This window comes from Hyperolius riggenbachi, chromosome 10 (genome assembly GCF_040937935.1).
Source record: "Hyperolius riggenbachi isolate aHypRig1 chromosome 10, aHypRig1.pri, whole genome shotgun sequence".
Lineage (NCBI taxonomy): Eukaryota > Metazoa > Chordata > Amphibia > Anura > Hyperoliidae > Hyperolius > Hyperolius riggenbachi.
In genome coordinates, this window is record NC_090655.1 from 205,504,680 (window position 1) to 205,648,858 (window position 144,179).

General features: G+C 45.7%; 1 protein-coding gene across 1 annotated transcript; it reads right to left on the reverse strand.

Moving 5' to 3' along the window:
• Positions 1 to 48,074: 48,074 nt before the first annotated feature.
• LOC137536226 (membrane-spanning 4-domains subfamily A member 15-like) lies at positions 48,075 to 112,004 on the reverse strand. Its single transcript, XM_068258344.1, has 7 exons — positions 111,945 to 112,004; positions 72,356 to 72,639; positions 63,836 to 63,946; positions 60,529 to 60,585; positions 55,359 to 55,619; positions 50,142 to 50,258; positions 48,075 to 48,832 (listed from the first exon to the last, which is right to left on the reverse strand). The coding sequence occupies exons 2-7, from the start codon at positions 72,629 to 72,631 to the stop codon at positions 48,698 to 48,700; spliced, it is 957 nt and encodes a 318-aa protein (XP_068114445.1). The 5' UTR covers positions 72,632 to 72,639; positions 111,945 to 112,004; the 3' UTR covers positions 48,075 to 48,697.
• Positions 112,005 to 144,179: the final 32,175 nt, after the last annotated feature.

The window sequence follows — 144,179 nt, forward strand, 5'->3', positions numbered from 1 at the left end:
TCATCATAGGCCCAAAGTAAATCACATATAAAGCAGGGGTGTCCACACTCAAGGGAAATTCAAACATGCCGTCTTATATCGCCAACCCAGGACAGATCAGCAATATCAAGCATGGAAACCGATCCTTCTTCTGACTTTTATGCTTACCTGTTTGGTTTTCAAGCTTACCTCTCCTCCCCCTGGGACAATGTGCGAAAGACCACTGAGTGTGTGCCTACTCCTGTGTCTGGAGTTCCCTAGGTTCTAATTGTGTACCTGCTCGTGGTACCTCTCGAAGCACTCCCCTATGCATAGGCCAGGCTGGTCAGGACATTTGGGACAATAAAAACTGGTGTCATTCCTTCTTCTAGCACTGCTGCAGACCCGACAACCTTTTCTTCGGATGCGTTGACCTGGGGCACACGGAATCTGATAGGCGTAATGCCTTCCATGCAGTCGGCTAGTTGCATCTGGGGGGGGGCCCTGGCACCTCCTGGATACAGGAGGTCCAGAACGATCTGTTCCTGAAATTGAAGGAAAGATCCAGTTCTCCCAGCCTTACTGTAGTGAACAAAGCTGTTGTAAACTGCCAATTGAATCAGATAAAAAGACACTTTCTTATACCAGCGTCTTGTTTTCCGGGAAATTAAATAGGGCGCTAACCTCTGGTCATTGAAGTCCACCCCTCCCATGTTGACATTATATTCGTGGACGACAAAAGGCTTTTCAATGACCTCAGTTGCCCATTGAATTTGGACTGTCGTGTCTGTGTGAATGGTGGACAGAAAGTAAACGTCCCTCTTGTCCCTCCATTTCACCGTGAGCAGGTCGTCAGTACGCAAGGCGGCCCTCTGCCCCCGTTCAAGTCTAGTGGTAATGAGCCATTGGGGGAAGCCCTGGCGACTAGGCCGCGCAGTGCCACAGCATCGGATTCCTTCTAACTTTAAGTGCTGATAGAGGGCCACACTTGTGTAATAGTTGTCCACATAAAGATGGTACCCTTTCTGGAACAAGGGTGACACCAAGTCCCACACAACCTTTCCACTGCTCCCCAGGTAGTCAGGGCATCCGACCGGCTCCAATTTTGATCTTTTCCCTCATAGACCCTAAAATAAGATGTATAGCCTGTGGCCCTTTCACAGAGCTTATACAGTTTCACCCCATACCGGGCGCGCTTGCTTGGGATGTACTGTTTGATGCCAAGGCGCCCGGTAAAGCGTAAGAGGGACTCGTCTACGCAGATGTTCTGTTCAGGGGTATAAGCATCTGCAAATGTTGATGACAGGTGGTCTATGAGGCGTCGAATTTTGTGAAGCCGATTATAAGCAGGGTGGCCCTTTTCATGACAGGTTTTGTCGTCGTTGAAGTGCAGGAAGCGCAGGATGTACTCAAATCATGTCCTGGACATGGCAGCAGGGTACAAGGGAACATGATGTACTGGGTTCGTAGACCAATACGACCGCAATACATTCTGTTTCATTAGTCCCAAGTGAAGGATAAGGGCCAAAAAGATTTTAATGTCGGAAACTTGGACTGGTTTCCACCGGAAAGGCTGGGCATAGCTGCTCTCCGGGTGCTTGGTGATGAATTGTGTGGCTTTACGGTTGGTCTCAACCTCAATTAAGTCCAAGAGAACCTGGGTGATGAACAGCTGCAAAAAGTCTAGGGTCGTTCCTAGATGAGCTGTCGCCACCTGGACTCCAGACTGGGCAGTGAAAGGGGGCACTACGGGTGCAGCAGAATCAGGGGATTGCCAATCTTGATGTGCCAGCACCCCTGGGAGTCTATGGGTACTACGGGCCCGTCTTCTTCTTTGTGGCTGCGACGGGGATACTACTGCACTTGCCACTGTACCAGTTTCAACTTCCATGCTGGCGCTCACGACTTCACCAGGGTCTACGGAAGTACTGGTACTAAGTCGTGGGTGTGGCGGGAAGTGGGGTCTCAGAGGCAATCAAACAATCACGGGACAATCGAAGCCGATCACGGGACAATCAAATACAATTACAGCACAATCGAATCCAATCACAGCACAAGCAAATCTGATGCACTCGGAAGGTGGTAGTTGGAGGTGGTGGGGGGAGGGTGGGGTTGGGTGTGGCGGGAAGCGGGGTCTCAGAGGCAATCAAACAATCACGGGACAATCGAAGCTGATCATGGGACAATCAAATACAATTACAGCACAATCGAATCCAATCACAGCACAAGCAAATCTGATGCACTCGGAAGGTGGTGGTTGGAGGTGGTGGGGGGGAGAGTGGGGTTGAGTGTGGCGGGAAGTGGTGTCTCAGAGGCAATCAAACAATCACGGGACAATCGAAGCAGATCACGGGACAATCAAATACAATTACAGCACAATCGAATCCAATCACAGCACAATCAAATCTGATGCACTCGGAAGGTGATGGGGGGTGGGGTGGTGGTGGGGTGGGGGTTGTTGGGAAGTGGGGTCTCAGAGGCAATCAAACAATCACGGGACAATCGAAGCAGATCACGGGACAATCAAATACAATCGCAGCACAATCGAATACAATCGCAGCACATTCGAATACAATCAAAGCACAGTCTAATACAATGCACTCGGACGGTGATTGGGGGGGGGGGGGTCTGAGGGCAATTTGAGGGGGTGGGGGGGTTGATCAGGAGCCTGCACGGGGCGAACTGAATTCTGATCTGATGAGAGGCAGACACAGGGGGTTACTGATCGAAGATCAGTTGGTGATTGCTAGAGTGACCATATTTTTGTGGGTCCAACCTGGGACGGGGGAGGGGGGGGGGGCGCGCGTAGCGCGCCGCGGCGAAAAGTGGGAAGGAGTGAGGAGCACGCAGCGGCGAAGACTGGGGGAGGGGGGCTGCGGCGCGCGCAGCGCGCCGCGCCGAAAAAATGGGCGTGGCCATGACATTGTATGGGCGGAGCTAACGTAATGATGTAACAGCGAGGCATAAGAAAGCAGTGTTTACGCCATGATGTGGACAAACGAGACTTTGTATCATGGGTGTGCAGAAACTGTGTGATGCTAATAGTATACCGTAACCACAAAGCAGCAAACATAGCCATCTATGACCATTAAATAATAAATGCAGTAACAGTTACCCCGGACACCAGAAAATAAACGCAATAGGCAACATGTCAGTATAAAATAAATGCAATGCGGGCAAACATGTCAGTACAAAATAAACGCAATGCGGGCAACATGTCAGTACAAAATAAACGCACTGCGGGCAAACATTTCACCAGAAAAGAAACGCACTGCGGCCAAACATTTCACCAGAAAAGAAACGCACTGCGGCCAAACATTTCACCAGAAAAGAAACGCACTGCGGCCAAACATTTCACCAGAAAAGAAACGCAATGCGGGCAAACATTTCGCCAGAAAAGAAACGCACTGCGGGCAAACATTTCGCCAGAAAAGAAACGCAATGCGGGCAAACATTTCGCCAGAAAAGAAACGCACTGCGGGCAAACATTTCGCCAGAAAAGAAACGCACTGCGGGCAAACATTTCACCAGAAAAGAAACGCACTGCGGCCAAACATTTCACCAGAAAAGAAACGCAATGCGGCAAACATTTCGCCAGAAAAGAAACGCACTGCGGGCAAACATTTCGCCAGAAAAGAAACAATGCGGGCAAACATTTCACCTGGAAAAGAAACAATGCGGGCAAACATTTCACCTGGAAAAGAAACAATGCGGGCAAACATTTCACCTGGAAAAGAAACAATGCGGGCAAACATTTCACCTGGAAAAGAAACAATGCGGGCAAACATTTCACCTGGAAAAGAAAGCATTTACTCACCTGGCAGAAGTGTCCGGCCTCTGGCGCGCTGCTCCGTCCCGGGACCGTCTTCCTCCTCCTGCTCTTCTCTTCCGCGCTGACAGGGCTATGGCAAGATGGCGCCCGAAGCCCTGTACTAGTGACACAAATAGGTCTCCAGTACAGGGCTTCGGCAGCCATCTTGCCGTAGCCCTGCTCGCCTGCCGGTGTCGGAAACAGACACCGGAAGAGGAGGCTGGAGCGGGGCTGCGGGCAATGAACTGGCACGGCGTCTATAGACGCCGCTGCCAGTTCATTGAGGAGAGAGTGGCCAGAGTCCCGAGGCCGGGACGTCCCGCTGCTGAAAGCGGGACGTTTCCCGGGACCTCATTAAGCCTGGGACAGCGGACCCCGAATCCGGGACGTGTCCCGGGCAATCCGGGACGTCTGGTCACTCTATGATTGCTGGGGAGGACAGATGTAAACAATGCGCAGGGGATGTAATCAGGAGGGGGGTATGAGGGCAATCGAGGGTCTGGGCAGGTGATCGGTTGCCCCCGCGGGGCAGTTAGGGTCTGCTCTGATGGGTGGGGGTGCTGAGGGGTGATGGACAGGTGATAGACAGGTGATCAGAGGGGGATCAGAGGGGGATCAGGGGGTAAAGTAGCTGTATACAGATGTATACAGTATACAGGGGGTAGTCTGGGATGGGTTCTGGGGGTGATCTAAAGGTAGAGGGGGGATCAGGGGTGATTAGGAGGCAGTTAGGGACCTAAGCTAAGGGATAGCGTCGATAGTTAGTGGCAGGTGGTGGGGGGGGGGGGGTTTATAGGGGTGCAAGGGTGCTGGGCAGGGGTCTGCTGGGGTGATCAGGGGGGGTATGAAGGCTGGGGTGGGAGATCAGGGGGGCTGTGGGCAAAAAAAAGCTGTGTGCAATATAACTCACAAGTGCTTCCTCCTCGCTGGTGGTCTCTGGAACAATGAGACCACAGGGCGAAGAGGAAGCATGTATATGGCACTTTGTTTACCTAAGGCCTTATACGCCTTTGATTGGCTGCTTTTTATATTCCTCCGCTCGCCGGCGCTGCTAAGTGGCCAGTGAGCTGGAGGCTTAATGCTGGGCTATCGATCCCCGGTGGAGGATCGTGTCACGGATGACGCGATCGCTCCGCCCATGCCCTTACAAGGACCGCCGCCATTTGTCAATGCGGCGGTCCTTGCGGGGTCCACTTCCCGGCCGCCAATTGTATATACGGCGGTCGGGACGTGGTTAAAGTAATTGAAGGAGAAATGAGGTCCCTGGTGTGGGCGGAAATAGGCAGGAAATGTTAAGTTGGGAGGAAAGTCTAAGGGCTCTTTCACATTAGGGCAGACTTTCTGTGTTAACGCAAACGGAAGCCGTTTGCGTTAACCAAGGTAAGATGAAAGTCCATAGACTTTCATTTTACCTTTCACACTCGACGCTGCGTTTCGATGCATTGCGGTTCCGACGCACCCGGGCGCAGTTTTTCCTCCAACGCACCCGCGAGCCGGCGGTTTCCGTCGGATTTAATTACCAGCTACCGCCGCTGATTGCGTCGCACCGCAGATACCCGACGACACGCCACAGGCAGACAATGCGTGCAGGAGAACGGCTCCTGTTCGCGTTGTCTGATGTGAAAGAGCCCTTAGCTGCTAAAAGCACAAAGGAAAAGGCACAAAATGATACATATGGAAAATCTTTGATAGAATCCTAGGTTAAATATTATGCATGTAGCAATAAAAAATGCCCTCAAGATTTCTGTGATGAGCAGTAGCTGCTTTTAGGCAGCCAAAAGCACAAAGCAAAAGGCATAGAACAATGCATATGGAAAATCCTTGCTGGAATCCTATGTTGAATATTCTGCATGCAGTAATAAAAAATGCCCACAAGATGCCAGTGATGAGTAGCAGCTTTTGGAGGAAAAAGGTTTTCTAGGAAATGCCTGCAACTATAAAAGCGCCCACAGGGGGGAGTAAGGAGTCTTCTTTTCATTCTTGCCTTGAAAAAGTCAAAGTAATTTGATGAAACGCGTTGGAGGTTTTTGGATCACCCAGGCTACCGTTGTGTGAGGAGACCGCGGAAGCATCCGCTATTCTTCGGCTGTAGGGCCGGCTTGGCGTGGAGCGTGGAGCCGGCAACAAGGAGGAGCAGCTCAGTCGACACTATTATCCATGCTGGAAGCAACAAGTTTGAATGCGGGGACGCCCGCGACAGGCATGGGACACGTGAGTGCTCAATGTGGCTGCAATTAGGCCACAGTCGGTGAATGGCTTTGGCGGTCTGTGTAGAAAGGACCCCCCAAGTGCACTGGGGAGAAGTCCAATGGTTTAGCCGGGTGGCATGTGTGGTTTTATTTCCATTGGAGGACTGTATGCATAAAACCCCTGTCTCATATCCGCGGTGCTTGATGGTTAAGTTACCTACAATGAACTAAGATGCAATTGCCAAGTAAATGACCTCCCTGCTGGCATTAAACGGGTGGATATCCTGGTGCTATATTAGGGCTTGGCAGTGGCGTATCTGGGTAAAACTGCGCCTATGGCAAACACTAAAATTTGCGCCCCTCCCCAAGACATTAGACTATGGTAGGATTAGATTGTGAGCTCCTCTGAAAACAGCCAGTGACTTGACTATGTACTCTGTAAAGTGCTGCAGCACATGTCAGCGCTGTATAAATACATAATAATAATATGGTAGGACATTAGACTATAACTACAGTAGTATTCGATTGTCAGCTCCTCTGAGGACAGTCAATGACATGACTACATACTAAAGTGCTGCAGAAGATGTCGAGGGGGGTGGGCAGAGGGAGCGAGGGAACTAAAGGTGGCTACTAATGGTCCAATTTCCTGAATAAATGGCTAAAAATTGGTCGGGAACACCAATGGGAAATTAAAATCTGCTACATCCAATCCGATCATGGTAATCGTTTCCATAGTGTTCCTGATCAATAGTGTTGGGCGAACACCTAGATGTTCGGGTTCGCGAACGTTCGCCGAACATCGCCGCGATGTTCGGGTGTTCGCGCCGAACTCCGAACATAATGGAAGTCAATGGGGACCCGAACTTTCGTGCTTTGTAAAGCTTCCTTACATGCTACATACCCCAAATTTGCAGGGTATGTGCACCTTGGGAGTGGGTACAAGAGGAAAAAAAATATTTGAAAAAGAGCTTATAGTTTTTAAGAAAATTGATTGTAAAGTTTCAAAGGAAAAATTGTCTTTTAAATGCGGAAAATGTCACGTTTCTTTGCACAGGTAACATGCTTTTTGTCGCCATGCAGTCATAAATGTAATACAGAGAAGAGGTTCCAGGAAAAGGGACCGGTAACCGTAACGCTAACCTAGCAGCAGCACACGTGATGGAACAGGAGGAGGGCGGCGCAGGAGGAGAAGGCCACGCTTTGAGACACAACCCAGGCCTTGCATGAGGACAAGAAGCGTGCGGATAGCAATGCTTTTTGCCGCCATGCAGTCATAAATGTAATAAAGATGAGAGGTTCAATAAACAGTGACCGGAAACGCTAACCCAGCAGCAGCAGCAGCACACGTGATGGAACAGGAGGAGGCGCAGGAGGAGAATGCCACACTTTTTGAGACACAGCATCCCAGGCCTTGCATGAGGACAAATAGCGTGCGGATATAGCAATGCTTTTTGCCGCCATGCAGTCATAAATGTAATAAAGATGAGAGGTTCAATAAACAGGGACCAGAAACGCTAACCCAGCAGCAGCAGCAGCACACGTGAGGGAACAGGAGGAGCCGCAGGAGGAGAAGGCCACGCTTTTTGAGACACAACATCCCAGGCCTTGCATGAGGACAAATAGCGTGCGGATATAGCAATGCTTTTTGTCGCCATGCAGTCATAAATGTAATAAAGATGAGAGGTTCAATAAACAGGGACCGGAAACGCTAACCCATCACAGATGGTCATTGTTCATGTTACTTGGTTGGGGTCCAGGAGTGTTGCGTAGTCGTTTCCAATCCAGGATTGATTCATTTTAATTTGAGTCAGACGGTCTGCATTTTCTGTGGAGAGGCGGATACGCCGATCTGTGACGATGCCTCCGGCAGCACTGAAACAGCGTTCCGACATAATGCTGGCTGCCGGGCAAGCCAGCACCTCTATTGCGTACATTGCCAGTTCGTGCCAGGTGTCTAGCTTCGATACCCAATAGTTGAAGGGTGCAGATGGATTGTTCAACACAGCTACGCCATCTGACATGTAGTCCTTGACCATCTTCTCCAGGCGATCGGTGTTGGAGGTGGATATGCACGCTTGCTGTTCTGTGGGCTGCTGCTGCATGGGTGTCATAAAATTTTCCCACTCCAAGGACACTGCCGATACCATTCCCTTTTGGGCACTAGCTGCGGCTTGTGTTGTTTGCTGCCCTCCTGGTCGTCCTGGGTTTGCGGAAGTCAGTCTGTCAGCATACAACTGGCTAGAGGAGGGGGAGGATGTCAATCTCCTCTCTAAAGTCTCCACAAGGGCCTGCTGGTATTCTTCCATTTTGACCTGTCTGACTCTTTCTTCAAGCAGTTTTGGAACATTGTGTTTGTACCGTGGATCCAGAAGGGTATAAACCCAGTAATTGGTGTTGTCCAGAATGCGCACAATGCGTGGGTCGCGTTCAATGCAGTCTAGCATGAATTGAGCCATGTGTGCCAGAGTCCTGCCAGAATCCTCATCATCCTCTTGTGAGCGTTGTGATAGTTGTTGTGATGCATCATAGTCGTCACCTTCTTCCTGGTCTGCTTCTGCTGACCATTCGCGCTGAATTGTGGAAGTCCAACGTGCACCGCTCTGGCCCTCGTCAGTGGTGGCAGGAAATTCCTGCTCCAACTCCAGCTGTTCCTCCTCCTCTTCTTCGTCATAGCTGCTGGGGCCAGCGTTTCCTGATGCGGATGGTCTGATGTTGGTACCATCACGCTGATCGTTTTCTCCTTCAGATTCCCCCAGTTGCATCATGACAGCTGTTTCCTTGATTTTCAATATTGACCTCTTCAGTAAACACAGCAGTGGTATGGTAATGCTGACTGAAAAGTTGTCACTGCTCACAAGCAACATGGATTGCTCAAAATTTTGGAGGACTTGGCAGAGGTCCAACATGTTGGCCCAATCGGATCCACAGAAGCTTGGCAGCTGTCCGGATGCGCCTCGGTACTGCGCCGTCATGTACTGGACCACTGCACTCTTCTGCTCGCAAAAGCGGGCTAGCATGTGCAGCGTAGAATTCCAGCGCATAGGGACATCACACAGCAAGCGATGGTCGGGGAGATTGAAGCGCTCCTGCATCTTGGCGAGTGCCCCCGAAGCAGTACTGGAATTTCTGCAATGTTTGGCCACTCGTCGCACCTTCAACAGAAGATCGGCCACGCCTGGGTATGTCCTCAGGAACCGCTGAACTACTAGGTTCATCACGTTCGCCAGGCAAGGGATGTGTGTCAGCTTAGCCAACCTTAAAGCGCGAATGAGATTACTCCCATTATCACACACAACCATGCCCGGTTTCAGTTCCAGCGGTGCCAGCCACAAATCCGTCTGTTCTTTTATTCCCCTCCAAATTTCCTCCCCTGTGTGCTGCTTATCCCCAAGGCAGATCAGCTTCAGCAACGCTTGCTGACGCATGCCAACAGCTGTGCTGCACTGCTTCCACGATCCTACTGCTGCTGGGTTAGCATTTCCGGATGAGGTACAGCTTTGAGATGCGTAGGAGGAGAAGGAGTCAGAGAGGTAGGTGCTGCTGTTGTTATCCAGTGGGAGGGACGGCGGTGCAGCTGTTTGTGGCGTGGGCAACACCCGTGCCGTAGCAGGTGAGGAATCGCTGCCAGGCTCTACAAGGTTCACCCAGTGCGCGGTAAGGGAGATGTATCGACCCTGGCCGAACGCACTCGTCCAGGTGTCAGTGGTGAGGTGAACCTTGCAGGCAACGGCATTCTTCAAGCTTCGGGTTATTTTGCTGACCACGTGCTCATGCAACTCAGGCACTGCAGAGCGTGCAAAGTGGTAGCGGCTGGGAACCACGTAACGTGGGATGGCCACTGACATCATGCCCTTGAAGTTGTTTGTCTCCACCACTCGATATGGCAGCATTTCGCAGGCCAGAAGCTTGGCTATGCTGGCTGTTACTGCCACGGCCCGGGGGTCATTTGCTGGCAATTTCCTCTTGCGATCAAACATCTCCGAGACAGACAACTGAATCGTAGGGCTGCACACTGAAGGGCTGTTGGTTGTTGTGTTTGATGAACACTGGGAGACCTCAAGAGCACTACTCCGGAAAGTGACAGTGTCAGCTGTCGTCTGATGTTTGTGAATGTTGTGAACCACGCAATGGCTGGGCTACTGCTGCTGCTGAGGCGGGTCTGGTGGTGAGTCTGGTGACCCCAAGGGAGGCAGTGTTGCTGGTACCCTGTCCTGCCGCGTTTGCCCACAGAGTGGGATGTTTGGATAGCATGTGGCGGCTCATGCTGGTGGTGGAGAGGTTGTTAATACTTTTCCCCCTGCTCAGGCGGGTCTTGCACACCTTGCAAATCGCCATAGTACCATCCTCAGTGCAGTCTTCAAAGAAAGCCCAGACTTTGGAGCACCTGCCTTGCTGGCGATTTCTGTTTGCGCCTCTTTTGCCTCTCACTTGAACTTCCACGCTTGTGGTGCCTGAAATTGCGCGCCGCCTACCTTGTGGCACAAGGCGAACTCGTGCAGCAGTGGGTTCTTCAAGAGACTCATCTGTGCTGCTGCTACGACGGCGATGTTCTCGTTCACAAACAAAATCTGGGTCTCTGTCCACATTGTCCATACCCTCCTCTTCCATCTCCTGAAACTCGTCATATGTCATTGTGGGGGGCCGCCGCCGTGGAGTAGAGCTCCCCAGAACAACCTCTGCGCAGCTCACTCCAACGTCGTCTTCCAGATCTTGTCGGCCGACCTCCTGCAATTGCAACCCCTCCTGCCCAACTTGCTCTGGGATTTGGGTTTCCGAGTCCTCCTTGGACTCGCCTTGTATTTCAGTGCATTTCCCACAGTTAATGGTTGTGAATCCGGGCACAACATTTCTGGCTGTTCCTCCATTGACCTTTGAAAGGTGTAAGTTTGTTGGGCTGGGAATAGCTCCTGCGAATACCCCATTGTGTCCTGAGGTAATTCATCGGACTGGTTATCTGGCAGTTGTGTGCGTGGTGTCGCTGCCGGTTGTGTCAGCTTTGTGCCCACTGGCTCCTTGTAACTGGCTGAGGACTCGGACCTCATGTGTGATGTGCTGGTGCTGCTTAACCCACTGCTGGACGCTTGAGAGGTCATCCAAGTAATTATCTGGTCCTGTTCTTTTGGATTTGTGAGGGTTGTTGTCCTGGACAACATGGGCGGTATTGAGTGGGTTTTCTTGGGTGCTCCCCTGTGGCCTGTACGTGAACCGTCAGGGGAAACACCTCTTCTCTTGCCCCTCCCTCTTTCACCGGATTTCTTCCTCATTTCACTTATCCTTAAAGTACACGCTGACTGGCAGCAGTACAGTGGCAGTACAGAAATGCTATACAGTGGTGGGTGAGCGGTGTACCACTATTCCCAGCAGCGACACAGAGCACAATGCTATACAGTGGCGGGTGAGCGGTGTACCACTATTCCCAGCAGCGACACAGAGCACAATGCTATACAGTGGCGGGTGAGCGGTGTACTACTGTTCCCAGCAGACACAGAGTGGCAGTAAACACAATGCTATATAGTGTGGCTGAGCGAGCGGTGTATTACTATTCTCAGCAGACACAGAGTGGCAGTAAACACAATGCTATATACTGTGGCTGAGCGAGGTACACAGAGTGGCAGTAAACAGAATGCTATATAGTGTGGCTGAGCGAGCGGTGTACTACTGTTCCCAGCAGACACAGAGTGGCAGTAAACAGAATGCTATATAGTGTGGCTGAGCGAGGTACACAGAGTGGCAGTAAACAGAATGCTATATAGTGTGGCTGAGCGAGCTGTGTACTACTATTCCCAGCAGACACAGAGTGGCAGTAAACAGAATGCTATATAGTGTGGCTGAGCGAGGTACACAGAGTGGCAGTAAACAGAATGCTATATAGTGTGGCTGAGCGAGCGGTGTACTACTATTCCCAGCAGACACAGAACAGTAAACAGAATGCTTTATAGTATGGCTAAGCGGTGTATCACTATTTCCAGCAGCGACACAGAGCACAATGCTATACAGTGGCGGGTGAGCGGTGTACCACTATTCCCAGCAGCGACACAGAGCACAATGCTATACAGTGGCGGGTGAGCGGTGTACTACTATTCCCAGCAGACACAGAGTGGCAGTAAACAGAATGCTATATAGTGTGGCTGAGCGAAGTACCCAGAGTGGCAGTAAACAGAATGCTATATAGTGTGGCTGAGCGAGCGGTGTACTACTATTCCCAGCAGACACAGAACAGTAAACAGAATGCTATATAGTGTGGCTGAGCGGTGTACCACTATTCCCAACAGCGACACAGAGCACAATGCTATACAGTGGCGGGTGAGCGGTGTACCACTATTCCCAGCAGCGACACAGAGCACAATGCTATACAGTGGCGGGTGAGCGGTGTACTACTATTCCCAGCAGACACAGAGTGGCAGTAAACAGAATGCTATATAGTGTGGCTGAGCGAGGTACACAGAGTGGCAGTAAACAGAATGCTATATAGTGTGGCTGAGCGAGCGGTGTACTACTATTCCCAGCAGACACAGAGTGGCAGTAAACAGAATGCTATATAGTGTGGCTGAGCGAGGTACACAGAGTGGCAGTAAACAGAATGCTATATAGTGTGGCTGAGCGAGCGGTGTACTACTATTCCCAGCAGACACAGAACAGTAAACAGAATGCTATATAGTGTGGCTGAGCGAGGTACACAGAGTGGCAGTAAACAGAATGCTATATAGTGTGGCTGAGCGAGCGGTGTACTACTATTCCCAGCAGCGACACAATGACTGGGGGGACCCTGGCTAGCGTGGCTGGAGCGCGAACTACCCTGCCTGCCTACCCAAAGCTAAACCCACAGACAAATGGCGGAGATATGACGTGGTTCGGGTATTTATTTACCCGAACCACGTGACAGTTCGGCCAATCAGAGCGCGTTCGGGTCCGAACCACGTGACCCGTTCGGCCAATCACAGCGCTAGCCGAACGTTCGGGGAACGTTCGGCCATGCGCTCTTAGTTCGGCCATGTGGCCGAACGGTTTGGCCGAACACCATCAGGTGTTCGGCCGAACTCGAACATCACCCGAACAGGGTGATGTTCTGCAGAACCCGAACAGTGGCGAACACTGTTCGCCCAACAATACTGATCAATCACTTGTGGCCAATTTTCAGACAGTTAATTGTTCAGGAAATTGGACCATTAGTGGCCACCTTAAAAAAAGATTTTAAGAGAATGTAATGTTACCAGTTACTTTCCTGGGGCCTTTTCCATCCCCTTGAAGTCCTTCTGGTCCCTTGTCTCATTCTGTGCTGCTCTATTCAGCCACTCTACCCCACCGAAAGCTGTATGTGCGCCCCTGTGCCACGTGCCTCCTTCATCACGCTCCTATGGCTGAAAGCATTATGTGCTTGCACAGTAAGTAAAAATTGCTACTGCGCATGCATACAACACTCCCAGCCATGGGAGCGTGATCGAAGAGGCAGGGACAGGGCATGTGTCGTGGCCCGCAAGTGGTGGACTCTGCCAGCTTTTAGAGGGGGACAGTGGCTGATCCAAGCACTGCGGAATGACACAGAGGGCACAGGACTTTAAGGGGCTGGAAGAAGCCCCAGGTAAGATAAACTAGCCAGATATGGTATATTTCACTTAAAAGTCCTTTTTAAAGGGGTTCTTTCGCGAAAAAAGTAGGCAGTTAAAAAATGTGACAGATGACAGGTTTTGGGCCAGTCCATCTTTTTAAGGGGGATTCTCAGGGCTTTCTTTGTTTTCAACAGCATTTCCTGAACAACAGTTGCAAAATCTAACTGACATAATAGTGTGCAAGTGATTAGGGAGGCCGGCTGGTATCTTGCTATTTTGGCAGTTAAACTGCTGTTCAGGAAATGCTGTTGAAAACAAAGAAAGCCCTGAGAATCCCCCTTAAAAAGACAAAACCTGTCATCTTTCACATTTTTTAACTGTCTACTTTTTTCGCGAAAGAACCCCTTTAAGGGAGAAACAATAGATAGAGTAAGAGAGAAGCAGAGAGAGAGGAGAGTCAGATGGGGAAATAGAGAGTGAGACATGGGAAAGGCAGAGGTGGATACAAAAGAGAGGGCAAAAAAAGGAGGAAAAACCGCAGGAGAGAGAAGAAGGGTGGAAGAGGTAGAGAAACAGGAGGGACAGACTGGGAGTTTAGCCTTCACTAGTCCCGTTTAGCAGGGACATGTAACACACCTTAACATACATTAACATACTGCAAGGAGCAGGGCAAAGAGAGGAGAGCACGTGGTGTGTGTGTGAGAGAGAGAGAGAGGACTGAACAGGAAAGGAAAGTAAACTTATCTAAATTGTCCAGAGCTGCCTCTCTGCTCAGGGAACTTCACATACTTCTGCTATGATTCAGCACTGTCAGCTTATCACAGCTTTGCTCGCACGGAGACACCTAGATCTTCAAATTCAGCCCAATGCTGCAGGTTTGCCCTCTGAACATAGGAATTATTAGAAAAGTAGTGAACAGCCTTTTTTAGATGTGATCCCTCTCTGTCTCTGCCAGTGCCTGCCTAAGTACGCACTCGCTATCTGTGTCACTACTCCAGCCAGCTACACAGACTCTCGTTCTCCTCTCCAGCCCCCATCAGCCCCAGCGGCAGCAGCAGCAGGGCTCCATGCATCCAATCAGGAGGGGGATGCGAGCGGAGCTGAAGTTACCAGGCAGTAACTAAGAAGCAAGGGGGTGAATGGGACGCAGCACTGTAAGTGTTTCCTACTACTGTACTGTGCTGGCGGTCATGCGAAGGAGCCAGGAGGTGCTTGGATGTGGCTGGGAGGGAGGGTTTGATGTGCTCACTTATGCGCCCCCCTGGGAGGTGACTGACAAGGGCGCCTATAGCAGGAGCCCTATGTGCACGTCTCTAGATCCGCCTCTGGGGCTTGGACTGGGCTTTGTTCATAGGAAAGAATTGGTTCATTATATTCAGAGGGTTTGAGCCTAGCAGCACATGTGGGGAAGAGGTGAAAGGGTTCAGGGGGTGATCAGTGCTCCGTTTTACAGGTTTGTGCAATACTGGGGGATCATTTTGTATTGTGTGTAATTGATTGTTTTGTACAATAATACAGCAATTGAAACAAATTTTGATTCCTTAGTGATGTATTTATATAATATGGTTATGTGTTAAGCACAGATAGTAGGTTGTTATATTAGCTTACATTGCGCAGAAAAAGTGGGATCAGCGCATCACCAGGCCGCCTCTGAATGGCCTCAGCTCAGAGATGCGCTGAGCCCCCCCAGAGACTACACACGCACCTTGAACCCAAACAGAGGCTCTGCATATACACCAAAGAAAAACTAACAAGTGGGAGCAGCTGACCAGAATTAAATCAAACATAGCAAAGAATGGGAGCCCCCCCAGAGACTGTGCAATTCTTAATTTTACTGGTAGCGCGCCCAGGCTATGCATATGCATAGGTAGGATTTAGTTAGTGTTAGGTCCCCTCCCATGGAGGAAAGACTTCTTCGACAGTGGGAGGGACGAGTACCTAACAAATTGCATGCAAGCTGTTAGTGGAAACTAACATCCTCCAAGTGGTAGACAGGTTGTATGTGTGCTCATTGTGTATTTGTATCCCATGAGTGGGGTCTGCACTTTTTTGCAGGTAAGCATTCATCTGTTTTTAAGTAGCGCTGTTCATTTCTTTGCTATATTAGCTTACATACACCACACCACCACCCATATACAGTGTAGTGTGTGGCTGCATCACTGTTACAGACAGATCAACACCGTTAACTGAGGTTGAGTGTCACTGACAAAGGTGACAATTACATTTAACCTCCTTAGCGGTAATCACGAGTTCAGCTCGGGGTGGAAAAAAAACATGCCAAGAGCTGTATTCCAGAGCTGAACTCATGGTAGCCACCAGGAGGTCTATGCAGAGCAATGAGCGCAGCGGGCATTTTTCACTCACCTCCTGGGGAATCCCGACACCAGCCGCCATTCTTCTTCCTCTCCTCCAAGGCTCTGCTTTATCCTGGTGAGATTGCTGTCTGTCGTCCTGACAACCTCACTATATGGTTACAGTGCCACCCAGAGAACGGAGGAAAAATTGCAGTGCTGGATCCGTGCTGGGCTGCTGCAGATCACCCTAGAAGCATGTTTTTTCCCCCGGTTTTAGGGTCTAAAAACGTGCAAAAGAAGAGTACCGCTTTTAGACCCTAAAATCCGGAAAGAATCATACCGCCAAGGGGGTTAACCACTTAAGGACCACGGGCTTAAACTCCCCTAAAGACTGAGCCATTTTTTTACAAAATGGGCCACTGCAGCTTTAAGGCCTTAACAACGCAGCACACAAGTGATTCCCCCCACACACACCTTTTCTGCCCCCCAACAGAGCTTTCTGATCGCTCCCCAAATGTTTATTTTTTAGTAAATATTTATTTCATTTTTTTTAATTAAATGTGCCTATTTTTTTGTAAATTTGTTCTCCTCCCTCCCCCCGTCAGCCAATTACAGCGATTGGCGGTAGAGTTGGGCCGAACCTCTGATTTTAGGTTCGCGAACCGGGTTCGCGAACTTTCGCGGAAGGTTCGGTTCGCGTTAAAGTTCGCGAACCGCAATAGACTTCAATGGGGATGCGAACTTTGAAAAAAAAAAAAAAATTATGCTGGCCACAAAAGTGATGGAAAAGATGTTTCAAGGGGTCTAACACCTGGAGGGGGGCATGGCGGAGTGGGATAGATGCCAAAAGTCCCCGGGAAAAATCTGGATTTGACGCAAAGCAGCGTTTTAAGGGCAGAAATCACATTGAATGCTAAATGACAGGCCTAAAGTGCTTTAAAACATCTTGCATGTGTATACATCAATCAGGTAGTGTAATTAAGGTACTGCTTCACACTGACACACCAAACTGTTCACTGAACAGAACAGGTATGCAGTGGCGGGTTCACTGAACAGGTATGCAGTGGCAGGATCAATGAACAGGTATGCAGTGGCAGGATCACTGAACAGGTACGCAGTGGCAGGATCACTGAACAGGTATGCAGTGGCAGGATCAATGAACAGGTATGCACTGGCAGGATCACTGAACAGGTATGCAGTGGCAGGATCAATGAACAGGTATGCAGTGGCAGGATCAATGAACAGGTATGCACTGGCAGGATCACTGAACAGGTATGCAGTGGCAGGATCAATGAACAGGTATGCAGTGGCAGGATCAATGAACAGGTATGCACTGGCAGGATCACTGAACAGGTATGCAGTGGCAGGATCAATGAACAGGTATGCAGTGGCAGGATCAATGAACAGGTATGCAGTGGCAGGATCAATGAACAGGTATGCAGTGGCAGGATCAATGAACAGGTATGCACTGGCAGGATCACTGAACAGGTATGCAGTGGCAGGATCACAGTACAGGTATGCAGTGGGCTGAGGGCTCACTGAACAGAACAGGTATGCAGCCAGGAAGAAGTTAAGCCTAACTAATCTTTCCCTATGAGAGACTGCAGCAGCTCGCCCTACTCTCACTAATGCAGGCACACGAGTGGCCATAACGGCCGCCGCTGCCTGCCTTATATAAGGGGGGGTGGGGCTCCAGGGGCTAGTGAAGCCTAATTGGCTACACTGGGCCTGCTGACTGTGATGTAGAGGGTCAAAGTTGACCCTCAGGTGCATTATGGGGCGAACCGATTTTTTGCGAACTTTTGCCGCAAAACGTTCGCGTGCGACACCCGCACGCGAACCACCTAAGTTCGCGCGAACCACGTTCGCCGGCGAACCGTTCGGCCCAACTCTAATTGGCGGTAATAGGCTATCACCGCCGATCGCTACTGTGTCCTCAGTACAGCGCTGCCTTAGATCACAGCGCTGTACAGTGTTATTAGACAGCAGTTTCACCATCTAACAGTCTCCTAGCAGCGATCGCCGCTGGGAGACTGATGGTAGAGCAGAGCTCTCTCATCCAAGCGGAGATGCGCAATCTCCTGCAAAACACACCCCCAGGACTGTATGCCGATCCATGTTAGGCGGTCCTGGGGAAGCCGCTGCGTCCAGCGGTTCTTATTAAAGAGGAACTCCAGTAAAAATAATGGAAAGATAAGGACCGGCACCATCCAGTATCAATTGCTCTTTAAAATTTATTGGTAAGACAGCATGACAATTTAACGACGTTTCGGAGGATAATCCTCCTTTCTCAAGTTTCTGTCAGTGTCTAACAAACCTTACATATTCACCTCTTTATATATAACACACCATTAAGATTAGCCAATCACACTGTAGATGTCGCCTGTGGCGACCAATCCCCTCTCGTCACGCACAAGCGGACCTGATGGGGAACTGTCATATGCGTATACAGCATGCGCACAAGTTGCAGAACTTACCAGGGGGCAGGGCGAGAAGGCGCAACAGGCGCGAGTCCGGCGTGCCGCCGACCTATAGGGGAAGCTCCTGTGTTGACAACTCCATCAGGGCACGCCCCCACTGGAACGGACCTGATGGGAAACAGGATGTTCCCTCGGCAGTCACCAGGACGCCCATAGTGTCGGACCTGACATGCGCATGACGGGCGTAACACGCCCCATGCGTGTCATAGGTACGCATTTCCCACGCATGTACGCCTTCCGCCCCACCGCCTGGGCAAGAATCCAAGCTAAACAGTCACCATAGAAACACAGCAATATGACAATGGGACATCTAGTGGTCATAAGGAAGATTGCATGTTAAAAATTCATGTTAAAAATTCAAGCATATGTCATCATACTAATCATGCAAAAGGTTACTCAGATATATCAATAATCCCTATGGACACTGTTTCACACCTAAATGTCCATATTAGTAGTCATAAGGAAGGTTGCATGTTAAAAATTCAAGCATATGCCATCATACTGATCATGCAAAAAGTTGCTCAGATATATCAATACTCCCTATAAGCACTGTTTCACACCTTAATGACCATACATGTATAGATAAGGGCAAAGAGGACAGGTCAGTCAATTTTAAAGGAACGGAGTCATATCGTATTCCCTATTCATACCCCTTGGTTCTAACGTATCTAGCCTACGTGTCCAATAGGCTTCACGATATAATAATTTTCGCATCCTATCACCTCCTCGTCTCCCCGGTTTAATCTGTTCGATAATTTGAAACCTCAATTGGCTTGTTGTATGTCCAGCTATATTAAAATGGGATGGTACAGGTAGTTCTATTTTGTTTGTTCTAATGGTACTTTTATGGGCTGTCAACCTATCTTTCATCCTCTGTGTGGTCTGTCCCACATACAAAAGTCCACATGGACACTTGAGTAGGTAAACCACATATTTAGAATTACAATCATATTGGCCATTAATTTTAAAGCTTGTCCCATTGTGTGGATGGGAAAAGTGACTACCTCTGATCACACTGCTACAGTGTACACACCCTAAGCATGGGTAGGTTCCATTTGGTCTTCTAGAAATGGCTATATTTTTCTGTGTCCCCAGATCGGCATGGACTAATTTATCACGTAAGGTGGGTGCTCTTCTATATGACATTAAAGGGGGAACCTGGAATTCCGGTATGTCTGGGAAATTATCTTTTAACACGTGCCAATTGGCACGTATTATCCTAGCTATCCTGTCACTATATACATTGTATTGGCTAACAAATGGGATCCTCTTGTTGTGTCCACGTCTCCTATTGGTTCTATCAGATCTGTCCGTGCTTAAGTGTGTTCTGGCTCTCTCTAACAATGGTCCAGGGTAATGTCTGCGTTTAAATCTATCGGTCATCTCATTAAGTCTGATGTCACAGAGTTGATCATTATTCACTATTCGTCGGACCCTCTCAAACTGGCTACCAGGAATCGACAATATGGTACTAGGGGGATGGAAACTATCAAAGTGGAGAGTAGAGTTAGTATCAGTTGGTTTGATATAAAGATCTGTCTCCAGTCTCCCGTCTCTCAACCTAACCAGTTTGTCCAAAAAACTGACCTCTCGTTGGTCACAATTAATGGTGAGTCTAATTGCTGGACATTGGAGATGTAACTGACTAACCAATTCCTCCAGGCTCGAATGTGGCCCCGCCCACACGCAGAAAACATCATCAATGTAGCGCATCCAACAATGCGCAAATTTGGTAAAAATGCCGTTGGTATAAACAAACGATTCCTCATATGCATTCATGAAGATGTTAGCGTAGGACGGGGCCACATTCGAGCCCATAGCTGTACCCCTAAGTTGCAGGTAGAACTGATCTTCCACAAGGAAATAATTCTTAGACAGAAGCATTTGTAATAGAGTGCACAGGAACCTAGTCTGCGCATCAGAAAGTCAGATGCACAAGACAATATGTGTTCCACTGCCTCCACACCTCCATCATGTGGGATGGAGGTGTAGAGGCTTTCCACGTCTAGAGTGACCAATAAAGCTCCCTCTGGTATGTCAGGCAATCTCCCGAGTTCCTCCAAAAACATGGAAGTATCTCTCAGGTACGATTTGCCCGCCATAACAAAAGGTCTTAATATTATATCCAAATATTTTGCCAAAGGTGAAAATATAGAATCAATACCGGCCACTATTGGTCTACCTGGAGGCCGGGATTGGTTTTTATGAATCTTGGGGCAGATATAAAACACAGGAATAACTGGATTCTTTTGTATCAAAAATTCATGTAACTTATCATCTATGATGTTATTAGCTAATGCCTCATTAACTACATCCTGTATCTGACCCATAAATTCCCTAGTGGGATCTCTGGTTAATTTACAATAGGTAGCGGTATCTGCTAATAAGCGATATATCTCTTCTCTATAGTATGTTGTATCCATAATCACCACCGCTCCTCCTTTATCCGCTTGTTTAATCGTAATCGAATCATTATCGCATAATTCACATAAAGCAGTCCGTTCTTGCACTGTAAGATTATGTCGTATAACCAGATTGGAACCCAACCTAGGATTCCTAAAGATGCTATCTATCTCCTGTTGTATCCTCTTAGTGAACCTATCAATAATTTGACAGGAGGGTGGATTAAATCGACTCTTAAGTCTCAAGTTTGTGTCCTGTAGTCTAAGAGGATCTTGATCAACTTCCGATGTACAAAACCATGGTCTTTCTCCAGAGGTGGCAAAAAAGTGTTTTAACCTAATCTGTCTAAAAAAACGATAAAGATCAACATCAAAATCGACCAAGTTAGGCCAGTTGGTGGGGGCAAACGAAAGACCCTTTTCAAGGAGTGACTTTTGTGCTTGAGTTAGAACAACTGATGAGATGTTAACCACTAGTGTTTCTGTTGACTCCCGCTCAGATTCTTGGACTGCTTCGGACGCTGTCTCAAGCGTTGTTTTATGTTTCCTCCTCCTGCCTCCACGGCGGCGTCGTCCATGCTGGACACGTTGTCGGTTGATGATTGGGAAGTTGTTGGCAAAAAATCGGTGGAATCTCCTTGATTATGTGGTTTGGATGGTCCCCTGGGTATAGGTTTCCCGGGGCGTTTCGTTCTTGATGCCGGTTTCTGCCATGTATAAATGTAGCCAGATGTATAGTCCAGGGCATCTCTTTGGAACTTATCTCTTTTTACAATTTCCACTTGTTTCTTATGTGCCTCAATCTTAGTTGCAAGATCCACAACATATTTGGCATATTCGTCAGTGGGAATGTTATCAAACAGTTTTTGTTTCAAATTGGCAACCTGTGTGTCAAGCTTTGGGAGTTCCACCATAATCCGGTCTATTGTGAGTGCCATCGCATCAAATGACGCTTTATTCCAAATAAGCATCCAGGTGTTGCAGAAGTTGGTATCAGTTGGAAACATAAGTGGACTGACATGTGACCTCAGGCCTCGGGGTATACGGCCGACTTTCAAGTATTCCGCTAGTGTAGAGGTATGTAACTCCAAGGATATCTTCGTCTTAGAGATCTTTTCTAATTGTCTCTTGATCAATTTGTCATCCACTGTATTGAGGAATGTAGATTCAAAATTCACTTGGGCAACAATCCGTGCAGTGTCCTCAGGTGTATACGAGAACACAAGTTCATCAATTCGTGCAGGCTCCATGGTGTTTAGGGGTGCAAAGTCTTGTGCTGTGATTAACTCGTACTTTTGTGGCAGACAGCACTCCCCAGGTTAAAAATTTGATGTGCCAGGTCAAAGATCCAGCAGCATTTCCAGATCCCAGCATACAATGGAAAGATAAGGACCGGCACCATCCAGTATCAATTGCTCTTTAAAATTTATTGGTAAGACAGCATGACAATTTAACGACGTTTCGGAGGATAATCCTCCTTTCTCAAGTTTCTGTCAGTGTCTAACAAACCTTACATATGACAGTTCCCCATCAGGTCCGCTTGTGCGTGACGAGAGGGGATTGGTCGCCACAGGCGACATCTACAGTGTGATTGGCTAATCTTAATGGTGTGTTATATATAAAGAGGTGAATATGTAAGGTTTGTTAGACACTGACAGAAACTTGAGAAAGGAGGATTATCCTCTGAAACGTCGTTAAATTGTCATGCTGTCTTACCAATAAATTTTAAAGAGCAATTGATACTGGATGGTGCCGGTCCTTATCTTTCCATTGTATGCTGGGATCTGGAAATGCTGCTGGATCTTTGACCTGGCACATCAAATTTTTAACCTGGGGAGTGCTGTCTGCCACAAAAGTACGAGTTAATCACAGCACAAGACTTTGCACCCCTAAACACCATGGAGCCTGCACGAATTGATGAACTTGTGTTCTCGTATACACCTGAGGACACTGCACGGATTGTTGCCCAAGTGAATTTTGAATCTACATTCCTCAATACAGTGGATGACAAATTGATCAAGAGACAATTAGAAAAGATCTCTAAGACGAAGATATCCTTGGAGTTACATACCTCTACACTAGCGGAATACTTGAAAGTCGGCCGTATACCCCGAGGCCTGAGGTCACATGTCAGTCCACTTATGTTTCCAACTGATACCAACTTCTGCAACACCTGGATGCTTATTTGGAATAAAGCGTCATTTGATGCGATGGCACTCACAATAGACCGGATTATGGTGGAACTCCCAAAGCTTGACACACAGGTTGCCAATTTGAAACAAAAACTGTTTGATAACATTCCCACTGACGAATATGCCAAATATGTTGTGGATCTTGCAACTAAGATTGAGGCACATAAGAAACAAGTGGAAATTGTAAAAAGAGATAAGTTCCAAAGAGATGCCCTGGACTATACATCGGGCTACATTTATACATGGCAGAAACCGGCATCAAGAAGGAAACGCCCCGGGAAACCTATACCCAGGGGACCATCCAAACCACATAATCAAGGAGATTCCACCGATTTTTTGCCAACAACTTCCCAATCATCAACCGACAACGTGTCCAGCATGGACGACGCCGCCGTGGAGGCAGGAGGAGGAAACATAAAACAACGCTTGAGACAGCGTCCGAAGCAGTCCAAGAATCTGAGCGGGAGTCAACAGAAACACTAGTGGTTAACATCTCATCAGTTGTTCTAACTCAAGCACAAAAGTCACTCCTTGAAAAGGGTCTTTCGTTTGCCCCCACCAACTGGCCTAACTTGGTCGATTTTGATGTTGATCTTTATCGTTTTTTTAGACAGATTAGGTTAAAACACTTTTTTGCCACCTCTGGAGAAAGACCATGGTTTTGTACATCGGAAGTTGATCAAGATCCTCTTAGACTACAGGACACAAACTTGAGACTTAAGAGTCGATTTAATCCACCCTCCTGTCAAATTATTGATAGGTTCACTAAGAGGATACAACAGGAGATAGATAGCATCTTTAGGAATCCTAGGTTGGGTTCCAATCTGGTTATACGACATAATCTTACAGTGCAAGAACGGACTGCTTTATGTGAATTATGCGATAATGATTCGATTACGATTAAACAAGCGGATAAAGGAGGAGCGGTGGTGATTATGGATACAACATACTATAGAGAAGAGATATATCGCTTATTAGCAGATATCGCTACCTATTGTAAATTAACCAGAGATCCCACTAGGGAATTTATGGGTCAGATACAGGATGTAGTTAATGAGGCATTAGCTAATAACATCATAGATGATAAGTTACATGAATTTTTGATACAAAAGAATCCAGTTATTCCTGTGTTTTATATCTGCCCCAAGATTCATAAAAACCAATCCCGGCCTCCAGGTAGACCAATAGTGGCCGGTATTGATTCTATCTTTTCACCTTTGGCAAAATATTTGGATATAATATTAAGACCTTTTGTTATGGCGGGCAAATCGTACCTGAGAGATACTTCCATGTTTTTGGAGGAACTCGGGAGATTGCCTGACATACCAGAGGGAGCTTTATTGGTCACTCTAGACGTGGAAAGCCTCTACACCTCCATCCCACATGATGGAGGTGTGGAGGCAGTGGAACACATATTGTCTTGTGCATCTGACTTTTCTGATGCGCAGACTAGGTTCCTGTGCACTCTATTACAAATGCTTCTGTCTAAGAATTATTTCCTTGTGGAAGATCAGTTCTACCTGCAACTTAGGGGTACAGCTATGGGCTCGAATGTGGCCCCGTCCTACGCTAACATCTTCATGAATGTATATGAGGAATCGTTTGTTTATACCAACGGCATTTTTACCAAATTTGCGCATTGTTGGATGCGCTACATTGATGATGTTTTCTGCGTGTGGGCGGGGCCACATTCGAGCCTGGAGGAATTGGTTAGTCAGTTACATCTCCAATGTCCAGCAATTAGACTCACCATTAATTGTGACCAACGAGAGGTCAGTTTTTTGGACACACTGGTTAGGTTGAGAGACGGGAGACTGGAGACAGATCTTTATATCAAACCAACTGATACTAACTCTACTCTCCACTTTGATAGTTTCCATCCCCCTAGTACCATATTGTCGATTCCTGGTAGCCAGTTTGAGAGGGTCCGACGAATAGTGAATAATGATCAACTCTGTGACATCAGACTTAATGAGATGACCGATAGATTTAAACGCAGACATTACCCTGGACCATTGTTAGAGAGAGCCAGAACACACTTAAGCACGGACAGATCTGATAGAACCAATAGGAGACGTGGACACAACAAGAGGATCCCATTTGTTAGCCAATACAATGTATATAGTGACAGGATAGCTAGGATAATACGTGCCAATTGGCACGTGTTAAAAGATAATTTCCCAGACATACCGGAATTCCAGGTTCCCCCTTTAATGTCATATAGAAGAGCACCCACCTTACGTGATAAATTAGTCCATGCCGATCTGGGGACACAGAAAAATATAGCCATTTCTAGAAGACCAAATGGAACCTACCCATGCTTAGGGTGTGTACACTGTAGCAGTGTGATCAGAGGTAGTCACTTTTCCCATCCACACAATGGGACAAGCTTTAAAATTAATGGCCAATATGATTGTAATTCTAAATATGTGGTTTACCTACTCAAGTGTCCATGTGGACTTTTGTATGTGGGACAGACCACACAGAGGATGAAAGATAGGTTGACAGCCCATAAAAGTACCATTAGAACAAACAAAATAGAACTACCTGTACCATCCCATTTTAATATAGCTGGACATACAACAAGCCAATTGAGGTTTCAAATTATCGAACAGATTAAACCGGGGAGACGAGGAGGTGATAGGATGCGAAAATTATTATATCGTGAAGCCTATTGGACACGTAGGCTAGATACGTTAGAACCAAGGGGTATGAATAGGGAATACGATATGACTCCGTTCCTTTAAAATTGACTGACCTGTCCTCTTTGCCCTTATCTATACATGTATGGTCATTAAGGTGTGAAACAGTGCTTATAGGGAGTATTGATATATCTGAGCAACTTTTTGCATGATCAGTATGATGGCATATGCTTGAATTTTTAACATGCAACCTTCCTTATGACTACTAATATGGACATTTAGGTGTGAAACAGTGTCCATAGGGATTATTGATATATCTGAGTAACCTTTTGCATGATTAGTATGATGACATATGCTTGAATTTTTAACATGAATTTTTAACATGCAATCTTCCTTATGACCACTAGATGTCCCATTGTCATATTGCTGTGTTTCTATGGTGACTGTTTAGCTTGGATTCTTGCCCAGGCGGTGGGGCGGAAGGCGTACATGCGTGGGAAATGCGTACCTATGACACGCATGGGGCGTGTTACGCCCGTCATGCGCATGTCAGGTCCGACACTATGGGCGTCCTGGTGACTGCCGAGGGAACATCCTGTTTCCCATCAGGTCCGTTCCAGTGGGGGCGTGCCCTGATGGAGTTGTCAACAGTGGTGCTCAGCAGAGCTCGAATATTCGAGTAGCTCGAATATTCGAGCTCTTTTTCAGCGATCCGAGCTCGGTATTCGAGCTCCGAATAGCTGTAGCTATTCGAATGGGCTATCCGAGTACACTCGAATAGCCCATTCACTATTCGAGCTATTCGAGCAAACGGCGCTATTCGAGCTCGGTACCGAGCTCGAATAGCGTCATAGCCCAGATTGATGTCCTTAGAGCCAATCAGAGGGCTCCCAGGCCCTCTGACGGCAGCCAATCACAGAGGGGGACCCTGGCCAGCCCCTACCCTATAAATAGCGGCCGCCATGTTCCGTTTCTCCATGCTTGCCTGAGACTTGTACAGAGAGAGAGTTGCTCCTTTGTGCTTTGGCTTAGCAAGTGCTCTATTGTGATCATTTACCTAGCGTTTTTGCTCACCTACACCTGCCATATACACCTATATTGTTGTTAGTTAGATAGACATTGTATTTTAGTTAGTAGCTTGTGTGTTACATTAGAGACAGGCAGCTGCTGCAAGCTTACAGGTTTAGGCCTCAGGGGGGCCTTGCCTCTGTGGGCAGCTGTCCTCTGTTTATTTCTCTCATCTATACCAGTATTTCTGCTGTCCTTTACTAATAGTATTGTAGTTATACTGTACTAGGAGTAGGACACTCACTGACTGTCACTGTTTATAGGCTACTAGCTAGCTCCTGCGTGTGTGCACTCACTCACTGTCTGTGTGTACACACACTCTATTTCCTTCTGATTACTGATAGATTATTGTTAGTTAGTTGTACTTACTGTTACTACTTACTCTTACTGTACTAGGAGTCTAGGACACTCAGTCAGACAGTCACTGTGTTCATAGGCTACTAGCTCCTGCGTGCGGTCACTCACTGTCTGAGTGTACACACACCACCCACACTCCATTTCCTTCTGATCGCTGATTGATTATTGTAATTAGTTAGTTCTACTTACTGTTACTACTTACTCTTACTGTACTAGGAGTCTAGGACACTCAGTCACTGTGTTCATAGGCTACTAGCTCCTGCGTGCGGTCACTCACTGTCTGAGTGTACACACACCACCCACACTCCATTTCCTTCTGATCGCTGATTGATTATTGTAATTCGTTAGTTCTACTTACTGTTACTACTTACTCTTACTGTACTAGGAGTCTAGGACACTCAGTCACTGTGTTCATAGGCTACTAGCTCCTGCGTGCGGTCACTCACTGTCTGAGTGTACACACACCACCCACACTCCATTTCCTTCTGATCGCTGATTGATTATTGTAATTAGTTAGTTCTACTTACTGTTACTACTTACTCTTACTGTACTAGGAGTCTAGGACACTCAGTCACTGTGTGTTCATAGGCTACTAGCTCCTGCGTGCGGTCACTCACTGTCTGAGTGTACACACACCACCCACACTCCATTTCCTTCTGATCGCTGATTGATTATTGTAATTAGTTAGTTCTACTTACTGTTACTACTTACTCTTACTGTACTAGGAGTCTAGGACACTCAGTCACTGTGTTCATAGGCTACTAGCTCCTGCGTGCGTGCACTCACTGTCTGAGTGTACACACACCCACACTCCATTTCCTTCTGATCGCTGATTGATTATCGTAATTAGTTAGTTCTACTTACTGTTACTACTTACTCTTACTGTACTAGGAGTCTAGGACACTCAGTCACTGTGTTCATAGGCTACTAGCTCCTGCGTGCGTGCACTCACTGTCTGAGTGTACACACACCCACACTCCATTTCCTTCTGATCGCTGATTGATTATTGTAATTAGTTAGTTCTACTTACTGTTACTACTTACTCTTACTGTACTAGGAGTCTAGGACACTCAGTCACTGTGTTCATAGGCTACTAGCTCCTGCGTGCGTGCACTCACTGTCTGAGTGTACACACACCCACACTCCATTTCCTTCTGATCGCTGATTGATTATTGTAATTAGTTAGTTCTACTTACTGTTACTACTTACTCTTACTGTACTAGGAGTCTAGGACACTCAGTCACTGTGTTCATAGGCTACTAGCTCCTGCGTGCGTGCACTCACTGTCTGAGTGTACACACACCCACACTCCATTTCCTTCTGATCGCTGATTGATTATCGTAATTAGTTAGTTCTACTTACTGTTACTACTTACTCTTACTGTACTAGGAGTCTAGGACACTCAGTCACTGTGTTCATAGGCTACTAGCTCCTGCGTGCGTGCACTCACTGTCTGAGTGTACACACACCCACACTCCATTTCCTTCTGATCGCTGATTGATTATTGTAATTAGTTAGTTCTACTTACTGTTACTACTTACTCTTACTGTACTAGGAGTCTAGGACACTCAGTCACTGTGTTCATAGGCTACTAGCTCCTGCGTGCGTGCACTCACTGTCTGAGTGTACACACACCCACACTCCATTTCCTTCTGATCGCTGATTGATTATTGTAATTAGTTAGTTCTACTTACTGTTACTACTTACTCTTACTGTACTAGGAGTCTAGGACACTCAGTCACTGTGTTCATAGGCTACTAGCTCCTGCGTGCGTGCACTCACTGTCTGAGTGTACACACACCCACACTCCATTTCCTTCTGATCGCTGATTGATTATTGTAATTAGTTAGTTCTACTTACTGTTACTACTTACTCTTACTGTACTAGGAGTCTAGGACACTCAGTCACTGTGTTCATAGGCTACTAGCTCCTGCGTGCGTGCACTCACTGTCTGAGTGTACACACACTAAATTTACTTGTGATTACTACTGATTATTGTAACTGCTAGTTGTACTTCCTGACTGTTACTACTTACTTACTGTACTAGGGGACACTCACTCAGTCACCTCACCAACCAACCCACTCCATTAAAGTACCCCACTTTTCACCCGCCCTTTTACAAAACTTTTGTCTATACGCCCAAAACATTTAAGATGTCTGGAAGTGGCAGCCAGCGCGGTTTGGGCAAGGGGAAGGGCAGCAAGGGAATCAGGAGGAGAGGGAGCAGCATTGTGGCAAGCCGCGGCCGCGGGCGCGCCACCATGCACAGTTCCGCAGCAGCAGCAGCAGCGTCAGTGGCTAACATTCCTCCCATAGCCACTGGCCGTGGACGCCTTGGGCGCCGCCCAGCAGGAGCATCTGCAACTCACGCTGCAGAGACACAGCAGCAGCAGCGTGTAGCACCTGCTCCCATTTTCCTCCAGCCGGGTCGGAAACGTCCCATTGAGGAAAAGGATGCAGACACTGTGGTGCAACTCATGACGGAGGATGAGCAGCCCGCCATCAGCTCTGCATCCGAGGCCTCCACCCTCACCACCACCACCACCCCTGTTCGCAGCAGCCGCCCAGCAGGGTCTGGGGAGGAGGCCAGTTCACCGTCACTCGCCGACCTGTCATTCAGCAGTCTTTTGACCCCAGGCATCATGAGTAAATTGTCTGCTGTTGTTGGCGATCTTGAGGAGGAGATGCTGATGGGCACTTTGGGGGATGAGGGATTGGACAGCAAGACTGTGGCGACAGTCAAGCAGCCCATCCATGCATCAGGAGAGGAGTTTGGGGGGTCCTCATCCCAGCAGGACATGTTTCAGGAGGGGGAGGATGATGATGACCCGGTGACAGACAGAGACTGGGTGCCACCACCTCCAGGGGATGTCGTCCTCAGCAGCTCTGAGGAGGAGGAGGAGGATGCTCTTGTGGGCCTTGCAAGGAGGCGCATCATTGCAAGCATTGGCAGCAGCAGTAGGCAGGTCCCACAGCCTGCTGGTGTCTCAGGCTCAGCAGCAGCAGCAGCAGCATCTGCCAGTACCACCACCAGCCGCACCCAAGCCCCCCAAGCCCCCCCCCCCAACCACCACAGGGAGACAGGCAGCAGCGCTTCCATGCCGTAGGGGGATGTTTAAGTCACCAATCTGGCGATATTTCACCATGCCCACTGTGTACAGCAAGTACGCCACTTGCAACCACTGTCAGCGGAAGTTGAGCAGAGGTGCAGACCCCTTAAAGTTCTGCACCAGCTCGCTCATCAACCACCTTGCGGCTAAACATTTCCACCAGCATGAGGAGTTCCAGAGGCTGAAGGCATCTGGTGCTGGCAGTGGCACCACACCCATCACTGCACAGCCTTCAGCAGCAGCAGCAGCAACAGCAGCCACCCGCCCTCCTGCTCCTCCAGCAGCACCAGCAGGAGTGCGGAAACGCACTGCTCCTCCCCCCTCTGCAACTCCTGCCGCCGACACTGAGGCCTGTTCTGGCAGCCAGTCCTCAGTGGCCTCCTCTGCTGTGTCTGCTGATTCCCGTGTCAGCAAAAGGCCACGCCAGAGCCTTTTGAGCGAGTCCTTCCAGGGGGTGGTTAGGGCTCTGCCTCCCAGCAGCCGTCGCGTGCGGCAGCTGAACGGCTTGCTGGCACGGGCCATGTGCTCCCAACTCCTGCCGTACACGCTCGTGCAGGAGGGGAGCGACATTCGTGCGCTGCTTGCTTGCGCAGCCCCAGACTGGCAGCTCCCCAGCAGACACTTCTTTGCCCGCAAGGCCATTCCTGCACTGCACCGCTTTGTGATGGCCAATGTGGAGCGAGGGCTGGAGCACGCGGTTGGTGAAAGGGTCCACGTCACCATGGACTCCTGGAGCAGCCGCTTCGGGACAGGCCGCTACCTGTCCTTCACTGTCCACTGGGTCAGCTTGGTGGAAGGGGGTGAGGATGGGAGAGCAGCAGCGGGCACAGCAGCAGCAGCAACACAGTGGGTGGTGCCACCCCGCAGGCTCAGGGGAACTGCAGCAGGTTCCTCCGATCCTCTGCCATCCTCCGGCACACCTGGCCAAACCCCCCGCCTCAGCAGCAGCGTGAAGGCCCGCCACTGCCAAGCGCTGCTGCACTTGGTCAGCCTTGGGAAGACCAAGCTGACGGCAACCCATGTGTTGGCCAAACTCCAGGAGCAGGAGAGGATTTGGCTGACCCCCAGAGGCCTCAGAGTCGGAGAGGTGGTGGCCGACAATGGGGCCAATCTGGTTGCCGCAATAGACAGGGGAAACCTGACCCACATCCCCTGTCTTGCCCACGTGCTGAACCTGGTGGTGCAGAAGTTCCTGCGCACCTACCAGGGGATGGGCGAACTGCTGGAAACGGCAAGGAATGTTGTGCGTCACTTCCGGCGCTCGGCTGCAGCCTGTGCGAGCCTGGAAGACGTGCAAAAGGAGCTGGATCTGCCACGCCATCGGCTGATCCTTGACGTTCCGACTCGCTGGAACTCCACCCTGGCGATGTTGGAGCGTCTGGTTGAACAGAGGCGCGCTGTCAAACAGTACCTTGCCCTGGCCACTGTTTCCGCAGCTCAGAGAAGGGACAAGACCAGCAACTTCCCGTCCATCGTCCCCGATGATGACTGGAGGCACATGCAGCAGGTGTGCTTAGTGCTGGCTCCCTTCCTGCAGGCCACAAACATGGTGAGCAGGGACCATGCTATGGTCTGCGAGTGGGTGCCCCTGGTTTCTCTGCTGAACAGGGCCCTCGATGCTTTGCTGGAACAGGGAGCGGCAGCCTTGGACCAGCAGGAGCGGCAACCAGCTGCGCAGTCCACCTCTGAGGGGGAGGAGGAGGAGGACTTGGTGGAGGTCCCTGACCTGGCTGCTGATGAGGGGGATCAGCACAGCGCAGCTGAGTTGGTGCGGGGGTGGAGAGAGGATGAGGCGGCAGAGGAGGAGGATGAGGACAGCACTGACGTCGATGTGCCAGCAGACGTGGCCCGCCTCTTCCCAATGGCAGCGCACATGCTGACGTGCCTGCGCAGGGACCCCAGGGTGATCCAGATGAAGCAGAGGGAGGACATCTGGATCAGCATGATGTTGGACCCACGCCTCAAGGGGAAGTTGAGCCAGTTCCTGCCGCCTGCAGGAGGAGACCCAGCGCAACAAATAAGGAGCTTGCAGCAGGCCCTTGTTGAGCGCTTGGAGGAAGCCTTCCCCCAGCCTTCCACCCCCACTGTCCAGCAGCCAGCACAGAGGCAGCAGCAGGTGCCTGCATCCAGCAGCAGCAAGCGCCCCACAGACCTGCTGTCTCTCAGCCACGAGCTCTACAGGACTGTAGAGGCTCCGGCAGCAGTGACTAGAGAGGAGATGCATGCAGCAGCATCCTCCTCCGGTCACAGCCAGCGCCTGACCCGCATGGTGGCTGACTACATGGGGTCGTACAGCGGGCTTGACAGCGATGCCCCTGTTGATCCCATGGAGTATTGGGTCAAGCGCATGGAGATCTGGAGCGAGCTGGCGCAGTACGCCCTGGAAGTGCTGTCCTGCCCCCCTTCCAGCGTGCTGTCCGAGCGCTGCTTCAGTGCAGCTGGTGGCGTGGTCACCGAGAAACGCTCACGTCTGTCTCACAAGTCTGTGGACAGACTGACGTTTCTCAAGATGAACCAGGCGTGGGTGGAAGGCGAGTTCCTGGCCCCTGTTGTCGGCGAGAGGGGGACATGAACTGGCTGCCGGAACCATCGTTAATGTGCCTTACCACCCTTTACCACCTCCTGGCTCCTGCTCACTAAGCCAGCCTGGTTCACTTTGACTATTACGTCGCCTGCAGCCACACATTTTACACCTACAGTGGGCTGCTGTGTACTGCCCTTCTGCTGTCTGTCTGTGTTTCCCACTGCCAGGGTACACAGATGATTTACCTTCTGCTGCCACTCTGCCACCAGCTATTACGTCAAACAATAGCTGCTCGCCTACTCCTCCATTCCTCCTCCTGCTGCTGCTGTCTGTCTGTGTTTCCCACTGCCAGGGTACACAGATGATTTACCTTCTGCTGCCACTCTGCCACCAGCTATTACGTCAAACAATAGCTATATTGGTTGCAAAACCAAAAACCAAAAAACCATAAAAAAAAAAAAAGGTTTAATTTTTCTGAGGTGCCCGGGTTGAAAACTGTGTTGTCCCAGTTGTGTATTGGACACAATGTGGGCTGCACGACCGCTGTCTGGGACCTCCTGTTGTGTTTATTTACAGCCCTGGTATCACCGCTAGGTACCAGGGCTATTATGTCACGCTGCCTACCTGCTGCCACACTCACACTGCTCCTCCATACCTCCTCCTGCTGCTGCTGCTGCTGTCTGTCTGTGTTTCCCACTGCCAGGGTACACAGATGATTTACCTTCTGCTGCCACTCTGCCACCAGCTATTACGTCAAACAATAGCTGCTCGCCTACTCCTCCATTCCTCCTCCTGCTGCTGCTGTCTGTCTGTGTTTCCCACTGCCAGGGTACACAGATGATTTACCTTCTGCTGCCACTCTGCCACCAGCTATTACGTCAAACAATAGCTATATTGGTTGCAAAACCAAAAACCAAAAAACCATTAAAAAAAAAAAAAAGGTTTAATTTTTCTGAGGTGCCCGGGTTGAAAACTGTGTTGTCCCAGTTGTGTATTGGACACAATGTGGGCTGCACGACCGCTGTCTGGGACCTCCTGTTGTGTTTATTTACAGCCCTGGTATCACCGCTAGGTACCAGGGCTATTATGTCACGCTGCCTACCTGCTGCCACACTCACACTGCTCCTCCATACCTCCTCCTGCTGCTGCTGCTGCTGCTGTCTGTCTGTGTTTCCCACTGCCAGGGTACACAGATGATTTACCTTCTGCTGCCACTCTGCCACCAGCTATTACGTCAAACAATAGCTGCTCGCCTACTCCTCCATTCCTCCTCCTGCTGCTGCTGTCTGTCTGTGTTTCCCACTGCCAGGGTACACAGATGATTTACCTTCTGCTGCCACTCTGCCACCAGCTATTACGTCAAACAATAGCTATATTGGTTGCAAAACCAAAAACCAAAAAACCATAAAAAAAAAAAAAAAGGTTTAATTTTTCTGAGGTGCCCGGGTTGAAAACTGTGTTGTCCCAGTTGTGTATTGGACACAATGTGGGCTGCACGACCGCTGTCTGGGACCTCCTGTTGTGTTTATTTACAGCCCTGGTATCACCGCTAGGTACCAGGGCTATTATGTCACGCTGCCTACCTGCTGCCACACTCACACTGCTCCTCCATGCCTCCTCCTGCTGCTGCTGCTGCTGTCTGTCTGTGTTTCCCACTGCCAGGGTACACAGATGATTTACCTTCTGCTGCCACTCTGCCACCAGCTATTACGTCAAACAATAGCTGCTCGCCTACTCCTCCATTCCTCCTCCTGCTGCTGGCTGTCTGTCGGTGTTTCCCACTGCCAGGGTACACAGATGATTTACCTTCTGCTGCCACTCTGCCACCAGCTATTACGTCAAACAATAGCTATATTGGTTGCAAAACCAAAAACCAAAAAACCATAAAAAAAAAAAAAAGGTTTAATTTTTCTGAGGTGCCCGGGTTGAAAACTGTGTTGTCCCAGTTGTGTATTGGACACAATGTGGGCTGCACGACCGCTGTCTGGGACCTCCTGTTGTGTTTATTTACAGCCCTGGTATCACCGCTAGGTACCAGGGCTATTATGTCACGCTGCCTACCTGCTGCCACACTCACACTGCTCCTCCATACCTCCTCCTGCTGCTGCTGCTGTCTGTCTGTGTTTCCCACTGCCAGGGTACACAGATGATTTACCTTCTGCTGCCACTCTGCCACCAGCTATTACGTCAAACAATAGCTGCTCGCCTACTCCTCCATTCCTCCTCCTGCTGCTGGCTGTCTGTCGGTGTTTCCCACTGCCAGGGTACACAGATGATTTACCTTCTGCTGCCACTCTGCCACCAGCTATTACGTCAAACAATAGCTATATTGGTTGCAAAACCAAAAACCAAAAAACCATAAAAAAAAAAAAAAGGTTTAATTTTTCTGAGGTGCCCGGGTTGAAAACTGTGTTGTCCCAGTTGTGTATTGGACACAATGTGGGCTGCACGACCGCTGTCTGGGACCTCCTGTTGTGTTTATTTACAGCCCTGGTATCACCGCTAGGTACCAGGGCTATTATGTCACGCTGCCTACCTGCTGCCACACTCACACTGCTCCTCCATACCTCCTCCTGCTGCTGCTGCTGCTGTCTGTCTGTGTTTCCCACTGCCAGGGTACACAGATGATTTACCTTCTGCTGCCACTCTGCCACCAGCTATTACGTCAAACAATAGCTGCTCGCCTACTCCTCCATTCCTCCTCCTGCTGCTGGCTGTCTGTCGGTGTTTCCCACTGCCAGGGTACACAGATGATTTACCTTCTGCTGCCACTCTGCCACCAGCTATTACGTCAAACAATAGCTATATTGGTTGCAAAACCAAAAACCAAAAAACCATAAAAAAAAAAAAAAGGTTTAATTTTTCTGAGGTGCCCGGGTTGAAAACTGTGTTGTCCCAGTTGTGTATTGGACACAATGTGGGCTGCACGACCGCTGTCTGGGACCTCCTGTTGTGTTTATTTACAGCCCTGGTATCACCGCTAGGTACCAGGGCTATTATGTCACGCTGCCTACCTGCTGCCACACTCACACTGCTCCTCCATACCTCCTCCTGCTGCTGCTGCTGCTGTCTGTCTGTGTTTCCCACTGCCAGGGTACACAGATGATTTACCTTCTGCTGCCACTCTGCCACCAGCTATTACGTCAAACAATAGCTGCTCGCCTACTCCTCCATTCCTCCTCCTGCTGCTGCTGTCTGTCTGTGTTTCCCACTGCCAGGGTACACAGATGATTTACCTTCTGCTGCCACTCTGCCACCAGCTATTACGTCAAACAATAGCTATATTGGTTGCAAAACCAAAAACCAAAAAACCATAAAAAAAAAAAAGGTTTAATTTTTCTGAGGTGCCCGGGTTGAAAACTGTGTTGTCCCAGTTGTGTATTGGACACAATGTGGGCTGCACGACCGCTGTCTGGGACCTCCTGTTGTGTTTATTTACAGCCCTGGTATCACCGCTAGGTACCAGGGCTATTATGTCACGCTGCCTACCTGCTGCCACACTCACACTGCTCCTCCATACCTCCTCCTGCTGCTGCTGCTGCTGTCTGTCTGTGTTTCCCACTGCCAGGGTACACAGATGATTTACCTTCTGCTGCCACTCTGCCACCAGCTATTACGTCAAACAATAGCTGCTCGCCTACTCCTCCATTCCTCCTCCTGCTGCTGCTGTCTGTCTGTGTTTCCCACTGCCAGGGTACACAGATGATTTACCTTCTGCTGCCACTCTGCCACCAGCTATTACGTCAAACAATAGCTATATTGGTTGCAAAACCAAAAACCAAAAAACCATAAAAAAAAAAAAAGGTTTAATTTTTCTGAGGTGCCCGGGTTGAAAACTGTGTTGTCCCAGTTGTGTATTGGACACAATGTGGGCTGCACGACCGCTGTCTGGGACCTCCTGTTGTGTTTATTTACAGCCCTGGTATCACCGCTAGGTACCAGGGCTATTATGTCACGGCGAGCTGCCTGCCTCATTGACTGCCTGCTGCCACACACTCATCCTCCTCCTCCTGCTGCTGAATTTACCTCCTGCTGTCTTTGTGTTTCCACTGCCAGGGAGCACATACAATGGCGCTTCCAACATGCGTGCGCCCACCAGCTATTTGTTACGCTCAAAAATAGCTGCATTTCTTTAAAAAAAAATTGAAAAGAGAAATACGTGAAGAAGAATAAGACTATATTGAAAAGGAAGGAGAAGATGAAGAAGAAGAAGAAGAAGAAGAAGAAGAAGAAGAAGAAGAAGAAGAAGAAGAAGAAGAAGAAGAAGAAGAAGAAGAAGAAGAAGAAGAAGAAGAAGAAGAAGAAGAAGAAGAAGATATAGAAGAAGACGATATAGAAGAAGACGATATAGAAGAAGACGATATAGAAGAAGACGATATAGAAGAAGACGATATAGAAGAAGACGAACAAGTATATACAGTAACACTACTGAACAAAATTAAGGACACAACTTCTCTTTCCACATTTTTTTTTAAAGGAACATCCCCACATAATCACTTGCTGTTGTTACTTGGAAAAAAAGAGGTTTCTTGCATCATTCACCCTCAAAACAAGTGTTGGAAGCTATTTAAGGCCAATTCGAATAGTCAGCTCGAATAGTCAGCTCGAATACCGACTCGAATAGTGAGCTCGAAGTCCGAGGTCGAATCGAATAGTAAAAATTATTCGACTCGAATATTCGAATGACCTCGAATAATTTACTATTCGAATTCGACCAAACTCGAATTTTAAAAAGGGGTATTTGAGCACCACTAGTTGTCAACACAGGAGCTTCCCCTATAGGTCGGCGGCACGCCGGACTCGCGCCTGTTGCGCCTTCTCACCCTGCCCCCTGGTAAGTTCTGCAACTTGTGCGCATGCTGTATACGCATATGACAGTTCCCCATCAGGTCCGCTTGTGCGTGACGAGAGGGGATTGGTCGCCACAGGCGACATCTACAGTGTGATTGGCTAATCTTAATGGTGTGTTATATATAAAGAGGTGAATATGTAAGGTTTGTTAGACACTGACAGAAACTTGAGAAAGGAGGATTATCCTCCGAAACGTCGTTAAATTGTCATGCTGTCTTACCAATAAATTTTAAAGAGCAATTGATACTGGATGGTGCCGGTCCTTATCTTTCCATTGTATGCTGGGATCTGGAAATGCTGCTGGATCTTTGACCTGGCACATCAAATTTTTAACCTGGGGAGTGCTGTCTGCCACAAAAGTACCAGTAAAAATAATGTAATAAAAAAGTGCTTTATTTTTACAATTATTATGTATAAATGATTTAATCAGTGTTTGCCCATTGTAAAAGCTTTCCTCTCCCTGATTTACATTCTGACATTTATCATATGGGGACATTTTTACTGCTGGCAAGTGATGTCACTGGAAGTAGCTGCTGCTTGCTTTTTTGGCAGTTGGAAACAGCTGGAAACAGCTATTATTTCCCACAATGCAACAAGGTTTCCACAGTGTGATGTCAGAACCATGGTCCTGACATCACACTGTGGGAGGCGTTTCACCACAATATCAGCCATACAGAGCCTCCTGATGATCCGTTTGGGAAAAGGAAAAGATTTCTCATGAAAAGGGGGTATCAGCTACTGAGTGTGATGAAGTTCAATTCTTGGTTACGGTTTCCTTCTTTTAAGTGATACAATCTTAACATCTCTCTCTCTCTCTCTCTCTCTCTCTCTCTCTCTCTCTCTCTCTCTCTCTCTCTCTCTCTCTGTTATAATCAGTTGATATGCCTCTATTATAATGGAGCAATAGAGACATCTTGAGGTCATGCTCTGAATTGCACCTTTTGTTAATCTGATTTTTAATGCCTATTTTTGACACTTTTGGGGTTGTCTCTATGTTGAATACTATGCACAGATTGTGTATTTAAGCTGTCATACTGCATGGAAGTGGTAAAATTGTCCAGCCCAGATTGGATGAGTGTACCAGGCTTTAGTCAGCGCCAATTATGGAAACATGGCAATTTAAAAAAAAAAAAAATCATCTTTGCAAATGTTTTGGTGGAAACATTCATTTTTAAACCTGAAATAGCATTGGCTATTGGTGGCTTCTAGCACATTAGTTCCACACCATTTAAAAATACTGGATGTAGGTAAACATGCAGATTCACAAAACTTTTCTCTTTAATCATATGTAACCTTGACCCTTATTCAATTTTTTTTTCTTCTAAGTTTTCTCCTTGGTGATATTTGTACACCTAATCAATAAAATGCCTTTTAAGCCACCATTCAGAATAATTTTGACAGCACTTTTTGCCTGCTTTTTGGTACTTTTTCAGTTGCAGAGTGAAAAGGTATATAAGTCAATATGACAGCGCTCCTCTTCTTAATTATCCTCACCACCTAAAAAAGATAAAACACAGCTCCACATAGTGCATTACTGCTAGATTTTCATCATCTTTTAAAACACCACGCCAGTGATAAGACTTGTGCTCTTTAGTGCTCCACTTCTAGTGCAAACTTATCACCAACTATAGAATAGTTCCAGGCTCACCAGATGTAGGCCACCTCATACACCAGGTGGGTCTATCGCATGAATCAATCCACAACGATCTGCCGCTCTCATGTATCAAAAAACAATTAATCCGGATTCTTCAATAAAACATAACAAGACATAGCATAAAATCTTTTTAAAAAATGACTGTTCCCTGCGCTCTTGCGCACTCACGTTATCCACAGATGAGTCTCCGCATATCGGGCTCCTGGCCCTGTGATGTGCCTCCTGCTACGGTCACGGCGTCCCGCTCCCCGCACTGGTACATCAGTCCATCAGTCTGATGTACCAGTGCGGGGAGCGGGACGCCGTGACCGTAGCAGGAGGCACATCACAGGGCCAGGAGCCCGATATGCGGAGACTCATCTGTGGATAACGTGAGTGCGCAAGAGCGCAGGGAACAGTCATTTTTTAAAAAGATTTTATGCTATGTCTTGTTATGTTTTATTGAAGAATCCGGATTAAACGTTTTTTGATACATGAGAGCGGCAGATCGTTGTGGATTGATTCATGCGATAGACCCACCTGGTGTATGAGGTGGCCTACATCTGGTGAGCCTGGAACTGTTCTATAGTTGGTGATAAGTTTGCACTAGAAGTGGAGCACTAAAGAGCACAAGTCTTATCACTGGCGTGGTGTTTTAAAAGATGAAGAAAATCTAGCAGTAATGCACTATGTGGAGCTGTGTTTTATCTTTTTTAGGTGGTGAGGATAATTAAGAAGAGGAGCGCTGTCATATTGACTTATATACATTTGTGACTGTGGACTATTTTGATAGCGAAGACTCTGTTTTGCATGATAGTTTGCCATATTATATACGGTGGGCGCAGTTTGCATAATATACACAGAGTGAAAAGGTAATTTAATTTCACCCCACCGGCTATTTTACCCTTCCCACCAAGAGCCATTTTTACTTGTCAATACTCCTCCCATTGATTTGACCATAGCTTTATCACTGCTTATAGGGGTGCAGCTAGGCCCAGGCAAAACAAGCGGTAGCTTATGGCTCGTTTCCACTAGTGCGGTGCGGAATCGCCTGCATTCCACCGCGGACAAAATCGCATGCGGGTGCGATTCCGCATGCGTTTTCAGGTGCAAACGCAGGATTTTTAAGGGGGGGGTTCCTGAAAGGTCCAGAAGCACGTATGTCCCGAGTGCTTCCGAATACAGGTGGCTCCATACTGCCCATGCACAAAAGTGCGCTGGCGTATTACGGAGCTGCCTATCTTTGGAAGTACTCAAGGACACTAGTGTTTCTGAGGGCTTCTGGTAGCAGCAAATGTGAACGGGGTACAGCGCTGGAACAACTCCCCAAGAGAGGAACAGGAGATAGACTTAGTTTGGACAATTCAGTGGAATATGCTACATAGTTTCACATAGCGCAAGCGATACCCATATGATGCAGGGATATATGCATCTGCGGAAGATGTCGGCGCTACATAAATACTAAATAATAATATTTTGCCTCACCAGGATTGCACTTTTATTTAGCTTTCCTGTAAGACAAGAACACACAGTCAGCTCTAGGGGAAGAGGGAAACAAAGGTGAATGAGGGAGGGCTGGTGCACACCAAGAGTGCTTCTGAGCGTTTTTCAAATCAACAGTGATTTGAAAAGCGCTTGGCTAATGTTACCCTATGTGGGTGTTCCCACAGCAGCGTTGTGATTTTTTCAAAATCGCAGGTATACTGCATGTAGCATGTTTTTGAGCAATTCATTCAAAAATCGCTCTGAAAATCACTTCACAAAATCACACTCACAAATTGCTAGCGATTGCTATTGTCATTTTGGCGTTGCACTAGCCCAGAGAGAGGAGTGGAGAAATTGAGAATAGCCTGAGATGGAGCAGAGAACTTATCTGTATTGAAGTCCCACATCACACAGGCTACTTGCCTGTAATCGGACTCCTGTCCCTGTCAGTCTCTCACACAAGTCAGAAAGAAGCCCTCCTGGAGTCTAGGGACTGTCAAAAACTTTTCAGCTTGTTATCCACACCTTATCCACACATGCAGTCATTATAACAATGGGGAGAGACCAGACAGATGTTTGCCCACAGACCCTGAGTCCAGGCAAGCTCTGCATCATGCTGTGCATATTTACCAGCTTGCCTGCACTCTAATTTCATCATGTCTGACACTTCTGTGCTGTGGAGAGTCCAGGACTCCATAATCAACATTCTCTCACTGCAGGCTGCATCTTCTTGTGAGGGTTGTGAGGGAAGCTCGGCTGCCTCTCTCATTCTATTAGCTGGAAGGAGGCACCAGAAGTAAGAAGGGAGGGAGAATGAGGCTGTTTATATTATGCGGGCTTCCCTGGCTGAATACACAGCTCAGTGCAGGGGGGAGGTTCCAGACACCCGGAATAGCCCCCTGAGTTCGCCAGTGGTTTTTGCCGCGATTTCGCATGCGATTCCGCATAGGTAAGGCTGTATGCGATTTTAACCATGTCACTGCCTGAGTGAAATAACATTAATACCTATGCGAAATCGCATGCGATTTCGCGTCAAAAACGCATGGTCACCCCGCATGCGATTTCCCTATTAGTTACATTAGCGGCGATTCGTGCACATTCCTTCTGCATGCGAAATCTGACGGCCCTGCCGTGCAGATTTCTGCCGCACCAAAAAACGCTGCCGCAGCCGCACAAGTGGAAACAGCCCCATCCACTTACATTACCTATGCGAATCCGCGTGCAGTGCTCGCATGCGGATTCGCTATAGTGGAAACGAGCCCTGAGAGCCTCACCCACAGCAGGGGCCTCCCATGCTGCCAGAGCCGCCCTGCCTGTGACTTTAACGGCCACTGCTGCCTCCCTGTCACTCACACACAGACCTAAGATCAGCGGCCATGTGAACAGAAGCGAGAGCGGTGCAGTGCCCACGCTTACACTTCAGACGGAGAAGTGCTACTATTGCACAATTCTTGCATTGGATGTGTGCCACACAGTTTCTGTGCACTGCTCTCCTCTCTTTGGGTCACCGCTGATTTGCTTGTCTGTGAGTGGTAGGAATAGAGATGCAGCAGGAAGCTACATATCCCCACTAACACCAATGACCCATAACGGGGGGGGGAATGGGGGGTGGCTACCTATTCTGAGGGTAGCTATCTATACTGCAGAACACTTTGGCTACCTATATTGGGGGTGGCTACCTATACTGGGGGTCGTGCCTTTGGCTACCTACCTATACTGGATGGTTGTCTATTTTGTGTGTGTGTGGGAGGGGGGGGGGGGGCGTTGACACCTTTAGCTACCTATTGTTATGAGGGAGGGGGTCTATGACTGCAGGGGACCACAGGTGATGTGCGGATTAACGGCTGAGCTGCTCTGTAGTTTTCTCCTACACAGGTAGGAGCCCCCAGAAGTGATTTCAGGCAGAGCGGGCAGCTTCTCAGTGAGCACATGACGTGTGTACGTTGTTGCCTGGCAACCGGACTCCAGTGTCTCTGCAGAGTACTATGTATCTATTGCAAGTGAGTCCTGCCATCTGTTTTAGCTGTGAGGACAAGCAGCATAATAAAAATTAAACAAAAGTGACTCCTGTGTCTCTGCTGGAGTTCTTTGTTTACGTAGTGCGTCCTGTTATTTGGTTTTAGAGATGCTGTGTGTGGGGTCTGACTTAGTCTTCGGGCAGGCCTGACCGTGCTTTGCAGACTATGTGGTCAGATCACCCAACACTGTGTGCCATAGATGACACCACTTGCCTTTCAACATCACGGTACAGTTTGGGTATCGTTTTTTTTTTGAGAAATAGTTGCGGCCTGGTATCTTCCACTGCGGTGTGCAGCTTTGCTTTTGTGTGCTGCTTTTCCTCAGGTGGTCATCCCATTGCAGTTTATGCTTTGTCATCATGTGCCTTTGTAAGGAAGTTGTCCATACGCGGGTCTTGGTCTTTCTACAGCTCAATTTTCGGTGGCAGAGAGTACAGATGGCATTGCTCTCATCTGAGGCAGACACACAAAAAAATGTCCACACCGCTGAGCCCTGGGATGATGATGACACTTTGGTGGTGGCGGCCGACTGAGTGTTAAGTGGGGTGCCAGAATCAGAGCAGGAGGAGGAAGATATGTCACGCTTCCATGAGGAAGCTGAGGAAGATGAGGTGTTCTGTGTTAAATAGTCAACTACGTCCTGACAATCTTGGGGGTTGATGGCACATGCCTTCTGAACACTGTATGTTGGTCCAGGGCCACACAAAATCACGACAGCATGACCTTGAACAGACCTGCCGGGTGGCCTGCCTCTGGCTCTGCCTTGACTAATACAATGTGCAGTCGCACAGGTACACTGAACAGGTATGCAGTGACTGGTATATAACACTGCGTGCTGTCACGCAGGTGCAGTGAACATGAACAGGTATGCATGGACTGGTATTACAAATGTGCAGCTGTCACACACACAGGTACACTGAACAGGTATGCAGTGACTGCTATATAACACTGCGTGCTGTCCCGCAGGTGCAATGAACATGAACAGGTATGCAGTGACTGGTATTACTAATGTGCAGCTGTCACACACACAGGTACACTGAACAGGTATGCAGTGAATGGTATATAACACTGCGTGCTGCTGTCACGCAGGTGCAGTGAACATGAACAGGTATGCAGTGACTGGTATTACTAATGTGCAGCTGTCACACACACAGGTACACTGAACAGATATGCAGTGACTGGTATATAACACTGCGTGCTGCTGTCACGCAGGTGCAGTGAACATGAACAGGTATGCAGGGACTGGTATTACAAATGTGCAGCTGTCACACACACAGGTACACTGAACAGGTATGCAGTGAATGGTATATAACACTGCATGCTGCTGTCACGCCGGTGCAGTGAACATGAACAGGTATGCAGGGACTGGAATTACATATGTGCAGCTGTCACACACACAGGTACACTGAACAGGTATGCAGTGACTGGTATATAACACTGCGTGCTGCTGTCATGCAGGTACAGTGAACATGAACAGGTATGCAGGGACTGGTATTACACATGTGCAGCTGTCACACACAGGTGCAGTGAAAAGGTAGGCACTGAATGTGCTGGGCCTGGCACAGTAAAGCAATTACCAAGGTCCAGCTGCGACTAACAGGGCTGTATATGCGTTACGCAAAACAAAACAAAAAACATCACAAGAACATTAGCTCTCAAAAGAGCTGTTTTTGGGTGCTTGTTAGCAATAAATATCAACAAGGAGCAAGCTAACAAGCCTAACACCAGCCTAACTAAGCTTTCCCTAATACCTGCAGCAACTCCCTCACTAACTACGCAGCATATAGAGTGAGATGACGGCCCACGCAGCTGCCTTTTATACATGGGGGGTGGGGCTCCAGGAGGGAGTGTAGCCTGATTGGCTACCATGTGTCTGCTGACTGTGATGTAGAGGGTGAAAGTATAGCCCAATGATGTAGTATAGGGGGCGGGTCGAACTCGCATAAAGTTCATGTTCGGTCGCGAACGCGAACCACCGATGTTCGCGTGAATACGTTTTGCATGCGAACCATTCGGGCCATCTCTAAACAGTTTTCACACTATTTGAGAAGGATTTTTAATAGTTTATGAATAAAACACTTTTTCTTTTTTTTCCTCATTCGTGAATGATCTCCTTTAAAGACATTGTGGCTGAAGAGATGCCCTGAAGGTTTCAGAAATTCGCCTGACATTACAATCAATGGGGCTTGCAACAAATGATCGGTTCGCAAATATCTACATTTCTGTTCATAAAACCAAAATCCTGATGTTTGGACATCCCTACTAGACAGATATAATGTAAAGATGAAGTAGCCATAAACCCTAATTAGCTATTTGTTTCTGTGCAGCAGTACCTTGAGTAATATTGAACTTAACTTCCGTGTACTCAGTCTATTGTCTTATTTGAAAGTTACTTTCTTGAGTAATGTGTAATATAGTGAAGGGAAGCCTGTGTGATAAACATGCTATGGACATGCATCCACTAAGAGGTAGTAAACAATAAGCACTTGTGATACATACTTAGATTTCTATTTTATTGAAAAAAAAAGTTGTTGTTTTTTCATCTTTAAGGAAGAACATGATTATTTCTCATAGAATATTTTTCAATCTCAATACAAATCAGCTAAGAAGGTGCAAGTATAGTGATTTATATATTTTATAATGGTAATAAAAATGATCAAAATACATTGAACAATCTCTTAAAGTGCAGCTGTCCAGTTCAGGTGCAGTGCTTCCAATACAACACTATTTAAACATTGTTACTTTTTTCTTATGTATGTATTTCAAAATAAAAATAAAATATTTGTTACACCTTTAACTTGTCAGTGACCTACAGCAACCTGCTCACTCCCAGTCAGTCTGAAACACTCCCCCTTTGGTCACATGGGAAGGCCGGAAGGAGATAACACAAACAAAGCCCATAGCTCCCAACTGTCCCTCTTTTGGAGGGACAGCCCCTCTTTGGGGACCCTGTCCCTCTGTCCCTCTTTCTTCCTCATTTGTCCCTCTTTCAGGACTGATCTATGTAAATATATGTATTTTCCTACTGAAAAAGTGTGTAATTTACTCTAAACTTTATTTACATTCTTTAAATAGCTACATTTCTTATTTTCAAGTGTTAATATGAAGGAAAATAAACCAGGATAGAAGGGACCAGTATAGTTTGAATTATAAAATAACATGTTTTTCTTATGAAATGCTTATGCTATATGTGACAAGGGACGTGGTTAGGGATGTGGAAGGGGTGTGGTTTAAGTGTCCCTCTTTCTTATCGCAAAACGTTGGGGAGCCTACGATTTGCTGTCTTAATGAGGGCACAACGGCAGCATCCAATCAAAGGCTTTCTTAACCTCTAAAAACCCACTTATACCCTAGAGGAATGTCACCATCTTTGATGTGGGTGACAAGTTCATAGCCAATATCTTAAAACTGACAGGAGACCTCCAAATAAGGCGAGGACAACCCCTTTTACTAATAACCTTTACCCAATCCAACAAAGGGCTAGACATAAAAAAAGACACACAAACCATATTTTATTCGAATAGAAAAGTTTTCAATTTGCCTTTTATGAATCATCCTATGACATATACTTGGAATAAGGGCTCCATGACATGTCCTCATGAGTCCCAAGATCCTCCTGAGTCCAAAGATCACCCATATATGTCTGCCTACCTAGATGAGGCATCCCCATAACAATATACAGGCCCAGATTTACATCACAGGAGCCTAAAGGCACAGATGTCCTGGCACCCTACACTTTGCCCTCCATGAACCTTCAAACCCCCACCAAACCGCAGCACAAACGTGCTAGCTGTCCTAGCTGTCATTCTTCCATTACTTCACCTGCCCAGTGTAGATAGCCCCTGGTGTCCCCATACACACGCTCAACAAAAGTATTTTAAATGCACTATTATCAAACAACGTTTGTTTTTAAAACAACCCAAAAAAGTTGTTTCTATTGTTCAAACAAATGATAAGACGCAGCTCAAGTCAATACAACTGTTGAATTGGTTTAAGCTGCGTCTTATCAGTTGTTTGAACAATAGCAAACAACTTTTTTTGGTTGTTTCAACAACAAAAGTTGTTTGATAATTGTGCATTTCAAAGACTTTTGTTGAGCATGTGTATGGGGCTTTATACTGAGTTTATCTCTGGATACGTAATACTAAGTAGCTAGAGGTGCTTTCAACTGAAGGGAGATCTTGTCAGTGGAATGCCGAGAGCTGGGTGATTAACCTCTCATTTACACTCTGCTCAGGGAATAGGGAAGGAGGGAGGGAAACAGTAAATTCGGGCGCCTGAGGCAAGTGGACAAAAAGGGCGCCGCCATTCACTCCCATAATAAATATCGTTTAATGGGCACCCAACAGGAAAAAAGGGCGCCGGAGAAAAATAACGTTTTACAAGCGGCGCCCATAGACTTTTACTGTTTTATAACTGCTTCTCATGATTACACATTATTTAATGATTTATAATTTTTTAAACATTATTTTTAAACGAAAAACAGCACAATATTTGTTTCAAACGTTATTAATGCTTATCACAGGGGGGTCTTAGGTTTAGGCACCACTAGGGGGGTCTTAGGGTAAGGCACCACCAGGGGGGTCTTAGGGTTAGGCACCACCAGGGGGGTCTTAGGTTTAGGCACCACCAGGGGGGGTCTTAGGTTTAGGCACCACCAGGGGGGTCTTAGGTTTAGGCACCACCAGGAGGGTCTAGGGGTTAGGGGTAGGTACAGGGAGGGTTCTGTATGAGAGTAGGGTTAGGTATAGCTTTAGTAAAATTCTTATTAATCTTTTATAAAACGTTATTATACATTTCACTTTTTAAACAGGGAAGATTAACGTTTTTACAATTGCCGATTTCATACACATTATTTAATGATTTATAACTTTATAAAACATTATTTTTAAACGAAATATAGCACAATTTTTTTTAAACGTTATTCATGCTTAACGTTTAAAACCCTGCGCCCTTTTTTCCCGACGCCCTTTTTTAACGTACGCAGGAGGGAGGCACTCGAGGGTAGTGAACATGAACATGCAATGGCAAAATTATAATTATAATTTACTCTTGACAATATGTGTCCTTTAATAATCTAACAGCATTAATGTTGGGTTTAGTCTCAATTTAAACTATGCATTCATCTACAATATTGGTTGCCAAAAATATCTTTACAGATTATTCCAAGCAGCAATTTTGAAAAATTCCCTGTACAAACATACTGTCTAGCTACTAACAAAGCAATGAGTACTGCTCTGTGGAAAGGTGCTTCAAGCAAAGCAACCAGTCAGGTTCCAGCTATAAGGCTTCTTGCACACCAAGACGTTGCATTAGGTGGCACGTTAAGGTCGCATAACGTGCACCTAACACAACGTATGGTGCTGCAAGAGCCGACGGTAGAGTGAGCCGCGTTAGGCGGCTCGAGTCCTATAATGTCTCCCAGAGTGGCGCTGATTGGCCAGCGGCACCACGTGATGCAGAGCGAGACACTCCGCATCACGTGGTCCCGCCGGCCAATCAGCGCCCGCCAGTGCAGTGAATATTAAGTAGCCATGTGCGCGGCTGCTGTAGCTGGCTCTCCCCGCCTCCTCTCCGCCCCCCACTTCGCATGTGCAAACAGTCTAACGCGGCTATAGCCGCTCCAACGCCGTAGCATGCTGCACTTTGTACAGAACGTGCAGCGTTACATGTAACGCAACGTGGGCTGTGTGAACAGCCCACTTGTGTTACATTGCTGTGCGTTGGGGGAGCGTTACAGGCGCACTAACGTGCGCCTGTAACGTCTTGGTGTGTAAGCAGCCTAAAAGTAAAAATAATCAGATTGTTCTGGGCAATTGCTTTATTTTCCCGCCAGTTTTCATTGCACTGCTTTTGAAAAATCAGATCCACAGTGTCTTCATTTTACTTGTAGGTTAGAATTTAGATTGTTTACAATCAGTTCACATCTTTACGTAAAATGATGTGTGTGTTGAGTACTGAGAACAGACCGATTGCGTCATGATTCATGAATAATCATTTACTGAATTAGAACCTGAAAATTCACTAAGATCTAAAAAAGAATAATATTGATCTGTGATTGATTCTTTTGTGAAGAGTCTGACATACCACCAAAAAGATAAAATGTGACATAAAATTTGCAGGTGACAGGTGCTCCTTAAAACTTGGGTGGTATAGCTTTGACTTCATCAACTGGATATGGTGGTGGTGGTGGTGGCGGCATTTCAATACAATAAGCCGGAGCTGCACCAGGATTCATGGGAATCGCAAGATCCTTTTTAATTGCATATGCCTTAAAAAGAGACAAAAAGTACATGAAAACTGTAGTTTAGGCTTGTGTTTCTGATGCATACTGGGTGGAATATATCATAATGTGAAATACACTAGGTTTCATACATTGCACATAAGCCACATTTGCATAATTCCTTTTCTATCACCTGGCTTTCTGGGTTTGAAATGCTGACTTCCTGTTCTAAAATTAAATATTGCTTCACTGGACTGTAACGTCATCTGTATCCTGTCTAAGCTCCTCCCCTATCCTGCCAGAAGGCAAAATATTTTCATCTGTCTGCTCACAAACTCCTGATAAGGACAGATTCGATTCTACCCCACACTGTAAACACAGGCTGCCTTTTACACTAAAATTGCAGCTCTTGAACTGAAAATAAGAATGTGAGATGACAGAGGCCTATCATTCCTATCATATATTAATTTTAAAGAGACTCTGAAGCGAGTGAGCTAGGAGTTGATTCGTGTAAAGCACCTTACATACTGCTAAAACAACGCTATCCCGAGGCAAAATGAGGGGTCTTTAGCCCCCAAATCCCCTCTTCTAGGTCCGCGGAGCGCTTCCTGCTTGAGGCAGAGCAAATGGTGCATTTGAAACATTGGTAGATCTCCTGGCCTCGTCAAATTTTAAAGTAGCTCGCGAGCCGAAAAAGTGTGGGCACCCCTGGTATAAATCACCACGGATAGGCTCATGTGTATAAAGACCCCCTTCTTCCAGCACACACAGACACACTTTTGATGTAAAAAAAAAAAAAATAGGCCAAATTCCATTTAGGGAGCACAATGTTATTGGGGTGTGTCTTAATTACTCAGTACCAAATTTAAACCAGCTCTGGCAAAACCACACATAACTAATCAGCAGGTCTTGTGATTGCATACAACAACGATTCAAGTCTCAGGAAAGAAGATGAAAGATTATATCCTGGGAGAAAACTCAGGAGAAAAAAAGTTAATTGAGAAGGAGACTAGGGGCATAATGCACATAACTGCGGTAATATTGCCAATCCACTGACAGCACAATACTACCCTTACTTCAGCCAGCAAGTACCGCAAATTACTCTATAAGTGCAGCTGAGGTAGAGATACTGAGGCCATTGCCATGGTAACGTGCGTCACTAATGAGTGCTAGAGTTAGTAATGCTTGTTACCGCAGCAACAGTCACGCTAATAGTGTAAATCATGGTACTTGCTGCCGGAAGTAAGGGTGATATTGTCATGCACTGTCTGTGCATGACAATATTTGTGCAATTTTGTGTATCAGGCCCTAGGCTGTTTTTACACTTTGCATGCTTACAATGAATTATATTTCTTACCTGGGGAGCTTGTGATTTGCGGAGGGACCGACATCCAAAAATGGAGATGGCAAATGTCATGCATAACAGTAGAAAGTTTGTTATAAGTAGAAGAGAAAGAACAGCGAAGGCCCCATCCTGTAAACATAAAATGAAGACTTGACTCGGATTACATAAACTGCAATTGCATTTATTTTGGATAGTTTGGATAAAAACATTATGCAAAGCTTTTAGTACTGCCGCCCCTCACTTCTAGTACCCCCATATCATGGACCATGTAGGCTGGTATAGCTCAAGGTGCGGAACTCCACGTAGTCTGCATTCATGGGTGACAAGGGGTTAAAAAGGCTTGTAAGGGGTGGCCCCCACATCATTTTTATGTATTCATTTTGTAATTCAAATAATAGGTATGTTTGCCAGGGGTGCTTAACCACTTAAGCCCACATGGTTGAAATGTTTTTGCATCTGAGCAACTTTCACCTCCCATTCATTTGCCAATAACTTTATCACTACCCATCACAATTAATTGATCTACATCTTGTTTTTTCCGCCACCAATTAGGCTGTCTTTGGGTGATACATTTTGCTAAGCATTAATTTATTCTAAATCCATTTTAACAGGAATATTAAGAAATAAATGGAAAAAAAATCATTATTTCTCAGCTTTTGGCCATTATAGTTTGAATTTTATACATGCTACCATAATTAAAACCCATGTATTTTATTTGCCCATTTGTCCCGCTTATTACACCATTTAAATTATGTCCCTGACTCCCTATCACAATGTGTGGCGCCGATATTTTATGTGGAAATAAAGGGGCATTTTTTCAATTTGCGTCCATCACTATTTACAAGCCCATAACTTAAAAAATTATATTGATATACTCCCTTGACATGCATATTTAAAAAGTTCAGACCCTTAGGTAACTATTTATTTATTTATTTTATTATTGTAATTATTTTCATTAAAAATTGTATTTGGGTATTTTTTGACTTGGGAAGTTGGGAGGTAAACAGGTAATTTTAAATGTTAAAATATGTATTTATTTAATAAAAGTGGTTGTGGGTGTAGTTTTACTATTTAGCCACAAGATGGCCACAGTCAAAAAGTCCTGGGAGCGATCGATCTCGCTCCCAGGAAGAAGAATGAAGACGGGGAACTTGAACTCAGAAAAACCGCAGCGTCTGATGAGACGCTGTCAGCTTTTCTGTGGGGGGCTTTGATCAGTGAAAGGGATCTATAATCTAACGGCCGGCAGTGGGAGCCGGCAGTGGGAGCGTGCACGGGAGCCCCCGCAGGAGCGCGCGGCCTGCGGGAGTGAACGCAGCCCAACTGGACGAGAATGTTCGTCCAGTTGGGCTCCCTAACACTGCTACTGCCTATAGAGCACGTCCTAGTGGCTGCAGCTCTGGCGCTTTGAGTCCACCAGGAGAAAAGCGCGATATAAATGTTCTGTGTTTGTTTGTCTGTGTTTGTTAATTGGTTAAACAGCAGTATTGCGGCTATACAGTGATGCCCGGTAACAACATTGCAACTTGCCTCCAGGGTTTCCTGTTGATCCTAATAATGTCATTGTACTGATTAACAGAAAACCCCTACAGGAAATTCAGTGCTGTTTCTGCAGATATATGTACATTTTCAGTACCAATAGGCAGATACATCATCAATCATTTGACTACATTTCAAAAACATTTTTGCTATTATAACTTTAAAATAATTATTCTCAAAAAACTACAATGTCTTTTTGAAAAAGAAATTCCCCTTTTTCCCACTATTATACCTAACAGACCTAACACATTTTTTTTTGCAGCATGTATGGGGACTTTACTGCTAACCGCTAAAATTAGCATCATTGGCTTGAAGAGATTCAGAGATCTTGTAAACTAAAGCTCTGATACTTACTGGGAGCCCCATAAACACGTCTAAGTCCCACGGCGTCCTCCCACGGTCTGCAGTTCAGCCACGGTGAGCCCTGGTAACAACGTCAGTCGATGCCAGTCTGGATCTACTGCGCATGCGCAGAGCTCCCGCGCATGCACAGTAGACCCAGACTGACGTCACTGAGCCTGTTACCGGGGTTCACCGAAGCTGAACAGCAGACCGCGGGAGGATGGAGTGGGACTTAGATGTGTTTATAAGGCGAGAAGAAGCCCCAGGTAAATATCAGAGCTTTACTTTACACGATCTCTGAGTCTCTTTAAATGCTATCCGTGTTTTGATGAAAATTAGCTGAACCATCTGAAGTTGGAAGAATTTCTTGCAAGACTGCTAGAGGCACTTTCACTTATCCCTTATTTCCAGTTTCTTTAGCTCTGAATTCAATATTATGCAACTCTGAGCATATTCACTTCTCTGTAGGAGCCCTTGAACCACTTGAGGACCACAGTGTTAAACCCTCCCTAAAGACCAGGCCATTTTTTGCTAAATTGGCCACTGCAGCTTTAAGGCCTTGCTGCAGGGCCGCACAATTTAGCACACAAGTGATCCCGCCCCCCCCCCCCCCCTTTCTCCCCACCAACAGAGCTTTCTGCTGGTGGGGTCTGATCGCTGCCACAATGTTTATTTTTATTTTTTATTTATATATCATATTTATCTGTTTATTTTTCTAATAAAATGTGTATTTTTGTATAATTTTTTTTACCCGTTCCTCCCTCCGTTCCTGAGGCAGCCAATCATAGAGATCGGTTGTCATAGGCTTCAGGCTATGAGACCCGATCACTCTCCTGTGTCACATGGCTGTCCCCAGTAAAGCGCCGCTGTAGATTGCAGCACTGTACTATGCTAATAGACGGCCAAACAGCAATCGCCACTGGTGGACTGAAGGTGGAGCTCCGCCTAATAAGTGGAGATCTGTGCAAGATCTTCTGCAAAACCCAGCCCCAGGACTTGACGCCAATTGGTGTTAGGCGGTCCTGGGGCTGCCGTTGCGGTCACACCCATTGGTGTGCTGCGGTCTTTAGGAGGTTAACAGCTCTCATTCATTATCTGCATAAACACTTCCCTGATCAGAAATAACATAATATTACAAAGAATTAATAAAACATTTTTTTAGCACAACACAGGCACCTTGCAAGCACAATAGGGATCCTGAACTCAGTGGCATGCCTATAATTCATGGGGCCCCCCAGCAAAACTTTGCTGGGGCCCCCCAATGTTCACACCCCTTCCCTTGCTGCCCTTCACGGCCTTGGGGCCCATCTCACAAGTGTCATAAAACAAGTGTGGCCATCATGATCTTCACACCCATAACAAGTGTAGCCACACAAACACCTGATGTGAAGTATAGTGCCCTGTATCAGAGGAAGGGAAGGTTAGTAGTTGGGGTCCCAAAACAGCTCTGGCCCCCTTGCAATTGCAATGGCTGCTCCACCCCAGTTATGCTCCTGTCTGAACTGCTGGTGCCACTTCATACAAAAATACATGGTTGGCCTGAGCTTTCCTGTAATGTGACTACTGCTGATGGTAAGAAAAGCAATGGAACAAGATTCTGCAGCAACACTAAGTTGGCCAGGGGCGTAGCAATAGGGGTTACAGAGGTTGCGACCGCATCGGAGCCCTTGGGCCAGAGGGGCCCCAAGGGCCCTTATTCAACTACAGTATTAGCTCTGTATTGGTCCTGTGCTCATAATAACCACTTCTATAGATACTTTGAATAGTGGCAATCAATCATTAACAAACTGTTCCCCATCCCCTTCTTGCACCTCTGACACTGTAGTTGCTATTGGCAGGTTTTGGTGCGCCGTATCAATTGTTATGTATAGAGTGCTTGGGGGGCCCCATTGTAAAACTTGCATCAGGGCCCACAGCTCCTTAGCAACGCCACTGAAGTTGGCATTTCCTGCACAGACTCTGCAGTTAGAAGGATATAACGTATCAAAGCCTCAAGTACCAAAGAAAACCATAAGGTTGCTTCAGTCGGAAACCTTTTGATTTATGTTAACATCATGCTGTTCTATCATGCTAACCTAAACACTTTAAATACAAAACACAGCACAGCAAAGCACTTGAACAATTAATGAGTGTCAGTTACCTTGACCTGTTGACTGAAATCAGTAGATTGAGGTGCCCATACATTACTTGATCTTCGGCATTGATATCTGGCTGATTCGATCATAATGATTGAATCTGGCAGAGATCAATTCCAAAACATGGCCACCCCCAGAAGTAGGACAACCATCCAGGCAATCACAGACCAGTATTGGATATCTTAAAACCCAGGATGATGTGCAGTGCCTTACATAACATTATCCTGGGTCTTGAGATGTCCGGCACTGGTCCATGACTGCCTGGATGATTGTCCTATGTCTGGGTTGCATGTGTTTATATTAGCCCATTGTTGTGGATTCGTATGGAGTCTTTCTTTTGCAGATATTGTCCTGTATGATTGAAATATTTTTTGTTGTCTTTGTAGGCCTGAGGAAAAGTCATAGACTCAGACTTGAAACAAGCTGGCGTTGTTGCCTTATAAATACAGCCTGACAAATACAGTATATACTTTTTGTATTCACCATATTTATTGCTATTGAAGATTAATAGCAAATGTGGAGTTTTTTGCATTCATAAATGAAAATTAAGAAAAGTTTTGCAATGCAAATGGCTTTTTATTATTATTATTATTATTGTTATGATTAACAAGCTACAGTATATAATTTTATTAAGTGAAGATTGTGAAAGGTGTGGTGGAACACCATTAATCACTTGAGGACCACAGTGCTAAACCATTTTTGTGGAAATTGGCCACTGCAGCTTTAAGGGCTCGCTGCAGGGCCACACAACTCAGCACACAAGTAATCCCCCCCCCCTTTTCTCCCCACCAATAGGGCTCTTTGTTGGTGGGGGACTGATCGCCCCCCTAGTGTTTGTTTGTTTGTTTGTTTGTTTTTATAAATATTTTGTCTTTATTTTGTGATTATTTTTTGTTATTTATTTATTTATTTATTTATTTGATTTTTTTTGTCAAACCCCTCCCTCCTCCCAGCCAGCCAAGACTTGTTGCCAATTGGCGTTAGGGGGTCCTGGGGCTGCCGCCGCGGTCACACCCATTAGCATGATGCGGTCTTGAGGTAGTTAAGGATATCTGTCTGTTATACTACACACCAAATTACAAGTTTAATATAAAGATGACAAACTAGACTCATCTGCTAATGGCTCAAGAGCTGTAACTGAATGAAGCTTTCCCCAGGGTAAGAGTCTCCTAGATGAAGAATCAGTTTCAATCATCAACAGAATAATACTTACAGGCTGTTGCTGCTGGGTTCTGCTCAATGCTCTGCCATGGACATGTTGATGGGCGTGGTGTTCATTGTCATTGTCTTCATAATTAAAATGTAAACTATTGCTATTGCTATCGCTATTGCTATTGCTGTTGCTAATAATAGCATCATTCGAAACATTATCATTACTATTACCACTGACTATTCCAAAATCAATAGCATTTAAGATGAATGCCACTGTGGCGACAATGGAGCCGATGATGTTCAGGATAAGAGAGACTTTAACCTGTAATGTAGAGAGGAAAGATCCTGAATCAGACCAATACATTAATTTATTTTCAATCAACCAGTTTCAGCATTATTAACCTATTTTGGTTCCTGGACGTAGAAACTACGTCCAGGAACCATGCGCGCTACCGCGGCTGATCGCGCGCGTCCACACGCACTCCCGGCCGCGGATTCGGTAGCCAGGTAATCAATGTATCGGGCTATGGTGCCCGATCACTGATTCCTCTCCCCCGCTGAAAAAGCGACAGCTTCTCTCGGAAGCTGCGCCTTTTCTGGCCGTTCCCTCCCCGATGCGTCAATCTAAGCGTGTGTTACGCTTAGAGTGACGTCATGTAAACAAACTCATGGCCGCTATCTTGTGGCCAAAAAGTAATACTACAACTGAAAATAAAAATAAATTAAAATGAACACACATTTACATTATAAATCTATTGTTTACCTCCCACCCTCCCAAAACTACCCAAATAAAATGTTTACTATAAAAAAAAAACATTACAATAAAAAAAAAAACATGTAAATATTTACCTAACGGTCTAAACTTTTTAAATATCAATGTAAAGATGAAATATTTCTATTTTTTTTTATTTTAAACTTGTTAATAGTGATAGATGCAAAATGGAAAAAATGCACCTTTATTTCCAAATAAAATATTGTCGCCATACATTGTGATAGGGACATAATTTTAACGGTGTAATAACCGGGACATATGGGCAAATACAATACGTGAGTTTTAATTTTGGAGGCATGTATTATTTTAAAACTATAATGGCTGAAAACTGAGAAATAATGAATTTTTCCATTTTTTTCTTATTCTTCCTGTTAAAATGCGTTTACAGTAAAGTGGCTCTTAGCAAAATGTACCCCCCAAAGAAAGCCTAATTGGTGGCGGAAAAAACAAGATATAGATCAGTTCATTGTGATAAGTAGTGATAAAGTTATAGGCTAATGAATGGGAGGTGAACATTTCTCACGTGAAAACCACGGAACCTGAATGGGTTAAGCATGCCCACGTGTGTTTACCCAAACCTGAAGTGAGGAAACTCTCTTCAGGTATGATACTGATCTAAATAGAGGAAAGCAATTGTGGTTGGGGTGTCTTGGCACCCTATGGAAAAAAATACAGGAGACAAAAAAGGGAGCCCGATAGTGCGGTATGCCAATAATAGGTGTGTGGAGAAATCAATTGATTGAAAGGGCTACTCACAAAGGAGGGTTGCAAGGGGCAACCGACCACAGGAAGCAGGTGGAGGCCATAAAAACCCGACTCGGGGTGGTCCTGGACGGACCTGGTTGCGGTCGTTCTCTTAGACGAAAAAGGATGGACAAAACATCAACCGTGGTAAAACAACGGGTGTTCTGTCACCACCCCTCGGACAAACATGTACGGGGGTATAACTATGCACAATAAGGGAAAGAGGTGCCCTGATTTGAATAAAAGCTTTTAAAACCAGTTTAAAAACGAAAAAGAAAAATGAGGTATCTTACCTCAATGACGAAATCTCTGTAAACTTACAAAAGATTTTTATTTGAGCACAGGCAACGCGTTTCGCGGGTCTGAGCCCGCTTCCTCAGGCCAATATATATATATATGTATATATGTGTATATATATTTTTATATTCTTTATATATTTCTATGTATTTGTGTTTTATATTATATCACTCCTATGGGCGCATGGCTAATTTTAGAATACTATCCACTATGTTCCTAGTTCTTTTTAATTGATGATGTATACAATATCATCAATTGAACCCCCCCCCCCTTTTTTTTTTTTGTATATAATTAATTTTTTCCATATATGCATGTATGTGTATATATATATGTATGTATGTATGTATGTATGTATGTATGTATGTATGTATGTATGCATATATATATATATATATATATATATATATATACTGTTCATCTAGAAGGTGCATAACAATAATGGTATTGTGCATTACGAGACAAATGGAGCTTAGACTAAACCATTAAGTTTGCTCTTAGATATGAGACACAGTAGTGTGCTCTTTCGTGTGTGTGCGTGGGCATAAATATGCATTTGCATATGCACAACATGGAATCAAGTATTAGGGCATGGATAAACCTGCCAAATTAAATCATGTTACGCTATTTATTCATTTATATATGTACTCTGACCGTTATTGTTTTTATAATTTTTTTATGAAATATGTATATGTATTTATATTGAGGAACTCTTCCTGCTGTTCTAGGCACTGTATTGGCCTGAGGAAGCGGGCTCAGACCCGCGAAACGCGTTGCCTGTGCTCAAATAAAAATCTTTTGTAAGTTTACAGAGATTTCGTCATTGAGGTAAGATACCTCATTTTTCTTTTTCGTTTTTAAACTGGTTTTAAAAGCTTTTATTCAAATCAGGGCGCCTCTTTCCCTTATTGTAAATAGAGGAAAGTCTCTAGATACCATAGAGCAGGGGTCACCAAACTTTTTTGGTCAAGGGCCAGGTCAACATACTTCAGACTGCTTAAGGGCCGGAACATACATAAAATGATGTTGAAAAACATTACATTGAATTTAGGTATTGATGATTCCCCCCAATCTTGTCCAGAGGAAAATACCCAGCAGCAGCCATTCAGTCATGTGGCGCCTGAAGAACTTTGTGTTTGTGTTGAGTCTTTGTGCACCAGACAGTGAAGCATACCCAGGTGACAAGCTGCCATCCAGTTGGACAGCAGTGTCACCTGATGCAGAATGGGATTGGAAGCCAGCGAATGACTGCTTGCTGGCTTCTACAGTATGTGGATGGGTGGTGCCAGCACTGCAATTCTATATGCGGGCCGCTGATATTTAATGGTGCAGTAGGCCACATCTATAAGTTATACATTTTGTGTTTGGGGGGGGGGGGGGGCAGTGAAAAAGCCTCAGAGGGCCGCTTTCGGCCTGCGGGCCATAGTTTGAGGTCCGCTGACATAGAGCGTTCTCACTTTTTGGTCTGGCCTGTGGTAGTGTAGTTGTGTAGTTATGCAGCTTCGTTTTTGGTACTCCTCGGGCAGCCTTCACAAACTGCATGAGTCCAGAGTAGCTCTGAAAACAATCGTATCTGTACCGTGCATCCAGCAAGTAGAAAAGCTCTCCTGTGCAAGGTTGCCTTTTGATATATTGTCTGTACCGTGCATGCAGCAGCCCAGACTCACGCATGCACAGTATGAATACGCTCATCTTTGGATCTGCTCAGAGATGCAAGTAGTTCCAAAAGGTTGATTGAGGAGTACCACAAAGCTATTCAACCTAGCAGGTAAAATAACTGGGGATGCCACAGGAACAATGGGACAGACAGAGAACACGGTCTGAGGACTGATTCTGATAATTTTATGTTCAGTTTAAAGTGGATCCGAGATACTTTTACTTTTACTAACTTTTACTCATTGCATAATTGTGTTCCTTTCATATAGTTTATAGGGCATTCCTCAAGCCGAATACTTTTTTGTTTTGTTTTAATACTGTAATTCCCTATAAACTAAACAAGCCTCACCCACGGCTTTTCACAGTGCCTTGGCACTGTAGCAAGGATTTATGGGAGCTCAGACGGGACAGTAGGAGGAGGAGGTTACTAGCCTTTGATTTCAGAGGCAGAGGTGAGGAGGGAGGAGGAGAGGGGACTGAATAACACAGGCAAGCTGATAGCATCTCCAGCCCTCAGCCTGTGACTGACAATGTGACAAACAGAACATGGCTGCCCTTATTGTATCACAGGAATAAATAATCATAAACTTTTGAAGCTGTTTGCAGCTAGATATGCTGTGTAAACTATCTAAACTTTAGATAAGATATATAGACAAGTTACTTCTTATAGTTAGTTTTTCATCTGGGATCCACTTTAAGGGCTTAATTTTAATGCCTGTTACACACCATGCAATTTCCAGTTAGATAGATGAGTCAAATCGATAATTCCCAACAGGTCCGAACTGATCTCAAATCCTTTTACTGATTCATTTTGTATAGAAGTGATCGGAAAACTGTGTAGAAAAATGATCGGAAATCAGAATCTGGTTGTGTAATGGTCTGGATAAGTTAGTTGGGTAGAAGAGTACTAGAGTATTCATTTTAACTCACGGTCCCATGTCCTACACCCTGTCTGCCAGGTGATAGTTTAACATAGTCTATGTTACTGTATACTTTATGTACGCAGTTCAATGTCTTAGTAACCTGGGGAAATGGAGGAGCGTTGTTGGGACTCTGCTTGTTTTGCCAATAGGACAAAACTTGCCAAAAAAGATCCCATCTGTCTGGTAATGCATTTAAATTACTAGAGTACTTATACCTATATGTGGCTACAGACAGTGTTTTAAAATGAGATCATCATCAAGAATGTATAAGACATGCAATGGATCACTGAAGATTGTCATGCTATAAGAAACTTTTACTCATGATTAAGTTTAGGAACATCAATATAGCCACAGAGGACCATGCAGGAAAAGATGGGCACTGCCGTAACCACGCTGTCTACCCAACCACAATAAAGGGCTTTTATGCAGCTGTGCCCATCTTTTCCTCTCCTTTTTTGCTGTGATTTTGTTATATAGCTCCCAAACAATTTAAGTAAGCTCCAAAACATTATTTGATGCTCTTAGATCAGTGCTGTCCAACTTCATGGTCAGGATGTGTGTCTAACACCAGATATTTCGTCTGGAGCCACAGAGCCTCAAGGTCCTGGCTTTGGGGAGCGGAGCCAAGCACAAATAAGAGGAGGGCCTGCCAGAGGAAGAGGATTGACACAAAAATAATGCGTCCCGTGGGCTGTCACTCAGTTGAACAGCCCTGTCTTAGATGGTTAGAAGACCACCAGTGGCTGAATTATAATATTCACGTTCAGTCCAATAAATCTCCATGCAGCAATTGTCATTTTAAGCAGCAAGGCAACAGTAATAGAATTTTAAAAATAACTCACCAAGCAGATATTTGGCTTCATCTGAGCTGCAATTGTCAAAGATCCAGCAAGAATGAACTGCAAATAATAATAAACTATGTGTAAAGCACATATTAACCACAGTCTGGGTTACATTGCTTAAATATAAATATATTCCAGTTTCTGTTAAGCCAATTTAGTAGGTTTTAGGTAGCACAGATAACAGGTGACTAGGGATGCTCATTCAGATTTTGCGGAATTGAAATTTCTGAATTTCCGATTGGAAATTCGAAATTCCGATCGGAACTCGGAAATCGGAAAATGGAACTCAGAAATCGGATTTCTGCAGAAATACTACATTACTGCAATTCAGTAATATTAGCCCAATCACAGAACTCGAAATCAATGGACCAATCAGAGAATGCAGAAACAGCTCGGAAGTATTTGGACAATCAGAGAATGCAAAGAATAACAAGAAAAAAAAACTATTTGGAAATCGTAAATCTGAATTGGGGAATCGGATTCTGCAGAAATACTGCATTACAACTTGGTAATTTTAGCCCAATCGCAGAACTCGTAAGCACTGGACCAATCAGAGAATGCAGAAACAACTCGGAAGCATTTGGCCAATCAGAGAATGCAAAACATTTCAAGAAAACCTACTCGGAAATCCGAACTCGGAAATTGGAAACCCGTGGATTCGGTAATCGGCATTGGCAGAAATCGGAATTTCTGCGGAATCGGAAATCAACATTTCCGACCATCCCTACAGGTAACAAAATCTGTCAGGTTGTTTCTGCTGTCTGTGAATCCACTGAATCTATCAGGAAGTATTCTTACTTAATATACTTTGGATTTTCATGGTTAAAAGGAAACCTGTAAGAGAAAAAAGTGCCCCAAAATGGATACTCCCCTTGTGAGAGGGAAGTAGCTGGATCCTCCAGAAGGTTTCCCCATCATCCTCCACCAGCCCATTCCAGCACTGTCCCATATGCAAAAACGGCAGCTGTCGCATTCACAGTAGAAAGGACCCACTCCTGGAGCCCAATGGGGTCTATGCTACTGTGCAGTAACAAAGACCTGATCAGGACTGGCTTTTTTCAACGAAGACCAAGTGGGTCCAGGCTACCGTGCAGGGCAGGCACATAGCAGCTCCACAGCACAAATTGGGCATTGGCTTCGGCAGGCATGTAATAGACTGCAAGGTTAAATTGTTGTCTTACAGTGCCGATCCAGTGAGCTGAACACCCCACGCTTACCGAACAGCTATCAGTAGCCAATCAGCTAGTACCAATACTGGTACTTTTGATACAGCTTGTAAACAATACTGGCTGATTGACTATTAATAACCAAACAGCTGGTTATGTGGTTGCCACTAGCCAATCTGCAATAGCAATACACAGGGCAGTTAGTGTTACATATTAGGAGGAGGGTTAGTATTAGGTATTAGGAGGGTGGTCAGTGTTAGGCATTAGGAGGGGAGGTTAGTTTTAGGCATTAGGAGGGAAGGTTAGTTTTAGGGATTAGGAGGAGGGTTAGTGTTAGGTATAAGGAGGGAAGGTTAGTGTTAGGGATTAGGACGGGGGTTAGTGTTAGGTATAAGGAAGGAAGGTTAGTGTTAGACATTAGGAGTGGGAAGTTAGTGTTGGGCATTACGAGAGGAGTTTGTACTGTAATAGGCTTTAGGAGACATGGTTAGTGTAAAAATAGGGACCGGGTAAGTCAACAGTAAAATATTGGTAATATTATTGTACCAATATTTTAACTATCAGCATTACGTGTTGCCAAAACCTTGCTCCTCCATGCTCTTCAGGCAGGGACAATGCTCAGTGGAAGGACTGTAATTCATCTGAGCGAGGCTATTTTCACGCACTTCATTTGAATTTTCCAGCATTGGTTGGCGATGAGAAACTTATGCTGGGATTGGAATACACGGTTTGTTTTTGCCGCTTGATCCCCACTCGATTATCTTATCTTCCGCTCGTTTTTCTTATCTTTCCATTTACTTCAATGACAAATCGAACGGCAAAATTATCGAACATCGATCGGAGATGTCGGAAATTATCTTTATCTGCGGCAGAAACGAACTGTGTATTCACACTGCAAGCTTCTTATCACCTGGATTTGCATATGGTAGGGAAGCAGGAAAATCAGGCGCATATGAGAAGTGGACAAATCGGCCAGCGCCATTGGGTCTAGTGTTAAATATCAGTTATTGGGCACAAAACTGGCCAAATCAGGCGGCCATTAATCTGTTTCACACCTATTGTTATTTATTATTTTTATAATTCTAAAACGGAAAATATCGTTATAAACTTCATTTTCACAATTATCCTTTTTTTTAATTATCCTTTTAACTTTTTAATATATTGATATTGTCCTTTTTATTTAATCAATTTATTTTCATTTTTAGAATTAGTAATTTTACTTTTTTTTAAATCATTTTTACATTCTTTTTGAGATTTTGAGGGACTAGGGTCTTAGGCACTACTAGGGGGGTCTTAGAGTTATTCACCACAAGGGGGGTCTTAGGGTTAGGTACCACCAGGGCGGTCTTAGGTTTAGGCACCACCAGGGGAGTCTTAGGTTTAGGCACCACAAGGGGAGGTCTTAGGGTTCTTCACTGCTCATTTGCATAGATTAACCAGCTCCTGACTGCCTAACGCTGATTGGCGGTGGAAGCGTGGCTCTCTGGGGACCACCTAACGCCAATTAGCGTCAAAGTGCTGTGGGCGGGAATAGTAGGGAATACGTGCTCAAGCGTGCATTCCCTGCAAATCAACAAAGCAGGGATCCGTCATCAGCCTGCCAGCAGCGATCTGAGCTGGTAGGCTGAAACAGAGAAGAAAAAGCAATTAGGATTTGTACAGTGCTACGATCTAGCCCAGCGCTGTACAGGGGACAGCCTTGGCACTTGACTGTCCCTCCTAATAGCTCACAATCTTATCCCTCTCATAGGCTAATGCCTATGAGAGTGTAGTGTTGTGTATGGATCGCAGTCTAGGGCCAATTTGTGTGTGTGTGTGTGTGTGTGTGTGTGCGTGCGTGCGTGTGTGTGTGTGTGTGTGTGTGTGTGTGTGTGTGTGTGTGTGTGTGTCTGAGGATAAAAGTAATTTTTTTGTTGTTTTGTTGTTGTTGTTTTTTTTTTAAATCATCCTTTATTAATTAGTGGGAAGAAAAGGAGGTAGAATTAATTTGGGTGCTTAGTTGTATGACTGAGCAATAAACTGTTAAAGTTGCGAAGTACTAATTTGTAAAAAATCTCCTGTTCACTAGGGGGGTATAAACCTGTGGTCCTCAAGAGGTTAAGCAAGAGAAATATAATAATACAAATAGTAACTATACTTACGATTCCAGCACCCCAGAAAGGTATTGCACTTGTCACTGTGCTGGAAAACGCAATGAAATTCAGTGCAATCCCCAAAGCAATCTCCACCATTGCTAAAACAATGACCAAAATCTACAGAGAAAAAGAAAGTGAATAGTTAAGACATGCTAGTGTAAAAAAGTATGCTCCAAACACTATGGATTCAAAATTATAGGGGGATGTGCCAGCAAGGGTCGGATGAAAAAACTTTTTTCACACTAAGGCGCTGCCTTGGATTTTTGGGTGCAGACAATGAACATGCACGTCTACCGATTCACCAAACTTTTTATGTGCATTTATTCAAGTGAATTCTGCAAGTGAAATTTTATTATTCTTTGAAAAGCTATTAAAAAATAATTCCCAAATTAACAACAGGGCAAACCCCTTCCCCCAAATCCACAGGTTTACTTTCACTCCCAAAGTAGCAGTGATGAGGTTATGCTGGTGCTCCGGTTTGGGTCCTCTTCAGCGCCTGGAAGTGTTCCTCTACAATCAGCCTGGCCTCCTGCAGTGACTTCTGGGAGATAGCATGGCTCTCACTTCACTCATGACCTTCTTTTGTAGGGGTTGTGTTGTTGTTATTATAGCCCATCTGTGCCTAATTATGTTTTTTTGGCACACACTGCCTAATTACATTTTGTGTAGAAAAGCAACCTATGTATACTCTCAGGGCTGGCTAGCTGCCTTTTATATATTTTGGGGAAACACTGCATAGGCAAATGCAGAGGGGGAGGGGGGGATTACAGCTACCTAGAATCCACCCTCAGACCAGGGCCGGTGCAGTGTCTGGGGACAGGCACAAGTTGAGACACCAGAATATCTGCAGGCATCCTGCAGCTCACAGCACTGCCCCCTTTCTTTCCCTGCTACAGTGTACATGGAGCAACAGTGTGTGTACAGAGCATGGAGCAGCTCTGGGGAACTTAACAGAGTCAGGTATGAGCACATCCCTGTACCCTGCTGTGTGAATGCTCCACTTTCCCTTAAAGGAAAACTTAAGTCTCCTAAAAAAAAAGGACTTGTACTCACCCGGGGCTCCCCTCAGCCCCCTGCAGCTGAACGGTACCCTCGCTGTGTCTCTCCGATGCAGCTGGACTCGCTGGCGGCCACTTCCGGTTTGGCCGTCACCGGCCGACAGGCTGGGAACACGGCTGAATAGCCGAGTTCCCGGCCGCAATAGCGCCTTCTGTAATGCTATTGCGGCCAGGAACGCGGCTAATCAGTCGCGTTCCCAGCCTGTCGGCCGGTGTCTGCCAAGCCGGAAGTGGCCGCCGGCGAGTCCAGCTCCATTGGAGAGACAAGGCGAAGGCACCGTTCAGCTGCAGGGGGCTGAGGGGAGCCCCGGGTGAGTACAAGTCATTTTTTTTAGGAGACTTAAGTTTTCCTTTAAATAGCAATGTTGGCTGTCTTCATTATTATCTGTATCCAAACTGCTCCTGATTGATCTCGTTGTCAATAGGGAGCAGATCGGACATTTAGGAAATAATTGTCAGATCCTGTCAGTCAGATGGGAAATTGCATTATGTGTACCCAGCATGATGTCCTAAAATATTATTATACTGTACTGTGCGTGGCTGATGGAGACATTTCAGGAATCCTCGCTTTGAAAATCCTGGGTTTGTCCCTGCACTGCCTTATTATATTTTGAAGGAACATTGTCTTATTATCTTTGGTAGCACAGTCAGGGGAGGACTGGCCTGGGACCTTTTGGCCTGGGGGGAAAACACAAACTATAGGCGTGTTTTCATGGCAGCATCAGCCCAAATGACATCACACATGCGCCCCACTTGCTATATGCAGGCCCGGCCCTAGACTTTTTGCCGCCTGAGGCAATTTTCGCCGCCGCCCCCCCCCCCCCAAGCCGTGGGTGTGGAGGGCCGCCCGAGCTGGAGGGGATAGCGGGCAGGAAGGGGGTATTGGGCCTAGCGGCAGGGAGGGGGGTCGGACCCCCCCCTCCCTCGCCTGGGTCCCCCATCCTCCGCTCCCCTCCAGCTTTAAAAGTGACGTCGCTGGCTGCAGCTATGTGTAAGAGGCAACGGGCGGTGTTGTGTCTGATGACGCTGCCTGTGGATTTGCGCTGCCCCGCATGCGCAGTAGGAGACTGTGCGGCCACATTTCCTATACAATGATGCTGCTGGAGATAAAATACTAAATATCTCCGCTCCCACACCTCTTACACTCCCCAAATTTTCAGGGTAGGGAGGGGACCCCCCGTACGACCTCTATGCTAAATTGCAGCCCCGAGACCCGCTGGTTCCCGAGTTAGATTTCTCTAATCTATCTCCTGAACCAGCGGGTCTCGGGGGCTGCAATTTGGCATAGAGGTCGTTCGGGGGATCCCCTCCCTGCCCTGAAAATTTGGGGAGTGTAAGAGGTGTGGGAGCGGAGATATTTAGTATTTTACCTCCAGCAGCATCATTAACTTCACACTGAGCATGCGTGCTACTCAGTGTGGAAGGGAGCTTCCGGGCAGCGCAATCAGACATTACAGCGGCAATTACTCACCTCTTCCTCGTTCCAGGCCAGCGTGCGCTCCACTGACGTCACTTCCTGCGGCGTAGCAGGAAGTGACGTCAGTGGAGCGCACGCTGACCTGGAACGAGGAAGAGGTGAGTAATCCCCGCCCGTTGCCTCTTACAAATAGGTGCAGCCAGCACGGAACTTTTTAAAGCTGGAGGGGAGCGGAGGACGGGGGACCCAGGCGAGGGAGGGGAGGGTCCGACCCCCCTCCCCGCCGCTAGGCCCAATACCCCCTTCCTGCCCGCTATCCCCTCCAGCTCGGGCGGCCCCCCACACACATGGACGGGCGGGTGCCGCCGCCCCAGAAGTGCCGCCTGAGGCAAACGTTTCACCCCGCCTCATGGGCGGGCCGGCCCTGGCTATATGCTAGTAGTCACGTGGAGCGCCAATGCAGAAATACAGCAAGGACACTTGCAGGGCAGCGTGACTGGTAAAGTATAACTGCACAGGCATCGGGGGTCACATAATACATACGGAGAGACAACTACCAGGGGTTTCCGTCATGTCCGTTGTTTGTGATTATCACACGCTGTTACTGCTGCGCACCCAATCAACCACATCAGCCTGAGATTTCCCAGCATCTCAGATTCGACCAATTTCCATCCGAAATCAGTCAAATCTTCGATTGGACATGCTTGCGGCAGCACCGATTTTCATCCAATGCGATAGTTATTGTCGAAACACTTGGCTGACCGCCAAGTCAGATGTATGACAACCTTAATTCCCCAAGAGTCACCCCGCCTTCCCCCCCCCAAAAACACACACTTACGGTATGTCCTAAGAGGGACTGTCCCTTCAAAAGAGGGACAGTTGTACGCTACTGTATGATGGTGAGAGAGCAGACAGAGTTTTTTTTTTCTATGGACCATACAGGCAAGCCTCTGCCCTGCATCTTGTTGTGTACATTTACCAGCTTACCCGCCCCCTAATTGCTCTGTAATTGGGCATTTATTTTCCTCAGCCAGCCTAGTGCTTCACATTGCCTTATACAAAAACCTGAATGCAGCAGGCCCTGCACCAGCCCTAAATCATTAAATGAGAGGCAGCCTGGGGGGAAATCTCCTCCCTTCCCCCTGGCCAGTCCTCCCCTGAACACAGTACCTATATAGATCTTGGGAACATTCTATGTATGTGTTTGGAGGAATATGATACACAATTTTTTTATAGAGGCACTCTGCCTAAGTATGTTGCATGTGGGTATATATACCTTAATTATAGTTATGAGCGTAACGACCGAATTAGGATTACGCAAAATGATGCATAATTTGCGAAATTACGATTATGGCCATAATAGAAAATTCATAATTTCACATTTACACGGAATTTCATAATTACGATCATTTTTCATAATTGCGATCGTTTTGTAACGGAAATGAATCAGAATTTTGTGTTTAACGTGGAAATTTGGCCATTCTCAAAATTGTGTTCCAGTCCAGAGCCTCCTGATACATTTACAGTGACAACATGTGCATGGACCTTTGCATTATTAGATATTGCAAGGCCCAAAATCAAGTGTCTCAAAATGCATGATCGCTAAGTGCACCTTGGCAAAGATCACCTGTCTTACAAGTGGCTGCAGGTAGAGGGTCTGACTCCTGATACAGGTAAAGCGACAGCACGTGCAGGGACCTTTGCATTATCAGATATTGCAAGGCCCAAAACCAAGTGTTTCAGCGTGCATGACCGCTAAGTGCACCTTGGCAAAGAGCACCTGCCTTACATTTGGCTGCAGGTAGAGCGTCCCAATACATTTAAAGTGACAGAACATGCAGGGACCTTTGCATTATCAGATATTGCAAGGCCTAAAACCAAGTGTCTCAGCATGCATGACCGCTAAGTGTAACTTGACAAAGAGCACCTGTGTTAGACGTGGCTGCAGGTAGAACATCCTGATACATTTAAAGCAACAGCACTTGCAGGAGCATTTGTATTATCAGTAGTTGCAATCAGTAATTGCTATCAATGAGTGACTTTTCTGAGTTTAGTAATTGCTTAAATTAGCATAATTACTATTAAAAATGAAATTACGTCCATTTTTACAATTAAAATGACTGTTTCTATAGAAAACATGAAATTAAGATATTTGCGTTAAACACAAATTTGTGCCAAAGCGTGAAATTACGTGATGGAAACTTCGCTTATGGAATCCCGAATTACTGTTTGTGTCACAATTACGGAATTACGAATTTGCGAAAGTGGCAAAATTCACATCCATAATACGGAAACATGAAATTACGCAAATTTCAGCTCAACACTACTTATGTTCTGTGGGTGTTTTGTGATATGTTGCCCAATTCTGTTATTTGTAGGAACATCCTGTCTAATTATGCTGTATGAGCATATTCTGCCTAATTAATTTGTTTCATGGGTATGCTGTCTATTTATGTCTGGGGGAACATTCTACCTAATCATTATCTGGGGGATATTCCTGTTAACCCAGTTTAGGTTCCTGTCAATGTTCACATTTCAGCTGTGTTGCTATTGTTACAGATATACATTATGCATTACCGTATTTTTCGCCGTATAAGACGCTCCGGCATATAAGACGCACCCAGATTTAGAGGGCAAAAATCAGGAAAAAAAGAAAAAACTAAACCTGGGTGTGTCTATGATGCAGGGGTGTCTTAAGGACTTTTTACCTCCCCCTTTCCAGTTACATTACATACTAGTACACCACATATGGGGACAGTGTTATGTGCTGTGTCCCCCTGTGCCTGCTGTGTCCCCCTGTGCTGTGTCTCCCTGTGCCTGCTGTGTCCCCCTGTGCCTGCTGTGTCCCCCTGTGCCTGCTGTGTCCCCCTGTTCTGCCTGCTGTGTCCCCCTGTGCCTGCTGTGTCCCCCTGTTCTGCCTGCCGTGTCCCCCTGTTCTGCCTGCAGCCCCCGTGCCAGTGTCCCCCGTCCCCCTGTTGTGGCAGTGTCCCCCTGTTGTGCCAGTGTCCCCCTGTTGTGCCAGTGTCCCCCTGTTGTGGCAGTGTCCCCCTGTTGTAGCAGTGTCCCCTGTGGTAGCGTCCCCTGTGCCTGTGGCCCCGTTGTCCGTGTGTCCTCCAGTGCCGGTGTCCCCCTGTGCAGGTAGTGTGAGTACACATACATTACCTGCTCCTGCCGCCGCGCTCCTGGCTCCCCGATCCTCTTCTTCCATCTACCGCTGCCCGCTGCTGCCCCCGCCGAACATCGCTGGCCGGTCTTAGCCGCATGGATACGCTATCAGCACACCACGTGCCGGGGTCACGCATGCCGCCGAACAACGCTGGCCGGTCCTAATTATCCGCGCAGGGATACGCTATCAGCGTGCGCCGGGTCACACATGCGTATGCGTGACCCCGGCGCACGTGGTGTGCTGATAGTGTATCCCTGCGCGGCTAATTAGGACCGGCCAGCGTTCGGCGGCATGCGTGACCCCGGCACGTGGTGTGCTGATAGCGTATCCCTGCGGCTAATTAAGACCGGCCAGCGATGTTCGGCGGGGGCAGCAGCGGGCAGCGGTAGATGGAAGAAGAGGATCGGGGAGCCAGGATTGGAGCCAGGAGCGCGGCGGCAGGAGCAGGTAATGTATATAGTGCTTCCCTGCGCACCTCTGCATCCCGAAATCCGTACCTTCGCCTCATAAGACGCACCCACTTTTCCCCCAACATTTTGGGGAAGAAAAAGTGCGTCTTATACGGCGAAAAATACATCTAAATGATGCATGCATATTTTCAGGACAACCTAGCTTTTTTTAATTTTTACACTGTGAGGCAGGAAGCACAATTATTAAATCATGGACATTTTGCTGTACTTCTATGTACCTGTACCATGGACCTCTCTTTGCACTACTAGTCATAACTAAAATATTCAGAGCAGGTCAAGCTGATATTAAAACATTGGTAACATTATCGGCATGATCCGGTGCTCAAATTACCAAGTGCCTTTTTTAAATACAGTATATGACACAAAAGCAACTAGTAAAAAGGATCACCGCCTAGTTTCTATTTAGGCTTGGGACTGTACCAACATATGTTTATCTCATCACATTTCAGATTAGGAACTCTTGAATGGAACTTGATATAGTTTGTGAACGTAACTGAGACAATATGCTAAACTTGTTGTTACCACAAAAGTGAGAGTCATCTTACCCATGACTGGGGTCCACCATAGGACTCATGGAGATCTGTAGCAGGTCCACTGACGTGCAGAGCATGAGCATATTGGGGCAGTATTGCGTGTCAGTGGAGTGGTACCTCTCCAGATCCAGTGACAATATCACCATCCTCCCTCTTCAATGTCTCCAGGGCACCAGCGGTGTCTCTTATCACATAAAGGTTTCAGCTGGACCATAGAAACCGGAACTCTGGAAAAGGAGGGATGGTGATATTGTTTTTGGAGCCTGGAGAGGTGTGTTACCACTCCACTTTGCTTTCACTCTGGAGAGCCACTTTTGGCTATTGTAATTAAAAAAGGTTTGCACACCTATAGAAAGTAAGCATACAAGAAAACCAAGGTGCTAGGTCTAGTAAAATGGTCCAGATAGTCCTAATGTCACAATAAAAGATAAAGGGTCTCTGTGTGCTGTGCTTGTGTTTTTTAAGTTTTTTTTTTTTTTTTTGCGTTTTGGTTATTTAAATATTGTTGACTCCTTTATGGTTACCTAGTAATCCATATATTTTGTTTTCTTTAGTCTTGCCTCCTGGATACCCCTTAATGTTGCTCATAAGCTTTAGTTGCAGTTGCTAGATTCCTGGTCGGCATGCACCACAATGTGCAGGTGCGTCAGTCATAGTGGGGATAGCAACACATACCCCACTTGGCTGGCAGCCTCAAGCGGTAGCAGGCAGAACAGGGAGTGACGCCATGATGCCGCGGCATCAGCCGCGTGATGTCATGCGCGTCATGAGGACCTGCCCCAGAATAGTCCAGTAAAGGCTTCTCTAATTAGCATGCGTATATATATATATATATATATATATATATATATATATATATATATATATATAACCGTATGGACGCTGATTATGACTGCAGCAGCCTGAAGAAGCCACTCTTATATTACCCTCTGACGAAGGATGCAGATCCAAAATGGCCCTGTCAAGGTAATGGACTTTAAACATGTAACCCCCCTACTGTGATTAATCAATGTATCTTGCTGCTCCTGCATTATGCTGTATGCATTGTGCTGCATATTTCTATTTCTGCCTGAACCTTTGCTAGACTACAGCCTATGTTTGCTATTGCTGGGTGATGCATAGGTATGTTTTTGCTGCCCAGTCAGATGGGCGCAGGACGAGCCAATCGACAGCTCACCCTGCTAACTCTGCAATTCTGGGTGCCTTTACATACTATTCCCTCTCCGGGTCCAGCCGGATCTCAACATTACCCATGCATGGAATATAGCTTTACTGCTATAGCCAAGTGCGCCCAGATGCTGTGCTTTGTAGGTGATTACTTAGCCATTTGTATACCAATGTGTTAGTGTGCGTGACTCTGTGCTACTTGATTTACATTACTGCATATATGCTGTGTGTTTCAATACAAATGAAATGAAATGTTGCTAATACCATTTTGGCATGGTGGTCCCTTTATCTTTTATTGAAACGCTTTTGGCTACCCATACATGGGAGTACCACTGACTACCTGTGATGGGACACACACCTTTGGCTACCCACACAGTAGTGTTACCACTGATTACCTATGGGGGGGGGGGGGGGGGGCAGGGGCACCACCTTTGGCTATCTATACAGGGGGTACTACCAATGACTACCTATACTGGGGGAAACATCTTTGGCTCCCTACACAGGGGTGCTACCACTGACTACCTGTACTAGGAGGGACACTTTTGAACTACCTGTACAGGGAGTACTAGCACTGGCTACATATACTGGGTTATTAATAGAGGGAGTTTTTCCAGAACACAAAGCTCTCTGCTTTTCATATACAAATAGACACCAGACCTCATGGTTTATTGCTCGGCTTACTGCCATTATGGCTGTATACTTTACCAGTACTTACCCCCAAAACCTTTGGTTTTCCTTTTAGAAATGCTTGGAAAAAAGGTGGAGAGGAGTCCACATTTTGGGGCACAGTGGTGGCCATATTCCACACTGGGGCATCAGATGGGACATTCCAGGTATGAGTGGAAGAAAAATCCTGATATGCCGGTGGTGGAAGGCTGACATCATGGAGATACGTTTCTGAAGGCACATCTGACGAGGAAATAGTGGTTGGAGTGTTGTCATATATTGTCTCATAGTTAGGAGGTTGGGACTCACTCTCACTCAGTGACATTATGAAATCTAGAATAGAAAAGAAATATGAAGACTTTAGTTTCTGAGATGTTCCTTACCGACTAGCACAAATCCTTAAAAAAAAACAGAAAACAATCAGACTGAGCAGCAAAGTGATGTTTAGCTTGCAGTTGCTAAAAACCCTTTACACAAATGATTTGTTGCCGAGGAGTTGCAGCCGAGGAGTTGCAGCCGAGGAGTTGCAGCCGAGGAGTTGCAGCCTCTGCCTTGTTATAGCAGGTTCTTATTAAGGCAGGGGTCTCAAACTCAATTTACCCGGGGGCCGCAGGAGGCAAAGTCAGGATGAGGCTGGGCCGCATAAGGGAATCAATCAATCAGCAGCTCCTGCGCACCCCCGTCCCTTGCATTGATTTTTATTTCAAAATCAAATTCACACTGAAGCGAACTATTTTGCCTTTTTTACCATATAGTTCGCTTCAGTGCTCCCAATACAAGTAATCCGCCGCATCCAGGCCGCAAAGCGAGGGCTGCAGAAATCGCCCGGGGGGCAATTCGCCAGCATTTCCTGGAAGGGGCAGAGCTTTCAGCTTCAGCTCTGCTCCTCCTGACGTCAATCGCGGTGCATCGCCCGCCCCTCTCACTCTTCCTTCACAGAGAGGGGCGGGCAGAGGCGGCAATGTGCCGCGATTGACGTCAGGAGGGGCAGAGCTGAAGCTGAAAGCTCTGCCCCTTCCAGGAAATGCCGGCGGATTGCCCCCTGGGCGATTTAGGGGCTCTGTAGCCCTCGTTTAGTGGCAGGGATGCGGCGGATTACTTGGGAGCACTGAAGCGAACTATAAGTAAGCTTTTGCCGGCGAGGGCCACAAAATATTGTATCGAGGGGCGCAAATGGCCCGCGGGCCGTGAGTTTGAGACCCCTGTATTAAGGGATTGATACAGTGGGATGCAAAAATGTTAACCTTATTAATTTTCATGATTTTCCTGTATAAATTGTTGGTTGTTACGATAAAAAAATGGCCGTTAAATATATTATATAGGAGACACACAGTGGTATTTGAGAAGTCAAATGAAGTTTATTGGATTTACAGAAAGTGCACAATAATTGTTTAAACAAAATTAGGCAGATGCATACATTTGGGCACCACAAAAAAGAAATGAAATAAATATTTAGTAGATCCTCCTTTTGCAGAAATTACAGCCTCTAAACGCTTCCTGTAGGTTCCAATGAGAGTCTGGATTCTGGTTGAAGGTATTTTGGACCATTCCTCTTTACAAAACATCTCTACTTCACTCAGGTTTGATGACCTCCAAGCATGGACAGTTCTCTTTAACTCACACCACAGATTTTCAATTATATTCAGATCTAGGGACTGAGATGGCCATTTTACAGTAGAATGTTATACTTGTTCCTCTGCATGAATGCCTTAGTGGATTTTGAGCAGTGTTTAGGGCCGTTGTCTTGTTGAAAGATCCAGCCCTTGGGCAGCTTCAGCTTTGTCACTGTTTCCTGGACATTTATCTCCAGAATCAGCTGATACTGAGTGGAATCCATGCATCCCTCAACTTTGACAAGATTCCCAGTCCCTGCACTGTCCACACAGCATCGCAGCATGATGGAACCACCACCATATTTTACTGTCGGTAGCAGGTGTTTTTCTTGGAATGCTGTGTTGTTTTTCCTCCATGCATAACGCCCCTTGTTATGCCCAAATAACTCAATTTTAGTTTCATCAGTGCACAGCACCTTATTCTAAAATTAATCTGGCTTGTCCAGATGTGCTCTACCATACCTTTATTTGTGCTGTGGGCAGAGAAAAGGCTTCCTCTGCATCACTCTCGCATACAGCATCTTTTTGTGTAAAGTGCGCCAAATGGTTGAACGATTCACATTGTCTCCATCTGCAGCAAGATGATGTTGTCGGTCTTTGGAGTTGGTCTGGTAAATCATGATGGCGAACAATCTTTGTCTTCAGGTCATTTGAGAGTTGTTTTGAGACCCCCATGTTGCTACTCTTCAGAGAAACTTAAAGGATGAGGAAAACTTGCCATTGACCCCCTTACATACTCTTTCTCATAATTGGATTCACCTTTGTATGTAAGTGGGGGGGGGGAGGGGTCACTGAGTTTACCAAGCCAATTTGAGTTCCAATAATTAGTTCTAAAGGTTTTGGAATCAATAAAATGACAACCGTGCCCAAATGTATGCACCTGCCTAATTTTATTTAAACAATTATTGCAATTATTGCACATTTCTGTAAATCCCCAAAAAATGTATTTCACTTCTCAAATATCACTGTGTGTGCCTCCTATATGATATATTTAAGTGAAACTTGTTATCGTAACAACCAACAATTCATACAGGAAAATCATGACGATTAACAAGGTTGCCCAGACTTTCGCAACTCACTGTATGGCAGCCTCCATATCACTCTCACCTCAGGTTCACTTTAAGTGCTGAATTATGTAATTCCCTATTTCCCTGTTAGCTAGTCAGAGGGCACACATTGCTCACAACTGGTTTTTGAATATCCTGCTCCTAAACAAAGAAAGCATGTGAGCTCCACTAAACATAGGCTACTGGTCTGACAAGAAAACCCAGATTTGCTACAATGATGGTAGACCTAATGAGAGATGACTAACACTGACCTTTCATGTACCATTGCCAACCATGAACCTCCATTCATATCCATCATTAACCCAAGCATAACTCAACTACCTCCCCTAATTTTCAGCAATAACGTAACCTAGCCCTAACCAAAATTATGCTAAGTAATCAGGAGATTATGTATCTTCTAGGAGAAACAGCTATTTTAATAAGGACCCTTATGTCTTACTTTTCAACATATTTTTTATACAAAATTACTATATCACTTTAAAGCAAACCTGTGGGGGAGCTCAAATTCATGGGGCCTTCTAGTGAAAATTTGATGGGGCCTTCCAATCAAGGCAGTTTCTAGGCTAAATTGCACCCAGGGCAAGGGTGTAAAAATTCCACCCTTTTCTACCGTGAACTCGCGAACCCTTACTCCTTAGGGACACAGCTACAGGTCACAAGTAGATATGCCTACTTACTTGTGTTACCAGCCGCTCATCCAGGAGGAAGCAGGTACCAGGAACATATACAGGCGATGAGAGCCCGCAGAGCCAGCTCCTCCATGGGCGCCACGCAACTGACAGCCTGTAGTACCGCTACAAGACATCAGATGTCATCACGCGGTAGTGACCTGATGATGACTTGACGTCGGACGAAGGCAGCCCAGGAGGAGTCGAGGAAGGTGATTGACTCGCAGGTAATCTTCTTTCTTCTTCCATATGGCTGTACCATGCGTCACCAGCTCTCTAGCATTATGTCCTTCTGCCTGCGCCCCCCCCTCCTTTCTTCTCATTCCCGCCTGCACCCAGGGTGATCACCACCCCCACACTACCCAAAAAACGGCCCTGCCTCTAGTGTTCACACCCTTTCCTTTGCCTCCTCTTGGTGCCCTTCACAGCCTTGGGGACCATCTCACCAGGGATGGTCGTAGTCAGCCAACTTCGCTATGCTGGAAATACGCTTCGCAATCTACGGCTTCGAAATCAGCCACTACGCTATGTTAGCATACTGTAGACTACGCATTAAAATACGCAAGCTTCACGTATTGCGTAGCGTAGTTGATGCGACCGCTTATGCCCTTATGCAGAAAAATTTCCGCAATAATCTGCTAACTATGCGCATAGACAAACTAATATAAGCAAACATTCCACCATCCAATGTGGAATTGTATGCGTATAAAGGGCAATAAAATTTCTGCGCATGCGCAATGACCCATATAAATGCAGTTACCGCACGCGTAGTTGACTTCGCAATACATTCGTGAACTACGCGCAGCGGGCGAAGCTACGCATAGCGGGACTACGACTACGTGGAAATGCGTACGTGTAGTTTTTAAACTTCGCCTATGAACTACGATGCGTAGTTGCGTACTATGATGCGTAGATTCGTAGATTCGCGCTGGCGTAGTTTACGAGCAACCCTGCATCTCACAAGGGTCATAGAACAAGCGTGGCCATCATTATCTTCACACACATAACAGGGTTCAAATCAAGAAAGCAAGCTTTTGTTTTCCATGCATTTTAGTAAGGGGGCTTTTTGGACCATTGTAGCCCCTTACACACTCCAATGAGTTCTGGTTCACCATGAGCTTGCTGGTTAGTCTTTACCTCTGGGTTTTTCAAGTCCTACTCCATTGAGCCAATTTAACCAATTGAGGACCCAGCCTTTACCCCACCTTAAGGACAAGCGCTATTTTTTATGATCTGTGCTGAGTGGGCTCTGCAGCCCCCAGCCAGCGCAGGGACAAGGTCCTCCAGCACCCAAGGCTGAGACACTAAAGTGCGCCCCCCCCATCCCTGCCACCTGAGCCATCACACACTGATTGCTATTAGACTAAGAGGGCCACAGGGCCCACAACCTCCCCAACACCTTAATCTCTAGTTATCTGACTTGCAGTCACTGCTATGTATCCCTTTTTATTATTTCTTTCTGCTTCAAACACAATTGGGAATGACAGCTGAATGACACTGCGCCCTGAGGCTGGAGCCTCTCCAGCCTATGCCTCAGCCCGGCCCTGCCCCCAGCACAGATCAGGTGGCATGCTGATCGATCAGATCTCCCCCCTTTTTTCCCCCCTATGGGGATGATGTGCAGGGGGGGTCTGATCGCTCCAGTCGGCAGGCATGTTGCGGGGCGGGCAGCTCAAAGCCCCCCTCCGTGTTGAAATTCCCCACCCCCCTTTCTCTCCTACCTGTCCCCCCTGGTGATCGGGGCTGCACAGGATGCTATCCGTCCTGTGCAGCCTGTGACAGGATGTCCTCTGTCACATGGCGGCGATCCCCGGCCGCTGATTGGCTGGGGATCGCCGATCTGCCTTACGATCAGCGGCTCGCAGGCTATTCACGGAGACCCGCTCCGTGATCTAGCAGGAAACGGCCGCTCGTGTGAGCGGCCTTTCCTGATTAATTAGGGAGGCACCTGGCGACGCAGATCTGCGTCGCTGGTTCTCCAGCTACCACTTTGCCGCCACATGGTATGAGTGTGCGGTCGGCAAGTGGTTAATCCATGCCATGCACTGATGAGGATCAACCAATCTGAAACAGTCTGTATGCATGTTGGATTATTATGGATTATTATTATAATTACAAGCTGACACATCATTGCATTCCAGCGGTTCTGGAGGTGTGTTTAGCTTCTAAGGACAACAATGGTTAATTTGCATATTTCAGCAGTGATGCACTGGGGGACATCTCAGAGCTTACTGCAACCTGAATTATCGCAAATACTTTCTGCTTCAAGAAGAAAGCAAACGTTTGTTTTTCTTAGCATTTTAGTAAGGGGGCTTTTTGGACCATTGTAACCCCTTACACACTCCAATGAGTTCTGGTTCACCATGAGCTTGTTGGTTAGGCTGTACATAACGGGTTGTTTCACTATACGTGCTATGACAAATATCAAACCTTATCAAAGTTAACATGCCTTATCAAAGTTAACATGCCTTATCAGAGTAGCATAGCAAACGCTATGAACCTGCAGGGGCTCAGGGCAGGATGAGTGCCATTGCCAATTAGCAGGCATAAGTTTGTAGCGCTCGCTATGCGATATTTGTCATAGCACGGTTTAGTGAATCAACCCCAACAAGTGTAGCCATGAAAACTGATGTGAAGTACACAAGTGCAGCCTGCGCATTAGGAGGAAAAGTCTAGCATGAGTTGCTCCATGCTACTGTGCAGGTGTGGGCTATACTTGCTCTTGCGGAATATGGCTGCACTCATGCACGATAGGAGCACAGACACAAGAACATACTATGGCCTCAATTCACGGAGCATTATCAAACATTTATCAAACACTTTATCAAACGTTTGATAATTTACCTCATGGGTAAAATCTCATTTTAAATTCCCTAAGGTGTTATATATTTATCGAATGTTTTACCGATAAAACGTTCAACAAATATATAACACCTTAGTGAGATTTTACCCATGAGGTAAATTATCAAACGTTTGATAAAGTGTTTGATAAACGTTTGATAATGCTCCGTGAATTGAGGCCTTTGTATGTTCAGACGGTCCCAGCTCTGTAAGAGATATATCAAGGAGGATTAGAATAGCCTCAGGACTATCCAGCATTTATCTTTTCCCCCTTTTTCCCCTCACATGCTTAATTTTAAAAAGCAATAGTCCTTTAAAATGCTGTAAACTTATGTACACAGAACCTTGTGTTATGACATAGATGCAAAGCTATGTTTCAGAATTAGCACATACTGTTTTTCTCAGGGGTTATTTCAGATAGATGGAAAATGCGTTACATCCTTTGTGTATACTGGCAAGGATTCTTTTGTGTTTTTCTACAGGGGTTGTGGAAAGATTAAGAAAAAATGGAAACATGAAGACAAACTGGAATTTCATGTTTTTAAGGCACAGACGTCAATGCTTTGCATACTATCGATGCTTTGTATACAAGGCTTCAGACTGTATTCACAAACCTGGCAGTATTCAAATCATACCAACTGTATATTTCATGATTTTATTGTAGCAATCACTAATCCTGATTCCTGAATCACGCTGTGGATTCTTGAAGTGACTGCAGCCCAAGCTTAGCTATTGAACTGCAGATCTGGGCCAGGACACCATCTGCATGGAGTTTGTACATTCGTAGTGATGATCGGAATCTGCTTATTACAATTACACTAACTTTTGCGTACATTTTCACAATTACAGCCGTATGTAATTAAGATTTAGACATTCAATTGATTTTTTGTGTAATCCTTTTGTACATGTGCGTAATTTTCACGTAATTTTATGTCGATTTATGTCAATTTTAGTGGTTAATAGCAAACCCTCATACATGCTACTGTCACCATTGCAACATATGTTAAAGAGGAACTGTAACCAAGAATTGAACGTCATCCCAATAAGTGGCTGATACCACTTTTCCCATGAGAGATCTTTAAAGTTTCTCAAATAAATCATCGCGGGACTGTATGGATTGAAGTGGTGGGTGAGATCGCTCAACCTCTGTTACCAAGGCAAGGTGCTGGAAGCCAGTGCGGCAGATCAGGATACAGGAAAGCAGAATCCGCACACCCGCAGGTAAAGTCCAAGGGTTTTTATTCAATGTAGTTCACAAAGGCAGTAAAATGGCTGACATGTTTCGGATCTTATCCTTATGGCTATGAGTAAGGATAAGATCCGAAACATGTCAGCCATTTTACTGCCTTTGTGAACTACATTGAATAAAAACCCTTGGACTTTACCTGCGGGTGTGCGGATTCTGCTTTCCTGTATCCGGGACTGTATGGATGATATGGTGGTGAAACTCCTCGCACAGTGTGATGTCATGACCATGGTCCTGACAGTTTCCTTGGTGTAATTTGCCTTCTTAACACAGAAGGACATTTGCAATAAAGCAACTATAAGTGAACATTTGTGGTTACCCATAATGCACTACTGCTGAATATACAAATGATCCCTTTTTGCCCTTGTTAAACCAAACAAGCATCCAGAACCACTGGTGTATAGCAAACCTATAGCTTTAAGTTTTACACAGTCATAGCAAACCCTCATATAGACAGCCTGTTTCAGACTTTTGGACCTCATCAATACATGGCAGGGATTGATAAGGCTGTATGAGATAGGGCTTGGACCAGTACAACAGAGTAACCAAGCAGCTCAGGGTGACCCAAACTACTAGGAATGTATAGGGGGATAAAAGGAACCAAAAATCCCTCCTACTAAAGAAAGCAAAGCCTGGTGTAATTTGCCTTCTTAAAACAGAAGGAAATTTGCAATAATTCAGCTATAAGTAAACATTTGTGGTTACCCACAATGCACTACTACTGAATATACAAATTGTCCAAGGGTGAAAAGGGATAATTTGCATATTCATTAGTAGTGCATTGTGGTTAACTACAAATGTGCACTTATAGCTGAATTATTGCAGATTTCCTTCTGTTTTAAGAAGGGAAATTACACCAAGCCTTGCTTTTTTTTAGTAGGAGGGTTTTTTGGTTCCTTTTATTCCTCTATTAATTCCTAGTAGTTTTGGTCACCCTGAGCTGCTTGGTTTCTCTGTCTGACAGTTTGCTGTCTGTGAACTTTACTGCATTCTGGGAAATAACAGCCTTTTCTAATGCCAAGCAAGCAATATCTCACTCTGTGCATAGATCTCTCAGTAACAACCATTCTATGCAGATCACCTGGCAGAGCTAAAGCGGTCACTGCCAGTGATAAATTTCAGAATGTAAATCAGGGCGAGGAACAATTTGGCAATAGGTAAACACTGGTTAAATAATCTATAAATAAAGATTGTAAAAAAATAAGCCATTTTATTCTTTACGTTATTTTTACTACAGTTGCTCTTTAAAGGGATGCTTAAGGCAAAAAAAAAAAACAGCGTTTTACTCACCTGGGGCTTCTACCAGCGCCCTGCAGCTGTCCCATGCCCACACAGTCTCGTTCGGATCCTCCTGTCCCCGCCGGCAGCTACTTCCGGTTTTCGGGCAACAGGCCCAATAGGCCTGGGCATGTAAGTGATTCTTCGCGTTCCTGGCCGCAATAGCAGTATAGAGGGCACTATTGCGGCCAGGAACACGAAGAATCACTCACGTTCCCAGGCCTGTCGGGCCTGTTGCCGAAACCGGAAGTAGCTGCTGGCAGGGTCAGGAGGATCCGAGTGAGACTATGTGGGTACGGGACAGCTGCAGGGGGTGGTAGAAGCCCAAGGTGAGTAAAAGTTTTGCCTTAAGTGACCCTTTAAGGAGAATAGTGGGAATAAATCAAATGAAGACTTTTTCAAACATATCTTGTTGTTTTTGAGAAAATGGATTTTAACCACTTAAGCCCACAGGGTTTAAATTTTTTTGCATCTGAGCAATTTTCACCTCCCATTGATTTGCCAATAACTTTATCACTCACTACTCATCACAATGAATGGATCTATATCTTGTTTTTTCCGCCACCAATTAGGCTTTCTGTGGGTGATACATTTTGCTAAGAGCCACTTTACTGTAAATGCATTTTAACAGGAAGAATAAGAAAGAAATGGAAAAAAAATCATTATTTCTCAGCTTTTGGCCATTATAGTTTAAAATTCATACATGCTACCATAATTAAAACCCATGTACTTTATTTGCCAATTTGTCCTGCTTATTACACCATTTAAATTATGTCCCTATCACAATGTATGGCGCCGATATTTTATTTGGAAGTAAAGGTGCAATTTTTCAATTTGCGTCCATCACTATTTACAAGCCCATAATTTTTAGAAAATATATTAATATACTCCTTTGACATGCATATTTATAAAGTTCAGACCCTTAGGTAACTATTTATGTGTTTGTTTGTTTTTTTATTATTGTAATTTTTTTTTTTTTATTAAAAATTGTATGTGGGTAATGTTTGGTGTGGGAGGTAAACAGTTTATTTTGAATGTAAAAAAGTGTATATGTCTAATGTGAAATGTATGTGGGTGTAGTTTTACTATTTGACCACAAGATGGTCACAGTCAAATTGTCCTGGGAGCGATCAAGCTCGCTCCCAGGAAGAAGAAAGAAGACCCAGAACTTTTTGGCACGCAGAAAAGCTGCAGCGTCTGGAGAGACGCTGTCGGCTTTTCTCCGGGGGGATGCGATCGGTGAAAGGGATCTATAATCCCTTTCACTGTTCGCTAGGCTAACGGCAGGTGGCGGGAGCGCGCGCGACCCGCGGGAGTGCGCGCAGCCTAACTGGACGAGAAATCTCGTCCAGTTAGGCTTAAGTGGTTAAGAATGCAAAGGAAAAATAAGTTTTAAATTGTAAATTGACTTGTTCCCATTCTTCTCCTTAATATACAGTATGTAGCAATTTTGGCAATGGCATGTATGGGGGCTTTCTATTAACCGCTAAAGTTGAAACAACATTATGTAAAAATTATGCAAAATTGTTAAATTACGGTTCCTGATTAAGTTTCCAACCAACATTAAGTATGATTTTTCCTGAAATGTCACATAACGATTTTGAATCGTAATGGTGAATTAAGATGTGAAATTACACAATTAGGCGAAATTTGTGCTCATCACTATTTGTATATTCTCCGTGTTCATGTGGGTTTTCCTCCTGGGCTCACACATCCCCAAAACATACAGATAACTTAATTTGCTTCCCTCCAAATGTAACTATGATGGACAAGTGGCTATGGTGGAGATTGGGATCCTCACTTTATGAAAATAAATTACGCAGTGTTTCTCCATTCTTCAGGGATACACATAACTATAATATTTAATATTTACATTTTGTACCTGCTAAAGTGGTGGCTGAAGGTGTTGAGACTAACCATCCTAATGGGCTCAAAGCTAGAGAATTCTTTTGAAATGTTATTTATTTTAGAATTCGGGATGAGCTCTTGGAATCGGAACATTACTGAGATCCATTTTTCACATCAGCTGTTTCAGTAAAATAGCAAAAAATGGAAATCGAGTACATGTGTAAGATGAGACTTTGCTGCGGGACAATGTACTGCAGTCCGAGTTCTGAATAAACATTATATACATTTCATGAAAACAAACAGCATGGGGTCCCTGCTCCCAAGCTTATTTACCCCTTGTCATCCATGTGGGCTGGGATAACCGGAATGCAGAGCCCGGACTACATGGGGCACTGCACCCTGAGCTGGGGGGGCTCTGGAAGAGAGGCACGGCCATGCCTCCCCCTCTCTTCCTGGAGTCCTTACCTAATCCCTGGACAAGGGGTTTTTCCCCACTGGATTCCAGTGCCAAGGACGGGGTGGGGGTCATCAACTCCCTGGGGGGGTTCATCATGATTCTCTTTCACAAGGTTGCCCTGATCTCCCGAATCCTGATCATTTTTAAAAAAGATTGTTCTACAACTCTAATGTGGCCTCCAGGGACTAGGGATTCTCTGATGGCCTTCTTATTGACATCACTGTTTGCTGAACATTCTAGTTTCAGAGGCCAATTGCCAATTTTCATGTTAACAGCCTCTGCAATACAGATGCAGAGGCTGTCTATGGCCATTCAGCACTGCAAGTCCATCGGGATCAGTGGTGGTGCACTGGTGTGGGACATTCTTAGAGGATGCTGCTATTGGATCAGTACTGGCGTGGGATTATCTACTTTATACATTGCTGTGGTATTTTTTCTTTTGTACGAGGGGTGGTGTGGTGGATGGATTTATATGCCAGGCAGATAAGTTTTAATGTAATTTTGAGGGGGGCAGGGAGCCAATGGATGGACTTGCAGAGTGGGGCAACTGCCAGCTGATGATTAACATTGGGAGGAGTGGATAAGCCTGGCAGTCAAATTAATTATGTATTGAGGGGGACAAAGTCTGGACTTGGGAAGTCCAAAAAGCCATTGCAGTAGTCCAGACAGGGGTCAGGTATGGACAAATGTTTGCAATGTTTCAGAGATGAACGTGCAGGACCAGCTATAGACTTTTTTTGCCGCCCGAGGCAAACTTGAGGATGAGCGCAACTTGAGGCGGCACATCAAAGAGGAGACCTGCCGGCGGCTTCAGGCACATCAAAGGGGAGACCCAGCAGCTGCATGTCACGTAAGTGCCTTGTCACTGCTGTTCTGCATAGAGGGGAGCACTGGGGGTGAGGGACCCTAGGAGAGGGGGGTGCCGTCCTGACGATGATGCCGCCTGAGGAAGGTGCATCACCAGGGCTGCCCGGGGCTGTAAACGTGGCATGACCTGGAACAGTTCTGGATGTGAGAAGACAGAGGACAGGCATTGCAATCAGATAGGATTCTGGCAGGTAGTTCAACAACAAAGGCATCTGTCACACCCCCCCCCCCCCCCCCTAGTGGCCAGACAGCACAATGTCTTCCAATCAGTTCCAGCACACAGACCATGTAATATGTGGTCGCAATTGGTGCGCAGAAACTACTGGAATTTTGGAAGCAGACAGGCTAGAAGGGAGCTTGTGAGTTACAGTAACACAAATTACACACTATTTCAGGGTATAGAATTGCCACCACTCCTGCAGAAGGGCAGGAGAACATAACCTCACTAATACTAATACCTGCAAATAAAACTATTAATACACACTCTCATTTATCTAGCTATCAACAGTACTCTTCGGAAGGCTAGGATTCGTTTGGTGTTGCTGAATTTAGGCGTAGCTGAAAAATAAATGACTTTTAGAAGTCTTTTATTATAAATGCAATATAAATAATTAATATATACAGAAAATCATTAAAAGCAACAATTATGGAGACAATAGTAGTGCAGTATAAAAATAAAAAGGGAAGAAAATATGAATACTTAGGTTCAGGTGAAAATATGTCCTTTCTGGGAAAACATGTGAAATTCTTTTGTTTCCAGAGCAAAGTTTAGACAAGATGGCCGCTAACCACATGGTCCTCTGGCTAGCAGCAGCATGCTTTCGTGACAATGGAATTTGGTGGACTCCTCCTCTCTGCCTGAAGCTTGGTTTTATTGAAGCTAGTTTTGAGGTGGGACCAAGTGGCCCCCCTGGTTGACAAACCAATCACAGTTCATGTCCTTGGAGAGAGATTTAGGTTTAAACTTATAAAACACTGTAATTCAACAACATGAAATGCCATATTTGTGCGGATGACAGATTCATACTCTGTAGAATATGACAATTCCTATGACACCATACTTGACGACCATATTATGTTTAGTTCCTGAGAGGTTTAATACTTTGTTGTGGCTTATCCCTGGCCCCCCAAGACTGGTATCCAAATGTCCATCAAAACACCACAAATCAAATGATCTAACTCCCATAACAGTCCTGGGCACAGTATTCCTTAGACACGCCAAAAATCATACACAGCATTTATTTTACCTCTGCCTCCAACGGAGTCGAGAAGTCTTATCTCCTGCTGTGTTTATCCTGTCCTTACAAGAAGGCAGCAACACTTTGCCATTTGGCTTGCTGCTGGCAAGCCTTCACACTTAGGTGTCACTGGCCCATGAAGGAAATTCTTTTGATCAAGTTAATTACACAAACAGGTCTTATCAGAGAGCATACTTGGCACTCATAAAAAGAAATCTGCTAACAGCCATGAAGAAAACAGAGACCCCCAGGCTTGACTGCAAGGACCTTCACATCCAATTATGATCTGGCACGTCGACGACAATCGGTGCAGAAAATCGATTGTGATTGCGTTTTCTTTTCTCACGGCCCTTCTGTGACAGCATCTACCATATTTCTACCATAATGGGCATTGGCTTAGAATGACTTTGCATACAGACAATAGATTGCATGAGCATGATATAAAAAGTCATGTGCTGTACTAGAATTCCTACAGTCAAGGAATGGATTTTGTTGTCATTGTAACTTACAAGAAAGAAAAATATCATATGCCATAGGTGGTTTTTGTTTAGGCTAGTTAGCATTTGATGCAAGTGACTGTTTGTCTTGTGACACATTTCTAAGCTTCATTGTGAGTCTCAGCTCAATGACAAGTCACCTGTGCATTCTTTGATTGATTTCTCCTGTACAAGAATGAGAAAATAACCACAATGGACACAGCTGAGTTGCTAGGACGCTACATGTTTGTCACCTAGTACTGTCCTCACAGGCAATAGGATACCTATTCCTGCACAATCCTGACACTGATGTTATTACTAGTTCTTTCTCAAGATGACTTTGTCCATTTTGTGAGAAGTTGATTTGAACATGTCAAAATAATCTGTCATCGTAAGACTTGAAGTTGAACACCTTTGTAATCAGTACTGGGCCTGATCCAATACACTTTTTCTCCTACGTTTTCTCCTAGGAGATAATTTTCATCACTCTGCAACTGAAAAAGTAGCAAAAAGTTGGTGAAAAAGTACTGTCAAAATATTCTGAATATTTTTTTTTCTGGCTGATGGCTGAAAGGCATTTTATGCTAATATGTGAAATAACATCCTCCTCCCTCTCAGCCAACGACTTAACCAACCACTTCTTCATTAACAGTGCAGCACTATACAATTAAATTTCCCTCCTCCATCCCTCCCTTCCCATCGCCTTCCAGGTCATCTTCTTACCTTCCCTCCCAGACGCTCCCTTGTCTCATCCACCCCTCGCTTCTTTTGCTCTTGCCACCATTGATGAAGTCAGCCTGTTGCTAGTGGCTTCCCCTCCCACTTCCTCCCCCCTTGACCCTATACCCTCAAACAACTTTAGCCACCCACTGCCCTGACCTGGCAACAATCCTCACCTCCTTGTTCATCCTCTCCCTTTCCACAGGCACCTTCCCCAAAGCCTTCAAGGTCACTGTACTTCTCATGCTGAAAAAAACCCTGAAATCACTCAACCCATCCCTACCCTCAAACTACCACCCAATCTCCCTTCTTCCCTTTGCCTCGGAACTCCTCAAATGCCTGGTCCACCGACACATTACCCAATACCTCAACACCAATACCCTACTTGACCCCCCTACAGTCTGAATTCTAACCTACACTCTCAACTGAAACAGCCCTCACCAAGGTTGTCAATGGCAGTTATTCCATCCTGCTCCTCCTTGGCCATTCCTTTGCATTTGATACTGTAGACCACCCCCTCCTCCTCCATCACTACAGTCCATGGGCATCCATGACCTCGCCTTGGCCTGGATCTCCTCCTACCTAGCCAATCACTCCTTTGTGACTTCCTTAAATGGCTCCTCATCAACCCCTGCCCCCATCTCAGTCAGGGTCCCCCAGGGCTCTGTTCTGGGCCCCCTTGTGTTCTACATATACACTTCATCAATTGGCAAACTCATCTCTCCTCCATGGGTTTCAAATACCACCTTTATGCCGACGACACTCAGATTTAACTCCATACCCCCGATATCTGCTCTGCCACCATGGACAAGGTCTCCTCATGTCTTTCAACAATTTCCTCCTGGATGTCAGATAGCTTCCTGAAGCTTAACCTAGATAAAACTGAGCTCCTGATGTTTCCACCACATGCAGCTGCACCTTTCTCAGATTTACACCTCACAATCGACAACACAACCATTCACCCTACCTCCCAGGCCCATTGTCTGGGCGTCACCCTGGACTCTGACCTCTCCTTCATCTCCCACATCCAAAACATATCTGCAGGATCTGCCCCTTCTTAACCCCGGACACGACCAAGTTGCTCATCCATGCTCTAATCATCTCCTGCCTTGATTACTGTAACTCACTCCTGTCTGGCCTCCCCTTGAAACACATTGCCCCCCTTCAGTCAGTTATGAACGCGGCTGCAAAACTCATCCATTCTTTGCACCGCTCCGCATCCACATCTCCCTTCTGTAAATCCCTGCACTGGCTCCCTAGCCAATTCAGGATACGTTTCAAGATTCTATGCCTGGCGTATAAATCTGTGCACAAAACCTGCCCTACATACATCTCGGAGCTTGTTCAAAGGTATACACTAGGTCATCCCCTCCAGTCCTCAAACGACCTTCGCCCTACTGCCCAATGCATTTCCCACTCCCACGTGCACCTGCAGGATTTCTCAAGAACAAAAGAACGAAAAAATCACGTCCTCCTTATACTTCCTGTAAGCGAGAGTGCTCGCTTACAAGATGTAATAAAAAAAATGACTGTGGCCATCTTGTGGCCAAATAGTAAAACTACACATACATATTTTTATTTTTTACACAAACACAATAAATTACATTTAAAATTAACTGTTTACATCACACACCCAAAAAATACCCAAATAAAAATGTCAACCTAAAAAAAATTACAATTAAACAAAAAACAACATAAATAGTTACCTAAGGGTCTAAACTTTTTTTAATATACATGTCAAAAGGGTATATTACTAATATTGTTTTAAATTATAAGCTTAAATAGTGATGGATGCAAAACTGAAAAAATGCACCTTTATTTCCAAATAAAATATTGGTGCCACACATTGTAATAGGGACATAATTGAAATGGTGTAATAACCGGGACAAATGGGCAAATAGAATATGTGGGTTTTAATTATGGTAGCATATATTATGTTAAAGCTATAATGGGCGAAAACTGAGAAATAATTAATTTTTCCATCTTTTTCTTAATATTCCTGTTAAAATGTATTTTAACAAAATGTACCACTCAAAGAAAGCCTAATTGGTAGCGGAAAAAATAAGATATAGATCAATTCATTGTGATAATTAGTGATAAAGTTATTGACGAATGAATGGGAGATTAAAATTGCTCTGATGCATAAGGTTAAAAAACGACTGAAGGCTGAAGTGGTTAAGTAAATTAAAAGTTCATGAGTTAACAGTAAATTAACTTTTAAAAGTGAAAAATCACACAAACTGTGCAAAATCGAGGAAAAACTGAGAACAAAATAATTTTCAAAGGTATTTTGTCTCAAAAGTCCAATTTTTTATTATTTTCCAAAAATAAATGTGAAAAGAATATTGGCATTTTCTCTCTTCACTGCAAGTCACAGAAACCCGTCTGCCCTGTAACATACATAGAAAATGTTTACAGTAAGAGGTACAGCAAATGCCTATAGAGTAACACATTTACTGGTGAGAAACAGATTGGTGTCATGTGCCCTGACAATGATCAGTGACAGAGCCTCAGTGACATGACTACAGGAAGTCATAGCAATTACAAATTAATGAGGTGGTGTTCTGGCCTTTCAGAAATATCAGGGCATGCAAACATCACTTATTTATCATTATTTAATATTTCAAAAGGTGGAACAATGCGTGTGTACAAAGGACCTATTAACTGTGTGAAAGACTAGAATAAGCACATTTGCCGGAAGTAAACTTAGTATGTAAAGCTAAGCTTGGAAGAAATAATATGAATATCCTGTACCATGACAAAAGGAATAGCCATCCTAGATGTTTGACATCAGAGTGTGAAGAAGGAGACACCCAGGGAGGGTTTTCTATAAAGGCCACAAAGGCCAGGGCATTGGGCAGCTGCAGCTAAAGGGGGCACCTGAACATGAAAGAGGGGCTGCTACATATGAAAGAGGAGGCTGAAAATGGGGATACACTACATGGATAATACATATGGAAGAGGGGGCTGCACATGGAATGGGAGGGGCACTACTGCAAATTAAAGGGGGCCCTAACATATTTGGCCAAGAGGCACAAAAAGTATAAATCTGGGCTTGGAGACACCATAATCCCAGCTCTTTATCTCCAGCCAGTCAAACTTGTGGGCTGTACTCTTGTTTTTTCTTGAAGTTTTGAAAAAGTGATTTGGCTGCAGAAATTACAGCCCTTAACCACTTCCCCACCCTGGGGTTTTCCCCCTTAAAATCAGAGCAATTTTCTACATTTCACACTCCTTACATTAATTAGCCAATAACTTTATCACTACTTATCACACATAAATGATCTATACCTTGTTTTTTTCGCCACCCATTAGGCTTTCTTTGGGTGGTACTTTTTTGCTAAGAATTATTTATTTATTTTTTTGTACGTATTTTAAAGGTAATAAGGGGTAAAGATTAAAAAAAGTAATTATTTCTCAGTTTTCAGCCATTATAGTTTGAAAATAATAAGTGCTACTGTTGATTAAACCTACACATTTGACTTGCCCATTGGTCCTGGTTATTACCGTGTTTAACGTATGATCCTAGTACAATGTATGGTGACAGTATATAATTTGGAGATAAAGGTGCATTTTTTCCATTTTGTGTCTTTGGATTTTTCTTTAATTGATGTGGCACTTTTTATCCCCCCCCCCCCCCCCACACACACACCTCTTACTTAGCCAGTTGTGCTTCTTTAAATCCCCCTTCCCATAGTTGTCCAGAAGTGCCTCTGTACCCCTCCCCAGACCCAGATGTGCCTCTGTAACCCCCCCCCCCACCTCAGTAAGCCAGACCTGCCTGTTAACGCCCCCCCGCCCCCCATACTTAGCCAGATGTGTTTTTTTATCACCCCCTTCCTCCATTCATAGTCAGATGTGTACCCTTTTATCCCTCCCCCATTGATAGTCAACTGTGTGCCCCTTTAATTTAAATCCCCCCATGGATTGCCAGGTGCTGGCCCTTTACAACCCTTCTCACCCCCAAATGTTAGGTTGGCAGAGTTTCAGAGATGCAGGAATGCAGGCCAAATGCAGCGTTGGGCGCAGGGAAGTGTTACAAGTAACAAACTCTCACCTGATCTTGTTCCACCGGCTTGTTCGCGATCTCCTCCCTGCACTACCGCTGTCAGCCTCACTATGCTGAACAGATCGGTTCCCGGCTTGATGACGTCATCAAGCGGGACCCGATTCATTCAGCATAGTGAAGCTGAGAGCAGGACAGAAGGGAGAGGATTGCGATCACCGCAGGAACAAGGTCAGGTAAAGATTGTTACTTTGTACCCGATCGGGCAGCATGGAGGGGGGTTATTACAGTAGATTTGGCGGGGGTGGGGGGATCGGAGTGCCAGGAAGGGATGAATATGTAGTGTAATTAGGGGGAGGTGCGTTAATGAGCCATGGCGCGTGCTAGCATGCGCGCCGTGCTCATTAAATGAAAGCAACTTATTATTCACGTTGTGTAGCTTTCAGGAGCCACTTGCAACAATGTGAATATACTGTATGCAGGATGTATTGTAGTTAAAATGAAGACCAAGACTCAAGATTAGAATAACTATAATAGCTTTAACCATTTTCCTTTCATTTTCCTAGCATTTTAAAGTGGTCATCTCTCAGTAAAGGTAGTAGTAAATATAAATATGATATGAATAATGTAAGCTGTATTTGTTAGCAGTAATAATCACATAATACTTTTTATGCATTTTTGAAAGAGTTCTGTCCCCAGATACATGTTGCACTGTACTTTGGGACTGTAGTTTTCAACTCTTGTTTGGGTATTTGAACTGTTATTTCTGAGTATGAGATACAGTAATAAGAGTCTTGGGACCGGATTCATATATAGGACACCAATAGTGAGAGGAATAGGGAGGCTGCCATATTTATTTGCTTTTAAACAATAGCAGTCAGGGCTGGGCCAAGGCAGAGGCAAGAGAGGCTCCAGCCTCAGGGCGCAGTGTAGGAGGGGGCGCACAACTCACTCAGATAGCATTCCCCTATTGTGTGTGAAGCAGAGAGAAATAAGGAAAGGGGATACATGGCAGTGACTGCAAGCCAGATAACTAGAGATTAAGGTGTTGGCGAGTGGGGGTGGTAACAGGCCCTGGGCGCCTCTTAGTCTAATAGCAATCAATGTATGATGGCTGGGGTGGGAGAAATGGAGGGGCGCACTTTGGTGTCTCAGCCTTGAGTGATGGAGGACCTAGTCCAGGCTCTGATAGCTGTTGCCTGGCAGCCCTGCTGGTCTACTTGGTTGCAGTAGTGTCTGAATCACACCAGAAACAAGCATGCAACTAATCTTGTCAGATCTGACAATAACGTCAGAGACACCTGATATGCTGCATGCTTGTTCAGGATTTATGGCTAAAAGTATTTGAGGCAGAGGATCAGCAGGATCCTCTAAATTATTTTGAACATATTTTCGCAGAGATTTGTATGTGTGCAAAAATGTACGGGCATGCATGTGAAAATTCATTATCACCAAATGCATTCAAGTCAATGCCTGGACACGAAAAAAAACACATTTTCACATGCATGAATATTTCACGAAAGTACGAGTCAATACAAAATTAAGCATTCTAATTATAATTAAGTACAAAATTAATTTCACAACAGTTTGAAATTGTGCCTTTCAATTGTTTCCAGATTATTAATTTTGCAGCAAAATTGTATTTATTTATTTAGAGCCAACACATTATGCAGCGCTGCACAGAATAAATTGTCTTGTCACTTAACTGTCCTTCAGAGGGGCTCACAATCTAGTCCCTACCCTAGTCATACGCCTATGTATGTATGGTGTAGTGTATTAGTCTAGGGCCAATTTAGGGGGAAGCCATTTAACTTTCTGTTGTTTTTGGGATGTGGGAGGAAACCAGAGTGCCCAGAGGAAACCCACACAGACACGGGGAGAACATACAAACGCCTTGCAGATGTTGACCTGGCTGGGATTCGAACCGGCGCTGCAAGGCGAGAGCGCAAACCACTACGCCACCATGCATTTCAACAAAGCAAAACTCAAGATCGTAGCTAGTACACACGCCATACAATTTTCTCTTCAGATTCTACTTCTGATTGGGCAAGTAATCGGATTGGGCAAAAAAAATATACAGCCCATAAATCAAAATACCCACCATAATTTCTTGTGTATGGCCAATTCTGGTAGCTTTTTTTTCTATCATTTCATTTTCGATCGATATCCAGTCAGAAAAAAATGTAATTGAAATGTAAAAGTATATTGCATATGTGTGTACACAAGCTTCTGAATATCGATTGGATCTCTCACTCTAGTTGAATCTGAAATAGGCAGGGAAGCCGGCATCATTTATTTTAAATGCTCTTTTATTGATTCAATAAAACTTGGCAGCCATCACAGCAACGATTCAAAGCACATTCAAAGCACATAGCTCCTTTCTCAAGCTCAGCTGCAAGTCAAATGCACTTCACAGATGCATACTGTCTTTCTTTATATATCCTCACATGTTAAGTGGCGGCCAATCGTGCGCATATACCACTTTAAACCAATCACAGCGGTCCGGGGCATACCGGACCTGTTGGGGAACTGCGTTGCCGCTCACTCATTGGGCAGCAACATGTAACCACTCCTCTCCACATTTCAAATCTATTGGTCAGCATCCCCTGAAGAGGCAGTCATGGCTGCGCTCCACCCCCAGCAAGTCCCACCCTGCGGCCGCCTCCGGTGGACCTGACGGATAACTTATCGGGGTCACGTGAGCCTGGCAAGATGTCATCCATCTGTGCCTGCAGGGATGAGCAGAAACTACGCCAGTGCGAATTTACGCAACATAGTTCGCATCTACGCATCGTAGTTCATAGGCGAAGTTTCAAACCTACGCTTACGAATTTACGCGTAGCGAAGTACCACTACGCGTAGTTTACGCCCACTATGCGTAGTTACCATGTGTATTGCGTAGTGAACTACGAATGCGTTAATCGCGTCTAATTTTCCGCATGCGATTGTATGCATACAAATTTACGCATTGGAAAGGGGAATGTACGCATAGAAGGGTTCCCAGTACATGCATTTATAAGGAAATTAATGCGTACAATTGTCTGCATACGGGCATAGGTATCTGCATACACTACGCTTCGCACTACGCGTAATTGCGTATTTTAATGCGTATTCTACGAAATGCATACGAAGCGAATATTTGTTTTCGAAGCTGTAGTTTGGTGAAGCGTAATTGCGTAAAACTACGCGGATTTCCAGCGTAGCGAAGTTGGCTGACTACGACCATCCCTGTGTGCCTGCCCACTTTGCGCAAGCCACGAATTAGAGGATTGCCGGCAAATAGCCGGCAACACCTCTCATGCACGATGTAAACAAAGCCGTGGCGGGCGCTGAGACTGAAAAAACAATTCAATGGCCAAACAACATATACATTGATTGTCAAATGCAGAAGCGGAGATTACAGGCTTTTGGTTAAACCAAAAAGGTTAGCACAAGAGAGTGTAATAGACTGATTTTTGTGTAGAAAAATCTGTAAAGCAGTAATTTCCCAATTAGCTATTGGAAAATAATCCTATTCTTTGAAATATCTGTGGAGATAACAGGCTGAAATACAGGATCTGGATTTGGGCTATCTATTGCCTGAGTCCGTTTATGTTTAGCAACTTGTTGACCTGGGGAAAGTACCTAAGGGGAGGCTCGTGGCCTGCTGCCTCATTCTCATCAGACATGATGCAGGCAGAGGAAGCATGCTCATGGAGTTCTTATTTATAATTCCCTTTTTCAGGTATTTTATCCATACTTTGAGCTCAAAGTGAATTCAGTGATTGCTAGACAGTTATTGTGTGTTATATGAACAACTTATGAACATGTTAAATGTATGTGAAGCAGATATTTGCTGTGGTTAAACTGAGCAGTGCTGTATGTGTTATATATCAGGCAGCTAGCCATTCAGCCATGTTAGTGTATAGGTGTTATATATCAGGGAGTTATACTGTATATTAGAAAGCTAGCTAATTCAGTCATTTCAGTATTATATGTACTACATGTTAGGCAACCAGCGCTCAGCCATGTTAGTGATTTGTGCAGAAGCAGATCAGGCCTCAGCCAGTATGCAATGTGTGTGTTCAAATGAAGCCTTATAACTCACAGATCTGCAGGAATAATATGGTTATTGCAAGTGCATCTGAGCTAGTGTGCAGCCACATGTGTGTTTAGTGACTTCCTACAGTCAGCCATGCTGGAACCACGTGTCACAGCGAATCTATGCAGTTATAAAGATCAGCCAGCAAAGTTAATGCATGTTTATCTGTTCAGCAAGAAATGCTTTTGTATTTGCACTTTTATATGACTGTTATATGGACAAGAACGGCATGTTTAATGTGAAATAGTTCTTATTGGAAACCTTTTATTTGCTATACAAATGATTTTATTTGAATAAATTCTCATCAGACATGATGCAGGCAGAGGAAGCATGCTCATGGAGTTCTTATTTATAATTCCCTTTTTCAGGGTGTAACATTTTGGAGGTCCCACCGAGATGAATGTGATGAGGATAAGCTGCCCAGACAGACGTCCCTAATCATCATTCAACTTCGAACACACTGATTGCCAGAGAGGACAGAGAGGTCGTGACAGTTCAACAGCTGTGGAAGGAGAGACTTGCATGTGATCTGAGGTTAACGAATAGTGCCAGGAGAGCTGCGCTGTCTATCCTACAGGAAAAGGTTGAACATCAGACTAAATTTGTCCCAGGGCTAGGAATCGCGATGGAATCATCAGGTGTTGAGGACTTGAAAGTACAAGTGGGCGGTGCCTTGTATGCATTATCCAAAGATGCTTTGCTGGAAATATGTGACTTTTTATCTATTGCTGGTCCATCATCTAAAAATGTGGCAGATAAAAGTCGGTCCTTTATAATCTTGCATATTATGAGGTATCTGGAGAGGGAAGAGTTATGTGAACTAGAGGATCAGGGCATGTCTGAGTTACTCATGCTACAGGATAAAGTGAAAGAGCTGCAACAATCTTGTAGGGATAGTGTACCGAAGCAGGCAGTTTCAGAGGAGACACAGGCAGATGTGGTACAGGGACAGGTAGTTCCTCTCTCAGAAGCTGAACAGTTGAAAAAAGAGATAGAAGCACTACAATTGAAATTAACGTTATCACTGCAGGAGCAGAGAAATCAGATCAGTGAAGCAAAAAAGTCAGTGAGGGGAGGGGATAACCGTTTGAATGAAGGCCATGTTCCCGCTCAGCAGATTTTTCAGCATCATGTTCCTTTGCAGTGGGGTAGAGAATTTAAAATATCAGGTCAGATAGGTCAGCCAGGCCAAAAGGACAAACTGACTTTTTCTAGCTTAGCCCACCAAATTGAGCAGGGAATCAGCAAGGGGTTTCCTGAAATAGAAATTGTTGATGCAGTAATTAGGGCAATAGCACCAGATTTGCAGCTGCGCAGTTACCTGGAGGGTAAGACCAACCTTACTTTGCCCACTTTGAGGAGAATTCTCAGATCTCATTACCAAGAGAAGGGTGCAACAGAATTGTACAAGCAACTGACATCAGAGGTACAAAGTAGTAAAGAAGACCCACAGACTTTCTTGATCCGTGCCTTTGATTTAAGACAAAAAATCCTGTTTGCTTCCCAGGAGGCAGAATCTGGTCTAAGATATGATCCTGTACTGGTACAGAGTATGTTTCTTCATACTGTCTTAACAGGTTTGCAAAATGACAACATCAGAAGTGACCTTCAACCATTCCTGCAGCAAACAACAACAACAAGTGATGAACTGCTTCTGGAGAAACTCAACATTGCCTGTGCAAATGAAGCAGAGAGACAGAACAAAAAGAAGCTACTCACCCCACAACGACCAGCCACAGTGCACTCACTCCAATCAGAGACACCTACAGCTACAAAAGGTAAAAGCACCCACCTGTGCCAAACTAGTAACACTCAATCTGAGGTACTAAGTGAACTGAAAGAAATGCGTTCTGACCTAGCTTTATTAAAAAACCTGGGTGCGGAAGTTGCACAGATCAGAGAATCGATTCAACAACCTACCACTGTACAGACACAGTATCAGACACCACCTGCAGTAAAGGAGTGTATACCCCCTCAACAGTTACAGTATTCTCCAGAAAGCTGTTTGTTTCCCCAAGAACCGAGACAGATGGCCACTACCCCCTATCAACAAAGGTTTAGACCTCAACGCCAATATCCTTCTTCAACATATGCCCATCTGAGAAAGTGTATTTGGTGTCAGCAAAATGGAAATGAGTATTGCAGCCATTGTTACCGATGTGGAAGTAGTGAGCACTTCCTTGCAGGATGCAAAGCGAGAGGTACAAGAATAAACAAAGATAATCCTTTAAATGGGAGATGGTTACTTCCACGGGACAGGGAGTAACCAATAGGAGAAGAATGTCCCAACCATATTGTTTCCACTGTGGTGTTCAGGGGAGAGATCAGAAGCTCAGCCGATGTACATCTTGTAAAAAAGCTACCTACTGTTCAAAAATCTGTCAAGCTGAACATTGGCCTAAACACAGGAAATCGTGCGGACAGCATCATGGTCCACCAGTGCATGCCAGCAGCCCTAGAAAGGAGGATAGTCATTCCCGCATTGTCACTCTGGTAGGGAAACAGTGTATAGCTGAGTGCTACATACAGGGGCATAGAACACGAGCATTATGGGATACAGGCTCCCAAGTATCCATTGTCGATGAAGAATGGAAAAAGAGATATTTGCCAGATGTGAAGTTAAGAGACATTTATGAGTTACTTGATGCTTCTGAGGATTTGAAGATCACAGCTGCTAATGGACAGAGCATCCCTTATTTAGGATTCGTCGAAGTCACATTTGGATTAGCTACAGATAACGATGACCTCACTGAACTTGTTGTCCCCATCTTAGTGATGAAGGGTGGAAAGCTCTCCAAACCTATTATAGGCTTTAATGTTATTGAGCGAATGGTTAAATCTAGCGCCACAGCACAAGTATCAGCAACAAAAAGAGAGCAACTGCATGAGACACTAAGAGCCACCTTCCCAAACCTTGAGAGAGAAAGTGTCACTGCCTTCATAGATATGGTGACAACTGAGCAACCATGCGACTATGTAGTGAGAACGACTAAAGAGAAAGTCATTGTGCCAAGACACACCTCTGTTCAGATAGATTGTAAGGTGCAAACACAATCATTAACTAAGGACACTACAGTTCTCTTTGAGCCAGATATCAGTCCCCAGTGGCCTGAAGGACTTGAGTTTTGTGAGACGTTAGTAACGCTGAGAAGTGGTGTGTTGCCTTATATTGTCCTTACTGTACAAAACCCAACTAACCATGACATTGAGATATTAGGAAGAACTGTAATAGGTACTGTACAGCAAGTTCAAGCTGTGTATCCAGATACCATCTTGGAGAAACCCAACAAAAGCCTTCCAGTGTCAGTGAGTCAAGTAAAAGCAGCAAGCGAGCAAGTTGCTGATACTCCATGGGATCCCCCAATTGACCTGAGCCACTTGAGTGAACCAGAAAGAGAGGTGGTACAGAAACTACTTCGTGAAGAATGTTCTTCTTTCTCCAAATCAGATGATGACATTGGGAGCATTGAGAAGCTAAAGCTAAGAATCTCCTTGAGTGATATGAATCCTGTGGCGCGCACATACATATCCACACCGAAGCCACTCTATAAAGAAATGAAAGACTATCTTCACAACCTTATTATGCAAGGATGGGTACAAAAATCCTGCTCATCTTATGCTTCACCAGTTGTCTGCGTAAGAAAAAAAGATGGTAGCTTACGCTTGTGCATAGATTTCAGAGAACTGAATAAGAAGACTCACCCTGATAGACAACCAATTCCTCGAGTACAAGACATCCTGGATAGCCTTGGTGGCCACTCATGGTTTTCATTACTGGATCAGGGAAAAGCCTACCATCAAGGGTTTATGGATGAAGACAGCAGGCACTTGACTGCATTTGTGACCCCATGGGGCCTGTATGAATGGATAAGAATTCCTTTCGGGTTAATGAATGCACCTGCAGCTTTCCAACGTTGTATGGAAGAATGTTTGGAAGATGTACGAGACAACATATGTATACCCTACTTGGACGATACATTGGTGTACAGTCAGTCATTTGAGGAACATGTGAATCATGTCAGAGAAGTACTTCAGAGGTTGAGGAAGTATGGAATAAAGCTGAAGCCTAAGAAGTGTGAACTGTTTAAACGTGAGGTGCGCTATTTAGGAAGAATTGTTTCATCTGAAGGTAGCAAGATGGATCCAGCTGACACTATTGCAGTAAGAGCTTTAAAGGAGAAGAGACCAAGCACTGTGGGAGAATTACGTGCCATCATGGGCTTGTTAAGCTATTACAGACAGTATATACCAAACTTTTCTCGTATTGCTGGACCACTTTATGATTTGTTGAAAGGGACCACAGAAGACCAAATACCACAAAGTAGCATGAGTACACGAAAAGTTCCAACGAAGAGAAAAGGAGTGTCATCACATAAATTGATTAACTGGATGGAAAAACATCAATGTATCTTGGAAGAATTAATAGACTGTCTAGTTGAGCCACCAGTCCTTGGTTTTCCAGATTTTTCCCAGCCGTTTATCCTCCACACAGATGCCTCCAATCAAGGCCTCGGTGCAGTTCTATATCAACAACAAGAGGGAAGACTTCGTGTGATAGCCTATGGCTCCCGGACTTTAACTGCAGCTGAACGGAATTACCATCTTCACTCTGGAAAATTGGAATTCCTTGCTTTGAAGTGGGCCATTACAGAAAAATTTAGAGACTACCTGTATTATGCACCAACGTTCACAGTGTACAGTGATAACAATCCACTCACATATGTGCTATCGAGTGCCAAGCTAAACGCCACTGGATACAGATGGGTAGCAGAACTTGCAGATTTCCATTTCACCATTCGTTACCGACCTGGTAAAGAAAATGTGGATGCAGATTCGTTGTCAAGAATGCCATTAACTATTGAGAGGGTGATGGAACAATGTACTGAAGAGCTGACATCTGATTGTGTGGCCGCAACAATCCAAGCTATTGAGGTTCAAGACTCTAACCTACCATGGGTTTGCCTAGCAGCTACAGATACCCAAAGTACAGGAGTGATTGATGAAATAGGTAAACCATTTTCAGTTGATGAAATTCGACGAGCACAGCAAGATGACAAGCACATTGGCCCAATAATACAGTGCAAGGTGAAGAACCATAAGCCATCAGGTTATGAACTGAATACTCTTAGCAAGCAAAGCAAGTGTCTACTTCGCAACTGGGAAAGACTTTGTATTGATGAAAAAGGAATTCTCCAAAGAAGAACATTGAACAAGACACAACTTGTATTACCTGAAGAATACAAGGTTACCGTGTTAAAGGAATTACATGATGAGATGGGCCATCAAGGTATTGACAGAACACTATCATTGATCCGGGATAGATTCTTTTGGCCTTACATGCAGAAGGAAGTTGAACATTATGTGGCAAGAACTTGTACCTGTTTGAAACAAAAGACGCCATGCAAAGAAACACGAGCACCACTTACAAGCATTGTCACAACACAGCCATTTGAACTTGTGTCAATAGATTTTCTCCACTTAGACAAATGTAAAGGTGGATATGAATATATCTTGATAATCATTGATCACTTTACTCGTTTTGCTCAAGCTTATGCCACCACCTCAAAGTCTGCTAAAACAGTTGCTGATCGAATCTTCAACGATTATGCTCTAAAGTATGGAATGCCAATGCGAATACATCATGATCAAGGCGGTGAATTTGAAAATCAGCTTTTTGCTCAGTTGAAAAAGAACTGTGGTGTATTAGGATCAATAACAACACCGTATCACCCCCAAGGAAATGGACAAGTGGAACGGTTCAACAGAACATTGTTACAGATGCTTAGGACTCTTACTGAGAAACAGAAGACAAATTGGAAAGAATCGTTGAATAAGCTTGTCTATGCATATAATTGCACACGATGTGAAGTAACAGGCTTTTCCCCTTTTTACCTCCTTTTTGGAAGATCTCCAAGATTGCCTATTGACCTCTTGTTTGGACTTACCTCAGAGACAGGAAAACCTGATCATCGAGCATACATGGAAAAATGGAAACAAGAAATGCAGAATGCATATGAAATAGTGCAAGAGAATATGAAAAAGTCAACAGAGAGAAGTAAAAAACATTATGATGGAAGAATAAGAAGCTCAGTATTGTGTCCAGGTGACCGTGTCCTCGTCAAAAACCTGACGCCTAGAGGAGGTACTGGAAAGCTCCGTAGTCATTGGGAAGAGAACATTCATGTTGTGATTCGTCAAGTAGGAAAAGATCTCCCAGTCTATGAAATCAAACCTGAGCAGGGTAGAGGAAGATCAAGGATCATGCATCGCAATCTCTTATTACCATGTGATTATTTACCACTGGAAGTTCAACCAAAACCACCAGTTAAACAGAAGGAAAGAAAGAAAGAGCTAGATCACAAAGACACAAATCAGGAAGAAGATGAGGAAGAAGAATATATGTACTATTACCATCCGGTAACGCAGCCTCAAGAGTTCAATGATGATAGAATTAGTGAGACGACTAATACACAAGTGGATAGTGAGCAAGAGACATCTGCACTTAACAATGAACTGAATGAGCTGGATGAAGAAGCACCTTTGACCAATACAAGTGAGCCTGAGATACTACAAGAGACTGTTGAGCAAGAAGATAATCCAAGGGAGGATGAACAATCAGTTGAGATGCAGGATGAGGTTCTAGTATCCCAATCTCCAAATTCAGTTGAAGATCACACACAAGTCCATAGCTTACCCAGGAGAGAAAGGCGAGCTCCTAAAGTCTTTACTTATGACCAACTGGGAACGCCAACATGCTATAATGTAGTGAATGCCAATGAAATGCTTTACCAGTACTATCCCATGCCAATTAGAGGGGTTGAACCAATGACAATGTGGTCAAATCCATTTCAGATCTACCAACCAACATTTCTACAGGCATACTAGAAGTCAAACTGTGTTAGTTATGAAGCATAGTTAGAGATTTCAGACCCTAAAGAAGAGTTCTAAGAATATGTATGAGGAGTAGTTGTGTGCTGTTGATTTAGCTAACCAAATTGATCACTGTATAGTGCAGATAAGTTACCAGAATGCCTGGGGTTGAGAAATTGTCAGGTTAAAGTATGTGTAGATGCCGGGACGCCATCTAATTTTGCAGGGGAGAGTGTAATAGACTGATTTTTGTGTAGAAAAATCTGTAAAGCAGTAATTTCCCAATTAGCTATTGGAAAATAATCCTATTCTTTGAAATATCTGTGGAGATAACAGGCTGAAATACAGGATCTGGATTTGGGCTATCTATTGCCTGAGTCCGTTTATGTTTAGCAACTTGTTGACCTGGGGAAAGTACCTAAGGGGAGGCTCGTGGCCTGCTGCCTCATTCTCATCAGACATGATGCAGGCAGAGGAAGCATGCTCATGGAGTTCTTATTTATAATTCCCTTTTTCAGGTATTTTATCCATACTTTGAGCTCAAAGTGAATTCAGTGATTGCTAGACAGTTATTGTGTGTTATATGAACAACTTATGAACATGTTAAATGTATGTGAAGCAGATATTTGCTGTGGTTAAACTGAGCAGTGCTGTATGTGTTATATATCAGGCAGCTAGCCATTCAGCCATGTTAGTGTATAGGTGTTATATATCAGGGAGTTATACTGTATATTAGAAAGCTAGCTAATTCAGTCATTTCAGTATTATATGTACTACATGTTAGGCAACCAGCGCTCAGCCATGTTAGTGATTTGTGCAGAAGCAGATCAGGCCTCAGCCAGTATGCAATGTGTGTGTTCAAATGAAGCCTTATAACTCACAGATCTGCAGGAATAATATGGTTATTGCAAGTGCATCTGAGCTAGTGTGCAGCCACATGTGTGTTTAGTGACTTCCTACAGTCAGCCATGCTGGAACCACGTGTCACAGCGAATCTATGCAGTTATAAAGATCAGCCAGCAAAGTTAATGCATGTTTATCTGTTCAGCAAGAAATGCTTTTGTATTTGCACTTTTATATGACTGTTATATGGACAAGAACGGCATGTTTAATGTGAAATAGTTCTTATTGGAAACCTTTTATTTGCTATACAAATGATTTTATTTGAATAAATTCTCATCAGACATGATGCAGGCAGAGGAAGCATGCTCATGGAGTTCTTATTTATAATTCCCTTTTTCAGGGTGTAACAAGAGCAACCATCAGGTTATACAATATAATGTCTCCATAGACCTCATCTACTGTATGTATACACATGCCACATAGTGTCAATAATATATTGCAATATGCATATATTTGTAGGTATTTATAGGTCAGAGGCATGGTCTCACAGAGACCACGTGAGTATGCAGCCACCAGTAGGTCTGGCACCATGGAATCAAGGGGAAATAAAAAAAAACATATCTATAAGAAAGGAACGAAATCTAATTCACGATTAAGTCCCCTTGGTTTCATGGTATCAAGTTTCTTAATCCAATGGGCGTCTCTCCACAGTAACTTCTTTAATCTGTCACTTGGTGGCAGAACCTGTTCTATGATCATATATCTGAGTTGGCTCACGCTATGTCTTGCTTAAGAGAAATGGTAAGGAACTGCCTGATCAAACAGACCTTCACGTATGGCGTGTTTATGTGATGAAAGTATCACTTTCATCTTCTGAGTCGTTTGTCCAATACATAAAAGACCACATGGACATTTAAGGGCATATACCACATATGTGGTGGAATCACACTTGTAGCATCCCTTTATCTTAAATTTAGTACCCCTGTAGGGGTGTATGATCTGATCTCCCTTAATGACTGAATTACAGTGTACACAATTCAGACCTGGATACATACCCCTACGTGAGAGCCTGGTCTGTGTAGCTGTCTCACCCATATCAGCATGTACCAATCGGCCCCTAAGGTTAGGGGGCCGCCAGTACGGGAAAATTGGGGGGTTGGTAAAGTATTGCATATGTGGAAAACTGTCAGAGAGAAGATGCCAGTGTTTCTTAACTATGTTTGCTATGTCATCACTCGCTGTACTATATTTAGAAACAAATGGAATTCTATTCTCAAGTCGTCTGCACGTTCAATGTCCAGACCTACAGGGGTTGGACAAAATAATGGAAACACCTAACATTTTGGCATCATAATCTTTGAACATGTTTTAAGCAATCAAAACTTCACCTATGTTAATTTTTATTTTTGTTATTTGATGTGTTCAATTAAAATAATTGTTTTTTACAGATATTTAAACAAAAGTTGGTTATAATTTATAAAAATAGCAGATCTCTCAGACTTTCAAAGAGGCCAAATTGTTGGTGCTCGTATGGCAGGCGCTAGTGTAACAGAAACTGCGCGAATGCTTGGCATTTCAAGAGGTACTGCCTCAAAAGTAATGACTGCCTTTGAAAGAGAAGGAAAAACGTCCTCAGCAAAGCACAGTTGTGGCCGAAAGTCGAAGTTGTTTGAGAGAGACCATCAGACTCTAAATCGAATTGTTGGAAAAGCTGCAGAGCTGAATGAACACCTACAGAACTCAGTTTCCACAAATAAACTGTTCGTCGGGAGCTGCACAAATCTGGATTCCAAGGAAAAACTGCAATTAGAAAACCTCTGCTCTCAAAGACAAATGTTTAAAAACATTTACAGTGGTGTAGAAACCACCAGAATTGGTCCCTCGAGCAGCGGAAAAATTTGATTTTCTTTGAAGTATCATTGTTTACCTTATTTCCGACCTCTGTACGTTTGGAGACAGCCGAAGGAAGCATTACATCCAGACTGCCTTCTCTCAACCATAGAACATTGCAGGGGTTCTTTGATGTTCTGGGGTGCTATTTCTTGGAAATCCGCTGGGCCAATGATTTCCCTTCATGGAAAAATTAATAGCCGAGACTATTTAGGAATTTTGGGCAACCAAGTTCATCCTATGGTTCAAGAACTGTTTCCGGAGGGGAATGTCATCTTTAAAGGGACTCCGAGCTCACCCAAAAAAAGAAAGTTGTACTCACCAGGGGCTTTCTCCAGCCCAGTGCTGGTCGGGAGGTCCCACGACGGCGTCCTGGCTCTTCTCCCTCTCCCCGCTCCGGAATGGCTGACAGGCCGCAGCCCGGGCGACACTCGGCAGAGTGTCGGGCTGCAGCTTCCGCGTATGACGCGGCTGACGTTACACACCGGCCGCCTCGCGTCATCACGGCGGCCGGCGTGAAAGTACTGAGCATGCGCGATTAAAGCGCGCATGCGCCGTACTGCCACGCCGGCCGCCGTGATGACGCGAGGCGGCCAGCGTGTGACGTAATCCGCGTCATATGCGGAAGGAGCAGCCCGACACTCGGGAGAGTGTCGCCCGGGCTGTGGCCTGTCAGCCATTCCGGAGCGGGGAGAGGGAGAAGAGCCAGGACGCCGTCGTGGGACCTTCCAACCAGCACTGGGCTGGAGAAAGCCCCAGGTGAGTACAACTTTCATTTTTTTTACGAGCTCGGAGTCACTTTAAAGATGATAATGCCCCAATCCATACAGCTAGAATTGTTAAAGAATGGCACGAGGAACATTCTAATGAAGTTGAGTATCTCATCTGGCCACCACAATCCCCAGTCCTCAACATTATTGAGCATTTATGGTCGTTATTAGAGATTCAAGTAAGAAGTCGATTTCCACCACCATTGTCTTAACTGAAGAATGGGCTAAAATTCCTTTCGAAACAATTCACAATTTGTATGAATCAATACCTCAGAGAATTGAGGCTGTAATTGCTGCAAAAGGTGGACCTACACCACATTAAAATATATTTTGTTCATTTTCCAGGTGTTTACATTATTTTGTCAGTAGGAGATACAGGGGTATCTCCTACTGACCTATCTCTAGCCTTCTGCACTACATCAGTTGGCTAGCCTCTCTGTAAGAACCTATCCTGCATCTCATCCAATCTCTTATTTTGAGCTGTCTCATCCTCCACAATCATTCGTACTCTCTGAAACTGGCTGATCAACACTGACCTCTTCGTGGCCCTCGGCTGAAAACTCCCATAATGGAGAAGGGAGTTTACATTCGTGGGCTTAACAAAGAGATCAGTAACCAATCGTTCACCTCTCCTTTCCACCATAGTATCCAGGAAACTGACATGTTCCATGGAACTATGTATTGTTAATTTAATCTCATGACATCTGTCTATCAACTCAGATGCAAAAGCATCCAGGGTCAAATGTGGCCCCGCCCCCACACAAAAAATATCATCTATGTATCAACACCATTGTATGGCATGTGTCTTAAAAAACTCATTTGTATATACATACATTTCTTCATAAACGCCCATATAGATATTTACGTAAGACGGGGCCACATTCGACTCCATTGCTGTACCCCTAATTTGCATATAAAATGAGTCTTCAAAACGAAAATAGTTGTACTTTAGTGTGATCTCCAAAAGGGAGCATACAAAGTCCACCTGCTCTACCGAATGATCTGAAGCTGTCTCCAGCATATGTTGGACAACCTCCATACCCCCACCATGAGGGATGGAAATGTAGAGGCTCTCCACATCCATTGTTACCAACAAACAATCACCAACAATTGCTTGCATATTTTCCAGTACATTCAGGAACATCGGTGTATCTCTCAGATATGACTTCTGGGATATTACATATGGTCGTAGGATCTTATCAAGATATTTTGCAATAGGGGCAAAGACTGATTCTACTCCTGTCACTATGGGCCTACCCGGTGGATCTACCAGTCTCTTGTGAATTTTTGAACACATATAGATCTAGACTAGTGTAATTGGATGCACCTGAGTTAAATAACTATCCAATTTATCATCAATGATCTTCTCCTTGAGAGCCCGTGAAATCACTTCTGTGATTGTAGTTTGAATGTCCTTCAGAGGATCCGATATTAAAGGTCGATATGTGGTTTGGTCCTGTAGTTGTCTCAACAACTCCTTGCAATACATATAGTGGTGAGTGTCCATCACCACTATAGCTTCCCCTTTATCGGACGGTTTTATTGTTAAAGTAGGATTCTCCACCAGCTCTTGAATAGCCATTTTTGAAATATTATTACGCACCTTCAGGCCTGTTAGATTACTCTTATGTAAGAATTGATCAATTTACTCCTGGACTTTACCAATAAAGATAGCTATAACTTGAGAAGGGGGGTTGACATTTGCTTTTAACACGTAGACCTGTATCAGCCAATAATAGGCAGTGTTCTTCACCTTCCAATGGTACAGTTGCTGGAAATTCTCTTGGTATGGAGAAAAAAATATTTCAACTTAATTGAGTGGAAAAATCTCTGTACATCTACGTCCATTTCCAGTGGATCTGGTAGATGCATCAGAGCAAAGAACAAACCATGATTCAACGCAGATTGTTGGTGAGGAGTCAGTACAGCCGAAGAGATGTTAACAACTATGTTCTCCTGTATGGTTTGTTCTGTCTCGATCTGAGACGCTCTTTTATGCCTGTTATTCTAGTTGAATCTGAAGTGAAAATTGCATGATGTGTAAACCTAAACGCTAGCAATTGTCTCAGTTCAATGACATGAACAATGGGCATATGTCAGCAATTAAGGACAGTGTGAATTTAATGAACTCCATATTTAACTCATTTCTACCTAACAACAAACCCGACAAACCTACAATAGTCTGTACTCTGGACCCATGACTTATACTATCACTCTATAATTACACTACCTATCCTCTTTCAAATAAACTGCATAGCGAATGATACAAGCCCAGCTTTCCAGTGACTTATGCAGGGAGAGGCATAGCTGAGTATTGATTGGCTGATAAAGATGTTGAGAAATAACATCAGCCTTTGCAATGTACTTACTAGATAACCTTAACAGGCACTGTGCCTGTATGTATACCGCGTACTTCCCTACCTCTTGCCACCCCCCTCCACCCCATTCCTTTAGATTGTAAGCTCTTAGGGGCAGAGCTATCTCACCCTTTTGTGTATTGGATTTTGTTATTCATTTGATAGCTTGCACTGTGTTTTACATTTTATTCATCATGTTACATCTGTCATTGTAATTACCATTTCTGTATTTTGTACCAGTGTAAATATTTGATGTATATCATTGTCTGTATCATTACGTATCACTTGTTTGTGTCCTATTTTGTACAGCGCCAAGGAATATGGCACTTTATAAATAAATAATAACAATAATAATAACAAATAAATAATAATGTCAAGCTACTCTTGGGACACCCATAGACCTGGCTACCTATTCTGGGTACACCTATACACCTGGCTACCTATTCTGGGGACACCTATACACCTGGCTACCTTTTCTGGGGACACCTACCCACCTGGCTACATATACTGGGGACACCTATAAACGTGGCTATCTATTCTGGGTACATCTATAGACCTGGCTATCTGTACAGGAGATACCTATAGACCTGGCTACCTAATCTGGGGACACCTATAGACATGGCTACCTAAACAGAGGACACCTATAGACCTGGCTACCTATTCTGGGGACACCTATAGACCTGGCTATCTGTACTGGGGACACCTATAGACCTGGCTATCTGTACTGGGGATACCTATAGACCTGGCTACCTAATCTGGGGGCACCTATAGACCTGGCTATCTAAACAGGGGACACCTATAGACCTGGCTACCTATTCTGGGGACATCTATATACCTGGGTATTAAAACTTGGGACACCTATATGGTGAAAAGTATTAGAGGCAGTAGATCAGCAGGACAGACAGGCAACTGGTAATGTTTAAAATGAAATAAACATGGCAGCCTCAGGTTCCCTTTAAGTAAAGGTTGTGGAGTTTGGGGGAGAAAACCCTACCTGGCAACATTTGCACTAAGAAGGCACCCAGATATTCACCCTTCTCAGCTTTAAATTTGTTCCATCTTCATTCCTTTTTGCTTTTTTATGTTTTTTTTCCCCCACCAAATTGGATGTGGAAGAGAGGAGCCCCTGGAATTTGATAAGCTGCTGGCAGAGTACAACATGGAAAGTTAAGATACCTTGACCGATGATGTTAAGCTTGGCGACAGCAAATATTGCAATGTCATGTGGTCCAGAGGCAGATGGTGTTATCACCGTGTAGGTTCACCTTGTAGGCTGGAAGGCACTGGCGTAACAATAGGGGAAGCAGCCCCTGGGGCCCGCTCATGGTCGTTTTGGGGGGACTTTAGGGGTCGCAGGCAGCATGAGGGGAGAGCTTGGTAGTACGTCAGTGGGGAGGGGGGACGGTCCCCCCCTCCCTCACCTCGGGCTCTCCCCTCTGCGCTCCCCTCCTGCATCTATGTAAGCGTCAGCAGCAGCAGCGGCGGCAGCTATAATTACATCCATCCACCACGGAGGTTGCCGCTCTGCAAGGGCTTCACATTACTTCCTGTTAAAACAGGAAGTAATGTGAAAGTAATGTGAAGCCCTTGCAGATCGGCTACTTCCGGTGGTGAATGGAGGTAATTATAGCTGCTGCCACCACCGCTGCTAACACTTACATAGATGCAGGAGGGGAGCACAGAGGGGAGAGCCCGAGGTGAGGGAGGGGGGACCGTCCCCCCTCCCCACTGACGTACTACCAAGCTCTCCCCTCATGCTGCCTGCGACCCCTCCAGACCCCCCAAAACGACCATTAGCGGGCCCCAGGGTGGGGGGCGCTCAAATTCTTGCAGGGGGGCCCGGGGACTTCTAGTTACGCCCCTGCTGGAAGGCGAGCATTCAAGGTAAGCAGGCAAGAAGTCTGCTGACATAAGATTTCCCTTGGGCTCAGCCACACTATATGCACTTTTCTGACCGCTTGTGATTGATTAGCTTGTGATTGATGCACTTTTCTGAGCGCTTTTTAAAAATTGCTCCCATTCACTTTTATTAAAATCGCGGTAAAAATTGTCACGATCGCGTACGTAAAAATTGCGGCTATTTTTACTGCGCTTTTAATGAAATCAAGCACTCAGAAAAGTGCTTATAGTGTGGCTGAGCCCTTACTAGAAGAGATACATGGGTGGATGGCTTCATGACCTCTGGGAAGGAGACTGGTCAGTGACATGTCAGGAGAAATATACTTATTCTCACTTATATCCTATTTACATACACTATACATGTGTGTGTGTGTGGGGGGGGGGGGGGGGGGGGGAGATTGTAATATCTTGGTAAATTGAAAAATCTCAAAGGTTTGACTCCAAATTTAGTTAAACTAAGATAGCCCTCTGCCCTATTAATTTGCTTGTTTCTCTAGAACATAAATATATGAAGAAAAGGAGAAAAAAAAAACAATTATGCACTAATGTATTATTTCATATTCTATGTCCAGCGTAGCCAACTTTAACTATATTAAGGCTATTCGCAGTGGACAACATTCCACCCACCTCCTGTGTTTGACCACAGGAGATAATCGGGTGCAATATCACGTGCATGTGACCCAAACACTTCTTAAAGTGATCTCAAAGGCAGCATTTCTACTATGTTCTTAGGCCGGGTTCACATTAGGACGCATCCACCCGTACGCTTGCGTTCCGCTCCGTGAGCGGAGCGGGAACACAAGGTCCCAACATGTCGGGAACGTCCGCTCCGATGAGCGGAACGCAGGGAACTGAACTGAGAGGATCGTAGCAATGTGAACTTTCCCATAGGGAAAGCATTGCTGCGGCTGCTGCATTCCGCTCATTGGAGCGGAACGTAGGCTGAAAACAGCCTAATGTGAACCGAGCCTAAAAGATTCCTTGCAGCTTGAAAGTTACTATCCCATATTTTTTTTTTTTTTTTTTTTAGCAGAACATCACTGAAATATCACTTTGTCCTGCTATTCAGCTTCAATCTGCATCCAAGCTGTAGATAACAGTAGCTTTGTTTACATTCCAATGTTGTTACAATGTATGTAAACTCAGTGTGACAAGTGGAAAGGAGCTCTCTGTGAAGCTCTGAGGCGCCCCAAACGCGGCTTGACAGATAGAGCAGCACTTTATTTGGCCAGAGGAAGTTGGCTGGGTCACACGAAACGCGTTGCCTATGCTTGTGTATTACTATTAAATTCCTTTTTCTAAAGTGATTTGTCATCTATGAGGTAAGCCACCTCTTTCTTTCAAATTTTATTGTTTTTAAAGTGTTTTATACACCGACTGGGCGCCTCTTCACTTCGTGTTGTACTGTACTCCCCCCGCTTTTAGTGAGGGGCGTCCCACACACCAAACCCAAGGTGGAACCCCACCACTTCATAGGCCTAGAGTGTATGGGATTTTTCCAAGAGTGCGACCACCTCCAGGATTGCTGGTATACCTGAGTGGAGTCAGGTCAAGATACTCCACCTGCTTAAAGTGGTTGGTTGCCCCTTGTGCAACCCACCTTTGTGAGTATTCCTTTGTCGAACCCCCCTTTACCCTATTTTCTCATCCTTTCATGACATACTGCACCATTTGGGCTCCCGTTGTTTTTTTCTCCAGTACTCCAATCTCTGTGAAGCTGTTTGTGCTTCAGGCACACACACAGTTCAGAAAAGCTTATTAGAAGATGTTAATATATAATAAAAAGCAGTTTGAATAAAATGCCAGCTTTCAGGGTACGATAAACTACACTTTGGAAACTTGTACTTTGTAAACAGACAATATTACTTATACACAAAAGCAAATATGATAACTGTACGAGTAATAAAAAGTAGGAAAGCACATTTTTATTGAATGTTATGTCGGAGTTTCAGACCACTTTAAATATATTAAATTATCCAAAACGGTATTAAAAAAAAAAAAAAACACTAGCTTTGATCTTACTGCTTGACATAAGTGGGCAATAAAAAGAGCAACTTTATTTGGCTTCACACTCTCAGATTTCCAGCCTTGCAGAATTATCTCATCTATAGCCATGGATCGTTGCTTTAGGTAAAAAGTTGACTATAAGAAAACAGCAATACAAGGCATTGGTGTGAGGAGGTCTGTGCAATCAACCACAACAGTATGCAACAAATCATACATCAGCCACAAGAATCCACAACAGATCATAGATCAGCCACGGGAATACACAACATATCATACATCTCCCTTGGCAATCCACAGCAGATCATAGATCAGCCACGAGAATCCACAGCAGATCATAGATCAGCGACGGGAATCCACAGAAGATCATAGATCCGTCACGGGAACGCACAACACATCATAGATCAGCCACGGGAATCCACAACAGATCATACATCAGCCATGGGAATCCAGAACAAATTGCAGACAATGAATCTGTTTACAAATAGCTTGAAACTAAAAACTGCAAAAACTGATAATGGCAAAGCTTGCTATTCTGTGAATTGCTATTATATGCCAGTGGTACTTATATTTGAGTACATTAAATATGTACTACTCACAGATCGGTGTAGATGTTTGCTGTGCTGTCTTCTGTGTATAGAAGGGAAACTTTCCTCTTCTGAAAACACCTTTATAAGTTTCTAGCGTTCCATCTACAGCAGCTTCTCATATTACCCTCAGCCCTGTTTTCTCTGTGACGACAGAATCAGGATGTTGAACAGTCGTGGTGCAGAAATATGTGACAGGTGAGGCTCATGTTATGCGATGTCATGGAGCATTCACAACTACCTTGCCATGTACATAGTCCACATTGGCTTTTTCTTCAGTATGGCTTTCTGTACAGTAAACTGGCCTTAACCACTTGAGGACCACAGTCTTTCTACCCCTTAAGGACCAGAGCCTTTTTTTCTATTCAGACCACTGCAGATTTAATGCCATAGGCTCTATATTACCCAGATACGCCCCTGGATAGATGTATACAATACACAGGGGGGGGGGGGGGTCTGGGGAGAATCTGAGGGGTGGGGGGGTGATCAGGAGTCCCCAGGGGGCAGTTTAGGGAATAAAAAAATAGCATTGACAGATAGTGACAGGGAGTGATTGATGGGTGATTAGGGTGGTGATTGGGTGCAAACAGTGGTCTGAGGGGTGCTGTGGGCGATCAGGGGGCAGGGGGGGGGGCAGATCAGTGTGTTTGGGACCAGACTAGGGTGGCTGCAGCCTGCCCTGGTGGTCCCTCGGACAATGGGACCACCAGGGCAGGAGGCAGCCTGTATAATACGCTTTGTATACAATACAAAGCGTATTATACGCTTGTATTGCGGCAGATCGGGGGTTAACATTGTTGTCGCGGGTAGGCGGAGCCTGTTGCCAGGGGCAGCGCGCATCACCAGTGGGCGTATTGCGGTCGTTTCGGCGTCCACTTTGCCGCCACCCATCGGCTGTGGGCGGTCGGCAAGTGGTTAAAACAGAACCTACAGGTGAAACTCGAAAAATTAGAACACCATGCAAAAGTTCATTTATTTCAGTAATTCAACTTAAAAGCTGAAAGTAATATATGAAATAGACTCATTACATGCAAAGTGAGATATTTCAAGCCTTTATTTGTTATAATTTTGATGATTATGAATTACAGCTTATGAGAACCCCAAAATCAAAATCTCAGAACATTAGAATACTGTGAAAATGTTCAATATTATAGTCTAAAAGTGTCAGCCTCTAATCAGCTAATTAATCCAAAACACCTGCAAATGGTTCCTATTTCATATATCAGTTTCACCTTTTAAAGAACCACTATCACAAAAATTGTAAATGTAAAATACATGTAAACAAATACAAATAAGACGTATGTTTCTTCCAGAGTAAAAATGAGCCATAAATTACTTTTCTCCTATGTTGCTGTCACTAAAGGTGGCCATACACTGGTCGATGTGCCATTAGATCGACCAGCTGACAGATCCCTATCTGATCGAATCTGATCAGATAGGGATCGTATGGCTGCCTTTACTGCAAACAGATTGTGAATCGATTTCAGCCTGAAACCGATCACAATCTGTTCAGCTGCTCCTGCCGCCTGTCCCCCCCCCCCCCCCCGTATACATTACCTGAGGCTGGCTCCCGGGCGTCTTCTCCGCACTGCACCGCACCGCTGTTCTTGCTCCATCCCGGCGCTTCCTGTGTTACTCCGTGACCAGGAAGTTCAAATAGAGCGCCCTCTATTTCAACTTCCTGGTCACCGGAGTGACACAGGAAGTATAAGCGTACACTGGGACATGCGGAAATGCGGTGCAGCGAGGAGAAGAGGACCCCGGAGCCAGCTTCAGGTAATGTATACATGCTCGGATCGGGCCCGAATCGTACGCCGCAAGCGACGCGCTCCTACCGCCGGGCGATCGAGGGTAATTTCCCGCACGGCGCGATCGACGGACCGATCCGATTTCGGGAGGGAATCGGATCGGCGGGTGCGTTTAGCGCAAGCGATTGGCAGCAGATTCGATCCCAGGATCGGATCTGCTGTCGAAACGGCCGTGAATCGAGCCAGTGTATGGCCTGCTTTACAGTAGGTAGTAGAAATCTGACGTCTGATTTGCACAATATTCTATTTTTTTTTTAGTTTCAACTGTATATTAATTTCCTTGACCCTGTTTGCGGGGCAGCCATTGAAGGGGGGGGGGGCAACTGACACTGCAGTGAGGGCCCCAAAGCGCTGGAAGGGCCGCATGTTCTGGCTGCGGGCCTGTGCCTCACTACTAGGGATGTGGCTAACCTCCGATTTTCGGTTCGCGTCAATAGACTTCTATGGGGATGCGAACTTTGAAAAATAGAAAATTTATGCTGGCCACAAAAGTGATGGAAAACATGTTTCAAGGGGTCTAACCCCTGGAGGGGGGCATGGCGGAGTGGGATACATGCCCAAAGACCTGGGGAAAAATTTGGATGTGACGCAAAGCAGCGTTTTAAGGGCAGAAATCACATTGAATGCTAAATTGCAGGCCTAAAGTGCTTTCAAACATCTTGCATGTGTATACATCAATCAGGGAGTGTAATTAGAGTTCTGCTTCACACTGACGCACCAAACTCACTGTGTAATGCACCGCAAGTTGCGCACTACGCACAGCTGTTTGCGTAGTGACGGCCGTGCTGGACTGGTGCGCACCGTGGTGAGAGTGTAGGCCGTGACGGTTTTCAAGCCCATATGGTGGCCGGGCTGTGGTAGCTCAATAATAGAACAACAGTGACTGTCCAGCTGATCAAATTTGGTCTGTCCACAATGAAGCATCGACCTTATTATCTTCTTGTATGTAGGTAGGCATAAGTAGGTGTCCCAGTAGTTAGCTAGGCATAGGTAGGAGTCCCAGAGGCGGGACAAGGTCCTCCAGCACCCAAGGCTGAGACACCAAAGTGCGCCCCTCCATCCTTCCCACCCCAGCCGTCACACACTGATTGCTATTAGACTAAGAGGCCCCCATGGGCCCACAACCTCCCCAACACCTTAATATCTAGTTATCTGGCTTGCAGTCACTGCTATGTATCCCCTTTTCTTATTTCTTTCTGCTTCAAACACAATTAGGAATGACAGCTGAATGAATTCTGCGCCCCCTCCTACACTGCGCCCTGAGGCTGGAGCCTCTCCAGCCTATGCCTCGGCCCGGCCCTGAGGAGTCCCAGTATAGGTAGGTAGGCATAGGTAGGAGTCCCAGTATAGGTAGGTAGGCATAGGTAGATGTTCCAGTAGTTAGCTAAGCATAGGTAGGAGTCCCAGTATAGGTAGGTAGGCATAGGTAGGTGTCCCAGTAGTTAGCTAGGCATAGGTAGGAGTCCCAGTATAGGTAGGTAGGCATAGGTAGGTGTCCCAGTAGTTAGCTAGGCATAGGTAGAAGTCCCAGTATAGGTAGGTAGGCATAGGTAGGAGTCCCAGTATAGGTAGGTAGGCATAGGTAGGTGCCTCAGTAGTTAGCTAGACATAGGTAGGAGACCCAGTAGTTAGCTAGGCATAGGTAGGAGACCCAGTATAGGTAGGTAGGCATAGGTAGGTCCCCTAGTATAGGTAGGTAGGTGTCCCCGTATAGGTAAGTAGGTGCCCGAGTAGTTAGGTAGGCATAGGTAGGTTTCCCAGTATAGATAGTTAGGCAGGGCCTGGCTGGCACAGTAATAACAATTACCAAGGTCCAGCTGCAACAAATAGGGCTGTATAATGTCAGTGAGCAACACACACAAAAAAAAACACATCTGGAAAACATTATCTCTCAAAAGAGCTGTTGAGGGGTGCTATTTTAGCAATACCAATCAGCCAGGAGCAAGCCAAGACCAAGAGCCTAACTAATCTTTCCCTAGGAGAACAAGTATGCAGCAGCTGTCCCTAGTCTGTCTCTAGCAGGCACACGAGTGAGTTTAATGGCCGGCAAACCTGCCTTATATAAGGGGGGGTGGGGCTCCAGGGCTTAGTGTAGCCTGAATGGCTACAATGTACCTGCTGACTGTGATGCAGAGGGTCAAAGTTGACCCTCATAGTGCATTATGGGGCGAATCGAACTTCCGCAAAAGTTCGCTTGGTCCAGGCGAACGCGAACCCCCAAAGTTCGCCTGGAACCGTTCGCCGGCGAAACGTTTGCTACATCTCTACTCACTACCCAGCAAACCACGTTCCAGCACTGAGAGAAGAGTGACATCAGTGCTTGAATGTTGGGAGCAGATGAGTGAGTCTGCTACAGCGGACTTTCTATACTGGGGCACCACCTATATCTGGCTACAGGCTACCTTTACTGGGTCACCACCTATACCTGGCTACCTATACTGGGGCTGGAACCACCTATACCTAGCTACCTATACTGGGGCACCACCTATAGCTGGCTACAGGCTACCTATACTGGGCCACCACCTATACCTGGCTACCTATACTGGGGCTGGAACCACCTATACCTAGCTACCTATACTGGGGCAACACCTATAGCTGGCTACAGGCTACCTATACTGGGCTACCACCTATACCTGGATACCTATACTGGGGCTGGAACCACCTGTACCTAGCTACCTATTCTGGGGCACCACCTATACTTGGCTATCTTAACTGAGGGCACCACCTGTACCTGGCTAACTATACTGGGGCACCAGCTATACTTGGCTACTTATACTGGGGTGCCTATAGTTTGCTACCTATACTGGGGCACCTGTACCTCGCTAACCTATACTGGTGCACCACCCATACCAGGCTACCTATACTGGGGGCAACTATACCAGGCTACCTATACTGGGGAACCACCTATAGTTGAATACCTATACTGGGGCACCAGCTATACCAGGCTACCTATACTGGGGGCATCTACACAAGGCTACCTATACTGGGACACTACCTATAGCTGGCTACTTATACTGGGGAAACCTATACCTGGCTACCTATACTGGGGGCATCTATACCTGGCTAGGGCAGGGGGACAAGCTGAAACAGAAGGGGACAAGAAGTAACACAGGGAGGATAAAAGAGGCACAGGGGAAACAGAGGCAGAAAAAAAAGGCACATGGAGAAAAGAGATGAGATGGGAACATGAGGTCACACACAGGGACACAAAAGAGGCACAAACTGAGGTAAGACAGAGGGGGACAAAAGTGGCACAGGAAGAAAAGAGGGGGACAAAAGAGAATGGATAAAGGATAAGAACTGACCTATAAGTCCCTATCTCATTTGTTAACCGGGGACTACCTGTATTTTGCTAGTATTTGGCTCCACCCACAACATGCCATGGTTGCGCCCACTTTTTGCAGCATCACGCTGTGCATGCCGCTTTCTTCAGTGTTGGAGCCATGCAAATTTTTCGCCGCAGAGCACTTTGCGCACGGACACGGGGGTGGGGTGGCTAGTGGGCGGACACAACAGCCAGTATACTGCAACTGGGTTAGGATTGTTTTAGCAAAAAATTGTGTAGCAGTAGTCTGTACAAATGTTATAAAAAGACACTGAATTGAAAAAAAAACAAAAACTTATATAATGAATTGTATGTGTAGTACGGATAATTAATCTCTATCTCACTAATATTATAAATGCTAAAGTTTGGATGTCTGGATCTTTGAAAGTTTGTTACTCAATCACGCAACAATGGCTGAACAGATGAATGAAATTTGGCACACACATAGTACATTACCTGGAATAACATATAGGTTACTTTTTATCCCCATAACCAAAAAGTGGGCGGAGACAAATACAAATTTCACTGGGAAAATGTAAACTGCAGCCATTCTTACACTGTTAATGGCAGGGGTCTCAAACTTTGCACAGTTGGTCACTGGGTGAGTGGGATTAATATTCAGAAAAGTGGGTGAAGCCTGCAAAGCCAATCAAAGTTGACCTATTGATTTTAAAGGACAATATTTAATTGCTGCCATTCTGGCACTGTTAATGGCACAAGCCTCAAACCTGGTACAGGTGGTCATTGGGTAACTTGGGGTTCAAATTCAGAAAAGGGGGTGCAGCCACAAACAGCCAATCAGATTTGTTTCATTACATTGCAAATTATTGATGCCAAAGACCGCAAAACTCACAAACGTGGTCATTGAGTAACTGAATAAAAGTGGGCGGGGCCAACACCAGCCAAATACATACCTAAGCAACACTGGGCCATCAGCTAGTAGAACATAAGTAGCAAAGAAAAGAGTATCATATTTTTATTTTCAGGTATATACTTTTTCTTTTTATAACATTGGATCATTCTCTCATATCTGCAATTATAAACTATACTCTGTATTTTAAATCTATGAAACAGCACAGGGTTAATGACTATTTGAACTCCCCTGCAGTAAAACTGTATCTGAAGCTGCCTTTCACTGTTTCTTTGATGTATAAGGGCTTCAGAAAATAGGACTTCCACCAAAGCTGGGTCAGAGCCCAGAGAAGATCTTTTTCATTGATGACAATTGAATCAATGAAAGCGAGAGTGTTTGGCCGCAAAACATGTTGAGCTCAACTAATCTTGGATGATTTGTAAGTCCTAAGGGACTTTCAGATATATATATATATACAGTGGGTTGCAAAAGTATTCGGCCCCTTGAAGTTTTCCACATTTTGTCATATTACTGCCACAAACATGAATCAATTTTATTGGAATTCCACATGAAAGTCCAACACAAAGTGGTGTACACATGAGAAGTGGAATGAAAATCATACATGATTCCAAATATTTTTTACAAATAAATAACTGCAAAGTGGTGTGTGCATATTTATTCGGCCCCCTTTGATCTGACTGCAGTCAGTTGCCTATAGACATTGCCTGATGAGTGCTAATGACTAAATAGAGTACACTTGTGTGTAATCTAATGTCAGTACAAATACAGCTGCTCTGTAAGGGCCTCAGAGGTTGTCTAAGAGAGTATTGGGAGCAGCAACACCGTGAAGTGAAAACAACACACAAGACAGGTCAGGGATCAAGTTATTGAGAAATTTAAAGCAGGCTTAGGCTACAAAAAGATTACCAAAGCCTTGAACATCCCACTGAGCACTGTTCAAGCGATCATTCAGAAATGGAAGGAGTATGGCACAACTGTAAACCTACCAAGACAAGGGAGGCCAGCCACCTAAACTCACAGGTCGAACAAGGAGAGCGCTGATCAGAAATGCAGTCAAGAGGCCCATGGTGACTCTGGACGAGCTGCAGAGATCTACAGCTCAGTAGAGATGTCGCGAACCTCCGATTTTCGGTTCACGAATCCTGTTCGCGAACTTCCGTGGAAGGTTCGGTTCTCGTAAAAGTTCGCGAACCGCAATAGACTTCAATGGGGAGGCGAACTTTGAAAAATAGAAAAAATTATGCTGGCCAGAAAAGTGTTGGAAAACATGTTTTAAGGGGTCTAACACCTGGAGGGGGGCATGGATGAGAGCAGAGCCGGGACAAGCTCCTCCAGCACCCAAGGCTGAGACACCAAAGTGCGCCCCTCCATCCCTCCCACCCCAGCCATCACACACTGATTGCTATTAGACTAAGAGGAGCCACAGGGCCCACAACCTCCCCAACACCTTAATATCTAGTTATATGGCTTGCAGTCACTGCCATGTATCCCCTTTTCTTATTTCTTTCTGCTTCAAACACAATTAGGAATGACAGCTGAATGAATTATGCGCCCCTCCTACACTGCGCCCTGAGGCTGGAGCCTCTCCAGCCTATGTCTCGGCCCGGCCCTGGATGAGAGGGATAGACACCAAAAGCCCCGGGGAAAAATCTGGATTTGACGCAAAGCAGCGTTTTAAGGGCAGAAATCACATTGAATGCTAAATTGCAGGCCTAAAGTGCTTTCAAACATCTTGCATGTGTATACATCAATCAGGGAGTGTAATTAGAGTTCTGCTTCACACTGACACACCAAACTCACTGTGTAACACACCGCAAACAGCTGTTTGCATAGTGACGGCTGTGCTGGACTGGTGCGCACCATGGCCAGAGTGCAGGCCGTGACAGTTTTCCAGCCCATATGGTCGTCGGGCTGTGGTAGCTCAATGATAGAACAACAGTGACGTCCAGCTGATCGAATTTGGTCTGTCCACAATGAAGCAACGACCTTATTATCTTCTTGTATGTAGGTAGGCATAGGTAGGAGTCCCAGTATAGGTAGGTAGGCATAGGTAGGAGTCCCAGTATAGGTAGGTAGGCATAGGTAGGTGCCTCAGTAGTTAGCTAGGCATAGGTAGGAGACCCAGTATAAGTAGGTAGGCATAGGAAGAAGTCCCAGTAGTTAGCTAGGCATATGTAGGAGACCCAGTATAGATAGGTAGGCATAGGTAGGTGTCCCAGTAGTTAGCTAGGCATAGGTAGGAGACCCAGTATAGGTAAGTAGGCATAGGTAGGAGTCCCAGTATAGGTAGGTAGGCATAGGTAGGTCCCCTAGTATAGGTAGGTAGGTAGGTGTCCCCGTATAGGTAAGTAGGTGCCCCAGTAGTTAGGTAGGCATAGGTAGGTGTCCCAGTATAGATAGTTAGGCAGGGCCTGGCTGGCTCAGTAATAACAATTACCAAGGTCCAGCTACAACAGATAAGGCTGTATAATGTCAGTGTCAGTGAGCAACACACACAAAAAAAAAAACACATCAGGAAAACATTATCTCTCAAAAGAGAGCTGTTGAGAGGTGCTATTTTAGCAATAACAATCATCCAGGAGCAAGCCAAGAGCCTAACTAATCTTTCCCTAGGAGAACAAGTGTGCAGCAGCTGTCCCTAGTCTGTCTCTAGCAGGCACACGAGTGAGTGTCATGGCCAGCGAGCCTGCCTTATGTAAGGGGGGGTGGGGCTCCAAGGCTTAGTGTAGCCTGAATGGCTACAATGTGCCTGCTGACTGTGATGCAGAGGGTCAAAGTTGACCCTCATAGTGAATTATGGGGCGAATCGAACTTCCGCAAAAGTTCGCCTGGTGCAGGCGAACGCGAACCCCCAAAGTTTGCCTGGAACCGTTCGCCGGCGAACCGTTCGCTACATCTCTACAGCTCAGGTGGGAGACTCTGTCCATAGGACAACTATTAGTCATGCACTGTACAAAGTTGGCCTTTATGGAAGAGTGGCAAGAAAAATGCATTGTTAACAGAAAGCATAAGAAGTCCCTGTAACGATAGGTGTCAGCAACCAGAGAGAGAATCTGATTCTTGGCGATCTGCAGTATCCCCAAGAATACAGATATACCTGATTATTGGGGATCTGCAGAATCGCCAATAATCAGATATGACTAACCTCTAGACACCTGAGAGTGTAAGTGTTTTGGTGCAACAGTAACCTTTGGACCACCGGGGTAGCAGGTGGTCCAATAAGTAGAGAAGACTCTACTGCAGTCAAGGACACCTGGAGAGGGAGTCCCTGACTGATAAGAAGCAGTGTCCCCTCTGTAGAGCAGGGGACCCCTGCGGAAGGCTGGACACCCTGCGGGGGAGGTGACAGCCAGAAGGTCAGGCAGGCTGGGTCGGCAACAGAGAATCAGCTATGCAAGGTACCAAATCAGAGATCAGAAGAATAGTCAGGAATGCTACAGGTCATAACAGATAACAGAACAAGGCCTAGTCTGAGGTGTGAGGTCCGTGCAGGGCCGGCCCTAGACTTTTTGCCGCCTGAGGCAAATTGTTAAAAAATTGTCACCGCCGCCCCTCCCCCCCCCCCTCGGGGGGGGGGGGGGCGCCGAGCTGGAGGGGTAGCTGGCAGGACGGGGGTATTGGGCCAGCGGCGGGGAGGGGGGTCGGACCCCCCCCTCCCTCGCCTGGGTCCCCCGTCCTCCGCTCCCCTCCAGCCTAAATAGAAGCAGCCGTATGTGTAAGAGGCACGGGCGGGGAGGACACTCACCTCTTCCCAGCGTGCGTTCCACTGACGTCACTTCCTGCAGCGTTGCAGGAAGTGATGTCAGTGGAGCGCACGCTGGAGCAAGGAGGAGGTGAGTGTCTCCCCGCCCGTGCCTCTTACACATACGGCTGCTTCTATTTAGGCTGGAGGGGAGCGGAGGACGGGGGACCCAGGCGAGGGAGGGGGGGGTCCGACCCCCCTCCCCGCCGCTGGCCCAATACCCCCGTCCTGCCAGCTACCCCTCCAGCTCGGCGGGCCGGCTCCCCGAACCCACGGACGGGCGGGTGCCGCCCCTGGAAATTTGCCGCCTGAGGCAAAAGTTTCACCCCGCCTCATGAGCGGGCCGGCCCTGGGTCCGTGATCTCAACACCCTGGAACTATGCTAGAGAATAACACAGATGATATACAGTATTCCTAGTCTGGGGTGTGAGGGCCGTGATCTCAACACCCTGGAACTATGCTAGAGAATAACACAGATGATATACAGTAACTGGCTAAGTGTGGATTCCCAGGTCCACCTGGTTCCACCACACTGAAGGATCTGACTAAGGTCTGAGTGCTAACACGTAAGCATTCGCAACTCCAGACAACCAGCAACTGAACAGCAGGAGATATATATAGTAAAAGCGCCCCACAGCGCCGCCCAGCTCTTATCAACCAATCACTGACTGAGCAGGAATCAGCTGACCGCCCTGATCAGCTGATCTTCCTCCTATTGGTATAAAGAGCTTGTCTTGCAGCGCGCGCGCATGTAGCTCTCCATCTGTGTGCACTACTAGTTCCAGACAGCCCAGACACATGTTGCTGCGAGGAATTGAAATTGAATTGAAAAGAAATAAAAACAATTGTATGGTGTGTGGCCACCTTAAGCTGTGAAGTTAAAATCAAACTTTAAAGAAAACCTGAACTGAAAATTAAAAGTCAAAATATGCATACACAAGTCATACTTACCTTCCATGTAGTCTACTCCTCATTCTCTTTCTCCTCTCCCGCGTCCTGTTTGTTCACTGTGAATAAGGGAATTTTCCGTCCTCCATTTTGAAAATGGCCACTACCCATAACAGCTTTCTGGTCAGCACACAGTTAAACTGTAACTTCGCCCACTTGAGCCATAGGGAAACATGGACATTACCTGGTACATCAGTTTTCCTCTCAGCTATAACTGACAGCAACTGATATTTTATTGACAGCAACTGATATATTTCAGATCTGACAAAATATTGTCAGAACTGGAAGGGATTATTGTCAGAAGAAAATGATGAGCTTCTGAGAGGAACTGATGGCGAGGTAACTATGTAATGTTCATTTGAAATTACCTCATGTGTTTATTTTAAATATTTTTACTCAGTACAGGTCCTCTTTAAGCATGCTACTTTTTCTCTTGTATTGATCATAATGGTACATGCTAGGCTGACTTCAGCATGTAGTGTTGTTGGTGGTATAGTGGATAAGTCAGTTGCCTAACACACACTGAGACCTGTGTTCAATTCCCAGGCATAGTATGTAAGCCGGCTTTTGAAAAACTACAATTCCCTGGAAGATGATACCCTCCTTCCTCTGGGAGGAGGAGGAGGAGAGAGATTGAGAGAGATTTTTTTTCAATTGTGTAAAATTCTGCGGAATTCCATTTTACAGGTCTAGCAATTCCGTTCCGACCGCCGGAATCAGAATTGACCTAATTCCGGCCGGAATCGCGGAATTAAGAATTCCGCGGAATCTAGCGAGCATCCCTAATTGCTATGGTACATTTGGGAAACACTATAGTAGACCCTGTCTTTGACTTCACGTTTTTCAGCTGCATGCTTACTGAATAAGTTACCTTTACACACTACTGCAGGCTAAGTTTTTGTTCTTCTTTGCACAACTGTTTACACTGTTGTTTTTCTACAACTGTCTCATATACAGGCAGTACCCTCCTTACAATTGATTCAGTTACATTTTTTCAGAGATACAAAAAAGATTGTCTTCTTCATATACAAAATATGCATTAGGTCCAGGACCCACTAGAGCACTTTTTTGAGAGTTGTTTTTGGAGCTCTGACAATCGTCGGTGGCTCGGTGCTTTCAACAAAGGATTTGCTAATGTAATGTAAGTCTGTGGTGTTGAGTACATGGAGCAGTTGGGATTATGATTAATCCCCATCGCAGAACATGCAGCATTTTGTAAATGCTTGAGCTAAATACAATACCGAAATCACCGGAAAACACGCCTCAAATCGCTTATAAAACTCTTACACAAAGTGCTAACAATTGTAATAACAGTTTGTGATTTGTAATGGGTCTCTGGCCTAACTGTTCATTAATTAAGTCATATTTTTGTTGTTAAAGTGTACCAGAGACGGCATTTAAAAAAGATTTGCTAACTGGCTCAGTCGCATCAGTTGAGGTCTCCTGCACATACGCGGACCTCCCGCACATGCGCAGAAGACCCCGACTGACGCCACTGAGCCAGTTACCGAGGATGAGCGCGGGAGAATGGCGAGGGACTCACACATGCTTATGGGGCTGGAGGAAGCACCGGTTAAGTATCAAATCTTTTTTAAATGCCATATCTGGTTTCCTTTAAAAGTTACACTATTGTATAAATTGTTATAAGTAGTTTAATACAGCATTTTGAAAACAACCAAAAACATAGTTTATACTATATATGCAAATACAGAGTTGTTTGAAAGTAAATAATTTATCCACGTTTTACCATGTTTATTAATTCATTCAACTTACAAATTCAACTTACAAACTGCCGGCATGTAACCTATTTGTTAGTAGGGGACTGCCTGAATGTATCAGAAGTATTGCATTTAATTATTTGTTTTATATAGATTTGACATTATTATATTAGATTTAGTGCACTTAAAGTGAACCAGAGACAAAGCACCCTCATGTATTTTACCATAAATCAGTGGGAACATTAGAGAAAACACCTATCCTGCTTTCTGTTTCATCCTTCTCTGCTCAGTCTGCCTGTTATCAGCCCTGATAAAATCCCTGACTGAGCATTCAGTCTGGCTTTGCTCGGGAATCATTATAGCTGAGTCTTCTCAAGCCCAAGCCTGCCCCCTTCTGGCTCTGCTATAATGACTCAGCTATAATGATTAGTAAGCAAAACCAGACTGAATGCTCAGTCTGGGATTTTATCGGGGCTGATAACAAGCAGGCTGAGTAATCACTGTATATCTCACACTGAACCAAAGTTCTACCCCCTGGGACTCTTCCTAGAGGCATGGATTCTTTTGTTTTTAACACAAACCTGAAGTGAAAATAAAGTTAGATCAGTAGCTGTATCCTAAATGGAACTTTCCTAGAGTCTTATAATTCTATGTTCTATACAGGGGCGGTTCTTCCAGGATGCAACATGAATCACGTGCTTCAGGGTGGCAACAATTAGAGGGCGGCAAGATGGGGCTCCCCTCCCCAAATGTCCCTCCACTCCCACTCCCTGTCTCCCCCTCCTTAGATGTGTGGCACTGCTTCACTCACCTGCTGTCAGCGTTGCAGCGATGGGATCCACCCATCCAGCATCCTGCATCCATGGCTACAGCACTCCCCCATGTGACCAGTTACATGCTGCCGGTTCACATGAGGCGCTGCTGTAGTCAGAGAGGAAGCAAGACTTTACATGTGGCCAGTGATCCCCTCGCTGAGAGTGTGTGAGTGATGCGGCGCAGGTGCAGCACATACCTGGCATTCCTGGGTATCAGAACCATGATGCTGTGGGTCAGCAGGGAGGAGATGCCGTCTTTACCCACAGGTCATCCTTGCAATGTATTGCTTGAGGTGGCAAAAAGTCTAAAACTGACCCTGGTACTCTGTTTGGACAGTCTGCGCCATGTTCAACATCACACTTATGGTAACCAATAAACGGTACAATAAAAAAAATTAATTTTCATTTTTTTTTTGACCAAAACGATCAAATCAAATGCAAGTTGAAAATAATCTTTTTTTTTTATCAAGAAAAATTAACGATTATCCAATTTTTTTCTATAAAAATCCGATCAGACATGTTGGAAAAATCTTCATATTCGATCTAACGGAATAATTGAACTAAATTATCTAATAGAGAAAAAAAATGAAAAATTGTACCGTGTATGGGAATTGTAACGATTGGTGTCAGCACACAGAGAGAATCTGATTATTGGTGATCTGCAGTATCACCAAGAATACAGATATATACCCGATTATTGATGATCTGCAGAATCACCAATAATACAGATATAGTACTAACCTCTGGACACCTGTATAAATCGTGAGTGTTTGGTGCAACAGTAAAGACTTTGAGTAAACCACCTGATGAGCAGGTGGTCTTTAGCAGTATGGGCAATACTGCTCTTTAGAGAAGCCCGAAACCTTCCAGCTGCCTGAGACCTTCCAAGGGGTGGAGTCTCAGGCTGAAGGTAGGAAGGGCCAGTGAGTGAGTGACACCTGAAGGTGGATGTCACTAGCTGATCTGGAGACTATCTCCTAAAGGGGAGAGATGGCTCTCGAGGTCGGGCAAGCCAGGTCGGCAACACACGGACAGATAAAGTACAAAGATAGAAGGCTGATTCGGTATCCAAGGCAGGCAGGGTTGGCAACAGATAATCAGATGTGCGTGATACCGAATCAGAGAGCGGAGGGATAGTCAGGAAAGCAAACGGTCATAACAGGTATCAAACAATGCCTAGTCTTGGGTGTGAGGTCTGTGGTCTCTACACCCTGGAACTAGTCTGAAGTATAACAGAATGATAACACAAGTTCCCTAGTCTTGGGTGTGAGGTCCGTGGTCTCTACACCCTGGAACTAGTCTGATGTATAACAGAATGATAACACAAGTTCCCTAATCTTGGGTGTGAGGTCCATGGTCTCTACACCCTGGAACTAGTCTGAAGTATAACAGAATGATAACACAAGTTTCCTAGTCTTGGGTGTGAGGTCCGTGGTCTCTACACCCTGGAACTAGTCTGAAGTATAACATAATGATAACACAAGTTCCCTAATCTTGGGTGTGAGGTCCGTGGTCTCTACACCCTGGAACTAGTCTGAAGTATAACAGAATGATAACACAAATATTCTGACTCAGTGTGAATTCCCAGGTCCTCCTGGTTCAAACACACTGTAGGATCTGACTAAGGTCTGAGTGCTTCCACGTAGTGCTCGCAACGGCAGACAACTTGTGACTGGCCAGCAGTAACTATATATAGAGGTCAGCTGATCCCCCCTTGGCCGTCATAAAAGTTCTGCCTCTCAGCATGCGTGCGCTTATTCCTGAATCTGTGTGAACCAACAGACCCAGCCACACCAGACGCACGCTGCTGCGTGCAAAGCGCAGCACTGGACACGGAACCAGCCGCCTTGCTATTAGTACACGCGGCGGCTTTTCCGCATTCTCTCACAGTACCAGACGCACGCTCCTGCGTGCAAACCGCCGCACTGGACGCTGAACCAGCCGCCTTGCTATCAGCACACGCGGCGGCTTTTCCGCGTTTCCTTACAGGAATCTTTACATTCTAGTAAATCATTAAACTCCCACATAGAGAAGTGTTGACCAATCAAACGTTTTGATCTTTAAAGCGGAATATAACCCTGCATTTCAACTTTGCTCTAAAACATTATTTACAGCATATTATATGCAAAAAGCATTTTTTTTTTACTAGACCAGCATTGGAAGGGTTAAACACAGAGGTTTAAAGTTCCGTGGAGAGATATGCAGAAGTTCAGATTGTTACATTCTATTTAGTTATATGTATCTATTGAGAAATGTTACACACTCTTTGGCTGTCCTCCAACTCCTTCTCAGTCAGAGAGATGAGTCACATTCAACACTTAGATACATTTATGTAAACAAAATGTATCTATGTCAGCTTCGGATGCGTCTGCAGAAATATCCAGGAACTTTAAAGCACTGTGTAACCCTTCCAATGCTGGTCTAGTAAAAAAAAAAATGCTGGTTGCATATAATATACTGTAAATAATGTTTTAGAGCAAAGTTGAAATGCAGGGTTATATTCCGCTTTAACTTGATATCAGGAGTGTTTGCACAGCCACACAGAAGTGGTTTGACTTTTCAGGAGAGCAGCAGTTGCAGTCTGACTGTTCTAACTGCAAAGATAATGCACTGGTCTATTAACACTTCCACGGATAAAATTAAAATGTGAACACAGGCGAGTTCTACATAGGATTGGCAGTATGTTCACCTCTGTGTCTCATCTTGCCATGCCACTTCAGTTACCCTTTCAATGATTTTACATTTCCTAGTCTTGGACTTAAAGCATTTATGTTGGAATGTACTGCATAATGGGGGTAGATAGGCTATACTCTTCTTTTTTTATAAGGATTATTTCTTTGCCCTAACACACTAATTGTGGTTCTGTACAGATTATCTATGTGCTATATAATATGAGTTTGTAAGTGAATACAAAAAACAATGAATTTTTAAATATCTTTTTTTTATGCATGACCATGAAGATTTTGCCACTGTAGGTGACTATTTTCTTAAAATGTTACTATTATAGCCAAAATGCCCCTTGAAACAAAGTTCAAGTAATTAGATATTTACAGTGGCGTAGCAATCAGGGGTGCAGAGGTCGCAACTGCACAAGGGCCCCGAGGAGCCCTCCCTCAACTGTAGTATTAGCTCTTTATTGGTCCAGTGCTGGTAATAATCACTTTCATACATGCTTTGAATAGTATTATTATTATTTATTGTATTTAAAAAGCGCTAACATATTATGCAGTGGTGGACAATAAATAGGGATACATACAATGTAAACAAGGGGCGACAGACAAAGAGGTAGCACAGTGGTTAAAGTGACTCCGAGCTCATAAAAAAAATGAAAGTTGTACTCACCTGGGGCTTTCTCCAGCCCAGTGCTGGTCGGGAGGTCCCACGACGGCGTCCTGGCTCTTCTCCTTCTCCCCACTCCGGAATGGCTGACAGGCCGCAGCCCGGGCGACACTCAGCAGAGTGTCGGGCTGCTCCTTCCGCATATGACGCGGATTACGTCACACGCCGGCCGCCTCGCGTCATCACGGCGGCCGGCGTGAAAGTACTGAGCATGCGCGATTAAAGCGCGCATGCGCCGTACTGCCACGCCGGCCGCCGTGATGACGCGAGGCGGCCGGCGTGTGACGTAATCCGCGTCATATGCGGAAGTAGCAGCCCGACACTCTGCTGAGTGTCGCCCGGGCTGCGGCCTGTCAGACATTCCGGAGCGGGGAGAAGGAGAAGAGCCAGGACGCCGTCGTGGGACCTCCCGACCAGCACTGGGCTGGAGAAAGCCCCAGGTGAGTACAACTTTCATTTTTTTTATGAGCTCGGAGTCCCTTTAAGCGTTTTGAGTCCTATGGGAGAAAAGCGCTATAGAAATGTTATTGTATTGTATTGTATTGTGTTACATTGTTATACAACATAGCACAAGGTAATCCATGCAAACAGGGTATAAGATGCATGATGATGTGATTTTACAGAGACCAGCAAATCAGGTCTGAGGTAGTCCGTAGGAAGGGTGTCACAGCTGGGGTTGCAAGGTCAAGAAGGACACACAAAGTGTGATGGGGGGGGGGGGGGGGGGCTGTGCTAAAGGCTTATAATGTAAAGGGTGTGGGAGGGACACATAAGGTAGGGCTATGGAAAAGGTGCTCAGTAGAGATGGCCCGAACCTCTGATTTTCGCTTTGCGAACCAGGTTCGTAAACCTCCCGTGAAAGTTCGGTTTGCGCAAACTTTCACGAACCGCAATAGACTTCAATGTGGAGGCGGACTTTGAAAACTAGAAAAATGTATGCTGGCCACAAAAGTGATGGAAAAGATTTTTCAAGGGGTCTAACACCTGGAGGTGGGCATGGCGGAGTGGGATACACGCCAAAAGTCCCGGGGAAAAATCTGGATTGGACGCAAAGCAGCGTTTTAAGGGCAGAAATCACATTGAATGCTAAATTGCAGGCCTAAAGTGCTTTAAAACATCTTGCATGTGTATACATCAATCAGGGAGTGTAATTAGAGTACTGCTTCACACTGACACACCAAACTCACTGTGTAACGCACCGCGTTGCGTATTGATGGCCGTTTTGGACTGGTGCGCACCATGGCGAGATTGCTCTTCTTCACTCAGTGATGTCAGGTAATTTCTGACTGCCTTATCAACTTTCGATGGTTCTTTCTCTACCATTGTTAAAGCTTACATCTATTTTTTAAATACTTGTTCTGCTTGCTGTTCAGTACCTGCATCGAGAATCTTTTATGGAGGGCAAGTCTGCCATTGCGAGTGACCACGGGTAATGGCCGGGGAATCCTGGTTCAATTCTGGTCCGGAGTGGGAGCCTAAGAAACGGCTACCACCCCCGCACATCCAAGGAAGGCAACAGGCACGCTGTGGGCAAAGGAGCAGGAACGGCTACCACACACATCCAAGGAAGGCAGCAGGCATGGCATGGCAGGTAGTGACCAAAAATAATGATACAGGGGGACTTTCCAGGCCCTGCTGGATATGTGAGATGAATCAACTTTAAATCCTTTAATGAGAATCTGTTATGGAGGGCAAGTCTGCCATCCATTCAAGTGAAAGGTATGCACTGACTGCCAGGTATAATACAATGTGCAGTCACAGATGCAGTGAAAGGTATGCAGTGACTGCACACAGCTGTTTGTGTAGTGACGGCTGTGCTAGACTGGTGCGCACCATGACGAGAGTGCAGGTGATGGCAGCTTTCCAGGCCATATGGTCGCCGGACTGAGTTAGCTGAATGACAGAACAGTGACTGTCCAGCTGATCAAATTTGGTCTGTCCACAATGAAGCAATGACCTTATTATCTTTGGGGTGCCACCCCCTGAGACACTCATATAGCCAGTGGTCATTGCTTCATTGTGATACGCAAGCCCCTTCACCGTGGCAAGGTAATGATCACGAAGGGGAATGGGCACATGTACATGCCTTTTGTTTTGTTGTTGCAGCTGCTGTGCAGCCAGAAAAATTAGGCAGGCATGTACACGCACCAGAAAAACTATTATAGTGGCCGCTGATAGCAGCGGCCTTAAAAATTCAGGAATCCACCTGGAGTCCTGGACCCTGTTGGTGGTGGTGGAGAAGGCAGTCAAGCGGCCTGCGGGCAGAGATGCTGTGTGGGGAGCGCACAGGATCCGTGATCCATGCCTCATTCATTTTGATAAATGTCGGGTACTGAACACTTTTGTGACTAAGACGACTTCTCTTCTGAGTGACAATGCCTCCTGCTGCACTGAAGGTCCTTTCTGACAGGACGCTTGAGGCAGGGCAAGACAGAAGTTGTATGGCAAATTGGGACAGCCCTGGCCACAGGTCAAGCCTGCGCACCCAGTAGTCCAAGGTTTCATCGCTGGTCGGCTACCTGCAGGTCCAGACTCCAGGCGTTGGTGAAGGGTAGATCCGGAACCGCTAAGGTGAGGCGTTGGACTAAAGAATGGCCACATGTCCGACATCACTATGAGATCGCTGGAGCGTTGTAATGGATTGCGGAGATACCGCCGCGTGGTCTGGCAGCGGGGCGGCTGTCTCCGCGGTCAGACCGGCGGTTTCCGCACAGCAGCATGCGTCTGGTTTATCTGAGCCTTCTAGTGCACACAGATGGAGAGCTACGTGCGCGCACTGGGAGGCAGGACCTTTATGCCAGTAGGAGAGGGATCAGCTGATCAGGACGATCAGCTGATCCCAGCGCAATGGGTGATTGGCTGAGTGGTGCTGGGCGGCGCTGCACTATATATAGATCTTGCTGGTCAGTCTCAGGTTGTCTGCCGTTGCGAATACTTATGTGTGAGCACTCAGACCTCAGTCAGATCCCACAGTGTGTTAGAACCAGGAGGACCTGGGAATTCACACTTAGCCAGATCACACCCAAGCCTAGGATTACTGTGTCATTGCTGTGTTATACTTTAGACCAGTTCCGGGGTGTTGTGACCAAGGTCCTCACACCTAAGCTTAGGATTACTGTGTCATTGCTGTGTTATACTTTAGACCAGTTCCGGGGTGTCGCGACCAAGGACCTCACACCTAAGCTTAGGAATACTGTGTCATTACTGTGTTATACTTTAGACTAGTTCCTGGGTGTCGAGACCAAGGACCTCACACCTCAGGCTGGGACTCTGTTCTATTTCTGTTATGACTATTTGTTCTGTCGACCTCTCTATTGCCTTCTGATTCGGTACCTCTGCATATCTGCCTACCTGTTGCCAGACCCAGCCTGTACCCGGTTACCGAATCAGTCTTCTGTCTCTGTACCTCATCTGCTCGTGTGTTGCCGACCTGGCCTGCCCGACCTTCCAGGCTGTCACTGACCCTTGAGTGCTCTGTCTATCTGTACTAGCAGTGACACCATTCCACCAAGTGTCAGCTGCACCTAGGACTCCCGCTCCTCAGAGAGTCCGGCCTGTTAGCAGCCAGTGGTCTCTTCCCCTGGAGTTCCCTGGCTGCAGTACAGTGTATTATCTGAATTATTAGATATCCCTGGTTGCCAGGTTCTCACTATTCTCCCTCTCAATAGTCTCTGCACTGCCCAGGGCCACCTGCCCCTCAGGTGGTTCTTGGCCGAGCTGCCTATATCTCCCGCTTCTCGGGAGATAGCCTACAGTCACACCAAACACTTACACTTTATTAGGTGTCCAGTGGTTAGTCATACTTGTATTATTGGTGATTCTGCAGATCATCCATAATCAAGTGTACATCTGTATTGTTGATGATTCTGCAGATCATCAATAATCAGATTCTCTCTGTGTGCTGACACCAATCGTTACAAGCGTCCTGTCCTTGCCTGCGTGGACATGGGAGAAGGATTACTGGCAGTGGTACCTTTATTGCGTTGTGCTGTGACATCACCCTTAAACGCATTGTAAAGCATACTGTAGTTGCCAGCTTGTTCTGCATGTGCTGCATCCTTTCAGCCTTCAGGTGAGTTGGTAACATTGCCGCCACTTTGTGCCTATACCGAGGGTCTAGTAGCGTGGCAACCCAGTACAGCTCATTCCCCTTGAGTTTATTTATACAGGGGTCCCTCAACAGGCTGGACAGCATGAAAGACGACATCTGCACAAAGTTGGATGCAGACGTATTATCCATCTCCTCTTGCTCTTCCTCAGTGATGTCAGGTAAGTCCTCCTCCCCCCCAGCCACGAACAATACCACGGGAACGTCGAGCAGCACAAGCCCCCTGTGACGCCAGCTGAGGTTGTTCTTCTGCCGCCACCTCCTCCTCCTCCAAAGAAACACCTTCCTCATCATCCGAGTCTGACTCCTCTTCCCCACACGACTCTTCCGCCTCCTCCTCCCCCTCTGTGCTGCCGCAGGTGTTGAGGAAACATCTGATTCTGATGTAAATTGCTCCCACAACTGTTCCTGCCATAACTGTTCCTCTTCACGCTCCTCCATAGCTTGAGCCACCACTCTACGCACGGCACGCTCCAGGAAGGGGATCAGTGAATAATGGCGCCCAGCGCCTATGCATAAAAATGGCGCCGCATTAAAAAGATACACTTATCGCTATTTATCGTTAGTACTGCATAATAATGGCGCACAGGGAAAAAAGAAGAAAAACGGCACACACTAACGTTATTTATCAATAGTGGCACACACTAACGTTATTTATCAATAGCGCCCTACATAAGCCAAACTGCAGACGTTATTTAACTGCAAAGCGGTGAATGGATTTAATGTAACACTGTCAAGGTTAGGGTTGGGCACCACTGGGGGGTCTTAGGGTTAGGCACCACCAGGGGGTCTTAGGGTTAGGCACCACCAAGGGGGTGGTTAGGGTTAGGTACAGGGAGGGTTCTGTGTGAGAGTAGGGTTAGGTATAGTTACAGTACAATATACACCACCAGGGGGGTGGTTAGGGTTAGGCACCACCAGGGGGGTGGTTAGGGTTAGGCACCACCAGGGGGGTGGTTAGGGTTAGGCACCACCAGGGGGGTGGTTAGGGTTAGGCACCACCGGGGGGGTTTAGGGGTTAGGGATAGGTACAGAGAGGGTTCTGTGTGTTAACGCTAAATAACGATAAGGCTTTAACGCTAAATAACAATAAGGCTTTAACGTTAAATAGCGATAAGCGGCAAACGGATTAGCAGCAACACTGTGCGCCATTATTCACAGGCGCCATTTTCAGATGGATGCCCAGGAAGTAAGCGTATGAGATCAAGTCGCTGATGGTGCCTTCACTGCGACTCACTAGGTTGGTCACCTCCTCAAACGGCCGCATGAGCCTGCATGCATTTCGCATCAGTGTCCAGTTCGGGGGCCAGAACATCCCCATCTCCCCAGATTGTGTCCTTCTACTGTAATTGTGCAGGTACTGGGTGACGGCTTTCTCCTGTTCTAGCAGGCGGTCGAACATCAGCAGGGTCAAATTCCAGCGAGTCGGGCTATCACATATCAAGCTTCTCACCGGCAAGTTGTTTCTACGCTGAATGTCCGCAAAGCGTGCCATGGCCGTGTAAGACCACCTGAAATGCCCACACAACTTCCTGGCCTGCTTCAGGACGTCCTCTAAGCCTGGGTACTTTGACACAAATCTTTGAATGACTGGATTCAGCACATGTGCCATTCAGGGTACATGTGTCAGCTTTCCCAAATTCAACGCGGAAATGAGATTGCTGCCATTGTAACACACCACGTTGCCGATCTCCAGCTGGTGCAGGGAAATCCACTGATCCACCTGTTTGTTAAGAGCAGCCAGGAGAGCTGGTCCAGTGTGACTCTCAGCTTTGAGGCAAGACATGTCTAATATGGCGTGACACCGTCGTGCCTGGCATTCAGCATAGGCCCTGGGGAGATGGGACTGTTTAGCTGGAGAGGAGATTGCAACGCCAGTAGAGTTGAAGTGCCACTCAGCCAAGGAGGAGGAGGGGGATGACAGTGAAGAGGATGTGTCATACTCACCACCCTGATCTTCCGCGGGGCTCTTGGGTGCGCTCTCTAGTGCGCACACACGGGGGCTCTCTGGGCCTTGTAGTCCCTCTCCCGACCCGGCGTTTGGCTCTGAGCGCAAAGTACTGTGCGCCCGCGCATGCGCAAAGTATTGTGTGCGCATGTGCAAAGTGTTACGCGCGCTGTGCGCGTGCGCAGGGCGCTAATTTCGGCGCCAATGCTCACTATAAAACCAGCACTGCCCCTAACTGCAGTGCTGCTCGTTCTGACAGATTGGCTAGCCTGTTGGTGAACCATTGCCCCTGTCTTGTTATTTAAAGAAGCCCAATCAGCTTTTGAAAAGCTGAAGTCCTGTTTCACCTCAGCACCCATTCTGAAGCATCCTGACCCATCCAAAGCATTCGTCCTGGTGGTAGATGCTTCCGAAGTTGCTATTGGAGCGATCCTCTCTCAGCGCTTTGGCCCTAAAGCTATCCTCCACCCTGTTGCCTTCTTCTCCCGAAAGTTAAATTCTTCAGAAAGAAACTATGACGTGGCGGAACGGGAACTCCTGGCTATTAAGGCGGCTCTCGAGGAGTGGCGCTATTTACTCAAAGGTGCTGAACATCCCATACTGATACTTACGGATCATAGAAACCTCGAGTATCTCAGAACTGCCAAGAGGTTAAGGCCACGTCAGGCTCGGTGGTCACTCTTCTTTTCTCGGTTTACTTTTCACCTAACCTACCGTCCAGGATCCAAGAACATAAAACCGGATGCATTGTCCCGTATGTTCCAGTCTGAGTCCGTCTCTGATTCATCCCCAGAGAATATCTTGTCTTCACAGCATTTCCTGCTCTTGCACTCAAGTTTGCTTGAAACTATTAAACAAGCGTCCGCAGGTCTTAGTACGCCTCCCAACTTGCCAGCCAAGAAAGGACTCTACTTCTTCCAAGGTAGAATCTTTGCTCCCTCGGAGACTCGCCTGGCGATACTTCAAGCCTGCCATGACAATAAACTGGCTGGTCACTTTGGGGCTAACAAAACTCAAGAACTGGTGCAGAGGATCTTCTGGTGGCCTGAATTATCTAAGGATTGTAAATCTTTTGTGGCCTCATGTGAGACTTGTGCCCGTTCTAAGAGGCCGACCTTGGGGTCTTCTGAACCCTCTCCCTGTACCAACACAACCATGGAAAAATATTGCAATGGACTTCGTGGTGGACTTGCTACCCTCGGAAGGGTTCACTACCATCCTGGTCATTGTTGACCGTTTCTCCAAGATGGTCCATTTCCTGCCTTTTAAACATATTCCTTCTGCCGCAGAGATGGCTCAAACTTTTGTCAGAGAGATTGTCCAACTCCACGGATTACCTTAAGACATAGTATCTGACCGGGGAACCCAGTTCACCTCCAAGTTCTGGCAAGAGCTCTGTAAAGTTCTGGGAATTAATGTCTCTCTCTCTTCTGGTTACCACCCACAGTCCAATGGACAAACAGAAAGGACGAATCAGACCTTGGAGCAATATATTAGATGTTTCACCTCGGCCGCTCAAGATGATTGGTACCCTCTGTTGGCAACTGCGGAATTTGCCTACAATAATTCCACTCATACCTCTCCTAAACAGTCCCCTTTCTTCATCAATTATGGTTATCACTCTTCAGTTTTACCTGGCTTTGATTTTACCTCTGTCTGTCCTGGAGCACAAGAGAGGATTTCTACTATGAAAGACAATTTCAACACTGTTCACAATGCCTTAAAGCAAGTCCAGGAGAAGGGGAAGAAGTTTGCTGACCGCCGCCGAAAGGAGAGTCCAGTTTTTCGCCCCAGGAGACCTAGTCTGGCTTTCCACCTCTAATCTCAAGCTTCGCTGGGCCTCCAAGAAGCTTGCCCCCAGATTTATTGGGCCCTTTCCTGTGTTAAAACAAATCAATTAAGTAGCCTTCAAGCTGGCTTTACCTGCTTCACTCCAGGTACATCCTGTGTTCCATGTTTCTAATTTAAAGAAGGTGGTTCCAAATAACTTCCCTGGCTGTTCCTCGGGCCCACCTCAACCAGTTATGATCGATGGCTTGGAAGAGTTTGAGGTGGAAAAGATACTGGACAGCAGAAGGATTAGAGGATCTCTTCAATATTTAATCAAATGGAAGGGGTGTGGTCTGGAGGAAAACTCATGGGAGCCTGCCCGTAATGTACATGCCCCTAGATTGATCAAGTAATTTCACCAGATTCCCTGGCAAACATGGTCCTAGGGGCACCCGGAGGTTGCCCCTGGGAGGGGGGCAATGTCATACTCACCACCCTGATCTTCCGCGGGGCTCTCGGGTGCCCTCTCTAGTGCGCACGCACGGTGGCTCTCTGGGCCTTGTAGTCTCTCTCCCGACCCAACGTTTGGCGCTGCGCGCTACATGCATGCGATGAGTACTGCATCTGCGCGCGCATGGAAAGTATTGCGCGCGCATGCGCAGAGTGTTGGTGGTTTCGGCGCCAATGCTCACTATAAAAGCAGCACTGCCCCTAACTGCAGTGCTGCTCATTCTGACAGCTTGGCTAGTCTGTTGGTGAACCGTTGCCCCTGTCTTGTTATTTATCTGATCTCCTGTTGTGACCTTGGCCTGTGACCCCGACAACCGTTGATCTCCGCCTGCCCTGACCTTTGGCTCTGTCTTCTGGATTACCGTTGTCTGCTGCCTGCCCTGATCCCTGGCTTGTGACCCCGACCTCCGTTATCTGCTGCCTGCCCTGACCTTTTGGCTTGTGACCCCGACCTACGCTGATCTCTGTTTCTCTGGACCTCTGGCTCTCGTCTGACCACGCTTTCTCCACAACTAGTGTCTCTGTTCTCCCGACCACTCGCTGAGGTAACCCCAGTAGTGACCTGGTAGGGCACTAGGCAGCTAAGTTCCACATCCCCCTCCTGGGGGGTGTGGTCCTGCACTCCCCTCAAGGGTGTGTGGGTGAAGACCCGTGGTCACCTAGACTATACAACTGGGTAACACATCTTCCTTCGTGGAAAGGTCAACAGGGACTGAAGAGAAGTACTAGTCAGTCCTAACAGGATGTAGCAGGAGGAGAGGAGGTGACAGGAGGCCTGCCTGCCATCCGTGGAGGTGTCACAAGTTGGTCCGCTGCAAAGCCATGTACTCCCTGCTTGTCATCGGTCACCAGGTTGACCCAATGGGCTGTGCAAGTTATGTAACTGCCCTGACCGTGCTTGGCAGACCAGGTATCCGTGGTCAGGTGGACCCTTGACCCAACGCTGTGTGCCAGAGATGGCACCACTTGCCTCTCAACTTCACGGTACTGTTTGGGTATCGCCTTTTTAGAAAAATAATTGCGGCCTGGAATCTTCCACTGTGGTGTCCCAATGGCCACAAATTTACAGAAGAGGAGCAGGAACCGCTCAACGGCAGAGGCGAAGTGGAGGAGGGTGGCTGTGAAGGTGCAAGGGAGAAAGCGGCTGAAGATGCTGCACCTGAAGGAGGAAGAGGAGGAGGGTAGCTTTTCTTTTGTGTGCTGCTTTTGCTCAGGTGCTCTTCCCATTGCAGTTTGTGCCTTTTCTCTATGTGCCTTCGTAAGGCACTTGTCCCTACGTGAGTGTTGTCCTTTCCACGGCTCAATTTTTGGAGGCAGAGAGGACAGATGGCATTGCTGAGGCAGACACATTAAAAAATGTCCAAAACCACTGAGCCCCCCTGGGGTGATGGCACTATGGTGGCATTAGCAGCTGACGTTGAAGGGCATGTTGGCTGGCTGTACATAGGTGGCGATACATGGCGCCGGACACTTCCACCAGCTGTTTCTGATGACGAGCTCCCCCTGATTCTTTCAGGAACTCGTCTCCTCCTGCTCCTCTCTGACTCCCCCTCTGAACTGTCCCCTTGGTCATCTTGTCTATTAGGAACCTATGTGGGATCCTATCATCATAATCATCATAATCATCCTGCCCAGCTTCGCTTGACTCAGACACCTCCAAAATTGCACCAACAGCAGGTACTTCATCATCCTCCTCCTCACACATTACGTCCATAGTGTCGCCACCTAACTCCGACATATGAGGTGGTGTAACTTGCTTAGCGCCTTCATCTGGTTGTAACAATAATGGCTGTGAATCAGTGAATCCCCCACCAAATAACTCCTGCGAAGTGTCAAATGCAATGGATGTGGTGCTTGTAGTAGCGCTGGTGGCTGCGGAAGATGAGGTGTTCTGTGTTAAATAGTCAACCACGTCCTGACAATCTTGGGAGTTGATGGGACGTGCCTTCTTCTGAGCACTGTACTTTGAGCCAGGGCCACACAAAATCACTTCAACACGACCTCGCACAGACCTGCCGGGTGGCCTTCCTCTGGGTCTGCCTCTACCATTTCCTCTACCTGTTTTGTCCGTTTTGTCCATATTGGGGGGGGGGATGAAGTGAAAGGTATGCACTGACTTGACTAATACAATGTGCAGTCACACAGGTGCAGTTAACAGGTATGCACGGAGTGGTATATCACACTGCGTGCACTCACGTAGGTAGGGGGGTGCACTGAACACAAGAGGTAGGTATGTGCAGTGATGAGGTGGGTGCACTGAACACAACAGGTAGGTATATGCAGTGATGGGTATTACAATGTGCACCTTTCACACATAGACAGGTAGCAGATAGGTATAGTGACACTGCGTGCGCTCATTCGCTCAACTCTTGTAGGCAGGTGGGTGGGTGCACTGTGAACAACAGGTAGGTAGGTATATGCAAAGATGGGTATTACAATGTGCACCTGTCACACACAGACAGGTAGCGGCTAGGCACAGTAACACTGCGTGCGCTCAACTCACGTAGGTAGGTGGGTGGGTGCACTGTGAACAACAGGTAGGTAGGTATATGCAGTAATGGGTATTACAATATGCACCTGTCACACACACAGGTAGTCACTGAATGTGCTGGGCCTGGCGGTGGCACACACACAGTATGAATTATCAAGGCTGTCTATGCAACACAATATCAATATGTCAGTGGGACACACAGAAAAAAAATAGATCACAAGAACAAGATTAGCTCTCAAAAGAGCTGTTGTGGGGTGCTATTTTAGCAATAAGAATCAGCAAGAACCACCGGAAGTTCGTCGGGAACCATTCGCCAGCGAACCGTTTGGGCCATCTCTAGTGTTCAGATGAGAGGGTAGCAGGAAAAAAGGGCACAGGAGAAGGGTGGATGAAAAGGGCGCCACCAGGGGGGTGGGTAGGGTTAGGCACCACCGGGGGAGTGATTAGTTTTAGGCACCACCAAGGGAGGGTTCTGTGTGAGAGTAGGGTTGGGTTAAGCTGTATTGTTGAATTACGTAATGATTTTTAATGCTAATATCTTTTCATTATTATTTCCCGTCTGTTATTAGAATGGTATTTATTGTTAACCAAATTTGACAATGATACAGTGGCTTGCAAAAGTATTCGGCCCCCTTGAAGTTTTCCACATTTTGTCACATTACTGCCACAAACATGAATCAATTTTATTTAAATTTCACATGAAAGACCAATACAAATAGGTGTACATGTGAGAAGTGGAACGAAAATCATACATGATTCCAAACATTTTTTACAAATAAATAACTGCAAAGTAGGGTGTGCGTAATTATTCGGCCCCCTTTGATCTGAGTGCAGTCAGTTGCCTATAGACATTGCCTGATGAGTGCTAATGACTAAATAGAGTGCACCTGTGTGTAATCTAATGTCAGTACAAATAGAGATGTCGCGAACGGTTCGCCGGCGAACGGTTCCTGGCGAACTTCAGTGGTTCGCGTTCGCCTACCAAAGGCGAACTTTCTTGGAATTTCGATTCGCCCCATAATGCTCTATGGAGCAGAACTTTGACCCTCTACATCACAGTCAGCAGGCACATTATTGCCAATCAGACTGCACTCACGCCTGGAGCCCCACCCCCCCCTTATAAAAGGCAAGGTCCTTGAGCCTTTTTGCTCACTCGTCTGCCTACACTAATTAGTTAAGGGACAGCTACTACACACACTCTGCTAGGGAGAGTTTAATTAGGCTCTTGTATATTACCCTCCTACCGGAGGGAGGAGGGTTTCATCTGCCAGAAAATTATAGTATTTCAAAAGCCAGTTTACATACCATGGCTGGGAATTGAACCCAGGTCTCACTGTGTGGTGGGCAAGTACCTTAACTGCTGTACCACAACAGTACTAACTCAAGCTGGCCTAGCATTTACCGTTTATGCTCAATCCAATAGAAACATTAGGTTGCTTAAAGGGAACCTTAACTGAGAGTGATATGGATGTTTCCTGTTAAAAAATACCAGTTGCCTGGCAGTCCAGCTGATCTCTGTGACTGCAATAGTGGCTGAATCACACCCTGAAACAAGCATGTAGCTAATCCAGTCTGACTTTAGTCAGAGCACCTGATCTGCATGCTTGTTCAGGGGCTGTGGCTAAAAGTATTAGAGACACAGGATCAGCAGGCGATTCAGGCAACTGGTATCATTTGAAAAGGAAAAATCCATATCCTTCTCAGTTTAGGTTCCCTTTAAGGATTTGTAGCATAAAAGCCAACTCACATTGGCTGGGAATTGAACCCAGGTCTCACTGTGTGGTGGGCAAGTACCTTAACCGCTGTACCACAACACTACTAGCTGAAACTAGCCTAGCAAGGCCTCTCTTTCTACTTTTTGGACTAGCCTAGCATTTACCATTTATGCTCAATCCAAGAGAAAAATTTGACAAGACAAATAACATTTATATCACGCTTTTCTCTTGGCGGACTCAAAGCACCAGAGCTGCAGCCACTAGGGCACACTCTATAGGCAGTAGCAGTGTTAGGAAGACTTGCCTAAGGTCTCCTACTTAATAGGTGCTGGCTTACTGAACAGACAGAGCCGAGATTTACACCCTGGTCTCCTGTGTTAGAGGCAGAGCCCTTAACCATTACACCATCCAGGCACTGCTTAAGGATTTGTAGCCAGGCATGGCCTTGCCTTTTGTGTTCAACAGTTCATACAATCTTACCATTTCTATGTAGTATAAGGGTAAATTAAGTGATTATACTGAAAGGATAATTTAGGCAGTTCCCTTATATTACATAGAAATGGCAAGATTGTATGAAAAAAATTGTACCATGTATGGCCACCATAACACTGCTACTGCCTATAGAGCGTGCCCTAGTGGCTGCAGCTCTGGCGCTTTGAGTCCGCCAGGAGAAAAGCGCAATATAAATGTTATTTGTCTTGTCTAATTTTTCTCTTGACAACTGTTGAACACAAAAGTAAAAGGCCATGCCTGGCTACAAATCCTTAAGCAATGTCTGGATGGTGTAATGGTTAAGGGCTCTGCCTCTGACACAGGAGACCAGGGTTCGAATCTCTGCTCTGTCTGTTCAGTAAGCCAGCACCTATTCAGTAGGAGACCTTAGGCAAGTCTCAACTGCCTATAGAGCATGCCCTAGTGGCTGCAGTTCTGGTGCTTTGAGTCTGCCAGGAGAAAAGTGTGATATAAATGTTAATTGTCTTGTCTAATTTTTCTCTTGGATTGAGCATAAATGGTAAATGCTAGGCTAGCTTCAGGAAGGCCTCGTTTCCATCAATGCGCTTCTGTCCGCTTCTGTCCGCTTTTCAGCAACATGTATCAATCTGTAACATTGATCTGCTGAAATAAAGCGGATAGAAGCGGACAGATGGAAACAAGGCCTTAGTAGTGTTGTGGTACAGTGGTTAAGGTACTTGCCCACCACACAGTGAGACTTGGGTTCAATTCCCAGCCACGGTATGTAAGCTGGCTTTTGAAATAGTATAATTCCCTGGCAGATGAGACCCTCCTACTGGAGGAGGCCGGCCTAAAATTGACCTTAAAATAGAGGTTTATGTGAAATCTAGATTTTTGCCTGGGACTTTTGATTTGTATTTCACTCAATCATGTCTGCCTCCAGGTATTAGAGCCCTTGAAACATGTTTTCTATCATTTTTCCAGCCGGCAGAATTTTTTCTATTTTTCAAAGTTCGCCTCCCCATTGAAGTCTATTGCGATTTGTGAACTTTTTCGCGAACCGAACCTTTCACAGAGGATCGCGAACAGGGTTCGCGAACCGAAAATCGGGGGTTCGTGACATCTCTAAGTACAAATACAGCTGCTCTGTGAGGGCCTCAGAGGTTGTCTAAGAGAATATTGGAAGCAACAACACCATGAAGTCCAAAGAACACACATGACAGGTCAGGGATAAAGTTATTGAGAAATTTAAAGTATGCTTATGCTACTAAAAGATTTCCAAAGCCTTGAACATCCCACGGAGCACTGTTCAAGCGATCATTGAGAAATGGAGGGAATATGGCACAACTGTAAACCTACCAAGACAAGGCCGTCCATCTAAACTCACAGGCCGAACAAGGAGAGCGCTGATCAGAAATGCAGTCCAGAGGCCCATGGTGACTCTGGATGAGCTGCAGAGATCTACAGCTCAGGTGGGAGAATCTGTCCATAGGACAACTATTAGTCATGCACTGCACAAAGTTGGCCTTTATGGAAGAGTGGCAAGAAGTAAGCCATTGTTAACAGAAAAGCATAAGAAGTCCTGTTTGCAGTTTGCCACAAGCCATGTGGGGGACACAGCAAACATGTGGATGAAGGTGTTCTGGTCAGATGAGACCAAAATGGAACTTTTTGGCCAAAATGCAAAACGCTATGTGTGGCAGAAAACTAACACTGCACATCACTCTGAACACACCATCCCCACTGTCAAATATGATGGTGGCAGCATCATGCTTTGGGGGTGCTTCTCTTCAGCAGGGACATGGAAGCTGGTCAGAGTTGATGGGAAGATGGATGGAGCCAAATACAGGGCAATCTTGGAAAAAAAAAAAAACCGCTTGGAGTCTGCAAAAGACTTGAGACTGGGGTAAAGGTTTACCTTCCAGCAGGACAACGACCCTAAACATAAAGCCAGGGCAACAATGGCATGGTTTAAAACAAAACATATCCATGTGTTAGAATGGACCAGTCAAAGTCCAGATCTAAATCCAATCGAGAATTTGTGTCAAGATCTGAAAACTGCTGTTCGCAAATGCTGTCCATCTAATCTGACTGAGCTGGAGCTGTTTTGTAAAGAAGAATGGGCAAGGATTTCAGTCTCTAGATGTGCAAAGCTGGTGGAAACATACCCTAAAAGACTGGCAGCTGTAATTGCAGCAAAAGGTGGTTCTACAAAGTATTGACTCAGGGGGCCGAATAATTACGCACACCCCACTTTGCAGTTATTGATTTGTAAAAAATGTTTGGAATCATGTATGAGTTTCCTTCCACTTCTCAGGTGTACACCACTTTGTATTGGTCTTTCATGTGGAATTCCAATAAAATTGATTCATGTTTGTGGCAGTAATGTGACAAAATGTGGAAAACTTCAAGGGGGCCGAATACTTTTGCAAGCCACTGTATTTATCGTTATGAGATTTCGTTATCCACCCACGTCATTTTGTTATCCAGCCAAGCCCTTTACTGTGCTCTTTTTTCATGCATGCGCTGAGAGAGTTAACCACTTGAGGACCTAGGGCTTTCTACCCCTTAAGGACCGGCCACTTTTTTTCCATTCAGACCACTGCAGCTTTCACGGTTTATTGCTCGCTCATACAACCTACCACCTAAATTAATTTTGGCTCCTTTTCTTGTCACTAATAAA

Bases quoted from the DNA above. Each gene is read 5' to 3' on its own strand.
- LOC137536226 (XM_068258344.1), bottom strand. From the start codon at position 72,631: ATGTCACTGAGTGAGAGTGAGTCCCAACCTCCTAACTATGAGACAATA. The intron at 60,586-63,835 runs GTAAGTATAGTT...TATTATTTGCAG, and splicing joins CTTTCTGGGGTGCTGGAATC to TTCATTCTTGCTGGATCTTT. The intron at 50,259-55,358 runs GTAAGTATTATT...TTATGTTTACAG, and splicing joins GAACCCAGCAGCAACAGCCT to GATGGGGCCTTCGCTGTTCT.